The 108,782-nt window shown below is 40.7% G+C and overlaps 1 protein-coding gene and 1 long non-coding RNA gene across 10 annotated transcripts; one reads left to right on the top strand and one right to left on the bottom strand.

Annotated features, from left to right (window-relative positions):
- Positions 1–1,705: 1,705 nt before the first annotated feature.
- On the bottom strand, positions 1,706–105,235 carry Kif27 (kinesin family member 27). 8 transcript variants are annotated; one of them, XM_059262809.1, is made up of 18 exons: positions 105,003–105,235; positions 101,030–101,413; positions 96,526–96,726; positions 94,559–95,517; positions 87,784–87,927; positions 72,266–72,472; positions 69,277–69,446; positions 68,385–68,488; positions 56,141–56,296; positions 50,605–50,810; positions 44,359–44,556; positions 33,721–33,834; positions 31,816–31,992; positions 23,362–23,577; positions 9,512–9,718; positions 7,866–8,064; positions 5,682–5,849; positions 1,706–2,217 (listed from the first exon to the last, which is right to left on the bottom strand). In XM_059262809.1, the coding sequence occupies exons 2-18, from the start codon at positions 101,325–101,327 to the stop codon at positions 1,754–1,756; spliced, it is 4,188 nt and encodes a 1,395-aa protein (XP_059118792.1). In that variant the 5' UTR covers positions 101,328–101,413; positions 105,003–105,235; the 3' UTR covers positions 1,706–1,753. The 8 variants fall into 8 exon arrangements, with proteins under 8 accessions (XP_059118792.1, XP_059118791.1, XP_059118795.1 ...); XM_059262808.1 differs by lacking the exon at positions 105,003–105,235 and adding an exon at positions 104,674–104,890; XM_059262812.1 differs by lacking the exon at positions 105,003–105,235 and adding an exon at positions 104,674–104,890 and having other exon boundaries at positions 87,784–87,891.
- LOC131910893 (uncharacterized) lies at positions 7,319–29,368 on the top strand. Of its 2 annotated transcripts, XR_009379238.1 has the most exons (4): positions 7,319–7,464; positions 21,562–21,661; positions 27,070–27,325; positions 28,693–29,368. It is a non-coding gene; the product is annotated as an uncharacterized LOC131910893 (long non-coding RNA). The 2 variants fall into 2 exon arrangements; XR_009379237.1 differs by lacking the exons at positions 27,070–27,325; positions 28,693–29,368 and adding an exon at positions 23,425–24,264 and having other exon boundaries at positions 7,320–7,464.
- Positions 105,236–108,782: the final 3,547 nt, after the last annotated feature.

Genomic DNA, 108,782 nt, shown 5'->3' with positions numbered 1-108,782 from the left:
ATTGTGTGTGTGTGTGTGTGTGTGTGTGTGTAAACATAGATAGACTTTTAAAAAATGAACTCAGCAAGGAAGGAGGTGGCAAAAGAGTTCAGTGGGAACTGAGTAAGCACCTGTAAGCTACTGGCTCCACACAACTTTAGTTGAAAAAACCCAAACCAAAACAAAAACCAACCTTGACTTACACATGAAAGTTTGGAAAAGGAAAAATATTTCAGGGCATTATAATGAGATGTTGCCTACCATAGACAATTATGGCAGGAAAGAACTAATTGCTCATTTAATTGAACCAGAAAAACTTAAAGGGAAATGTTAACAAGATTTCATGTACATATTTACACCCCAGTGCCATCAGGTCTTCAAAGCTGGAAAGCTGAGATTGTCAGGTCTCAGCGTTTAGCCTATCAGATGCATGCATTACCCACCACTCCACAAGGCCATGCTGCTCCTTAGAATGCTGGAATGTTTTATGTTATTCTGTGTGGTTCCCTGTCCTGTTTCAGGAGCTGCAGACATTTCTCACAATTCTGTCATCATATGAGAGGGATGTGAAATGCACAGGGCAAGATAAAGGTGAAAACTTGCATTCTATTGTATTATCAAACAAAGAATATATAACTATAAAAATGAAAGATACCATGTTAGAGTTAAGGCTGATGTGCCACCTCTGTGGATCCTAACAACTGTGATGCACCCTTGGCCCCCAGGCTTAATTCTGGCAAACATTTTCATCTCACCAAACAAACACAGTAGGTAGGTACAACTCTGGCACAACTGGGATTTATCTGGAGCTAAAAAAATAGCAACATATGTATACTTTAACAATACTTAAGGGTTATAATGTACTTTTATAATATGCCTTTATATTATATAGAATAATATATATTTGAAAAGTGTTTTAGTCTTAGTTTTGTTCTTCAAATGTACTTAAAAAAAATAAAGCAAATATCCCTGGAAAAGAACTTAAACACACTTATATAAGTAGAAATAGTTCAATGTACCAAGCATTCAAAAATGCATTTATGAAATAGTAAAACCCTAAAATACACTATAGTACACAAGAGTACCATCTGGCCATCCTTTCCCTCACATCTAGAATCCACTTATGAGTCAGTACATACCATGTTTGTCCTTCTGAGTCTGGGTTACCTCACTCGAGATGATGTTTTCTAGTTCCATCCATTTGCCTGCAAATTTCATGATATCATTGTTTTTTCCTGCTGAGTAGTACTCCATTGTGTATATGTACACATTTTCTTTATCCATTCTTCAGGTGAGGGGCATCTAGGTTGTTTCCAGGTTTTGGCTAGGGGGCACCCAGGCAGGGGGATCGGGATCTGTCCCTGGTCTATGGACAGGCTTCTGGGAATCCAGTGCCTGTGGTGTGATGCCTTGCACAGCCTTGGTGCAGTGGGAAGGGGCTTGGACCTGCCTAGGCTCAGTGTGCTGGGCTCTGCTGACTCCCCATGGGAGACCTCGATTTGGGGGATGTGGGGATGTGGGGTGGCTTGGGAGAGAGGGCTGGGGGGTGGGAGGAGGGAGGATGGGGGAATCTGTGGATGGTATGTGGAGTGAGTAGAAAATTTCTTAATAAGAAAAATGAAAAAAAAAAAAAGAGTACCACCAACCCCCCTTTCCTATATCCTGGGAAAAAGCTGGTGACCCTGAGTTTTCATTTTGTAAGTTAGAAAAAGGGATCACTCACATATTTACTAAATTAAAAATTTTATTGTCCAATGCCTATGCTTTGAAGTCACTAGGTTTCCCCGGGTACTTCAAGGGAATCAGCAATTACAGACCGGGCCCCAGCTCCAAGACTGGAGCGTCGCAATGACAGCTCCAAAGCAGAAATCTGACGTAATTCTCTGCGACACAGTTTGACAGGCTTGACACCCTGAAGCTGCCCCGTATTTCCCACAGGCTGAAATTGGGAGGGTGGTGGACTCTGAGGTTGTATGAAGGGATGGTCCTCTGGTTTATCGGCATTGGTCAACAGTTGGCCACTGGAGGGTGCTAAGGAGCCGTGGACTGGAAGTGAGTCTGGGCTACCTTCCAGAGTCTGCACGGGCAATGGTTCGGTTTTAAAGCTACTTGAAGAATTGTCTACTTCTCTTTCTCTTCCATTCAATTTTGTATTTTCAGTTCTAGATGCCCATTTTAGTTCTTCAGAAAGCACAGCTGCCTCTTCTGGATTCAGGACTCCATCTCCAGCATCATGGTCTAAGGAGAATCCACACAAAACAAAAGCAAACATCTCAAAACCAGGTACTAACTACAGTATTATGATTGAACATACACAATGTTTTCAGACTTTTGCTTAATGACTTCTTCAAATAGATGTGTGACTAAGAATCAATCTTGATTCACTTATAAAATTCTTGAAATGTGAATAACAGATTTTTCTTTAACTCACTTAAGTTGAAAAATCATGTAGTGATTTTGGTACTCTCTAGAAACCTGAGTATTTGGTGTGTCTCTGAAATCTTTTAAACAACAGTTATTAATTTTTAAAGTTTAATTTAATGCAATTCACTGTTTTATTTTGTGTGTATGGTGTTTGCCTGCGTGTGTGTCTGTACACCTAGTGCTTATGTATGATGCCTGCGGAGAGCAAAAGAGGGTATCAGATGCTTTGGGACCAGAGCCGGAAACGACTGTGAGCTGCCATGTGGGTACTGGGAACCAAACCTGCATTCTCTGAAAGAGCAGCCAGTGCTTTTAACCGCTAAGCCACCTCTCTAGCCTGAAGAGTTATCTATTTTTATGTATATGAGTGCTTTGCTTGCATGTATGTATGGGTATTACGTGTGTGCAGTGCCTGAGGAGACAAGAAGAAGTTGTCAGGTCCCCTGAAGTTGGACTTAACAGGCGTTATGAACCACCTGACATGGGTGCCAGGAACTGAACATTGGGTCCTCCAGTGAGCCATCTCTCCATTTTGACATCTCTCTTCGCTTGGCTTGTTACTGGTTAATTCCAAGTCCGGGCCAAGTTAAGCTTGCTCTGCCCTTACCTCCAGGCACTCATCCTCACATACATGTATGAAAACCTGGTCTTGGCTGGCCCCTACCATGACAGCAATATTCTGTTATCCATCTGTAGTCTGTGATAAGTACCACAACTTCTGCTATCAAAATGGAGGTCAGGGCATACACCTTTGGTGAGTACAGCCCCCTTCAGTGAATGATTAAGAGTGACTGGAGAGTTAAAACCTCAGAAGTCTTCAATTATAACCTATCTAATATAAAATCCTGCCTATGGTTTATCACATAGTTAGTAGTGATAAAACAGTTACCAACTTTAACACATGATGTCAAATGTTTAGTACACTTTCTAGTCCTGTGAAGTCAAAATGTAAACACAGGTTGTACCCTGGCAGCACTCAAGCCCACACAGGTTTCATTTACCTTCTCCCTCTACCTGGAGCTTGCCTTTAAACTGACCCACATTATCAAGGGAGCAAACTGTCTGCTGTAAGTTGTGTCTCTGACCCCTCACCCCCGCCCACACGCTCACACACATAAATGTACACACAATAAAGAAAGAAAGAAACCCAGTGGGCGTGTCTGGGTCTTGGCTTCACAGGTCTTTGTCTCATGTGTGACTGCTCAGAGAGCTGGCTCCGTCGGCAGACACTGACAGGCAGGAGTGGTAAAGCTCACTGGTGACTAGAAAGCTCGCACAGCCAACTTCAGGAGCCACTGCTTAGTGTCAGCTTTGTGTCTGTCCTACCTCTGTGTGAAGACTGTGCCAGCACCTAGTCCATTCTTTCTGGTTTGGAGGGATTGAAAAAGCTTCACAATAAGTTCTGCTTGGTTTCCCCAGTACCAGAGATCAAGCTCAAAGTTTACAAAGTCAGTTGTTTGAAACCCTGAATTATAAACTAGAATATGGTTGGCTAATATCTTCTTTAGTCATAGAAATTATTTTTAAAAATCAGCTAAAGTGTTTCTTCTATAAACTTCCTAACTTTTAAATCTGGGGTCAAGTTATTTCAGAAATATTGATTGCCCTCCTATTTTGAGGTCTTATAAAAAGGAATAATATATTACTTTCCAGGAGCTTCTGACTTTTGCAGAGTACTTTGTCATGGTAACTATTCTATTATGAAGGGACTAATTTTACATATGTACATTTAATGATTATACAAGGAAATATCTTTGAATTTGGTCATGTTTTAAAATTTCTGGAGGGCACACCTTAGGACTGACCTTACTTTCACTTGTACCATTCTACTTTGAACAATTTTTTTAAAGTCTTGTTTTAAAAGATTCATTTATTTATTATGTGTTTGCATGTATGTTTATGTGAGGCCAGAGGATTTCAGACCCTCTGGAGATGGAGTTACAGGTGGCTGTGAGCCGCCATGAAGGTCCTAGGTCTATGGCAAGAATGGCCAGTTCTCCTAACCACTGCATCTCCTTTGTACAGTGTTTATGGTACTCAGAAGGCTTACTTTCTTATAACATAGGAAAGTAAGAGTTAAATGATAGGGCCGCCCTAAGGGCTAAAGGTCAAGGATAGCAAAAGCTACTCTCACACAGCAGGCAATCAGTAAAAATAATCATTTCTACAGTTTATGTATTACTTAGCATAGCTTATATATTTAAGTTTTACACATTTTTAATGTTTTAAATCAAGTACATCCCTTAATGATTAATAAGAGAATGTTAACAAGTCTGTAGCTACTGTTCATATTGATAAACTCCAGGGCAGGTTTACGAGTCTGCGCTAAGGCTAACCTTAAGAGTGTATACTTGCTGAGCATGGGTGAGGTACAACACTCCCAGTTCAAGAGGGAAGAGGTTCAATTCATTAATTCACCACACAATGAAGAACTAAGTGCAGCCTTTATACTACCACAAGATATGATTTGAGACAACCTTTATTTCGAGTTAATATATTCTTCTGAAACAATACTTTGGGCATATTATACTTTCATTTTCAAATTTGATTTAATATTTTCCATAATGAATAAAGCCTTGCTCATAAGAAAAAAGTGGTCACCAGGGGGTGATGGTGATGGTGGTGGTAGTGGTGGTGGTAGTGGTGGTGCACTTCTTTAATCCCAACACTGAGGAGGCAGAGGTAGGAGGATCTCTGTGAGTTCCAGGCCAGCCTGGTCAACAGAGTGAGTTCCAGGACAGCTAGGGTTATACAGAGAGACCCTGTCTCAAAAAACAAAACAAAACAAAACAAAACAAAACAAAACAAAACAAAACACAAAAAGAGGGCTGGAGAGATGGCTCAGAGGTTAAGAGCACTGGTTGCTCTTCCAGAGGTCCTGAGTTCAATTCCCAGCAACCACATGGTGGCTCACAACCACCTATAAATGAGACCTGGTGCCCTCTTCTGCTGTGCAGGCATACATACAGGCAGAACATTGTATACATAATAAATAAATAAATCTTAAAAAAAAAAGAAAACACAAAAAGAAAGAAAAAGAAAAGAAAAACATGACCATTATCTACACACATACACGTGTTCATGTTCCCAGTACTCCCCATGGGGTCTGTCTTATATACAAACTGAGGAAACACTGTTTGTCTACAGAGACAAATTCAGCACCTCCCCTAAACAACCTTGTCACTTGGGAAGGGCTCACTATGCGTCAGGCAGGGCCTCAGCAGATGTTTGGGAAGGGGAGGCAGGGTTAACATGGCAGGTGGCACTCAAAGCCTTACGCTCTGCTAATGAGAGCTGCCACGGTGATGCTCCTCCTCGGGCAGTCTCTTTCAGTTTCTTCTTAAGATCTCTGCTGGTTTTCTTATAGAAGTAAAGATCTTTTTCCAGTTGCTGGATTTTATCTTCATATTTTTTTAAGGTTTCTATAACGCCTTCTCCATCTTGCTCTACAAAGCAAAAATTTACATTTAATCTTGGCTTTAAACAAATGATTCAAAATTATAGTTTAGCATAGCTCCAGACTGACTTTAAAGGGTCAGAAGTATGTTATACATATCTGTTACCTGAAGGGATTTGTTCAGCCACAATATGGATTCTTTTGGCTATAAAACTTTTTTCAAAGAATCAATCCCTTCATTTCCTTCTCTACCTACTCTCTACCTGCTACTTCCTGCTTACAACTCAGCATTTTTTGCCATTACTACTAACAAACCTTATCAAATGGGCATTCCTCTTAAAAACAACTCAAATGTGTAGAACTCTAACAATCATCTGTGTTAATATATTATTTCAAGCTTGCATTTGGGACTGTGGATATATGGCAAGTTATATGCCTGGGTTTATAGGCCCAAGAAATATAAAGTTAAAAAAAAACACAAAAAAGTAATAAAGCTGTTAATAATGAGCCTAGAAAGATTAAATAACAAGGAAAAAACACTGCAGAATGGGGGGTGGGGAGCTTTGGTTGTTGTTCCAGGTAACTTAAGACTGCTAGTTAGTATTGTGAACGTGTACCATGGTTCTATAATGATAAAATCCAGTTTTCTGACCGTCAGAGAATACACTTTCAGAGCTATGCCCTCCTTCGTACAGCACATATAAAAATGTAACTCTGTTGGTATTCAATCTTCTTTTGCCATCCTTCTATCTTATTTAACCCATCATCTAGCTTTAAAAATTACTTCAGGGCAGTGGTGGCGCACACCTTTAATCCCAGCTCTCGGGAGGCAGAGCCAGGCGGATCTCTGTGAGTTCGAGGCCAGCCTGGGCTACCAAGTGAGTTCCAGGAAAAGGCGCAAAGCTACACAGAGAAACCCTGTCTCGGAAAACCAAAAAAAAAAAAAAAAAAAAAAAAAAATTACTTCAAACCAGTAGCATTCCAATGGTAGAATGCATGACTAATGTGCAAGGCCTCAGGGTCTGGTCTTCAGCACCAAAACCAAAAAGGCCAAGCAACCAAGAGCCACATAGCCTATCAGCTTTATTTCCCATACAAATACAGTTGAAATTAGAAAATTCTCAAATTGTTAGTAATTTTAATTATAGCTATTGTGTATAATCTGCATGCATAACCATAGGAACAATTGAGTTTTTATTGATTTTTTTTGAGACACAGTATCATGAGAATAAGAGGTGCTGGGAACGGAACCCAAGGCTTCCCCATGATCTGTAGGCGCTCCACCAACTGAGCTGGGACTTACGCTGTGCAATCCTAGCCATCTCAAAAACAAGGAATTCGATTCAATTATCACTTTAGAGTCGTTAGACAAAACTACAGAAGGAACAGGACATATTTGAATGCAGTGGTATGAGGAATCCTGCCAAGGGAAATCCTGTTCGTTAGGCAAAGTTACATTAACATTGTAAAATTAGCTCACTGTCGTTTCCTCAAGACCCAAATTTATGTTTTCCAATTTTCTGCTTCTTTCAAATCCCTTCCACCCACTGCAGCTCTGTATTTAGGAACCTCAGGGCTACGCAGCCTGAACGAGAGCTGAAGGAGACTCAGCGGGCAAGACTGTGTTGCCACAGCACCTGTTTGGATACCAGCCATGTACTCAGGTAACGTGAGGCCAGACTGTGTGATAGCTTTCTCTTTCTTGTTGAACTGCTGCTGGTCATTAATAATATTACAGTATTATGTGTCCATCAATTTTGACCTATGATATACTCGGCTAAAATTATAACAAGAAAAATAACTAGGAATGACAACAGAACATCTCACTCATCTGTACATGAAAAAGCCAGAAGTTGTCTTACATTTCCACACAAGAGGCAGACTAACAAACCAACAGGATGAGAGGAGGTTCTGAGTGCCTGGGAGCAGGTACAAAGCGTGGTAGCCCCACACATGAAGGTCCAGACTGTCTGTAAGGAGTAGCTATGTACACACACTGGAGACCCATTCTGGCCTGGCTTCCTCCCTCGGCACTCCCCACCTCAGCCGACACCCAAGGGGTTACCTCTGAAATGATGTAACAACAGCTGCATCTTTTGTTCGTGTTCCTTTTGCTGGAGGGTCAGTCTTCGGTCACACTGCAGTCTCAGATGCTCCAGTGCAGACTCCAACTCATGGACCATGTTATCCAGTTCCAGAACCTTCACTTTCATCTCTTTATTCTGCAACTGTTGTTTGCGTTCAGCTTCTCGCAAATTAATCACCTATCAAAGACATTTTTTGGCCTTTTAAGTGTATCTTACATAGCCTAACACAAAAATCAGTCCAGTTTTTCTTGGATTACTCAACCTCAGTAACATCTTCAGTGCCTTTGAAAAGGTGTTGGATGCCTCAGCAAATGCTTTAAAACATAACTATAAAATAGCCTAACAACCTTTTGAATTTGTAGGAATTTTGAATTGGTAATATTTTCATTTTCAATACAATAGTGCACTAATAGTTACCACTCTAAAACTTCTTAGATAAGATCACTGAGTTCAGATTTTATGATTCTCTTTCTTGCTTGCTTTTTCTTTCAGAGACAAGGTTTTTACTATATACCCCTGGCTGGCCTTGAACTTGCCTCCTAAGTGCTAGGAATGTACAGACATGTGCCACCATGCCTGGCTATAACTGTTTCTCTAGTCCACAAGGATACTGGGGTATGCTTTTATTCTTGCAACATTTACTCTAAGTAGAAGAGCATTCTGACATCGACACAGAGGTTCCTCTTGAGGCCATGCGTGTGTCTGTTGAGGTCTGCTGTGCTGTAGGAAGCAGAGCAGTGTGGACAGTGTCTGTGCAGTAGAACCCACAGGAATCTCCAATGACCTCACTAAAACAGCACCCACTTCTACACAGTGGCCTTGGGCTAGGAGCCCTCAGGATGCAATCAGAGACTCTATCTCCAAGCCTAGGCCACATGCCAACAAAATACAGTCTCATCAGTAACAGATACTGACTACTGACTGATACACAAGCCTCAGATTTTCATTTTTTTTTTTTGAGACAAGATCTCACTATGTAGCTCTGGCTCTCCTGCATGCAACTCATTGTGTAGACCAGGCTGGCCTCAAACTAACAGAGATCCACCTGCCTCTGCCTCTCTAGTGCTGGGATTAAAGGTGGTGTATTACTATGCTGAGCTTTTCATTCACTTTATTTCACACAAATAGACCTTGAAAAAGTCTTTGTCTAACTTTGTATCAACTGTTGGATACTCTCATTAATTCAATATATTTTTAGGGAAAAGCCATTCTTCATGATATATCTTTAAGTGAAAAAATATTAGAGAAAATGTGAACATAGTTCTCAATGACACAGACTATGTCCATCAGTGGTTTTTGTAAGATGATCAGATGAAGCACATTCAGACTAATAAAGCCTGCCACTGCCTCTGCCACCACACACCACTTCATCTCCACCAGCTCCACATCATGATGAGAAATGCACAGTGTAGTCTACTCACAGCAACGGGGGAAGGAAAACTCGCAGGGCCCTAGACTTTTCATGAACAGCACTTAAATTTAGAATCAAGGAATAATAAGGAAGGCTATAAATTAAAGTTATATCACCAAATCTTTCAATCTTTTACTTTCTTTAAAAGTTTGATATAAATAAGGGTACCGTGACCATTTCTTGTAAGGAAAGTGTTGTTCCTTGGAAACATACCTTATTGAAATATTTGAAAAGAATAGCTCTAATCTCAGTGAGATTTAGGCAAACTAGTTTCCCCACGACATTAGCTTCACTCTGAGAGAGATTCTGGTATGATGCTCTAAGTGAGTTCTGGCGACTCTGGATGCTTTCGTTCTCAAATTCAATTGCAGCTTCCAAGGCTTCTATTCCTTCTTCAAGTTGGAAAAGAAGATGTTCTTCCTAGAGACCACAGAGAGCATTCATCTTAAGAAAAGGTATAACCTGAATTCTGTCATATGCTTAGCTCAGATCTTACCATGTGATGAAACCTCCGTCTAAAGGACTATCCCCTTAGGCTCTCACTGATGTTAAGGAGTCATTCAGTGTTTGCGATTTGGCTAAGCTGTATGATGTATCACCTGTCATTGTACAATGCAGAACCATCAAGTCTTCATCATAAACATTACATAACAAAATGGAAGATGTAAAAGCTAAGTGAGTTCCACAATGTTCCAAGGCTATGCAGCAATCACTGATTACCTAATCTGAAGGATACACCTGAACATGGCCTCAGCTCACAGAAGTTGCAATACTGTCATCTCCTCCCAATATTCCTAAGGTGCGTTTAAGTGTAGACTCTCCACTAAGGAGACATGGTGGATCTGTTGCACCTCCAAAGAGTGCGAGGGCAAAGGGAAGGGACACTTGGAACCAGCTACTGAGAACAGTGATCTGAAGAGTCTCTGGAGGAAATGCAGCATAGGTGACAGAAGCAGTCAGACCCCACCAACTGGAACATTTCATTCCTATGAAATGGACCAGCCACAGAAGCCTGTGCCTAAAATTCCAGTACTTGGAAGGCTAAGGCAAGAGAATCATGAGTTCAAGGGCTGCATAACAAGACCCCATCTATTTTAACCCCCTTCAGAAAAAAAAAAAAAAGATTCCTATGAAGCGTGGTGATATACTGTGTACTCTAATAAAATTTACCTGAAAACCAGAGGACAGAACATGCCACTAGATTAAACATAGAGGCCAGGCAGTGGTGGCACACACCTTTAATCCCAGTACTGGGAAGCACACACCCCTTTAATCCCAGGAAGTGATATGGCAGGGTGGAGAAAGGTATATAAGGCGTGAGGAGCAGGAACTAAAGGCTTTTCAGCTGAGGAAGCCCTTTCAGCTAGAAGCCTTTTCAGGCTGAGGAGTTGGTGAGGTAAGAGGTGGTGGCTGTGGCTTGTTCCTTTGTCTCTCTGATCTTTCAGCATTTACCCCAATATCTGGTACTGGGTTTTTTAACTGAAAGACCATTTAGCAGTTCATGTTACAATGAAGTGTTATTTTAAATGGTGGCACTATAACATCAGTTAATATACTGTTTGTGTCAGAAGACAAAATAGTCCTTTGAGTTGTCCAAATTCATGCTATCTGGGAGAAAGCAGGGGAAACCCAGACCCCTGGCAATGGAGACTTGGATGTATCTCAGTACTCCTATGTCTGCACTGAGGTCACCTAAAGCAAGCTTCTCCAGGAAGACTACCTGACCCATACTCACATCCTTGCTGCTAAGCACAGTATTTATCACATAATTTAAACTTACTATTTGTTGAATGTGTTAATGAAAATTTAAAAAAATATTTCCATTTCCTCACCACTCCTAAGAGTTACTAGTGACTCCCAGACCTCCTTTTTTTTTTTTTTTTCCAGCTCAAGAATCAGATAATGACTTCACCTAGCAGGAAGTCAAATATTTACTTTAAAAAGCCATCTTATAAAATCTTCTGGAAGAGCAATTTGGGGAAAACATTCAATTGCCATTTCTCTGTGCAGTAACTAACTAACCATCCTTTGCTTATATGATAACTGTTCCAAAATAAACAAAATAATCATATTTTGAAAGATTAATTTTTATGATTTTTAAATTATGTATATTGTGTATTGTCTGGCATGTGAGTGCAGGTGCCCTGCAGAATCTAGAAGAGGATATTGTCTGTCTTGGAGCTGGAGTTACAGGTGGCTGTGAGCTGCTCAGTGTGGGTGCTGGGAACTGAAGCCAGGTCCTAGTCACCGAAGCCATGTTTTCAGCCCCCAAAATCACATTTTTAAGAGGAAAAAAACACCTTAAATACTTTTGAAAGGTACATAAGTGAATGAATAAAAGGAACCTAGAAAAAGAAGTGAGTTATCTAAAGAGAATACATCTGACTTTTCAATTGATACTCAGATTATATTTTATCAAAAATAAAAGTTTGCTGAGATCTATTTAGTATCATTTTAGTTTCCATAGTTTTGGATGTAAGTCAAGGAACTGCTAAGAAATATGAGATCTTATAACTATAGACCCCTGAGGACTGTCCACTCCAAATAACTGCTGCACATGGGCCAGTGCCATGGCTTAGTGGGCAAAGGCTTTGCTGCCAAGCCTGACTACCTGAGTTTGTACTCTGGAATCCACATGTCAGAAATAAAGAACCAACTCCCTAGCTGTCCACTGACCTCCACACATGTGCTACAGCATACAAGCATGTGCATGCATACACATGTAAGTGTACATGTACACACACACACACACACACACATATGATGAAGCACGCCACGTGGCTGTGGGTCCCTCTAACTCAAGGTAAGTGGCCATGGGGAACTGTCACTGCACATTACCATTACTTTGAACTAAAGATATTGATAAAGATCTGAGACAACCAGTCCAGGTGAGTCGTAGAGATCTACTTTTCTAATAGCTTCCTAGAGAACAAGGCCTACAGCACTGGTCTCTAAATGTTTTAGACCACACATTCCTTTCAATAAGGAAGTGAAACAAAAGACTAACAAAAGCTCCCTCACAAGTATTGTGTTATATGTACATTTTGGATAAGTGAATGTTTAATCCTAAGAGAAGGAACTAAAGTCGGAAAGGCAGACTAGACATAAAGGTGATTCTGTTTCCTTCCTGTACACCACTTATTAGAGAGCAGCTCTGCAGCGTTGAGTCTGCAGCAACATGGACAGAAGTGGAAAGCATTATGTCATAAAATGAGCCTCGTCAGGAAAAGGAAGACAAAGCGTTTCCAACCCCTGAGCAGGATAAAAACTGACAACCAAAACACTAAAAAACACTAGAAGCGGGGAGTAGGAGAGCGGTCAGCAGAGACTGCTAAGTGAGGAGGACAGTGAGGGGTTAACAGGCACCCCAACACAGTCAGAGAGACAGATCTAGTTCTCGTTCCACAGTAGAGGAGGTGTCCCAGTTAGACACAGCTAGTCACTTGAGAAGGGCATCTCAACCGCAGGGTTTCCCAGGTCAGACTGACCTGTGGATAAATCTGTGTGGAACTGTCTTGACTGCTGATTGATACAGGAAGACCCAGCTGACTGCTGTTCTGGGATATATACAAAAGGGAGCTCAGCATGAGCCAGAAACATGCCAACAAGCAATGTTCCTCCCTGGTTTCTGTTTCAAGTTCTTGCTCACGTTCCTGCCCTGACTTCCCTCAGTGAAGAACTGTGACCTGAGAGCTGAAATAAACCTTTTCCTTCCGAGTTGCCTTCAGTCAGAGTATATTATCACAGCAACAGAAAGGGAACTAGAACAAAAATTGGTAGTAGAGAAGTGGGCTGTTGCTATGATCAACCTGACCACACTGTTTTGAGAAGAATGTAGAAGACCTTAAACTGTGGGCTAAAAAAGCTGTTGGCTACTCAGAGCTTAATAAAAACATACAGTGGGCAGGGAAGACAGGGATGCTGAGAGAGATGCAGACGGTGGGGCCTGGATGTGGGTCAGAGGGAAGCAAAGACTCTAATAAGCCCTGGGATGGGGCCATTGTAAGACACGGAGTAAGAATGTCTGATCAGCTGGGGCTGAGAACCTGCTATGACTAACAAGAGGTCACATCACTGAAGGAAGTATGTTCCCCCGAAGCGGCAGGAAGTATCTGCTCAGGGTCAGCACACAGAGGCTGGGCTCTAAGGCAGCCAGTGCTATGTCTCAAATTGGCAGCCAAACTTGGCAATTTACAAAAGTTCCCACAAAGTACTGGTTTGTAAATCATGAGAGATGCAAGATTGCAGGAATCGTAGAGAGTGGGTGACGTCTGGTGCCATGTGGCAGGGACAAAAAGTCCCTGAAGAAAGGCCAAGAGAGCCCATCAGTGAAGGTGTACCCTCAGTTGTAGTGGATGTCTGCCAAGGACAATGGCAGGGGCACAGCTGAGCAGGCACAAGCCTGCAGGGCGCACTGTGTGTGCTATGGATGGCAGAGATGATGCAATGAGATTACTGTTCAAGCCTTTGGGAGCTGGAAATGGCAGTGAGTGAGCCCCAGGGGCAGATGTGAGCTACAGGATCTAGATTTACATTGCTAATTGTTTATATGCCCTAGTTCTCTCCTTCTGGGTAAGACAGTGTGTAACTTTGTTCCCCAGAAGTCCATAGTTAAAAGACTTTGGACTTTGTATTTTAGTTTTAATTTATACGTATGTACATGTCTATGTGTGTATGCAACATGTGTGCAGGTGCTCAGAGTCCAGAAGATGACACAAGTTCCCCTGGAACTGGAGTTACAAGTCGTTATGAGCTACTTGAAATGGTTGCTGGGAACTGAACCCCAGTCCTCTGGAAGAGCAGCAAGTGCTCTTACCACTGAGCCATCTCTCCAGTCCTAAGAGACTTTTAACTTCTGGGGTCTTTTGGGGGTGGGGTGTGGGAGCCCGTTCTCGGGTTCCTCGTGGCTTTACCCAGCAGGTCCTCATAGAGGATGATTAGACCACGGGCCTAAGTGCAGGTGTCTGAGATGGTCTGCACTTGGCTGTGCTGGGGGAGGAGGTCTTTTGCTCCACCCCTTGGCGTCTCTATAAAAACCCTGGGGCAGAGACAGTCGGGGCCCGTTGGAATAGGTTCCAGGCCCTCTCGAGGCTATCCTTTATTTTCTATCTGTTTATCTCCGCAATAAATCCTTCTATCTAATATTTCCTGCTGCTCGCACTCAAGAAAACTCTGGGGAACTGTGGGGGTGGTTGGGTAAACGCCCCACAGAATGGCGCCATGAACAGGGACTAAAGAAAAAAAAAAGGGACTAAAGAAAAAAAAGGGGGGACTAAAAAAAAAGGGGGGACTAAAGACAAATGAACAGGGACTAAAGACAAAGTAATAGGAACTAAAGATAAAGGAAAATAAAAGTCTTATTACAGAGTTTTTGGCGAAAGTGCTGAGTTCAGCCCTGCCAGTGGATGAGGCATGCCGGTGTTATGGAAAATATATATTTTTTATATATATTGAGAGGCAGGGGTTTTATCCTCGAGAGAAAAGGAAAGCGGACTGGAAGGATGTCCGATGCTGCAGCGAAATTCTCTTCTGTCAAAATTTTCTATCTTCTATCCCTTTCTCAATTTCTATCTGTGAAAAATAAGGCATAGGGTAGTAGAATAGTGTAGGAAAAACTTAGAAGTGTAAGATTGTGTAGGAAAAAATAAGTAAAACAACTAGACAGAAAAACTCTACAATTTTCTAACTTTGGGGGCTAAGAACGCAAACTGGGGGAAAAAAATCTTTCTTTGGGCTTTATGGGTAGTAAAAAAGCTCTTCTTTGAGCTTACGGGGAAGAAAAAGTTTTCCTATGGAAGCTTTTGTCCTGGGGACAACTGAAATGCTAAGTCTGAGCGGCAGGAGAAAGTGATTTCTCCCTGAGGCAAAAAATGGGGGTGTAAAAAGCCAAAAAGTTTAAAGTTGGGAAGTTTTGGGAAAAGTTGGTCTTTCTCTCGGAAAAAATCTTTCTCTTAAACTAAAAGCTTTTCTTGGAAAACTTGGAAAAATCTCTCTAAAAACCTCCATCTTTCTCAAAAGCTCTTAAACTTAAAAACTAAAGCCTTTAACTTTCTCTCAAAAGGGCAAAAATTAGAATCACCTGAAGATATTAATATGGGGACCACCTGTGATTAGCTCTAAGGGAAAACAACAAACCTCTTAAGACAGCAAAACCTAAGTTCTTTTAAGCTTTAAAAATCCTCCCTGCAATGCAGAAGGCAGGGACAAGTTTCTAAAAACCTCTTCTAAGCTTTGTCTCTTCAAGCCAGTAAAAGACAGTGGGTCAGAGTACCCTGAGGCAAACGCTTGGGAGAGTGTGGGTAAAGAGCTACAGAGAGCCCAAAAGGGCGGGAAACTTTACTGGGAAAAGCAAAAAAAGCCACGCTTTTCAGTTACAACCGAGCTGAGGCATCAAGGGTTTTGTTTCTGAGTGAGCGTTTCAGAACGAAAAGATGCTCCTAATCTTCCTAACACAAAGATCCCCTGAAGCATTGTATCCTCGATTCTGACCAAAAACCCAGAGGTGACTGGCCAGCGTCTCTGAGTTGGAGTGCATTTCGGGGATACTAGGGTTCCTGCAGTGGTAAACTTCCTGGAGCACAGAGCTGAGGCAGGAAGGTGCAGGACCCAGGGGGAAGATTGCTAATGAACAACCAAAACTAAAGCCAGTGGGAACAGCACAGTTGTCTGCTTTCCTACAAGTCCCGGGTTGATAGGTCCACAGCTGCAAAAAGAAATCTGAGAAAAGCTTTCCTATCAGAGTAAGGACCTTTCTGGGAAAAGAGTAAAGCTGAACTGTGTCTGAAGCAATTGTGCTGCTGAGTCAGAACGCTGTCTGGGGAAAGAGCCCAGCCAGGGCAGAACAGAACTATCCAGGAGTAAAGCTTTCTTTTCTATCAGAGAAAGCATCTCCTTGAGAAAAGCTTTGTTTCAACTGACTCCCGTGAGATGAGGGGGAGTGTAACCCTAAAGGGGTGATTGCCTCTGGCCTAAGCTCTGTCCTTGAACACCCAGACAAACACAACCCACTGGGGGACTGACTGGGCCAGGTGAAGGCCTGATGAAACAAAACGCCTGTCTTAATGGGAGTTTAGAAACGGCAAAAACCTCCCTTGTTAGATTTTCAGTCTGTATGCAAACCACACAGACCCTTAAAACAAATGGACAAAAAGCCCCTACCTTCAGGAGCAGGGAAAGCCGCCACTGTAGTGTCGGAAACTGTTTCTGGGGTAGAGGGGATAAACTGAGACCAAACTGGGAACTGTCTGGGAGAAAGACTCTGAAGAAACAGAAGGGACAGAATCCTCCCCAGAAAATGCATGACCTGTGAAAAGCTGCTAGAATTTGAGGCAGATTTTGGGGGGGAAAAGCCCCTACTTCCAAAGGCAGCTAGCAGAGGTACAGAGCCGCAGACAAATACCTGAAGCTCTGCATCTGGGAGGGGAAGGAACAAGCAAAATGAGATAAATCAGTGGGAGAAAATCTCTCCGAAAGAGCTATGGAAAAGCTGTAGTGCATGATCTTGTTTTTCACTGACTGGCTAAGACAAACACAAGCCCCGAGGAAAGTTGCTATCAGAAATGCCCACCTCAATGCGCGCTAACGAGGCAGGTGCAGTTCTGATTTGGGGGCCAGTGTCAAATAAAGGAGAGACACCTGCTAAAGCCAGTTGAAGAGAGAATAGGAATCTCCCAATGTCCCATAATTGAAAATGTAAAATGCTTGTTCAAATCTCCCGTTGCAAAAGCAAAAAACTTTGTTCAAACCTCCCGGGCAAGAATTTGTAAGCAAGTCTGGTAAAAAAGAACTTAAAAGTTGACTCTCAGACCCAAAAAGAACTATGGGAAATGACTGATATAAGGGAAATGATATAAAGGACTGATTTAAGGGACTGATACTATCATGGACTGATATAAGGGAAATGCATTCTGGGAAAGGTAGTTTTTCGCTAAAGATGGCGACATTGCCCTGAAACACTTTTGTCAGCTCGAAAATACGTTCATGGTAAACTTAAAATACAGCTTTTAAAAGAATAAGGAGGAAAATTGTCTAAGTGTCAGTTCCAATGAAAAATTGAAAGGATACGGAACTAGGTGCTTCGCAGTTTGGGGCTCGGTTGGTAAAATGCCTTATTTACCCTAATAGCTGTGCAAAGTTTTTACGGTAGCTGGATGACAGAAAGCTACCTATAAGAGCAAACAAGCCACTTTAAAATCCTTAAAGCAAGAGAGAGCAGTTTATACACTGAATGTTGTCTTAGATATGAAGGAAACTTATGCTATCTACAAAAGAAAGCTGCCATGCTTTGTGGGCCATATTAGAGTTCACTCCAATCTTCCTGGTCCTTTAGCTGAGGGTAATGCGAAATGGAAAGATCCCTGCTCGGGATTGTGGAAGGGTCCCGATCCTGTGTTAATATGGGGTCGAGGACATGTTTGTGTTTTTTCACAAGAGGAGAATGAAGCTCGGTGATTACCGGAGCGTTTCGTAAGGAGCTTGGAACTAAGAAAGGTCAGCTCCAATGATGTTCCTACAATGGAACCAGAATGAAAGTGGCTCAATTAGTGTTTCTGAGGTTTTGTCACTGGTTAATGCAAACAGTGAGGAAATAGAGTTCGGAGCTGTGCCGCTTTTGGCTTTACTAGCTCCTTTGGAAAAATACTTTATATCACCTAATAACTGTGCGATATTTGGCAAAGAGCTTACAGCAGCTAAATACGGTAATTTCACCGTCAGCGTGAAGGGAAGTTTTTCGGTAGAACAAACCAAGAGTACTGCTGTAATAGAAACATTTGTCTGAATTGAAGCACTTAGGGGAACTATTATGAATTTGGGTGAAGGGACAGCCTCTAGTTAAACACCGTCTACCGCTGACAGTGCATCTCTGCTGGGTCCGGAACGGCTGAGAGAACTGGCAACTTTGGAGTGTGGCATCATCCTGGGAAGTTTACAGTCCCCTAGCAACAACTATCACAATTCTATAACAACACTCACTAAATCCCAGTGTTTTATAACAAAGCTGACTATAAACTCTAAACGTTAGCAATGATGTATGTACTTCCTGTCTGGTTAAGAATCTTTCTAATAGAGATAGTGATAATAATTAAGAGTAAGAAATAGAAAAAGATGAAAATAAGATATGTAAGTTTATAAAAATTCTCTTGTTAGATCTGTGTTAAAAAATCTTTAGGTGTTTGCTAAGTTAAATATATGCTAATGGTAGCCCTATATAAGTTTGTAAAATAGATCTATAGATCCTTTAAGAATATAAGCTTGCAAGAAGTATCTAAGGTAGTCTTAAGACATGTAGTGATAAGCTTGTAAGAAGTAAAGATGTTAGCTGTAAATGTAAGTTTAAATAAGAATAAGATGGAATGAATATAAGAAATATATAAGTAATAAGAAATATATTTGCTAAAGTAGTTCTATAGTTTCCTTAAGGAGTATAAATAAGTAGATGTTAATACGTTATATGTGAGTTTGTAAAATGTAGATGTTGAATGTGAGTCTAAATGCTTTGCAAGGCAAAAGGTTATATGTGAGTTTGTAAAGTGTAAATGTTAAGTGTGAGTCTATTCTTAATGTATATGGTGAAAGAACCTGAGACATACAGAAGTTAGTGTCCTAGCAGACTGCAAAACAGGCAGTCTGAGCGGTTTTCAAAAGCTCCAAAAGCCGCTAAGAAGCTAAGAATGGCGGACGCCAGAACCAGCACAAGGCATCCGCAGCTGAGATCCGTGGAAAATCGACGCAACACAGAAAAACCTGAGCTAACATCAAAAAATGGTGCAGTTTAGACTACTACTGTACCTGAAAAGGTCGGTCTGTGAGAACAAAAGTTGCAGAGACACTTGTTTGAACAAAAATTGTTAACTGCAAAAAGTTTTGGTTGAAAACCATCTCTTCATATTTGGAAGTGAAAGCCTGATACTAGAATTTATTTCTTGTTTGGACTTTTTGAACTTAAAATGAGATAAAACTACAAAGATTTTGGTTATGGATTTCTTCATATTTGGAAGGCTCGTACCAGAATTTATCATGTGAATTTTGGGACTTAAGAAATGAAATGAACAGTAGAGATTTCATTGCAATGGGACAATTTTGAGTTTACTTATAGTAATGACCTAGGAACTGTTTTCTGGAATTGGGTTAAAAATGGAACTGTTTAAATGAAGATATTTATTATTTCTACCTAGAATCAAGATGCAGTTTTGTGTATGCATATATGCTTTATTAACTGGTGATTCATGAATTGTTTTGTGAAACTGTTTATGTAAAAATGGAATTACTTACAGAACTGGTTATGTGTTACAAATGGAACTGTTTAAATTGAAAAGTTTGGGTTTTCTAACTAGGCTTGAGATTTTGCTTAAATTATAAAGAAAAGGGGGACAGGTAATATTCCTTAGTCTAATTTCAAAAGTTGTTTGAGGGATTAATGTCATGTTTTTGTTAGTAAGAAATGTATATTAAGAGACTACTTTTAAAGTGTAAAGAGTTTTATTAAGAAACTGCTTTTGGATGTTTTGCTAAGTTTTCAAAGTGTTAATGGTTAGATTGAGAAAATTGCTTTTCAATATGGGTTTGTAGGAATTGTATGAGTTTGGGTTCTTCTAACTAGGTTTTAGATTTTGTTTAAAAAATTATAAAGAAAAGGAGGAGTTATGAGGTTGAATTATGTTTGCAGAAATTATATTTACCCTATTGATATTAATGCACCCTGGTTTTGTGGAGTTAAGGAAATATTTAAGTTTGATGTGAATACATCGAAGTTTTTCCTATGTTCTATTAGCAAGAAAATTCAAATGATTGAGTTAAAGTTGTAAGACGGAGAAAATTGTTAACTATATATAGCACCATATATGCTAATTCAAATGGTTCTGTTAAGAGTTTGCTTTGAGTTGTAAGACAGAGAATTGTGGCTATGTATAGCAATGTTTATGTTAACCTGTTAATGGTAATGATGAAGCTAAGGGATTCTTTAAGTTTGTAGTAACCTTAAGAGTTTTTGACTTAGAAAGGGCTTGAGGCAGCTAAGACTGCTATAGTCACCTTGGACCTAATTCAAAAGAGAAATGCCATCTATATCCTCTACTCCCATACTGGGAGGTGTAACAGCTATGGAGATTGCTGTAAGCCATTATTAGTTATTTTTTTATATATTAAGAAAGGGGGACCTGTGGGAGCCCGTTCTCGGGTTCCTCGTGGCTTTACCCAGCAGGTCCTCATAGAGGATGATTAGACCACGGGCCTAAGTGCAGGTGTCTGAGATGGTCTGCACTTGGCTGTGCTGGGGGAGGAGGTCTTTTGCTCCACCCCTTGGCGTCTCTATAAAAACCCTGGGGCAGAGACAGTCGGGGCCGTTGGAATAGGTTCCAGGCCCTCTCGAGGCTATCCTTTATTTTCTATCTGTTTATCTCCGCGATGTTCTCCGCAATAAATCCTTCTATCTAATATTTCCTGCTGCTCGCACTCAAGAAAACTCTGGGGAACTATGGGGGTGGTTGGGTAAACGCCCCACAGTGGGGGCAGGGTTCAAGACAGGGTTTCTTTGTGTAGGCATGGCTGGCCTGGAACTCACAGAGATGTGCCTACCTCTGCCCCCCAAGTGCTAGATTAAAGGCATGCACCACCACTGCACAGCCTCAAATATATCATTTTTAATTTTTGGATTTCATCAAAAAATGGAAGTGTTCTATTTTCAGTGAATTGTTGGGCAATTTGCTACTAAAATGATCTAAAGTCTATCACTTCTTGTAAATAATATAATTAGAAAAATAATTACTGTAAAAAGAGAAAATAATTTTAAGCAAGTTTAAAGACATCAAGATAGCAAGCTATTCCACACCTATTTGTGTCTTGGGTCACTTTAGAATCTCCTTCCATTAATTTGCTACTGGCAGACTTATTGAGAATATTAATCTTGGCTTTAAAACACAGTAGTGAAAGCAGAGTATACTTCAAAACTACACTAAAGAAAGCCAAAGGGAAGCTTACAAGGCCAAATGGAACACACAACTGTGTTCCACCGGGATGGTATTGTTCAGAGAGTGTTGTCAATGTTATCTGCCACAGAACTCCACACTAAACAGAAGCCATTCTCTGTGAGACCCACCTCACCATGTAGTTGGCCTAGACCTTGCCTTGAATTAGCAGCCATGTGTCTACCTCAGTCTCCCCAGTGCTAGGGTACAGGTGTATAGTACCATGGCTTCACTGTTTATTAATAATGGGCTTCTGCCCTCTGCTAATGGTTTCCTCACTCTTCTGTCTGCTCTACCTAGTAATGTCCTATCAAAATCCAGCTTATGATTGCAATCCACCATGGCAGCATTGACACGGCTTCCCCGATGACCTCTCTGCATTATTTGTGTAAATAATGTAGTAAGTATAGCTTTTCTGCGTTACTCGTCATTGTCTTTTTCATGTTCTTTTGGGATTCTGTTTTCTTATATTTCTGTCTTCCCAGTTGGAATACGAACTCTCAAGAGAAACATAACTTAGCCGTTGTTTGTGTCTTTGTTTTCCTCTCCACGGCCTCGTAACCATCCTGGGCAGACAGAATTCCTTACTGCATATGCTTGCTGTGTTTTAGGGGCTTATCCCTTCCAAGTCAAGTCATAAAATAGGGCAACAGATGTGTGGAATGTCCCTTCGGCAGACAGTTAGACAGACGCCTACTGTAGTCTTAATTCCTTTCATCAGTTCATTCGACTAGGTTCACAGTGGACTTACATGACCCCCTTTCTGCTGTTTCTTCTTGGGCCCTTCTAGCACGCCCTCTCTTGCCCAATCTAAGACACAAGATTTAGCAAGGCACAAGGCTCCTGCAGTTCACCTTCTTTCAGCACTTTCCCTTGTTTTAGTAATAACAGGCCATAACAATAACTATTTGGAGAGAAATTTCAGGTTCAACAACTCCTATGAACGGGCATTGGGATCATTTTCCACTGAAATAAAACAGCTTTTAAAAGATGAAGTCTGGGACAACTTGAAAGCCATGAATGAGTCATTTCTTGCATGTTAAAAAAAAAAAAAATGAGCCGGGCGGTGGTGGCGCACACCTTTAATCCCAGCACTTGGGAAGCAGAGCCAGGCGGATCTCTGTGAGTTCAAGGCCGGCCTGGGCTACCAAGTGAGTTCCAGGAAAGGCGCAAAGCTTCACAGAGAAACCCTGTCTCGAAAAACCAAAAAAAAAAAAAAAAAAAATGAAAGCAGGCTGGGCAGTGGTGGCACATGCCTTTAATCCTAGCAACTGGGAGGCAGAGGCAGGTGGATCTCTGTGAGTTCAAGGCCAGCCTGGTCTACAGAGATAGTTCCAGGACAGCCAGGGCTACACAGAGAAACCCTGACTCAAAAAACCAAAACCAAAACCAAAACCAAGCCAAACCAAAAACAAAAATAGCTGAGTTATATGCCCTCTCCAATGAAAACTGTACTTAAAAGGTATTTTATTGGAATTTGTATTTTCATTTGAATGGTGGAGAATTCTCGGTCAAGTTTCCATGGAAAGAATTAACTCCTAATGTCACAGGCATGCTTTCTGTAGTGAACCACCTAGCAAAACTACCACAGATACACAGAATACAGATGAGCTGAGGGCCACACCTGACCCTTGAGTACCACATCGTAAAAAGAGGAGAGCTGACTCCTCCACATTGTCCTCCAACCTCACAAACACACCACAGTATGTGCACATGTACACAAGTGCATGCCCTCCAAAATGTGAAAAAGAAAAAAAAACAGAAGTTATATGCTCTCCTTGAAAGACAAATGGAAAGAGGCTTTCACATGGTTTTCTGTGATCTGTGATTTCAAGTGAGAAACAGCTGAGCAGGCCATGCTCAAGGGATGTATTGGTTCTCTAGTGCCTGGCGATGCCAGGAAGAATCCATGCAGGTGCCATTCTGTGAATATATCTGTGAAGATAAGCATGGCTTATAGTACCAAACAGATGCCAGGTGAACTCATTAGCTGACACAGTCTTGAAATGGTTTATCAGGTTTATGAACATTGGGATAAGAGTCCAAGGAATCACATCACCCATCATACAACAACTCCAGTTCCAAAGAATACTGACTTACTTTGGGGGACAGCACTCTACCATTCTGAAGCTTTTCGTCCATAATGCTTCTCTGTCTCTGCAGCTGATCCTTCTCTCTTTGGAGAGCCTGAACCTGTTCTGCAATCTTTACTTTCTCCTCAGCTGTGCTGCTCTCAAGTTGCGAGCTTTTTTCCGACAACTCTTGGTCCAACAAGTTCAGGCGAGTTGATATTTTCAGACTATCTGTGCTTAAGTCCTAAAGGACACAACCATCAGATAGAGAGTTAACAAGAAATTCAGACAGCTTAGAAAACAGGAAAAACATCATTACGATACTAAATAATTTTATTTTTATCTTTTATTTTCTTCCATAAACTTTCTAAAATCTTAAATTTAATGGTTCTTAAAAAATATATAGGTTTGCCGGGTGTTGGTGGCAGGTGCATCTCTGTGAGTTCAAGGCCAGGCTGGTCTACGGAATGAGTTCCAGGACAGCCAGAACTGTTACGCAGAGAAACCTTGTCTCGAAAAACCTATCTACCTATATATTTTTCAAAATATGAAGTTATGGGGGCTAGAGAGGTGTCTTGGTGGTTAAGAGACCTGGCTGCTCTTGCAGAGGATCAGGGTTCAGTTCCCAGCATTCACATGACAGCTAACAACATCTGTAATCCAGTTCCAGGGGATCTGGTGCCCTCTTCTGGCCTCCTTGGGAACTGCACACACATAATGCACTATACAGGCAAAACACTCAGACTCATTTTTTTAAAAAAATCAAAGGTTTTGAGAGGCAGTATTTTTCTTTTTCTTTTATTATTTTACTCCTTAGTTCATTACATGGTAAAACCGTTACAATTTCTTAAGAGGTTAATATTTGATGTGTTCAGCATACTTTTTATTCTTATTTCATTATGGTCAGAAAATATAAGAATCTGGTCAAGTTTATGGAGCTGTCCATTATAACTTAAAACAATGTGTAAAGATATTGTATTATATACTTCCATATGGTTTCTAACATACATATAGACTATCATAAAGTTTATCATATCATAATAGAAAGCAGAACCTTTCCTAAAATAAGTCTCCTTAACTCCTTCTAGTTGGTTCTAATAGTTTGCCCACCTGTCTGAACAACCCACTGGAGACACTGTCTGTCTACTACAGGAGCGAGAACTTAGCACTCACACCCTTCTCTGCGTACATCCCTCCTCTATTTTCCCACTGTAAGTTAGATTAGAGCTTTTGGTTAAATCGATACTCACTTACCTCATTAGGAACTTGTGACTATTATCCAGAGCTGATATATCTGTAAAACATGGTCATACTTCCACTAGATACATCTTTTTTATACCTTATAACTAACTCTTCTACAAGACTGTGAAATCTCATACTTTCATTTAATCAACGTTGTCAAGAAATGTATTCACTAATCTCTTTATTTTACATGTGTTTGTTTTTCCTTCTCCCGTGTGAGCCCTGGGGTCACACTGCATTTGGTGACCGCACCCTTACCCACTGAGCCATCTCAGCAATTCTTTTCTTGCATGACCATGCTGAGTGATGTCTTCAGAAATGTTCCTTTTTCATATGGGAAGTGCAGTTGTTTGACAGGAAACACTCTACCTTTATACTAATTAGGAATTTGGACCAGGAAGAGGATTTTTAGTTGAACATTTTTCCTCATGAATCTGAAGACTGCTTCAAATCTTTTAAGTGGAGAAAGTGGCTCCTGAAATTGACAAGTGACTGGTTTTTTCAAGTTGGAGTATCAAAGATTTGTTTTCCTCTGGTCACCTAAACCCTTCACAAGGCTTTTGTGTTGGGTCCTTGATGGGCTTTTTCAGTCTAGAATCTTATGTTGGGAAACTTTTCTTTTAAAGATTGATTTGTTTTTATTTTATATGAATGTTTTGCCTGCATGTATGTATATGCGCTGTCTTAGGGTTTCTGTTGCTGTGAAGAGACACCATGACCATGGCACCTCTTATAAAGGAAAACATTTCTTTGAGGTGGCGCTTTACAGTTTCAGAGGTTTTGACAATTATCATCATGGAGGGGAGCATGCCAGCTGGGAGTATGGCAGCACGCAGCCAGCCATGGTGCTGGACAATTCTACATCTTGATCCAAAGGCAACTGGAAGTGAACTGGGAAAATTAGTAGATTGAGCAAAGGAGACCTCAAAGCCCACCCCTACAGTGACACACTTCCTCCAAAAAGGCCACACCTCCTAATAGCTCCACTCTCTTTGGGGGCCATTTTCTTTCACACTACCACATGTAGTGTGAAGGGAGAAAGTGAAGGCTAATACGATGTTGAGAGCTACAGATGTCAGCTACAGATAAGGGCATAGGATCCTCTGGAACTGGAGTCACAGATGGTTTGTGAGCCACCATGTGGGTGCTGGGAATGGAACCTGAGTCTTCTGCAAGAGCAGCAGGGGCTCTTACCCACTGAGATGTCTCTCCATCCCAGGAGCTTTGATGTTGTGTGTTTTCTCTGACTCATCTTTTTGGATTTCCTGTTACTTCAGTGCTGGGTTTCCTAGATTTATCTGAGTTTTTCCCCTTTATTTTCTAGTGATTTTTCTTTTAACACACTCTCAAATATTTCAACTTTTTCTGTTTGCCCTTTCAATTCCTAATAGTTCCTTCATATCATTAATGTCCTGTACTTCCTGTCTTATGGCTACAGTATCTTTTTTTTAAACCACATTGAAGATATGAGTCTTTCCTGAAGCTTTTCCAGCTTCTTGTTCTATTCCTAGTGTCCTCCAGTTCCTTTTCCTCCAGTTCCTTTTCCTTCAGTTCTTTTTTTTTTTTTTTTTGGTTTTTCGAGACAGGGTTTCTCTGTGTAGCTTTGCGCCTTTCCTGGATCTCGCTCTGTAGACCAGGCTGGCCTTGAACACACAAAGATCCACCTGCCTCTGCCTCCCGAGTGCTGGGATTAAAGGCATGCGCCACCACCGCCCGGCTTTCCTTCAGTTCTATTGCTTGTTTTTAACATTGGTGGTATTTTTTTTTCTATTTATTTATTTTTAGAAAGGGTCTTATTATGTAGGCTTGGCTTGCCTGGAAGTCACTATGTAGTCCAGGCTGGCCTCAAACTCACAGAGCTCCGCCTGCCTCTGCTTCTCCAATGCTGGGACTAAAGGCGTGCACCACCATGCCAGGCAATGTGGTAGCATTTACGAGTCATGTACTAGGCTGGAGAGATGGTTCAGTGCATAAAGCACTTGCTGTGCAGGCCTGATGATCTGAATGATTTTCAGAACTGTTATAATGGCTGGGTGCACTAGCTTGTCTCTAATCTCAGTGCACCCCATAGGGAGATGGGAGATGGAGATAGGAAAATTGCCAGAAGCTTGTGGGCCAGCTAGCCTCATCTATCCACCAGTGACTAAGACAGACCTTGACTCAAATAAGCTAGAAGGCAAGATCTGATACCCAACAGGGTCCTCTGACTTCCAGATGCATGCTATGGTACCACCATCCCCACCCCCCCTAAAAACTCCACTTGCATGAGTTAGGAATTTACTAGCTCCTAAGACTGCTGGGAATGGTGGCAGTAATCCCAGCACTTCTGGGACATGGGAAGGTGAGGCAAGAGAACCTCAAGTTCCATGCCAGCCGGGGTTCCATAGTAAGACCATGTCTCAGACAAACAAATGAACAAAAGCAAACAAGAGCTGGTAAGATGTGATGAGAGGATCATGTGGGATCCTAAATATAAGAGTTTCTACTTTTGCAGGGACTACTTAAAAACATGTGCTGGCCTGCTGGAAGTATAATTCCGCTGACAGCATGTTGGTGTCTAAGCCAAGGTTACAAGAGGGATACCTCAGAATTTGCATGTGGACCTCCATGCATTCCCTATGTGGGGCATTCTGACTAATGCCTGCCACCTCATGAAGAAAAAGCATCCCGTGAGAAAAGAAGAGTTTGCCAACTATGTTCTGCTCCATCCTATGCCTTACTCCTGCTTTCCACCTTGACTTTTTGATGCTGTAAGTGAACTGCATTTCACTAAAGCTGTTCCTTTGTTTAAAAGGTGTGTGCAGGGGAGGGGCTGAAGTTCTCCCTCAAGCCTTCGTCTTTTGTCCTAAACTCTGGGTGTCACCTACTTGTCTCCATCTCACAGTTTTTGAGTAATCATGTAGCTTTTGTTAAGTCCTTTCCTGGCTTTACAGCTATTCTGTTTTTGGTTTTTCTTTTTTCAAGACAGGTTTTCTCTGTGTAGTTTTGGTGCCTGTCCTGGATGTCGCTCTGTAGACCAGGCTGGCCTCAAACTCACAGCGATCCACCTGGCTTTGCCTCCCAAGTGCTGGGATTAAAGGCGTGTGCCACCACCACGTGGCTGTTTTTGTTTTTTGGTTGTTGGGTTTTTTGTTGTTTGTTTGTGTGTGTGTGTGTGTGTGTGTGTGTGTGTGTGTGTGTGTTTGAGACAGGGTTTCTCTGTGTAGCCCTGGCTATCCTGGAACTAGCTCTGTAGAGCAGCTTGCCTCTTCCTCCTGAGTGCTGGGAGTAAAGGCATGCACTACCACCACCCAGCCTATAGGTAGGTATTCTGAATAAGATAAAATTCATGTATAATATAACTCATCTATTTAAAGTATGGTAAAGGGTTTTAGTATATTCAGAATTATGCAATCACTGCCACAATCCATTTTAGAATCATTTCATCACCCTTCAATAAAGACTGAGTAAGTCACTCCATTTTTTCCCCAATCTCACCTCACTTCACTAGCTTAGGCGACCACCCACTATTCTACTTCCTTTGGAATCGCCTATTCAGGAAGAGTGTTATACAATACATATTGTGACTAGCTTATTTCACTTAACATCTGTCTTCAAGGTTCACCATATGCAGCAGATATCAATGCCTCATTGCTTTCTAATACCAATACTCAATATATCACAGCCTATTGATTCATCAGCTGATAAACACTTGTAGTGTTTCTATTTTTTAGCTATGATTCCATCAACCTTGAAGTTTTGACATGGGCATGTGCCTTTATTTCTCTTGAATATATACCTAAGGAATTGCTGGGTTAACAACATATCTGAATATTTAACCTTTAGAAGAACTCCAAGATGGTTAGCCAAGGTAACTGTACCATACTAATCCCACCAGTAGTAGACAAATGTTCCATTTTTTCCCCACTCCCTCAGCAATACTTCTAATCTGGTTTTCTAATTATAGCCACCCCAGTGAGTGGGATCTCATTGAAGGTTTTGCTTTGTATTAATTACTTTGATGGCTAACTTATGACTGTCTTCTTATGTGGTTATTGTCACTTTCCTTCTTTGGAAAAAAGTCGTTTCAGATCCTTTCTTCTTTAATTAGGTCATATTTATTTTGTTTTTGTTTTAGACAAGATTATGCTATATAATCTTCCTACTTCAACAACCTCCCAAGTGCTAGCAGAGAACGCAGGTTACTCTTTTATTATCACATTTTAAATCTTTCTCAATCTCTTAGCAGATAATAAAAAATTTGCAAATACTTTCCTATATTCCGTAAGCTATCTTTTTACTTTCCTGATGTCTTTTAAATCTCCAATATTTTTAATATGAAGTCCAATTTATTTGTTTTTTCTTTTCCTGCTGTGTTTTAGGTACAATATCCAAGAAATCACTACTCAAAAGTCACAAAGCAGGCCAGAGAGATGAGTCAGAAGTTAAGAGCACTTACTGCTCTCACAGAGGACCCAGGTTTGGTTCCCAGCACCCATATTAGGTGGCTCACAACCACCTGTGACTTCAACGCCAGGGATCCAACACTCTCTTCTGGCCTCTGTGGGCACATACATAGATGTAGATACATGCATATAAATAAAAATAAATCTTAAAAAAATACATTATAAAATGGTTGCAGTCCAGACTGTGTGTTCTTCTAATAGTTTTATAATTTTAGCTCTTATTTGCAGGTCAGTGACATATTTTAATTTTTTTGTTTCTTTTGTGGCAGGGTATTCTTGTGTAGCCCAGGTTAGCCTTAAACATGATATGTAGCCTAAATAGGCCCAGAGCTTCAAATCATCTTACCTTACCTCAGGAATGCTAGATTTACAGGTACTAACATCATGCTTGGCTTGAGTTAACTGTATGTAATGCATTTTTCTTCTCTGTCATTTTAGATAAGTATTCAGCCTACCATGGTCATTGTCTGAAATGTATATCATCAAAGTCTTGTAAATATTCCCCAAACACTAGAAAAAATGAAATCTTTTAATGCCTTTTTTCTGAAAAGAATCAAATGGGATAATAGTCTCAAGTCTGTTAAAATTTTCAAAGTATTAAGGTGGTTTTTCACTCATTTATACTTCCTATTTATCTCAGTGTGTTCTTGCTTCTTAAAATTCCATCTCTCAAGGCTGGAGAGATGCACAGTGGTTAACACCATGTGCCGTTCTTGTAGAAGCCCCATGTTTGGTTCTGAACACCCTTAAGAGGTAGCCCACAACCACCTGTAACTCTAGCGACACCCTTTTCTTCAGGACACCTGCACATACTCCTCAGACAGATAGACATATGCACCTAATTTTAAGAAACAAAATCTTTGTAAAAAATTACAGCTCTTTAAAATCAGAAAACAGCTGTTTTATGCTTTTTCTTTTCCCATCTCATAAAGTAAACTTTAAGAAAATATTTTACTCCACAGTCCTTTACTTTCTCCTTCTCTCTTTTGTAAATAGAACATATCTTAAAGATCCAGGTAATTTCTTCTATCATTCCTTTGTAATTTTGATTTGTTAAGCTTTTGCTGTTATTTTACATATTTTGAGGGATAGTTTCTATAACTTGACCCTGACAGTTTAAGCAGTTAAGATGTGCCATCAAGAATCATGTTTGTCAGAGCGGTCACCCAAACCCTGTATTCAATGACAACTAGACTAGAAATGGGTGACAGCAGTCACACACAGGTCCCGGTGGAGCAATGTTAAGAACACACCATGATCAGTTTGGACTCTCCGGTCTAGATGCTTACTGACATGTGGGCCACTGATCCTTTGTTCTATGACACAGGTGTGGACTCTCTCTGGACCCAATGCCAGCTCCAAGTAAAATTATCTTTTCAAATCTGACAAGTCAGCTTCATTTTTAGATGCTATTAGTGAAAATACATGCAGGTAAGTCAAGAAATAGTTCCTGCTGCTTTCACTTCCACAATCATTCCTTTCTGAAAATCTGGGACTGAGGCAAACCTGTTCATAAAACTACTTCATGACTTGGCTCCTAAGGTCTAAGTCCTGCAGGAAAAGTATTTATGACATTACTCAAGTCTTTATAATTAAACAAAACAAAACAAAACATCTAACCATCATTCTACAATCCTTTTTCTTTTTTATATGAATCGTGTAACCCTCTAATGTTGGGTGGTAGTGACATGTGGATAACATTTCCAAATGCCCACTGTAGAATACCATGTACAATCTATTTAAAATACCCTCTGACATCACTAATGGAGGGTGACAGGAAGGAGGGAAAGAGAGTTACTGTGGAAGGTCACAGAGCTTCTATTTGGGGGAATAAAAAAGTTTTGGAAATATATAGTTGCGACAGTTCAACACATTGTAGGTATTAATGCCACTGAATTGTAAACTCAAAAAAAATGTCTTCTAAAGTAAATTTTAAGTTGACCACGACCATAGGTACATTCCTATAAACCTAGCACCAGACACTGAGGCAGAAGCTCATGGCCAGACCAGGTTACATAGGAGACACTGGTAAAGAACAAAACTAAAAGGTAAATCTTATGTTCTATATATTTTACCACCATATAAAAGTTAATAAGTCATACTTGAAGACTACTGAACATGTTACCTGAAAGCGGCAATGCTTTGATGTCAATCATTTAATAAAGTAGCAGAAGACACTGAGAATAATAATTTTTAACTACAGTTTATCTTTATGTGTCTGTGTGTCTGTGTGTCTATGTATGTGAACATGTGTTTCAAGGCCAGAGGTCAGCATCAGGTGTCTTCCTCAATGGGTTTTGCACATTATGTTTGGAGACAGGGTCTCTCAGTGGACCTGGAGCTCAGTGATTTGGCCATGTTAGCCAGCCAGCCCCAGGAACTCCATCTCCACCTCCCCAACACAGAAATTACAAGTGACTGCTTCCATCCCCCACTTTTTATGTGGGTTCTTGAGATCCTAACTCAGGACCTCACCCTTGGATGGAAAGCAAATTACTGACTAAGGTTGTGATTTACCTTTTAATTTTCTAATTTTTATATGTTTATGGGTGTTTTGTCTGAATGTACGTCTGTGTTCCATGTGCATGCCTGATGCCCAAGGAGGACAGAAGAGGATCCGCTGGGACAGGAGTTGTATATACGTGGTTGTGAGCTTCCATGTGTGTGCTGGGATCAAACCTAGGACCCTGGAGGGGCAGCCAGTGCTCTTAATCACTTAGCCATTTATCCAGCTCCGGATTTACCTTTTAGAGAGAAAATATCCTAGAAGCAGAATAAAGTGACAAACAGGATACCTGACTAGAGTGCAGCTTCTTATTTTCCAGGTGGCTCTTCTCCTGTAGCAGGGCTTCCTTTTTAGAGACGATGGCTTCCCGTTTCTTCAGGTCTTCTTCCAGCATCTCTAGTTCTTGGCGTTGGTTCAAAACTTTCTCTACTTCTTCATCTAACCATTTCTTTTGCTCATCCAATTTCTACATTAAAAGAAATACTGTGGTTTGTTTCTCCTCTACCATAAAGACTCTTATCATTTTAAATGGCTGGAACTTTAAAAAAATGAACATTAAAATTATTCATCTTCCCATTTGGCTCTGATGATTCTGGTTAACATGCTGCTGTGTTGTTTTGTAGAGAGTAAAGTTTATTATCCTACAGTGTTACTCAAGCTATTTTTGCCTGGCAAAAGCATCACAATTTTCTCTACATCTATTAAAGCCAGGCTGGGTATCTTCACACGTTGTAGAGGCCATGCTTCCACCATGGCTCTCTTTAAGCTACCGTCCTCCAACCTGAGCTACTTGAAAGACTCCATGAGCAGTACTTTTCAGCTCTCTATGATTCATATCTGACGTGCTGCCTGGCCTGCAGATGGTATCTGATACAAGGTCAAATGAGTAAGTAAATAAATGCCTTATTCAATCATCCAATGGAATAAATACTCCATGAAAAAACAAATCTACTTTATAGATTGTTAACTTCAAAAACTGCAAAATACAACAAAAGGGTGGAAGGATATACAAAGTATGTTAGTATCCTGTTAACACAACCAGAAGCAAGTCAAATATAAATAAAACATGACTAAAATACATCCTATCACAAGCACACTGAAATGTCATTAAAGGCACTAAAACAACAAATAAATAGAAAAGTCAACACAGCACAGAAAGAACTGGAAATCTGTATTAAGAGAGTGAGAAAGCAGACACCGTGTCCCAAGCCTGTAATCCTGCATTCCTGAAATTTTCAGAGTAATCTCAGCTTACCTGAGACCCTGCCACAAAACAACAACAAATAGAAACGAGGCAATAAAAATGCACGAGAAGAGAGAGCAGAGTAGCCAAGGCAACAAAGGTGCAAAGCCAGTTAATCTTCCAACAGACCTGTGAAGTATGATCTGTGAGCACTGTCAATCCACCCAACACTGATGCCCACAGGAGCAGTAGCCCTGCAGTTATCAGGAGTGGGAAGTGTTCAAATACCTCAGTTTAGCCTAGACCCAGGAAAAGGCCTTAGGAAGTCCACAATTAAGTTAATATTTACAGCATTTCTCAACTGTGAGTGGGGTTTCCAGTAGACAAAAAGACAATTACATTTGTTGAAAATATTTCTGAGTGCAAATGGTATCTGTGAGAATACATCCATACTCTAAATGTTACTATTAAAATATGTAAAATGTAAATATTTTTCAAAATTTAAATAGATGTATTTGTATTCTGAATATGATTACAATTTTAAGTACACTGTTTTTCTTAAATAAATATTTTCAATTTTTTTGACCTTTGAAATTAGTTTATGGGTTGTGGTTTTATTTTTTTTAAATATGACACTAAAATACTCCTTAATATGTTATAGTACATACATAATTTGATTCTGTTTGAATGTAGAGTTCTAGATTTTAGAAATATACCTGTCTCTCTGAGAATAAATCTGTCTGTAATGGGAATAAATATAATATAGTATTATAACATGTATTTCATACAATATTCAAATAAATCATTTCTGCCTACATAAGAAGATAACACATTTCTGGATGAGAAATAATTTAATAAAATTTTTTGAAAGAAATACAGGACATTTTACAAACAAGCAACAAAAAAATCTAATGTCTGAAGATTTTATTCAGAATCTGCTATTTTTTAACCTATACTTAGACTCTCATCAAAATTGAAGAGCATTAGAAACACTGAACAGAGCTGACCAACCTGGAGTTGGTCCACACTTCTAAAAGGACCTTTTCTTTTGTTTGAGTTAAATCCATCGAGATCTTCAGCCTTTGGGTTCAGATCTTCTCCTTGTCCTGTTTTTAACTGTAGCTCCTGCATACAGAGAAATTAAAAATGCCTTATTCACTTTCACTACCCACTACCGTCGCTCATTAAGTATGCAGATGACCATTCTTTCTCTGCTCTCCTCTTCCCTTCTCCCATTGCCCCTTTCCTTTTCAATGCTAGGTTAGACCCCAGAGCCACACGCCTGTCAAGTGTGCTCTGTTGAGTTTACACCCACAGCCTTTGAATGATTTTCTTAGCATTCACATTCCTTGTTACAAGAGCAAAAATAAGATAGAGTGAGGTCATTTTAACTTTAAGGCAATAAAGTCGGTTTACTAACAAAACAATCTTTTTCATTCTTTGTATTACGAATTTCCCTGTGTTCTTCTTTTCTACCTTTCTGAGATTGTGAACCTCACAGTCACCCATGATACTTACCTGCCATAGATGTATCTGAACTTATTATAGTAGAAATGCAAGTTTCCAGTGCAGAGTAATTCTCGGGCTGGAACAATAGCTTGATAAGTAAGAGTGGGTGCTCATCTTGCAGAAGACCTAAGTTGAGTTCCCAGAACCCATGTCAGGTGGCTCACAACCACTATAACTCAAGCTCTGGGGGATCAGATGTCTCTGACCTCTGTGGGACCTGTGCTCATATGCACATACACACACATATACAAAATTAAAAATAGTATTTTTAAAATGGGAGCCTGTAGCTTAAGATCAGACAGAACAAAGCATTGAAAAGAGCAGTCTCTAACTTCATTAGCTTCTTTTACGTCTTAAGGACTGAATCAAGAAGCCCAATGCTCATGGTGTTCCCCCACTACTGACACCTGGAGTCAGGAAGGAGGGTGTGGATAAAATAGTTCCCATGTACTGGATGGTAACTAAGGAGAAGAGATACAGGGAGGAAGAGACTAAGGGGCCTGGCCTTGACTTCAAGAGACCTAAGGATTATTTACATTTTCAGAGTAAGATTTGAACAGATATTTGGTTAAATATGGGTTTGTTACTGATCGACAATGGGTAAGTATAGAGATTGAAAGCGTTCAGTCACTTTCATAGCAATTCCACCTCATAATTATTCTTTTACCTACTGACTTCAAACAGTTAAGTCTTGTGCTGATCTGAGCATAATTTATGCCTATAATCTTGCTACTTGGGAGGTTGAAATAAGAGGATCACATGTTTGAGGCCAACCTAGACAACAATAGTGTGTGTGTGTGTGTGTGTGTGTGTGTGTGTGTGTGTGTATTTTTTAAGTGAACCTTTAATCCCAGCTCTGGGGAGGCAGAGGCAGGCAGATCTCTGTGGTGAATTCAACCTGGTTTTATACATAGTGAGTTTCAGGACATAGATACTGTATAAAAAAAGAGTATGGGGCATAGTAGCAGGACACATCTGTCCCCTGACCCTCAGCCATGAATTTGAGACCAGACTGAGCTACGTACTGAGATCATGTCACAAAGACAAACAAGTAGAGAAAGCAATCAAAAGTGTGTGTGGGGGGGGGGCTAAAATTTAGTATAATTTTACTTCATTTTTCTGCTAGTTTATGTTTTACAAAAGCATTGGGCTGTGACAAATGTATAAGGAAGTAAAAAACTGCTTCTCAAAGATCATTTCAGAAGTGTTATCACAAAAGAAGCAAACAGAAAGATCTGAGTTCTGGGCGTGAAATGATCAAGCAGAAATAACAAAGATCTGTGCTGCAACTGGCCTCTCCTGACTTCTGGCACAGACAGGGTCTAACCCTGGGGGACAGGGGTGCTCAGCCTCTGTGAAGGAGCAGACAGGCACAGTTAGGAGACACTGACAGACTTCTGGGTACCATTTGGTGTGTATTCTAAGTGGAAAAGCATGCAGGCCAGTTATTAAGGACAAACAAGGACACAAAGCTGAAGGCAAGGAAAGACCAGGCTAACAAATTAGATAAAAAGACTCAGTGGCCTCAACACAGTTTATAATGTCATTGGAGAAAAGATGAAATAAAAGCATTGTCATGCTCTAAAGCAGAGCAACCTGTAAGTTACTCCAGCCAGGGGCCCATCATCAAGAGCCAGGGCTAACAGGTTAAGGCAGGCCAGATTCTAGTCAGCAGTATCTTCAACTCTGTGCAAACTCTTGTGCAGGAGATCCACACACTCTGGTACCAGATACGGAGATGCCATCAAGGGCAAGACCTTCTTATTCCAGAGAACTAAGACTTATATAAAGGAAATGCTTGTGTTTCAGCACAAGCTCTGAGTGGACAGGTGTTTTTAAGTTCTTACCTTGTTTGCAGCATTAGTGTAGCATGGATGGTGGTGCAAAGCAGAACTCTCAGAGAACCTCCCCTTTGGCTCTAGTTCACAGTCATTATTTACCCTGTCACACCCCAGGAATTTCAGGATACTGAAAGAAACTTCCTTTGAGCAAAGGCACCTTAACCTGGGAGGTGAACCTATACAGTACCTATTCATCTCTCCCATGTGCTACTTTAGAAACTACTGCCTTTTCTTTATAATTAATTCCTGTCACAATACAAAATAATAGTGAAACTGGCGCCTGTGCCGGACTTGAAAAAACCAACCACTTAATTATAGTATTTAACTGTTGCAGAATATTTGTACACTGTGTGAAGATGTGTTGCTGTGATTGGTGCAATAAAAAGCTGAACGGCCATTAGCTAGACACGAGGTATAGGTGGGACTTCTGGGTACAGAGAAACTGGGAAGAAGAATCTAGGCATGCAGGAGACACCAGAAGATGCAGAACAAGTCGACGTATAGGAAAGGGGAAGAGGTTAAAAAAAGCCACATGGTAGAATGCAGATTAATTTAAATTATAAGAGCTAGCTGGGGGCAAGCCTAAGATAAAGGCCAAGCTTTCATAATTAAATGGAAGTCTCCATGTTGTTATTTGTAGGCTGGTGATCCAAAATAGTCCAACAAGAAAGCTTGCCACATTTAACCCTTGCAATGACACCGTGAGAACAGAACTACTGTAAACTCCATGTCAGAGGAAATAGGTGCTGATAAGTAAAAAGCCCAGTATCACAACGCGACCCATGATTTCAGAGATTCTCCCTTATTTCTCTGCATATGCTCAGTATGGTGCTTATGACTGTAACCAAAGCACTCTGAAGGCTGGGGCAGAAGGAACGCATGTTCTAGGCCAGCCTCAGTGACAGAGACACACTCTGTCTCAAAGCCAAACAAAACCCGAATCTTAGCCATAGAGATGTGGTTCAGGCACCCAGTGCATGACTCATACACAAAAGATCCTGGGTTCTGACTCTAGTGTGCCCAAGACAAAACAGAGAACAAGAGCCCATGAACAAGCCATTCTATGCTCTGGATGGTTTAGACAAGTATAAATTAGATAAACAGATTAAAGTTATCTCCAAACAAATGCCAAGGTATTCTTTTCGACTGAGCATGGTTCTCTGTTTTATAGGAAGAAATACAATGTTACTACATTTGGAGTAATCTGTTTCTTTGTCTGGAATACCTATACTGAACAATTGCTGCAAAGAGTGTGAAAGTTTAAGTTATAGGTAGAGTTGCATTTCAATGGTTTATAGCATGGATTTAGACAGCACTATGTCTGAGGTAAGCCATGGCCTGTGTTACACGAAACCCCAAACCATAGTCTGACAGGCAGGCCTGATCCTTATACCAATGGAAGAATGTAGACCAAGACTCAGAGTTGCTTACAACAGAGACTGTAGTGATATATTGTGTACCCTAATAAAGCTTGCCTGAAGATCAGAGGACAGAACAAGCCACTGGATTAAACATAGAAGCCAGGCAGTGGTGGTACACACCTTTAATCCTAGCATTCAGGAGGCAGAGATCCGTCTGGATCTCTGTGAGTTCAAAGCCACCCTGGACTACATGAGATTGACTCAGTCTAGAAGAGAAACAGAGCCAGGCTGTGGTGGCACACACCTTTAATCCCAGCACTTGAAATCTCATGCCTTTGCTTTGGAAGCACACATGCCTTTAATCCCAGGAAGTGAGGGCTGGGCAGAGAAAGGTATATAAGGCTCGAGCAGACAGGAACTAGAGGCTTTTTCAGGCCAAGGAGTTCTAGAGGTAAGAGGTATCTGTGGCTTGTTCCTTTGTCTCTCTGATCTTTCAGAATTTACCCCAATATCTGGTACTGGTATTTTTATTTTATTTTATTTTTTTATTAAAAGAACATTTAGAATTCGAGCAACACAGACAGAATTAGAAACACTACAAACTGGCAATTGACATTCCCAAGGATGTCAGATAACATCCACTCATAGGCTGTGTCCAGGGACAGTTAGAGAGTAGCTGCCCTATGAGGTGGTAGGTAATGGCAAACACTAATTTCAGTAGCAAAGGAAGAAAGAAAGGGAATTTTGGAAAACAGAACAGTGGAGAAAGTGTAGAGTGTATCCTAGGGGGCTTGTCCCTAACTGGGGTGCCTTCTTCCTGGTTAAGGACAAACACAGGCTACAGAATGACATAGCAGGACAAAAGGAAAGCCCCAGAAACTGCACACAGATAATTCTAAAGGAGAGCGAGAAAGAGTGGAGAGGGAGGAAGAGAAAAGGGGAGGAAGGGAGGGGGAGGGGAGGGAGGGAGGCACTTGCAGCAGCTACACTGGCAGAGGGAAGGATGCCAGGAAAATCCTCTCCTCTCAGCACTCAAACAGCATTGCTAAGCAGCAAGTTGGCAGCTAGACAGGTTAAGAGGTAACGATCCCTCCTGGGATGCCTCACTATAAAACCCCAAAGCAAATGTCACAGTACTATATTCTGAGATTTGAGCTGGAGAATTTCTCTAACTAAAGAGGGAAAATTTGAACCACAGTATTCCATGAGGTGGGGATCCAACCTAGGCTAGGGATCCCAATGGCCCACAGAGACAGGCGCAGCACCCATGCTAGGCTATACTAGGGACCATACAGAAGAAGGCCCAGCACCCACGCTCACATGAAGAATTAAACTGTCAGGGCCAGCACTAGAGCACAGCAAGGGACAAACACAGACGACACACACAATCTTTCCTTCATGTCCACACCTCCCTCATTGAATATCGACCTGCAAAGTCAGCAGACCAGTTGTGTTTACCCTGTTTACTCTCCTCCCTCTTTTTCTGACAGGCTGTCACCTCCCAGGTGCTGGGCTGTTCTGGTGTCTGACCTCTGCCTTCCCACCTTTAGCTGCCTTATTATCTCTCATCCCTTCTTTTTACTTCTCCCTCTTTACATTCTCCTCTGTTCTAATGCTAACCCTGAATCCTGTCTTCTGTGCCCCCCAGCCCTGGTAACCAGGATTGAATATGTTGTGCTACCTTGTGCCTGAACCCTTCCAAATCTCTAGAGTCCAAGAGCTAAGCTTTTTGAATCAGGATATAAATCTGCAGCCTATTTTAACCTTGAAATTGCAATCCTCCTGCCTCAGTCCCTTGAATGTGGGATTCCAAGCCTGAGCTATCAGATCCAGCTTACTCTAAATACAACATTCTTTAACTGTCGTCAATAATCTACCCATTGGATGTCTAGACTTACTCATCCAGCTTTGTGCCCTTTAACCAACATTCCTCCATTTCCCAATCCAACTCAGTTTTGACAACATCCTCTTCAGTTCCATCAGGAAGAAAGAATAGTGTCCTCAACAGATGGTGCTGGTACAGCTGCAATTCTACATGCAAAAGAATGAAGCCAGGCCCATGAATCACACCATATAGGAAAACTGACACCAAGCAGATTAACAATCTGACTGTATCAGCTACAACCATACAACTTCTGTGAGTAAATACAGGCTAAGTTCTTCATGACCTTGGACTTGATAGCAAAAGCAATAGATAAAGTGGGCTTCAAAATTTGAAGCTTTTGTGCATCAAAAACATTACAGGGATGTAATGAGGATGTAGCTCAATTGGTGGAGGTCCTATCTAGGATGCAGGAAGTCCTGAGTTCAGTCCCCGGCACCAAATAAACTGGACATGGTTGTGCATGCCTGTAATCCCAGCACTCAGGGAGTGGAGCCTATAAGATTGGAAGTTCATCAAGACCATCTTTCATTACATAGTGAGTTGGAAGCCAGGCTGAACTATATGAGACCTTGTCTCAAAAAAAAAAAAAAAGAATAGCATTATACCCCATATTATTGGACCTTTCAACACCCTGCCATGGAAAGGGGAAGGACTCATGGACTCCTACACCCAATAAGGATTTATAAGCAGCTAACAGTTGACAGGGGAGAAAGAAACCTTTCTTCAGTGGTATAGCCACTGGTAATGAGTACATGCTCCTGTAGACAACCCAAATGAGTCACTAGGTAACAACAAAAAAAGACACGAAAACAAAAGCGGAGTGAAGTGAGATTGGAAGGGAAAGAGAAGTAATAGGAGTGAGATGGGGTAAAAGAGGGTAGCAGGGGGAGCGGAGAAATCCAAATACAGTAGGTGCATGTATGAAAATGTCATAGTCACCAACCCCACATCTGACAGAGGGCCAATATCCACTATACATAAAAAACTCAAGAAACTAGACATCAACAAACCAAATAATCCAATTTAAAATGGAGTACAGATTTAAACAAAGAATTCTCAACAGAGGAATCTCAAATGGCTGAGAAACACTTAAAGAAATGTTCAATCACCGGGCGGTGGTGGCGCACGCCTTTAATCCCAGCACTCGGGAGGCAGAGCCAGGCGGATCTCTGTGAGTTCGAGGCCAGCCTGGGCTACCAAGTGAGTTCCAGGAAAGACGCAAAGCTACACAGAGAAACCCTGTCTCAAAACGCCCCCCCCCCCAAAAAAAGAAATGTTCAATCTCCTTAGCCACCAGGGCAATGCAAATCAAAACAACTCTGAGATTCCATTGTACACCTGTCAGAATGGCTAAGATCAAAAACACAAGTGAGAGCTCATGTTGGAGAGGATGTGGAGCAAAGGGAGCACTCCTCCATTGCTGGTGGGAGTGCAAACTTGTACAGCCACTATGGAAATCAGTATGGCCATTCCTGAGAGTCCTGGGAATCTATCTATTCCAAGACCCAGTTATACCACTCTTGGGCATATACCCAAAGGATACTCCAGCCTACAGCAAGGAGACTTACTCAAGTATGTTCATAGCAGTTTTATTCATAATACTCAGAAACTGGAAACAACCTAGATGTCCCTCAACTGAAGAACAGATAAAATCTGGTGCATTTACACAATGGAGTATTGCTCAGCTGCTAAAAAAAATGACCACATGAAATTTGCAGACAAATGGGTGGAACTAAAAAAAAAATCATCCTGAGTGAGATAACCCAGACCCAGAGAGACAAACATGGTATGTACTAACTTACAAATGGAGATTAGCTGTTAAGTAAAGGATAATCATGCTATATAATCCACAGATCCAGAGTCTAAGTAACAAGGAGGACTCAAGGGGGGATGCATGGTTCTCCCTGGGAAGGGGAAATAGAAGAGATATCGAGGGTAGACTGGGTTGGATGGAGATGGGAACTGGAGGGACTGGGTGGGGGATGGAGGAAGAGAGTACTGGGAGAGAAGACTGGAACTAAGGAGGCACTTGGGGGGCCAATTTGGAAACCTGGAAGTGGAAACTCCCTGGAATCTACAAGGATGACCCTATTGAAGACTCCTACTAAGGGGGAATATGGAGCCTAAACTGGCCATCTTCTGTAACCAGGAAAAGGTTTCCAGTGGCGAGACTGGGACATCAACCTACCCACAAAACCTTCAACCTACAACTTGCCCTGCCTGCAAGATATGCTGGGGTAATGGTGGTACAAAACTTGTGGGAGTGGCCAACCAATGACTGGTCCAACTTGAGGCCCACACCACAAGAGGGAGCCCATGTCTGACACTTCCTGGAGGGCCAGGAACCAGAGGATGGATATCCCAGAGACCTAGGATAGAACTAAACACTGACAAAAAAAAAAAAAAAAAAGTCAATGAACTGATTCCTAGTGCTATTCTGTTAAACTCATAGACTGGAGCCTAGCCTGATCATCATCAGAGAGGCTTCCTCCACCAACTGATGGGAGCAGATGCAGGGATCCACAGCCAAACATTAGGCAGAGCCAGGGGAACCCTGTGAAAGAGGAAGAGGAAGGATTGTAGGAGCCAGAGGAGTCAAGGACACAAGAACATGGTCCACAGAATCAACTAAGCAAGGCTCATAGGGGCTCACAGAGACTGGAGAGACAATCACGGAGCCTGCATTGGTCTGAGCTAGGTTCTCTGCATATATGTTATGATTGTGCAGCTTGGTCTTCTTGTGGGACTCCCAACAGCGGAAGTGGGGGCTGTCTCTGACTCTTTTGCCCACTTTTGGAACCCTCATTTTCCTCATACAGCCTAAATATGAGGGGGTGTGCCTAATCTTAACATAACTTGTTATGCTGTTTCGTTTGCTATCCCTGGGAGGCCTGCTCTTTCTGAAGGGAAATGGAGAATGGATCCGGGGTAGGTGGGGGTTGAAAGGAGTAGAGAAACTACACTTGGGATGTAATGTATAAGATAAGAATAAATAAAAAAAAGAAAACATCATGATAAGTCTATTCTGTATTACTGGTAGGAATGCAAAATGATGCTACAGAAAACCAACTACTGGCAGCTCCTCAAAAAGCTAAAAGAACTTAAACACTTGTAAATTAAAAAGGCAGCAAATACCATGCCAATGTTCTTAGTAGCATTATGTACAATAGTAAAATGTACACCCTAAGCATCTACTGATGGATAAAAATTTTAAAATGATTAAAGAGGCCAGGCATGGTGGCACACATCTTTAATCCCAGCCCTCAGGAGGCAGAGGCAAGTGGATCTCTGTGAGTTCCAAGCCTGGTCTACAGAGTGAGTTCCAGGACAGCCAGAGCTACATAGAAAAATCCTGTTGGGGGGAGGTGGAGATGGAGTCTTGCTATGTTGCCCAGGCTGGCTTCAAACTGTCAAGAAACCACCCTGTCTCCGCTTCAGGAGCTGGCACTACACACAGATGCTACTGCACTCAATGTCCCAGTGAGGAGAGTGAGGATCTGACAAATCCTAAAAACACCAATGAACTCTGAAAACATGCTATGTAAATAAGCCAGATGCCAACGGATGAATTATCCCACTTACAAGACATATAGAGAAAATGAAATTCACAGAGAAGAAATAAATATTAGAGCTTATCAGAAGCTGAAAGAAAGTGGGGACAGAGAATTATTATTAATAGTTATGGAGTTTCTCTTTGAAGTCTTGTAAACATTTTAGAAACTATGATGGCTTCATCTCACTGTGAATATAATTAATGCCACAGAATTAAACATTTATAAGGGTTAGATGGTAAGTTTTATATTATATATATTTTGTCATACTTTATGAAAATTGATAGGGCTAACAAGCTGGCTCGGTAGGTGCTTGTCACCAAGCCTAATGTCAAGAGTTTGATTCACAGAACACACAGGAGAAGTGGAAGGAAAGAACAGACTCCTGCACCTTGTTCCATGACCTCCACACATGCACTCTGTGGCACATGCACACCCACACATACACACACATACAGAAAAATAAGTGCAAAAATAAAAATTCAAAAATTATAATAAAAATAAAATTTAATGATCTATCAAAACCCATTGTAAAGAAAGTATATCCCAATAAAAATTTTTACAATAACAAAAAAATTTAAGAATGGGCAAATACTTAAGTTCCATAATTAGGTTCTGTGTTGGATTTTAAATAGTCTGAAAGCAGATTACAACCAATGTTAAAATATATCTAATCTGGGGGTGCTGACAATGGAGGAAGCTACGTGTTACAGCAATAGATAGTATCTTTTGTTTCCTGAGACTCTAAAACCACTCCAGAAAGAAGTCTTAATTTAAAATAATCCTAGGGAGTTTCTAATTGTGCTGCAACCTTGGATTCTGTTTGCTGTTTCAACAGAACAAAGCCTGGCACACACAGCTAGGAAGTACTTTTAGGACTGTCCACTTCTTTCCCAAAAAGTCCTGGGAGCTAAGTGTGATGAGGGCAACTTTAGAGAAGACTAAACAAATCCAGAGGGCTAATGCTTTTCTCCACACATCTCATGCAGGAATAGAGAAAGCTGGGGTTGAACACATGCCAGCCTGGCTCCAGGTCCCAGGTTGACCCATGTTCCTTTCCAGCTCTCCACTCCATATCCCCACTGGGTGCACAGACTGGCCATTCGCACTTGGAAGGGGATGCCACCACTCCACCTGGACCTTCTCCCACACAGCAGCAGGAACAATGTGTGTCAAAGCATTCTGAAAATGAGCAATCCTTTACAAATGATACTGTGTAGAAAGTGAGCTTTATAATCTTAAAAATGTGACATCCTTAATTAAAGATCTGAGCTTTTATCATTGTGACTTATTGTGATGTCAGAACCTTCAAGAAAGTACTCAGAGTTGAGTAAACAGGTTTTACTATGTGGCTGAGCAAAGCTCTGCAGGAATAAGGACAGTGCTGAGATACAGGCAAGGCGAGAGACACCGCACAGAGCAGCTGAGTGAGGCACAGGCTGCTCTAGCCTGAGTGTTCACCATTTCATACAATGCTAAGCAGGAAGTATGGACAGTATTACTTTGATTTTTTGTTGGTCTCTCTTAATCTCTGCATCCAGGTGCTTCTTTTTCTCGCTCTCTTCAAGAAGCCTTCTCTGCAGTTGCATTTTCTGGTATTTCAGGTGATCCACATTCTGCTCCAGCTCGCTGGCACGCTTCTCGTTCTGGATGGACAGTGATGCCAACTTCTTACTATCCTGCTGCTTCTTTTGTAAGACCTGGAATCACATGGAATATTCCAGAATGAGAAAGAAGTATTTCTCTCATTCATTTCCTGTGGTGATATATTGTGTACTCTAATAAAATTTGCCTGAAGATTAGAGGACAGAACAAGCCACTAGATTAAACATAGATGCCAGGCAGTGGTGGCACACACCTTTAACCCTAGCACTCAGGAGAGGAGGCAGAGATCTGCCTGGATCTCTGTGAGTTCAAAGCCACCCTGGACTATATGAGATTGACTCAGTCGGTCTAGAGGAGAAACAGAGCCAGGCAGTGGTGGCACACACCTTTAATCCCAATACTTGGGAAGCACACACACTTTGAATGGCTGGGGCAGAGAAAGGTTTATAAGGCATGAAGATACAGAACTAGAGGCTGTTCAGGCTGAAGAGTCCTAGAGGTAAGATGTGGCAGTGGCTTGTTCCTTTGTCTCTCTGATCTTCAGGCTAAGTTTATTAGGGTATACAATATATCACCACAATTTCCAAATAACACAATATTCAATGGTAAGGGCAGCCATTTTTTTATTTACATTTATTTTTGACAGGCTCAGCAACACATTTACTTTTCTACCCTTCTTTTTAAAAATTTTTGAGATAGGATCTCTCACTTCTAATTTTGTAATTGAAGAAAACATCGTACTTTCATCAGATATACAAAGAATGATGAAACTTGCATTGACAATCAGAGGAAACAACCTCTTTTGCATTTTTATGAAGAATTCTAATTTAAAATATATATGGCATGAAGTATTCAAGTTACTGCCTAGTCTGCAAGCCCCTTGCACACAAACACACACACACACACACACACACACACACACACACACACACACACACAGAGGCACAGAGGCTCACACCTATAATCTCAACACTGAAAAGGCTGAGGCAGGATGATCACAAATTCCAGGCTAGCCTGGGCTACAGAGTGAGGCACTATCTCAAACACACACAATGTGTGTGTGGTGTGTATGTATGTGTGCACGTGTGTGTATAATTAGAACAACACAAACTGAGTTTATATATAAATTACGTTATCCTAGACTCCATAGCTACCTGTCCTGTTCCATGACATAAATTATTCATGACAAGCTCATCAGATGTAAAGAGACATATGCATGTAAATGGATCCCCTCCCTTTTCTATGGATCCTGGAGTTCTAAAACTTCTTGCTTTGTACATGACTATACAATATTCAACTCTTATTTTTCTGATTCAACTATATGAACCTTTGAATAAAGCTGAATAAAACTGGTCATCTCCCCTGAAAGCCTATTACATCTATAATTATCTGTTAGCAGCATTAAAACATGCTCACATTTTCCAAGTGTTTATAGTAGTATTAAACACCAGCATGTCACAAGTTAATCCCAGTCAAACAAATGACACATATAAGTGTCACTTGTATCACGGCACTGTGAGAAGTTCAGGGGATGGGGAGTGGTGGTGGCTATCCTAGTTTCAGAAGGCAAAAACAGAAGGATGACCACAAGTTCAAGTCCAGCCTGTTCTCCGTAGGAAATTCCAGGCTACCCAAGGTTACAAAGCAAGACTATCTCATAAACAAACAAACAAAAATTAAGGACGTTATTAATGAATTATGTAGGTCGTAAGTGATTACTATCTTTATTATAGCAATAGATTGTTAACATAACCATATTTTGTTCTAATTTAAATATTCATGGAAATAGTGCCACTTACAGCAGTGCTATTCAAAGTCAATCTATGGACCAGCATTAGTCAGACTGTTGCCTACACTGCAAAACATACTATTAGACTGAGGTAATATTATTTCCATGCAAGACATCTTATTTACTTCAGACAGGGAATAGTGCAGGATGGGCTTGAACTCATAATTCAGCTCTCTGAATGTTGGGAGTATAGGAGTGTGCCATCTTACCAGCTCCTTAAAGAATTTTTCTTATATATATGTAATTACATTGTTTCCTCCCTTCCCTTCCCTCCCTCACCTTCTCTGCACTCCCCCAATCTCTCTCAAATTAATGGTCTCTATTTCTTTAATTGCTGTTACATATGTGTGTATACATATATATATATATATATATTTCTAAATATTTAAATACAACTGCTCAGTCTGTATAATGTTACTTGTATGTATATGATGTCAGAGTTGACCACCTGGTATTGGACGGCCAATTGAGGGATCTTCCCTAGAAAAGACCATTTCTGCCTTCTTGGTCATGCAAGACTTTTTGATGAAAGAAACTACTGACTCGCTGTATTTCATTGCAAATCATGAACTAACACTGTGCACATAGGTCCCACCAGCTTGGAGCCCAAAGCCCTTTGCAGTTTTTCATATTGCAATTGTAAGACGGCTTTGCCACTTACCATGATAATAGAAAAATTAACAATGCTAGCATTTTGAGTGTTTTTCATATAGTATTAAATATCAGTGTGCAGCCTAATGAACTTATTTAAAAATCAATTAAGGGTGTCACTGTATTTTACATTTATTCCACAGAGGCTCAGAAGTACACCTTTATGAGTATTATAGTATTAATGCAGAATATAGCTCTCTATGAAGATAAAAAGTTTTCATAACTTTAAAAATTAAGTTTTAAAATGGAAACTGTCTCATTGGAATAAAAACACTAATATTTCAATATTCTAAGACGCACATTAGAGTACTGAAAACTAGTATCACCATTCTGCAACTTGAGATGAGTCACTTAACTTTCTTTCTTTCTTTGTAAAGTAATGTAAAAACATCTACCGCCAAGGGTGGTGATTAACTGATACGTATTTATATCGGGTTTGTACAGGGCATGTTGAAGACACTGAGCAGATGGTTACTACACCCTTGTCTTAACCCAACACCAACCATCACCTCACTCCCGCCCAATGTGCCTGCAGACGTCAAAAGCACAAGATCTTCTAAAGGAGCGCATTTTGTTTTAGCCCTCCTCAGTCAGATGTTTTTTTCTGAGGTTCAGTCTGTGTCTTTTTACTTTCCTTTTCAGTACTATGAGCAAAAATGAACATACAGCAGAAAACAGGAAAAACAAAATATGTTCACCTATTCAGAGCTTTAGTATTTTTTTTAGTAGAACTATGCCATTTTTGTACTTATTTCAACAAGATAAAGGTCTGCTGCCACCTCTCTGGTATGTCAGGACTTATCACTGTTGGAGACGCAGAGGCGGCCAGACCAAAAGAGTCTTTCCTTCTGAAGTTTCTAGTACTACCTTAAACATCCTAAAAACTAAAACTAAACAGTAATAAAGTGACACAGAAATAATAAAAAGGTAGATTATTGAATCTACTTTAATCCAAAAAACGACTGTTAATCTCAAATACTTTACATTTTGGTTTACTGATACAAATTTAAGGTCAATTTTGTTAGACTATATGTATATTTCTACTTTTGTTTAGGGTATTATGTTTATGCAGATCATTTAAAAATGTAGTATATAGTTAAGAAATATGGATTAATAGTCATCTGTAATAGCATGTTAGGTATTTTTCAAGGTCACACAGAGATACACTTCAGATGGCTAGATAATCTTCAAAGACCTACTGAATATGGCATTTAAAATGTTTTAAGAACTTAGACTTTTCTCGACAATGAGACACGTCTGCTCCTGGCATCACCAATTACTTCCAAAGAATGATGGGCATCAAAGAAGCTCTTTATGGAGTTTGCTTTCAATGTGGCAAGGCTAGCCATTTGGGCAAGAAACTACTCTTGCCTAGACTGCTTGACAATATGCTGTATAAACTGAACATGCAAGACCCACAGGAAAATGACTGCTGAACTTGCCAAAACAAACTTCAGGTTTCCTGCTTCATGAAAGAGTCAGCCAGATATACTGCAGGACACAGAAGAAAGTGACTGATGAATTTTGCCAAAATAGGTGAGACAGTCTTTCAAATTTCCTGCTTCACTGAGAAATCTGCCAGATACTTTGAGGCCTGTAGGCTGAAGTTGGATACCTCAATGTTACAGAAGAACTTTGGGGTACATCCAGGCAGCCAGATGTCTCTGTCATTTCTAGAATTTTGGAAGTTGCTTACAATGCACTTCCTGTTTACTCAGGTAATATTATATCTTTCTAGGGTCTTTGATGGAGTTGAAGACTAGACAGTTATAATTATAGTTTTCCTTAATTATGATAAAAGATATGAAACTTTAGGCTCACAAAGATAGGATAGATAATAGAATATTTTCTTTAATTTTTCCAAATACAAATAGACTAAATATTTTAACTATAATTCTTACTTGATAAGTGTTTTGTTATATGTAATTTTACTATGTTAAAGTTAAAATCTTCCTTTTTGATTAGACAGAAAAGGAGAAATGATGTGAGATGTCTTTCTGTATGCTGTGAATGTATTGCTCCCTTTGGTTAATTAAAAAAAAAAAAAAAGCTGCTTTGGCCTATGGCAAGGCAGGATAAGAGCCAGGTGGGATATTCAAGCAGAGATACAGGGAAGGAGAAGGGCAGAGTCAGGAGTTGCCACCTAGATGCACAGGAAGCAAGATGAGAATTTCATATTGAGAAAAGGTACCAAGCCATATGGCTAAACATAGATAAGAATTATCGGTTAATTTAAGTGTAAGAGCTAGTTAGTAATAAGCCTGAGCAACAGGCCAAATGATTTGTAATTAATATTAAGCCCCTGAATGATTATTTACAAGCAGCCATGGGACAGGGTGGGACAGAAAAAAACCTCCATTTATAATAAAGCTCTGAATAGGTCAAATATAACTTAACTCTACCTACAAATGTGGACAATATAAATATGTTTCTACAATATGGAAACAGTAGATACAATGAAAAAAAAGCTAGATATGGTAGCATGCCCCTTTAATACAAGCAATCAAGAGGCTGAGGTAGGACAACAGTGAGGAAAGTAATCTTGGCTACATAAGATCCTGCCTCAAAAATACAAAACAAATGAAATACACAAAAAGAAGAATTGGAAGAGGCATTCTAGAATCTTCAAAGCACTTGGAATTGGCTCCCTTGCACAAAAACCTTTCTGTATAAAATATTCTTACTGAATAGGATGTGTGTGTGTGTGTGTGTGTGTGTGTGTGTGTGTGTGTGTCCCCACCAGAAATTGAACAGAGCCTCATACATACTCACTAAGCAACACACCTAACCCCAGAACAGAAGTTTTAACTCTTTCTAAAGGTATAGCTAAATCCAAAGCATTTGGAAATGAAGTCTGAATTGTAGTACTCAAAGTTACTAACTTTCTTTTTTTTTTTTGAGACAGGGTTTCTTTGTGCAGTTTTGCGCCTGTCCTGGATCTCGCTCTGTAGACCAGGCTGGCCTTGAACTCACAGAGATCCACATGGCTCTGCCTCCTGAGTGCTGGGATTAAAGGCATGCACCACCACCGCCTGGCAAAAGTTAATAACCTTTTAAAACCAATCAATTATGGTCTTAAAAACTGAAATAGTTCACATTTGCAGACTGTCTACAAAGTATCACACTGGTACCTGATGTTTATATGCATTGCTTAACTGTTAATCTTTTGTCCTTCAGAAAAGGATACAACTTCTGTTACCTTTATGTCTTATTATATATGATTTTATGCCAATATTTAATGTTTACAGAATGAAGAAATATACTACCCAGATTGTAAATACATAAAATAATGGGCACACTAGGCAAAAGGAAATGTCATACAGTTTTGATGACTAAAAACTGAATCCCATTTCTCTCAATACAAGACTCTTCAAAGATGAGACTCGTTTTCTTTTTGTGGTGCTGGGGATCAAAACCAGAGTCTCACACCGACTGGGTAAGGATTCGACCCGAGCTTCATCCTCAGCCCAGGAAGATTCAGGAAAGGATGGATGGCTTAGCCAGGCATGGTGGTGCACGCCTTTCATCCCAGCACTCAGGAGGCAGAGGCAGGTGGACCTCTATGAGTTCGAGGCCAGCCTGGTCCACATAGAGAGTTCCAGGACAGCCACGGCTACACTAATGAGACTGTTTCAAAAACAGAAAACAAAACAAAAGGAAGGTGGACTTTACAAAGTTTACTTGATTGCATTTAGTAAGTTACCTGAACTCTCAGCTTTGCAGCATCCATCTTTTTACGGAACTCTTTCTGTAACTTTATCTTCAAAGCAACATCAGAAAGTTCTTTGCTTTCCAGCTCCTGCAGCTGCTTTCGGGTTTCAGTGAGCTCCACTCTCGCTCGCTCAGCTTCATGTTCCAGTTTTGTTACCTTCAAAGAATACTGTCTGCTCACAGACTTGGCATTGTCACCTTCACCAAAACACAGCAGTAAGGGTAATTACAAGTCCAGCCCTCTACTCTAAAATGGCAGGCAGTTACAACTAAGGTATAACATTAAACACCCAGCTTGACCTTCGTGCACTCCAGCTTGTGACTGTTCCCCTCTGGTTCTAGCTGATCTCTTCACTGGTTTATCCTTTGTGTTTTAATGTTATAGTCGAGATCTGTTTTCTATGTGTGAATGTGTGTATTTGTGTATGTAGATGCCCATGTGTTTGGTACCCACTGGGGCCAGAAGAGGCTGTCCAATCTTCTGCAGTTGGAGTTACAAATGGTTGTGAGCCCCAGTGTGAGTGCTGGGAAGCAAACCCAGGCCTCTTTCACCCCAGTGAGCTGTTTTTATCTTCCAAATTTGCAACTGAGGTTTGCTAGTGTCACGCTTCAGTTAAGATATGAGAAGGCCAGAGAGGTGGCTCAGCATTAGGGGAACTGGCTGCTTTTCCAGAAGACCTGAGTTCATTTCCCAGCACCCACATAGGGGCTCACAAACATCCACAACTCCAGTTCCAGGAGATTCAATGCCCTCTTCTGGCCTCCGTGAGTACTAGGCACACATGTGGTACACATACATGCATGCTGGTGAAACATCCACAGATATTAAAAAAATAAAAACTACTAGAAGGGACTTATCCTCTTATTTAGGATACTTGAGATTTTTGCTATCCATGATGTCTTCTTAATTTAAAAACAATTACTATGAAATATTTTTCTTAAGAAACTTTATTATGCCAGGCAGGATCGCAAATGCCTTCAATCCTAGCACTCAGGAGGCAGAGGCAGGCAGATCTCTGAGTTTGAGGCCAGCCTGGGCTACAGAGCAAGCTCCAGGACAACTAAGGCTGTTACATAAACAAACCCTGCCTTGAAGAAAAAAAAATCCCAGCTGTTGCTTAAATTAGCAGAAACAATGTAACAAACTTTAAAACTTGTAATTTTTTTTAATAAAATGAAGTTTTTAACTTAAATGCACAGTGAAATATCTTCTCACTCTAAAATTCTACAAATATATAACAATAATACATACAGCTAGAGGGCTGGCAGAAACTACAAACACCTAATACATATTTTAGCAAACCTTAGATTGGTCATCAATTAATCAATTATTAAAAGACCAGTATTTTATGAACTACTAATCAAAAAAGTCATAGGGCCAATTTTGTCATGAAAACATGCTGAGCTGATATGGATTTATGACACACCAGCCGAGCATGAGGGCGCACACCTTTACTCACTCCCTGCACCGCTGTGGTGGTGTGAGGGCGCACACCTTTACTCCCTGCACCGCTGTGGTGGTGTGAGGGCGCACACCTTTACTCCCTGCACCGCTGTGGTGGTGTGAGGACGCACAGCTTACTCCTTGTAGTGGGGAGGTTTGAATGAATGGCCCCCACAGGCTCAAGTATTTGAATGTTTGGTTTGCAGTTGGTGAAAATGGAAAAGATTCAGAGGCGTGTCACTGAGGATGGGTTTTGAGCTTTCTTAAGCCTCACTATTCCCCATCTGCAAGAGAGCTCTCTGTGCCTCATGCTTGTGAATTGAGGTGTGAGCTCTCAGCTACTACTTCAGCACCATGCAAGACTAACAGCTGCTATGCTCCCTGCCATGATAGTCATGGACTCACCATCTGAAACTATATAAGCCCACATTAAACACTTCCTTCTGAGTTGCCTTAGTCATGATGTCTCTTCACAGCAATAGAAAAGTAACTAAAACAACTGGGGAGGCAGAGATAGGTAGATCTCTATGAGTCTCCGTAATGAGACCTTGCTCAAAAATAAAGAGACACACACTGATTTCATAAGACACTAAGGCATAAAAAGTATATTGGAATAGATGAGATACAGTATCCATGTCCCTGTCATTACTAATGACTGGCATGGGTGTTGTTTGGGAGAAGTCTTCACTGAGAGTACTAAAAATAAGCATGCACTATTCATTTTCCTAATCACTATCTCTAAAGATCTTTAGGGAAGCCCCACAACCACCTTTGGCTCTAATGAGTGAAAAGACTGCCTATATATAAGCTTGGATGTCTTCTACTTTAAATCACTCATAGATATACACAGCTATAAAAGCATATGTGCTCTGGGAGCTCCAGGGTGAGTGAGGCCCCTCTCTGAAAGATCGTTTATTCTAGGAGGTAATAACTGTCACAACTCGCAGAGGCACTATCCTGAAACTGTGATGGAAAAGCCATTCACCTCAATCAGCTCTCTACATTCCTAAGGGGGTATCTGACTGCACATCATGAGGGAACAGTCAAACTTGACACATCTATGATCACTGAGTGAGGGTGACACAGAGCATGAGAATCATTAAGAATGAGGCAAGAAATAGACTTTGCGAAGCAGAAGGAAGGACCGATAGCTAGACAACAGCTTGCAAGGAAGAACATGGAAACGGGGAAGCCATGTTCTTGCTGGAGTAGATTTGAGACTCAGCATAATTTATGTAGTTGATAAAAGTGCTGGCTATATAATAAAAGCTGGTGTAGTGGCACACACTTGTGCTAGCCTACTCTACTTAGCATGTTCCAGCCAGTGAGAAACTCTTAAAAATAGGCAGACAGTGCCTGAAGAACACCCATGGTTGTTCTCTGGCTACCACAGGCACACACAGCTCTTTACCCAACTCCCACCCAAAGGAACGTTTTTCTCCAGTTCCCTTAAATGAGACCAGAATTGTTTTACATCAGAATTGGGAATAAATGCTGGTGTCTTTTACATCTTCAATTCTTTATTGAAGTTCAAAGTAGTCAGGGCCAATCATTTAGACTACTGGGAAGAAAAAGACCAAAGAGCTTGAGTTTCCCTTCTTTAATGCAAAACTAATCTGCCTGATGATGAACATGGTATCCACCTCAACCTGACAAAAGTCAGATGTAAGACAAGAGTTAAAAGCTTGGCTCGCCGGCGGTGGTGGCGCATGCCTTTAATCCCAGCACTTGGGAGGCAGAGGCAGGCGGATTTCTGTGAGTGAGTCCCAGGAAAGGCGCAAACCCTGTCTCGAAAAACAAACAAACAAACAAACAAACAAAAAGCTTGGCTCACCAAAGAAAATAACTCTTAAGAACAAATATTTACATTTTCAGAGAAATAAAAATTACCTATATCCAAAGTACAATATTTAATGTTAACAATAAACTACCAGGCTGGGGATATAGCTCACTGGTAGAGTACTTGTGTAGTATGCTTAAAGCCCTAGGTTCAACCCCCAGTACAGAAAAAAAGTGAACTATCTAAGTCAATGGTGACTAATAATTTAAAATAATCATTGTTAGGGGATACTTATTTGACAGTTACTCAGTGCATGCAAATACCTAAGCTACTTTGCTTTGGTTTTGTTATTACTGTTGTTTTTATTTCAGAGGGAATGTCACTCTGTAGCCCAGGCTGGTCTGGAACTCACTACCTAGCCCAGACTGGCCTTGAACTCACAGAAATCCTCTTCCTCAAACTCTAAAATGCTAGGACTACAGAACAGAGGTGAGGCTCAGCTAAGATCCTGGGTTCAATCCTCTGCTCTACAGAAAGAAAAGAAAAGTAAGATAACTATGTTCCTTTTAGGTCCACACATTTAAGTGCCATAAAGTTTCATCCAGCACAGAGCTGACAGTAGCGAGAACAATTGAAAGGTGAGTCCCAGCTGCCAGTAGTGTGTCAGAGGAGCAGCAGGTGGCAACTGAAGTTCAAGGTGTCAGCCCACCAGGAGGAAATTCCATGATGGGTGAATCCTGGATAGGCAAGGCCCTCAGACCACAGACCCCAGCATGTCTTTTGCTTCTGATGTGCCTTTACATGTTTGCTGCTGTTATCTTTCTCTGATATCTGGCATGGTGTGAATGGGTGTGGGAGACCCCCACTGCCTGTAATGTAGTGTGTTTATCTCATGGAAATATACCTTTCTACTGGGCATTTTTTTACCTGTGCATTATTATGAAGATGATTTCTTCCTAAGCTGTACTGTCTAAATGATAATAATAATAATAATGTTAGTTTGAATAGAGTTTTGATTATTTAAAATATAAACAAGGAAGTGTTACACAGCTACAACACATAGGTTTCTATTGAGGAGCTGTATAGACTGTGGCTTAGGTTAATGATTAAGAAAACAATTGAGTCCCAGTTAGTCTAACTAGCTTAAATTCTTTTCACCTTAATGTTGGGAGATGTGTTCACAGGTTTTGAAGTGCATCATAGCTGAAACAAAGCTTTGGAAATAACTTAAAACTAGACTGAGATGTTTTTGTTAAATAGCATTGAGGTGAAAAACCCAAGAAGACAATCTAAAGTTTTAGAAAGGCACGTAGTTGAATGCAGAACATTTTAAGGTCAAGAACAAAGCAGCTCAATTATTACTAGCTGACACACTATTCTTGCTAGGATTGGTTGATGACCAAAGGTGATGATTAATTCCTTGTACTCATTTCTGCCCTCAATCTCCTGATATAAGCAACTAACTACTGATGAGTGGGTATGCACCCCAAAGATTTAAAGTAGAGCTGACTGATTCTTTTTCATATAAAAGTTTAGGTTTGTGATTCCTTTAAGATTCCTTATAAGATTATCTTCCAAGATAAGGAATCAAGTAATTGGCCCCTTCTTTGTAACTGCAATATGCACCCTGCCAACAAAATAGTTGGCTATGAAAAAATACTTCCTACTTGCTCAAGTTCTGTTAATCTATAACAAGTTGCTTGGGTCTTAATGTACATGGGTTCTTGGGAATTTTATTTTTCACCTGTAATATGTAAATGTTTAATCATGTAAGGGATGTGGAAAACATGCTGTTTTGTATTCACTGTAATCATTCACTTGAAAAACAGAATGTAACCACACTGTAATTTTTAAATTTCCTGAAAGATTTTGCTGGGGTATATAAGCTGTAAGGGAAAGAATAGAGATGGAGCTAGAGAGAGTTAAAATGGGCTAGAAGAAAAATATCAAGAATGAGAGTTAGAAGGAAAACATCAAGAATGAGAGAGAAAAAAATCACCAGGAAAATAAAGAATAGAGAACACACAAGAAGAATAAAGAAAAGGTCTGAAGGAAACCATCAAGAATGTGTGAGTGTCTTTTCCTAACCCCCTCAGATAAAAAAAGTCTAGTACATGCTGACACTGTGGATTTCCTTTCAAGCCCTTCTCTGCCTGGAGACTGGTCCCCCAACCTCATAAACTTCTGCATACGCTGGTTCTGAGACAAACCCAAGTTGCAGAGGACAGCTGGGAGCTGCATGTCACCACATCACATGCAGTCTCAGGGGCTTTTCTTTCTCACACAAGTACAAGACACTATTACCTGTTTTTATTAACTCTTTGATCAGATCTTCTTTCATCCTGATGTTAATTGTAAGTTCTCTCATTTTTTGTTTAGCTTTATTAAGTATGAATTCTGAAGTCCTTAATTTTTGCAAATTTAACTCTTGACTCTCCTGGAGACATTCCATCTTCAAATCTTTAAAATCAAAGACACAAAAAATCCCTGTGATTAAAATATTCAACTGAAGTGGAATTTCAAAACAAAATCAGAACAAAAGCAATTTAGAGTATTTTAGTTACTTTTCTATTATTGTGAAAAAACATCATGACCAAGGCAAACTTATAAAAGATAGCATTTAATTTGGCTTACAGTTTTAGAGAGTTAGAGTCCATGAGGGCAGAGCAAAGGCATGGTGGCAGGAACAGCTCAGAGCTCACATCCTCACCCACAATGATGAGGCAGAGAGAGCACACTGGGAATGGTGTGAATCTTTTGAAACCTTAAGACCTGCCCCCAGTTAACATACCTCTTCCTCCTAATCCTTCCCAAAGAGTTCTACCAATGGAGACCAAGTACTCAAATAAGCCTCTGGGGGCTGTTCTGTTTGTATCATCACATAGAGGTAGCAGGAGGGCAAACAAGAAGAGAATGAAAACAAGAATAATGTACAGCAACTGAGATCTAAGCTTCTGGTTTACAGGAAGTTTGTAGCTTAAAAGTTTTTTAATGTAAAATACATACCTTTATACACATATACATATAGCTGTGAATATATTTTTATCATATCCCATAAGTTTGGAAAAATAGTTTTTATTCCCTTTAACTAAAGTTATTTGAGTTAGAAATGAGATCTCCAGGTGAGCAGAACAGTGAGTGCTGTTAACTATTAACCTCGATTTTGCTATAAGCAGAGAATGTAGTCTTTAGCTTACTCTGTTGTAGAACAATCTTTTTGTACACTGTGAAGATTTGTCAGTTTTTATTGGTTTAATAAAAAGCTGAATGGCCAACAGCTAGGCAGGATTTTGGGGGCAGAGAGGATGCTGGGAAGAAGAAGGGCTGAGATGCAGAGAGCCACCAGCTAGAGATGGAGAAAGCAGGAAAGCTGCATGGGTGGTACAGAGTAGAGGAAATAAAGCCACAAGGCAGAAAGTAAATTAACAGAAATGGGTTAATTTAAGTTATAAGAGCTAGTTAGAAACAAGCCTAAGCTACTAGCTGAGCTTTCATAATTAATATGAAGTCTCTGTGTCATTTTGTGTGTGTGTGAGTTGGTACCACAAAGAAAAGTCCATCTACAAATGTCACCCAACATCCAGCCTGTATATCCACATAAGACCAGAGAAAGCTTAGAAATAGGTTCTAAACACACACACAAAAAAGCCAAACCAAGCTTGGTTTCCTAGTCTTGTGATTCTCATGCTGACCATGATACAGAGACATGTCTCCTGGTAGGTGCCTGTGTAATTGAGCTGACAGTGTGCCAAGAGCTAAACCATATGGCGGGTTTAAGGTTTTGCTCAAATGGGTACAGATAGTCAAAGAAAAATTAGTTTAAAAATAATAAAGATTTCAAAAAGAGAGTAAAAAAAAATTAAGCCACATAAGGATGGAAAATACAGAGGGAGTCTGGATCTATATGGTATCTTGTTAACTTTGAAATTTTTTTAAGGCTAATGTACAAAAAGTAATAGCTGCTGAGAAAAACTGGATTATGGAAACTGTTGAATTAAACCAACCTACATTATTTTAAAAATGTCTTAACTTCAAAATGGAAGTCAGACAATGTGGTATGTTGGAGGAGAGGTTATGCTTTTGTTTCTACGGGAAACAATAGGTTGTGGATTCCTTCTAGATTAATAAAGATCAGATATGACCAGGGAAGACCTCCTGAGTATCTTGGGGGATACTCATGGGGGAGGAAGCCAAAAAAGACTACAGGACAGGTGATGTGTAAGCTGATCCCTTGACATAGGAACAGCTCTGAGATGAGATAAGACATGATAAATCTTGTTGGCTACAGAGTCCCCATGACTTATTATTGCCTGCTATTCTTTCATAAGTCATGGATAGAGATTTATATTGAAATTTAATTATACAGTTCAAACAGACTTATAAAGTTAACAGATGCCTTTTACCTGCTCAAACATAAAACAAAAAAAAATCATCTTTAACTGACTGGTGCACACTGCACATTCCATACATGTGTTAATGCAGATATGTATGTTACCTTTAAAAGTTTATGTGTTTTCAGAGCAAGGGGACCAGACACCAATGAAAACAGGTGGCCCAGGTGATCCAGCCTCTCAGAGTGCCTCTGTTGCAGTTTCCTCAGAGTTCTGCATCCAGAAGAGCTTCAAGGCTGCTGGTTGAGATGGTCTAGCCTCACAGACTATTCTAGCCAGGACTACAGATAAGCTTTACACTTTTCCATCACACAGAAACTGGACAACAAATGATACAGTGACCTCTCCCGGGACTTGACCATTATCTCAATTTTCTCAGGATCTCCTAAAGATGCCAGTGCCCCTAGACAACATGAAGCAGTCTACAGAACATGGCACCCACATTCCCAAGAGGTAGGGTGGATGGCTTTTGGTCATTTGATGGGTTACAGATGTTTGTCATCATTCTAGGGGGGGATTGTTACAAGTTATCAGTCATGGTCAGGAAAAAAAACTAAACAAAGGAGTTAGATTCAAGGATCTCTCTGTGAAGGAACAGAGGGTGATACAGTATAAAAATGATGAGATAAAAGTGTGGATTGTTGAGTCTACTTTTAAACAATCACTGGTCTCAAATATTTTACATTGGCATGAATTTTTGTATATTGATACAAATTTAAGGTTATTTTTGTTATACTATATATAAGTTTCTACTCTTGTTTAAGGTATTGTACCTATGCAGCTCATTTAAAAAGGTAATGTAAAGTTTTAGTCTTTAAAAGTTATTTAGGATAATAAATACAAGTTAATAGTCATCTACAACTACTAAACATATAGTCAAGTATGTTTTCAAGGTTATACAGAGACGTATTTCAGATAGGTAGGTGATCTTCAAATACTTCAAAGACCTACAGAATATGGCATTTAAAATGTTTTAATAGCATAAGGCTTTTCATGCCAGTGAGACATGTCTGCTCCTGGCAGCACTAATCTACTTCAAAAAAGGATGACAGGCATTGAAGAATCTTCATATGGAGTTTTCTTTCTTTGTGGCAAAAGCTAGCTATTTGGGCAATAAACTGCCCTTGCTTCAACTGCTGGCAGTATTCTGACCAAACTGGACCAGCAGGACACAAAGAAAAGTGACTGCTGAACTTTGCCAAGACAGGGTAGGACAGTCCTTCAGAAATTCCTGCTTCACAGAAAAGTGTGTCAGATATTCTAGCCCTGTAGGCTGAAGATGGATGCCCCAAAGTTACGGAGGAACCTTGAGTGACTGTCCAGGCAGCCAGAGGTCTCCGTCATTTGTTTTAGTTTTGAAGATGTTTGATCTGTACTTCCTGTTTACTCAAGCAATATTTTATCCTTCTTGGGTTTTTTAAGGAGTTGAAGACTAGGTACTTATAGTTGCAGTTTTCCTTAGTTATGATAGAAGGTAAATTAGGCACAGAGCTTTGGATTCATCAAGATAGAATAAATAATGGAGTATTTTCTCCAAATATGCCAAATACAAATGGACTGGACATTGTAATCTAATTAATTGTTCTTATTGTTTATAGTTTTATTATGTTAGAGTTAAAATCTTTCCTTTTTATTTAGACAAAAGGGAGAAATGTTGTGGAATAATCTTCTTGTACACTGTGAAGATTTGTCAGTTTTTATTGGTTTAATAAAAAGCTGAATGGCCAATAGCTAAGCAGGATTTTCAGGGCAGAGAGGATGCTGGGAAGAAGAAGGGCTGAGATGCAGAGTTGCCAGCCAGAGACAGGAAAAAGGAAAGCAGCATGGTCCGTACAGAGTAAAGGAAATAAAGCCATGAGACAGAAAGTAAATTAACAGAAATGAGTTCACTTAAGTTATAAGAGCTAGTTAGAAACAAGCCTAAGCTATCAGCTGAGCTTTCTTAATTAATAAGAACTCTCCATGTCATAATTTGGGAGCTGGCAGGAGAAACAGAAAAATCTGCCTACATTGCTCTTCAAGAGTGTGTTCCAGTAGAGTATGTCAGTGTCCTGAGCAGAATGCAAAGCACACTGCTTTTGTTTGGTTACTTCATATTCATCACCAGATTTTCAAGGAAGAAACTAGTACATGCACTCATGTACATTTTGGTCTGAGTTTCCTTTGTGACTATAGACCAGTAACAAATAACTCAAGGATGGGTACTTGACTAGCACTTGTCTTTACTATTTTGACATTTTAAAATTATCATTAGTTTTATTCATAGTCTGACTTTGGTATGTATTTATTAGCATAGGTGCTTTAAAAGATGTTATTTTCACAATTTGATACTTTTTATGTTAAATTCTCTATAATCTTACTTTTTGTTTACTAACCCACTTATAATTCAAAAAGAGAAGCTAAAATAGCTTATTAGGGTAGCTGAAGAAATGGCTCAGAAGCTAAAAGCACTTTCAGAGGACCTGAGTTTGGTTTCCAGCATTCACATTGGTGGTTCATGTGGGAGCCCGTTTTCAGGTTCCTCATGGCTTTACTCAGCAGGTCCTCATAGAGAGGAGGATTGGACCATGGACCTGAGTGCAGGTGTCTGAGTTGGTCTGCACTTGGCTGTGCTGGGGCGGGGGGGCGGGGGGGTGGTCTTTTCCTCCACCCCTTTGGCATCTCTATAAATACCCTGGGGCAGAGACAGTAGGGCTCCTTGGAATAGGTTTCAGGTCCTCTCGAGGCTATCCTTTATTTTCTCTGTTTATCTCAACAATCTAGATCCTTCTATCTAATATTTCCTGCTGCTCACACTCTCAAGAAAACTCTGGGGAACTGTGGGGTTGGTGGGTAAACACCCTGCAGAATGGCACCATGAACAGGGGAGTAAAGAAAAAAGAAAAAAAAATAAGGACTAAAGACAAATGAAGAGGGACTAAAGATAAACGAACAGGGACTAAAGACAAAGGAAAATAATAGTTTTACTACAGAGTTTTTGGCTAAAGTGAGAGTTAGGCCCTGCCAGTGGGGAAAAAAAGGTGTGTCCGGTGTTATCGAATATGTATGTATGTATGTATATATGTATGTATGTATATATGTATGTATGTATGTATGTATGTATGTATTAATAAGGGGCAGGGGGTTTTATCCTTAAGAGAAAAGGAAAAACGGACTGGACTGGAAGAATGTCCGATGCTACAGCGCAAAAATCTCTTCTATCAAAAATTTCTATCTTCTATCCCTTTCTCAATTTCTATCTGTGAAAAATAAGGAATTAGAGTGTAGCAATATCGTATAGGAAAAACTTAGAAGTATAAGATCATGTAGAAAAAAATTTAAGATAAGTAAGGCAACTAGACAGAAAAACTCTTCAATTTTCTAACTTTGGGGGCTATGAATGCAAACTGGGAGGAAAAAATCTTTCTTTGAGCTTTACGGGTATTAAAAAAGCTCTTCTTTGAGTTTATGGGGCAGAAAAAAAAAAGAAAAAAGTTTCCTATGGAAGCTTTTGACCTGGGAACAGCTAAAATGCTAAATCCAACCGGCAGGAGAAAGTGATTTCTCCCTGAGGCAAAAATGCGGGTGTAAGAAGCCAAAAAAGTTTAAAGTTCAGAAGTTTTGGGAAAAGTTGGTCTTTCTCTTGGGGGAAAAAAAAATCTTTCTCTTAAATTAAAAAGCTTTTCTTGGAAAATTTGGGGGAAAAATAACCTCTCTAAAAAGCCTTAATCTTTCTCAAACTAAAAGCTCTTAAACTTAAAAATTAAAGAACTCTTTCTCAGAAGGAAAAATTAGAATCACCTGAGGATACTAGTATGGGAATCATAGGTGACTGTTTCTAAGGGAAAACAACAAACCTCTTAAGACAGCAAAACCTCTCTTTTTCTGTCTTTCAAGCCAGAAAAATCCTCCCTGCAAAGCAGGAGGCAGGGACAAGTTCCTAAAAAGCTCTAAGCTTTGCCTCTTCAAGCTAGTAAAAGACAGTGGGTCAAAGTCCCCTGAGGGAAACGCTTGGGAGAGTGTGGGTGAAGAGCTACAGAGAGGCAAACAGGAAAGAAACTACCTGAGAAAAGCAAAAAAGCCAAGCTTTTCAGTTACAGCTGAGCTGAGGCATCAAGGGTTTTGTTTCTGAGTGAGTGTTTCAGAATGAAAAGGTGCTCCTAAATGTCCTAACGCAAAGATCCCCTGAAGCAATGCAAACTCTGTTAAGCATTGTATCCTCGCTTCTAACCAACACCTGAGAAGCAACTAGCCAGCACCTCCAAGTTTGAGCGCATTTCAGGGATACTAGATTTCCTGCAGTTGTAACAACTTCCTGGAGTGCAGAGCTGAGGCAGGAAGGTGCGGGGACGGAGTGGGGGGGGGGGGACAACTAATGAACTAACAAAGCTAAAGCCAGCAGGAACAGCATAGTTGCCCACTTTCCTACAAGTCCCGGGTTGATAGGTCCACAGCTGCAAAATAAACCTAAGAAAAGCTTTCCTATCAGAAAAGACTATTCTGGGAAAGCAATAAACCTGAACTGTGTCTGAAGCAGTTGTGCTGCCTAGTCGGGAAGCTGTCTAGGGAAAGAGCCCAGCCAGAGCAAAACGGAGAACTATCCAGGAGTAAAGCTTTCTTTTCTATCAGAGAAAACATCTTTATGAGGAAACGTTTGTTTCAACTGACTCCCAGGGAGATTGAGGGAGTGTAGCCCTAAGGGGTGATTGCCTTAGGCATAAGCTCTGTTCTTGAGTGCACAAATAAATGCAACCCATTGGGGGACTGGGTCAGGTGAAGGCCTGATGAGGCAAAACACCTGTCGTAAATTCGTGCTTAGGGGGAACAAAACCCTCCCTTGTTAGAAAAGCAGAAACTTGATTTTCAATCTGTACGCAAACCACACAGACCCTGAAAACAGAGATGGACTAAAGTCCCTACCTTCAGAAGCAGAAAAGCTGCCACTGTGACATTGGGAAACTGTTTCTGGGGCAGAGGGAGTAAACTGAAACCAGACTGGGTACTGTTAGGGAGACTGAAGAAGCGGAGAAGGGACAAATTTCTCCCCAGGAAATGAAAGCTGCTAGAATTTGAGGCAGATTGGGGGGGGGGGAGCAAAAATGACATAAAGACCTATCAGTGGGAGAAAATCTCTCTGAAGGAGCTATGGAAAAGCTCTGCTGTAAATGTTTTTGTTTTTTACTGACTGGCTAAGGCAAACACAAGCCCCGAGGGAAGTTGGTAAAAGGAATGCCCTCCAAAGTGTGAAGTTCTGATTTGGGGCCAGTGTCTGATGAAGGAGAAACACCTGTTAAAGCCAGCTGAGGAGAGACCAGAAATCTCTCAACGTCCCATAGCTGAAAATGTAAAACGTTGTTCAAATCTCCCGTTGCAAAAGCAAAAACTTCTAAAGTAAGCCCAGTAAAAGAGAACCAGTTGACTCTCAGACCTGAAAAGAACTATGAGAAATGGAGTCCACAAGCTAGCTCATAACAGCAAACTAATATAAGAGAAATGAATTCTGGGAAAGGTAGTTTTTCCACCAAAGATGGCAACAGTGCCTGGAAGAACTTTTCAGCTCAAAAAGACATTCATAGTAAACTTAAAATACAGCTTTTAAAAGAAGGCAGAAAATCATCTAAGAGTTTGTTAAATGTCAGTTCCAATGAAAAATTGAAAGGATATGGAACTAGGAGCTTCGCAGTTTGGGGACTCCGTTGGTTGGTAAAATGCCTTATTTACCCTAATAGCTGTACAACGTTTTTACAGTAGTTGGATGACAAAAAGCTACCTTTAAGAGCAAACAATCCTTCAGAAAGCAAGAGAAAGCAGTCCACAAACTGAACATTGTTTTAGATATGAAGAAACTTATGGAAAAATAAAAGTTCTTTGCCTTTTGAACAAACAACCTGCAATGAATGATTCCTTTGCAAATCTAATAAGGAGACAAGGAAACAGACATTCAAAAAGAAATGACTGCTTCATAGATGGGCACAAACTTCAAACTTCAGAAAATCTAGCTGTCTTATGAAATAAGAGTTGCTTCACCTGAAAGTTCCTTATATAAAAAAAACAATGCTAAATATCACAGCTGCTAACAACAATAACATCAAGGGTTTAAACGTAATGAAGTGAAAATACTAAATCCTGAAAATTCTTTTCCTCAGTAAGCTAACGAAGGATATGGTTCATGAAAGAAATCTATGTTCTTGACTCCTTTGAATAGTAGTAGTTTTGGTGAAAATATTAGGCTAATAAAAACCTATCAGAAACTCATGGAAAAATACAGCTTTAAAATTAAGGGGGGAAATTGTATCAAAGTTTGAGTATAAAAAGCAACTAAATCAATTTTTTTTGCTGTTAAGGTTCCATCTTGCAGTCTGGGGATGGTAGGAAGATAAAGAGGCTTCCAGACTGCTGAGGAGTTTGAGACAATTGTAACTAAGTTTCTGCAATGTTTTCAGACCTATTGAAAGCGGCAGGTCTGGAACCTGACTCCAATTTAGACAGCTAAGCAATTCAGAAACACAATATTCCTTACTGGGTTTTTCTTCTCTTTTTTCTTTCTTTTGGGTTTGCTGTAAACTAACATAGCTCTTAATAGAGTTGTTATAAAGGATCTGAAACGCATAAAGCACTGTTTAGCAACACTCACTAAATTCTAGAGTTAAAGCCATTAATCCTTTCAAAAGAACTCTCAGAACTATTAAAGCTGTCTATAAGCTCTGAACTTTAGAAATGATTTGTGTATTTTGTCTAGTTAAGAGAATCTTTCTAATAGAGATAGTGATAATAATTAAGAGTAAGAAGTAGAAAATTATTCTGTCTTGCTGGAAAATGTTAAATCTCTAAGTGTTAAGAAATCTTTAGGTGTTTCCTAAGTTAGATATATGCTAAAGAATATAAGCTTGTAAGAAATATATGCTAATGGTAGTCCTAGAGTTTGCTCAATAGTATAAGTGTGTAAAATAGATTAACAGAATTTATTTAAGACATGTAGTAATAAGCTTGTAAGAAGTAAAGATGATAGTTGTAAAAGACGAATACAAGAAGTAAATAAAAAATATATTTGCTAAAGTAGTTCTATAGTTTCCTTAAGGAGTATAAATAAGTAGAATTTGTTACATGTGAGTTTGTGAAAAAGTGTAAATGTTGAGTGTGAGTCTAAATGCTTTGCAAGATATGTTATGTGAGTTTGTAAAAAAAGTGTAAATGTTAAGTGTGAGTCTATGCTTAATGTACATGGAGAAAGAACCTGAGATACAGTAGTGTTCTAGTAGACTGAAAAGCAGGAAGTCTGAGTGGTTTCAAAAGCTCCAAAAGCTGCTAAGAAGCTAAGAATGGTGGATGCCCGAACCAGTGCAACAAGGCATCCATAGCTGAGATCTATGAAAAATCAATGCAACACAGAAAAACCTGAGTTAACAGCAAAAAACGGTGCAGTTTAAAATATCACTGTAACTAAGAAGGTCTCTGACTTGAGAATGAAAGTTGCAGAGATGCTTGTTGGAACTAAAATTGTTAACTGCAAAAAGTTTTGGTTGTAAAATGTCTCTTCATATTTGGAAGTGAAAGCTAATACCAGAATTTACTTTTTTTGAACTTTTTGAACTTAAAAAAATGATATAAAACTACAAAAAGATCTTTGTTATGGAATTCTTCATATTTGGAAGGCTACTACCAGAATTTATGAATGACTTAAGAAATGAAATGAACAACAGTGATTTCATTGCAATGGAATAATTTTGAATTTACTTATAGTGGTGACCTAGGAACTGTTTTCTGGAATTTGTGTTGAAAATTGCACTGTTTAAATGAAGAAATTTATTGTTTCTACCTAGACTCAAGATGCAGTTTTGTATATGTATATATGCTTTATTAACTGGTGATTCATGAATTGTTTTGTGTTAAAAATGGAACTGTTTTATGGAACTGTTTATGTAAAAATGGAATTACTTATGGAACTGGTTTTGTGTTACAAATGGAACTGTTTAAATAGAAAAGTTTGGGTTTTCTAACTAGGCTTGAGATTTTGCTTAAAATTATAAAGAAAAGGGAGAGTTAATATTCCTTACTCTATTTAATTTAAAAAATTGTTATTTGAGTGGATTAATGTTTTTAGTAAGAAATGCAAATGGATATACTAAGAGATTAAAGTGTAAAGAGTTTTATTAAGAAACTGCTTTTGGATGTTTTACTAAAACTTTTCAAAGTGTTAATGGTTAGATTGAGAATATTGCATTTCAATATGGGTTTGTAGGAATTGTGTAAGTTTGGGTTTTTCTAACTAGGTTCAAGGTTTTGTTCAAAAAAGTTTATAAAGAAAAGGAGGAATTATGAGTGAATTAAGGTTGAATGTATGTTTGCAGAAATTATGTTAACCTATTGATATTAATGCACCCTGGTTTGAAGTTAAGGAAATATTTAAGCTTGTGTAAACATCAGAAGTTTTTCCTATGTTCTCTTAGCAAGAAAATTCAAATGATTCTATTAAGAGTTAAAGTTGTAAGACTGAGAAAATTGTTAACTATATATAGCACCATTTATGTTAATTCAAATGGTTCTGTTAAGAGTTTGCTTTGAGTTGTAAGATTGGGAGAATTGTGACTATGTATAGCAATATTTATTTTAACCTGTTAATGGTAATGATGAAGCTTCTTTAAGTTTGCAATTGCATTAAGTTTTTGGTTTAGAAAGGGCTTGAGGCAGCTAAGACTGCTGTAGTCACCTTGAACCTAATCCAAAAAAGAAATGCCATCTTTATCATCCTCTACTCCCATACTGGGAAGTGTAACAGCTATGGAGATTGCTGAATAATGAGTTATTTTTTATATATTAAGAAAGGGGGACCTGTGGGAGACGGTTTTTTCAGGTTCCTCATGGCTTTACTCAGCAGGTCCTCATAGAGAGGAGGATTGGACCATGGGCCTGAGTGCAGGTGTCTGAGTTGGTCTGCACTTGGCTGTGCTGGGAAGTGGGGAGGGGTGTCTTTTGCGTCTCTATAGATACCCTGGGGCAGAGACAGTTGGGCTCCTTGGAATAGGTTTCAGGCCCTCTCGAGGCTATCCTTTATTTTCTATCTGTTTATCTCAACAATCTAGATGCTTCTATCTAATATTTCCTGCTGCTCACACTCAAGAAAACTCTAGGGAACTGTGGAATTGGTGGGTAAACGCCCTGCAGGGTCATGACTGTAAGTAACTTCAGCTCCACAGGATTCGACACTTCTGACCTCCACAGGTATTTGTGCTTATGTTTACATACCCAAATACAGACACTAGGGTTTAAAAAAAATCCTATTAGTATTTTTGCTACATAAATTTTCATTTTTTAAAACTTTAATTAAAATATAATTACATATTCCTCCCCTTCCCCTTCCTCACTTCAACCTCTTCCATGCCCCTGCCACTGCCTCTCAAATTCATGGTTTCTTTTTCTTTATTACTGTTTTTATACACACACGTACACACACGCACACACACACACACACATTATATAACTGTTTTTAATATTGCTGTTTGATGCATAAAAAATTCTACCAATTCCTTCTAAAACATTACTAGGACACTAATTAGGCTTCAAGGCATGATGGATCACTATAGAATGCCAAGTGGACAGACTCCTGGCAGACTGCTTATAGTACACTTCAGGGTAATCAGTAGTACAGCACAGATCAGAGCAAGTCTGGATTTAAACTTCTGTTCTGAAGAGTTTATGTCTCCAGCCAGAACTGGTTGGTAGAAACCTTTTCTGTTTTTGTTTTTAGATAGGGGCTCATTAAGCAATCCAGGGTTACTTTAAACTCTTAACCCTCCTCAAGGAGCCTGAGTGCTGAGACTTCAGATGTACTAGTACACCCATGTTTTCAAAAATTAAGGAAAGCCATGTGTGGTGGCACACGCCTTTAATCCCAGTACTCCGGAGGCAGAAAGCAGGTGGACCTCTGAGTTCGAGGCCAGCCTGGTCTATAGAGTGAGTTCCAGGCAGCCAGGGATACACAGAGAAACCCTGTCTCAAAAAACCAAAAATAAAAAAATTACAGAGTAACTATCTTGAAAAGACAGAGGCTGAAGGAAAACATGTAAGTAGCCCCACCAGCACGGAGAGCTCTGGACCTACTGGCCCCGAGTGCCTGGTGCTTCTAACTGACCACGGAGAAGACCACCACCATGTCTGCACAGTCTGAGAAAGACACCTACCTCCATTTCCCAGATGGGACTTCTGGGCTTCATCCTGAGGATCACTTAATTCAACAAGAGAGCAAGCAGAGCCTGGCTTTTTGACCCATGAGTGACTTCTAGATCTAAAAGAGAACATTGTAAAAGATTAGGATTAAAGGCAACTTCCTTGTTAGCATATCCTAGGCTCTCAAATTATATCCTCCAAAAGGTAACAGAACGTTTTAAAAAGGTAATTGTACGGAACAGGCACATTTTACTAGTATTCTTTAAAATACAGAGATTACCCCATTTTGGATCCACCGTTTGCAGCCATTGTATCAGAATACAGAAATAAAAAAAAAAATCTCTGAATGCTTAAGTCTAGTGGCTCAGAGGTTAAGAGCCCTTGTTGCTCTTGCAGAGGATCCAGGCTCAATAAGTAGCACCCACACAGCTGCTAACAACCATTAGTAACTCCAGTCCAGGGAATCTGAAGCCCTCTTCTGGCCTCCTTGGGTACCAGGCAGGTGGTATAAAGACAGACATACAGGCAAAATACTCATACACATAAAACAATAAAGTAAATAAATTTAAAAAAATTAAAAGGCACATGCCTTTAATCCTAGCACTCGGGAGGCAGAGCCAGGCGGATCTCCGTGAGTTTGAGGCCAGCCTGGGCTACAGAGTGAGTTCCAAGAAGGGCACAAAGCTACACAGACAAACCCTGTCTAGAAAAACTGAAAAAACTAAAAAAACTAAAAAAAAAAAAAAAAAAAAATTAAAAAATTACTTCTATTCAAACACTATTTTCTTACTAAATAAGATTTAGCAGAAACTACCCACTGCTTTACTAAATGAAAAAGATACTACAATGAATGAAACCATCAACAATTATAACAATGGTCACTAAAGGGGTCTCTAGACAACATACCTAGTTCTAGGTTTATCTTGGCACTCTGACTCTTCATCATCACTGTTGTCAGAAAACTGGCAGTGGACAACCTCGTCTTGTTCTTCTAAGTGACCCATGAGCATCTGGCTTCGAGTCCGGAACCCAGCGAATACTTGATCCAGAGAGTATATAGGAGGACTGGAGTAGACCTTGCAAGTGACCCCACCCAACAACAAAAGAGGTGATTCTTTAAGCCAACTTTTATTCTAGGACTCAAAATGTTTTTGAGGGAATATAGGTAAGTACTCTTAGGTAGCCAGTCACTGAAAATATGCTCTCTGCAAACATCAAAGTTAATTCTACAATACTATTATGCTTCACAGACACAAATTTCTTTCAGATACTATAAAGTTCTATTTTCAGTGATGGTTTTATGGAGAATAGTATTCAAAAATAAAGCAAATGATAAAATCCCTGCTGTCTGGCATAGCTCATGCTCCCCAGCAAAAGTGTTCATAACCCAAGTGTCCCAGTTCAAAGCTCTTGGGGAAGTGTGGGGCTGCCACAGGATGCACAGCTCCTGCACCCCAATTCCAACACAGGGCAAATCTCACATCAATGCACTCTCCCTGCTATGATAACATTTCAAACCTGAAAACCAGAACAGTCATAAATCCTTGATACATGCAGAGGATAGAAATCACTGAATTAATGCTCCAAATCATACATTTAATGTACATCACACAATAAACAAATTTTATGGGCCAACTAGGAATCTTCACTATTATGTTTCTACTGTAAACATACTCTAAGTGCTCAAAAACTGATCCTGGAAACAATGGTGGAGCAGAAACTGCTTTTATACTTTTGCTCTAGATTCTATTTCCAAATGTTTCCTCGTGCATCACTTCTCAATAACTAAACAACAGGGTGACTTCAAATAATAAATTAATTTAAAAATTCAATTAGCTGACAGTAGAGCCCTCATGCATCTCATTCCAAAAGTGTGTACTTGGCACTGGTTCTCTTACATCTGATTTTTGCGTTCCTGTGGTTGGTCACCTGGTAAGACTGTCAACAAGGAGGTGGACAGGGAGTAAAGTGTTCTAAGTGGCCACCTCCCAGTTCCAAGGATTGAGGCACGTGAGAGGGTACCTTGGCCCTTCCCTATGGTTCCCTTCTCTCTGTTTTGCAGCCACTGAGGCAATAAAGCTTTCCTATCACATGCTCCTTAGTCCATGATATCCTGCCTCACAATGGGCCTGGAAACAGGAAGCCAAGCAATCAAGGACTAAAGCCCTGGAACCTGTAAGCCCAAATAAAGCTTCCCCATATGAAGTTGCTTTTCTTAGATATTTGGTCACAGTGATTCAGAAGCCTAATATTCTTCTATAATAGTCCATGGAAATTAGCCATATTTGACCATAGAGAAGTCAGCAGCTTCCCAAAGCAAAACTGAAATTAATAATTACAATGGTTTAAAATACGAAGCCCTAGCACTTAAACCTGAAAAGCTACAGATAAGATAACATTTGTCGCCGGGTGGTGGTGGCACATGCCTTTAATCCCAGCACTCGGGAGGCAGAGCCAGGCGGATCTCTGTGAGTTCGAGGCCAGCCTGGGCTACCAAGTGAGTTCCAGGAAAGGCACAAAGCTACACAGAGAAAGCCTGTCTCGAAAAACCAAAACCAAAAAAAAAAGATAACATTTGTCTTACCGATCCTGAAGCACCCAAGCCTAGGACATAACAGAGTTACTGTGGATACAGCGTGAGGATACAGTGGGGCAGTGCTATGCTGGGCATGGTCACCCGAGCCTGGGACATAACAGATACCATGGGTGTGTGGTGAGGATGCAATGCAGCAGCAGCGTCAGAGTCACACTCTTACAAAATCTGTACACTCCCCTGGGGTCCCCACGTTTCCCTAAGGAACCTGAGATCACTTAGGTTTAGTCACATCTAACACAAAGTCCATCCCCTATGCACACCTTGCTACTTCACTTATTTCTTCTCCTACTGATTAACTTACTATACAGATCTCAAATAAGTCATTTCCATTCCTGAAATTAGTAAGTAGAAACAAAAACTCAATCAGATAATTAGATCTCCACAGTAAATTTTTTTGTGTTTTATTCAAGATAAATCTACACTGGGGCTGGGGCTGGAGAGATGCTCAGTGGTTAAGAGCACTGGCTGTTCTTGCATAGGACCCAGATTTGGCTCTCAGCACCTGCATGGCAGCTCACAACCAGCTCCACAACTCCAGTTCAAGGGGATCTGACGTCCTCTTCCAGCCCATGAGCACCAGGCAAGCATATGATGCACATACCCATACACATAAGATAAAATTTAAAAAGATAATTAATCTACATGGACATATATTTGCTACCTACATCTTTACAAATAAAAATTAAAACTAAGTTTCATGTGATGTTTACGCCATCTTGACTGTCAACTTGATAATGCCAAATGATACAAAAGTTTAACTTTGAAAACAAAGATGGATAAATTAGATCAAACAAACAAGCAAAAACCACTGCCTAGCCTCGTTCCACTGTGAGAAGTTACAGGGACAATATCATGACACCATCAACCTTAACCGTGTCTGAAAATACAGCAGCAGATGCAGCTGTCACTTTCACTCAGCATTCCCCCTAAACCTCTTACATAGGCATCCTCTTATTTACTAACTTTTGTCTTTAAAAATGTTTAAAAGAAAATACACATACAGAGTGTCCATGAAACCAAAAGAAAAAAAACTCCCAAGACTTTACAAACACTCTGATATTATAAATAACTTTAAGATCTCAGCAGGAGCCGGGCAGCAGCAGTGGTGCACACCTTTAATCCCAGCACTTAGGAAGCAGAGCCAGGCAGATATCTGTGAGTTCGAGGCCAGCCTGGTCTACAGAGCGAGATCCAGGACAGGCACCAAAACTACACAGAGAAACCCTGTCTCAAAAATACAAAAAAAAAAAAAAAAAAAAAAAAAAAAAAAAGCAGGGTTGATGCTAACACCTGACTCACCTGCTTGGAATCCTGCCTTGCTGGGATGTAAACATGATGTCCCCCATGACTATCACATGGTACCGTGTGAGGTCTCTTTTCAGAGATCCTGGCATCAGGCCCATCTCCACAATTTTCCTTAACTGAAGACGTCACTGACAGGTTAAATTTTGCTAGTTCTTCACTCAGCTGATCCACAAGAAGTTGCTGTTCTATTATCTTTTCATTCTTTTCAGAAGAGAGATAATTGAGAAACAGAGAACCTTAGTATACATGGAATCATGAATAAGAAATAAGTTACACTGGCCAAAATTACAACTGCCTAAATGGCACCTCACCACTTCCCTCTGGTATCCATCAGTAACTGTACTACTCTAAGAGTTGAGAATGTTTTCTTCTTCAGTGCTGACATCAAACCCAAGGCCTTGTGCACACTAGGCAAGAGCCCTACCATTGAGCTGCATCCCTAACCCATAGAAACCTACTGAATAGTAAGCAAAAATAGGCAAAAAAGAAAATACTCCAGAATAATAATGTTCCATTAACTGTAATTGGATAATCTGACACTGTGATTCTAACTGTCTACTTAATTAGCTATTTTTATAAAAGTTTGAACTTTCTGGCTGAAATATAAGATGTTCTAGACAAAGCTGAGAAGCAGAAAATGTATTACACATAGGAGATTACAGCTAAGGAGACAGAAAATGGTAAATTTAGCAAGTGAAACTCTATGTGACAAAGGAAGCCCAACGCACACACAGACAGGAGACAGTGAACCAACAGTCCTGGGACAGAGCGGATTTGGAACTTAAAGGCAGAATAGATATGACATGAGTGTGTGTGTCTCTGGTCTGTGGACAGTTTGGGTTTGAAGCATGGCCAATGCAGAAAGCTCTAACTTCAGTATTTGTCTCACAAGCACAGAAAGTGCACCAGAGGTGCCACCTATCTTTAGTCCCTGTATTCTGCAGGCAGAGAGGTAGCTGGATCTCTGTGAGTGTGAGGCCAGCCTAGTCTACACAGCAAATTTCAGGTCAGCCATAGCTACATGAGACCCTGTCTTAAAAATAACAACAAAAACAGAGAAAGTATGTAAACAAAAACTTATCAGACAAGGCTGGGGATGTGGCTTAGTGATAGAACTTCCCCCAGCACATACAAAGCCCTGGATTTAATCCCAGTGCCACATAAAGTGGGCACAGTAGCTCATGCCTATAATCCCAACACCTGGGAGGGGGAAACACAAGTCATCCTTGACTATGTAATGAGTGTGAGGCCAGTCCAGGCTACATGAGACCCAGTCTCAAACAACCAAAGCAAGTGATTGCTAGGTGTGGTGGGACCTGCAATCTGAGAAAGAGAAAGGACCAGGATCACAAGTTCGAAGCCAGCCTCACACTATGTGATCTGATCTCAAAAGCCAAAGAAATAGATAAACAAAAAAAAAAAATGTCATTCATCTTAACTTCACATATATTATGAAGTTTAATTAGGGAGAAAACACCTAAGATTTTGAGTTGATACAGAATAATAAAATACAATCTTATTTTTAAATTACCTTGTAGGATCATTGAACTATACAATATTAGGGCTGGGAGTGGTGGCTCATGCCTTTAATCCCAACACTTGAAAGGCAGAGGCAGGTAGATTTCTGTGAGTTGGAGACCAGCCTGGTCTACACAGCAAGTTTCAGGTTAGCCAGGGCTACAGAATGAGATTCTGTCTCAAAAACAAACAATGAAAGGACTGGAGATAGCTGGATCTGGTGGTGTAGGAAACAGACAGGAAGACTGATTCTAATTGCAATGCCTTTCTGGGCTATAAATGAGTTCAAGATCAACCTTGATGATATAATAAAGTCACGGCTCAAAATAAAAGGTAAGGGGATAGAGAGATGGCTCAGCAGTTAAGAGCAGTGACTATTCTTCAGAGGACCCAAGTTCCATCCCCAGTGCCCAGATGGCAGCTTACAACAGTCTATAACTGTATTCTCCTGGGGTCTGATGCCCTCTTCTGGTATGCAGACATACATGGAACAAAACACCTATACACATAAAATACATAATTTAATAAAATAAAAAGAATATTGAGGAATATAGCTCAGTAGTAAAGTGTTTATTTAGCATGCATGAGGCTTTAGGTTCAGTTTCCAGTAACACGCATGCAATACACACATTCTCTCTCTCCTCTCTCTCTCTCTCTCTCTCTCTCTCTCTCTCTCTCTCTCTCTCTCTCTCTCTCTCTCTCTCACACACACACACACACACACACACACACACACAGAGAGAGAGAGAGAGAGAGAGAGAGAGAGAGAGAGAGAGAGAGAGAGAGAGAGAGAGGAAAGGGAAGGGAAGGAGAGATGAACAGAGGAAGCTGGGGATTCATGCACAAATGTACAGAGTGCTTGCCTAGCATTCATAAGGCCCTGTGTCAGGTTGCTAACATCACTTGTCATCATCAAGAAAGTGAAAACTAAAACTACTTTGAGATAGCAGCTTACCCTAAGTCACCATGGCTACCAAAAAACCAAAAGTGATGGTAAGACAGTTAAAAGTTAAGGATGTTTGTTGCCAATCCTAATGACTCAAGTTTGATCCCCAGGACACACATGGTGGAAGGAAAAAAACAACTCCAGTAAGTTATCCTCTGACCTCCAGAAGTACACACATATACACTGGGGGGAGGGGGTAAATAAATGTAAAAGAAAATAAAAGGACAGCAAATGGTGGCAAGAATGTGGGGAGAAGGGCAACTCTTACTGTTGGGAGCATCAGGGTGGAGGTATCTAAGGTTACAGTAGAACTCCCATATGGCCCAGCTCTACCTCTCCTGGGTGTTTATCAAGAAAAATCTATACTATAGGACAGAGATACTTACATATCCAGGTTCACTGTGGCTCTGTTCACAATACCTAGGAAAAAGAATCATCCTACACTCCCATTAACTAATGAATGGATAATAAAATGTGATGCATATACACAACTGGCTGAAAGGAAAAGTGAGCTTTTTCAGGAAAATGGATGCAATTGGAAAAGACTATGAATCAGGTAACCCAGGCCCAGTAACACAAATTCCAGACATTCTTATATGTGGATCCTAACTTCAAAACCTTCAGAGTCAATATGTTCCAGCTGGAACGAATACTTGCACAGGCCAGGTAGCAAGAAAGATCCATTAGAGGTGAACAAGAAGGTAAGTTCTTCATGGGAATGGGAAGAGCAAAAACATCTGCTATAAAGTAGAGGGCGGAATATTAGGGGCTGAAAGATTGAAACAGGGATGAGGGTACAGAGATGGGGAAAAGGGAAGGTTGGAGAAAGGGTCAACCAAAGTAAGGATGTATGGAAACCTACTGTATAAACTAACTAAAAATGGAATCTAAGAAGCTTGAATGGAGGAAGTGCCATGCAGAGGTGAAGCTGTTGCCCCCAGAGGCCATGGATCTTTAAGTAAATATCCTTGTGCAATACTGGACTCCTTGCTGTGAGCCCTCTGAGGGCTCTCCATGATACAGCTCATTGCTGCTGTTCTTGGTTACTCACCAAAACTAAATGAAGAACCTAAAGCTGAAGGCACCACACTTTGGTTGCAAAACAGAGAAATCAAGCTGAACTGAACCGGAAGCTTCACCCCTGTGGCCTAGTTCTCACAGTGCAACAAGGCACTGTGCATACTGCTAGGAGAGAAAAGCAACACTATCTTTCCCGGCTGTGAACCATTTGTGCTACAGGCTGACTTTCCAGGCAGGCATGTTTTGGTGTTAACCAGTTGCTTCACTATTGGATTTGAGACCCATTATACAGGAAGAGATCCGTACTTAGTATTGTAAACTTGGTCAACAGCCTATGGCTGGGGAGGTTAATGGGCTTGGGAGAGAATATACTATTGATGCTCTGCTAAATGGACAATACTATCTTCTAAATATTAGCTTCTTTTTTCAGAAGATGACAGTCAATGCAGAGGCTCACAACTGGCAAAGTGAATTAGTGATTGCTGAGCTCTCAGCCCTAAACATCACATCTTTATCATTCCCTCCAAGGCTCAGGAAACATCACAGATGAGGGATTAGAAAGATTACAAGAGCCAGAGAATGGAGAGGAGGAACACTATGAAATATATTCTGAACCCTATGTCATGTTAAAGCCACAAACACAACAGAGAGAGAGAGAGAGAGAGAGAGAGAGAGAGAGAGGAGGCTAGTTGTGAGGAAGAGTGGGAAAGGAGTAAGAGAGTGATGAACATTGAATATTATCACAATACATTCTATACCTATACAAAATTGTAAAAAAAATTTAAATAAAAAAATTTTTAAAGGAGAAAAGAAGATCAAATTAGTCCTGTTTGTAGATAATGTGATCTTTTTAAGATTTATATGCCTATATGTGTACCCGCATGAGTTTAGGTACTGTGCATGCAGGTGCCTGTGGAGGCTAGAAGGTGTCAGATCTCCTGGAACTGGAATTACAGGCAGTTGTGAGCTCCCTGACGTGGGTGCTGGGAACCAACCCAGATCTTCTGCAAGAGTAGTAAGCACTCTTAACTAATGTGCCATCTTTCCTCCTCCAATATGATCTTATTTTTATATTTTTGGTTGTGAGCCTAGCCTCTAATGGCTGAGCCATTTCTACAGCCCTTTGATCTTATTTAAAACAAACAAACAAACAAACAAACAATACGCGACAAAAAAAACTTGTTAAAATGATAATGAACTCATCAGGGTTAGCAGAATGCAAATCAACTTATAAAAACTAGTAGAGCTTTTAAATACTAATAATAAAATTCCTGAAAAAGGAAATCAATTCATAGTTAAATATTAAGTATTACCAAAAAGTGAATAACCTCTACAATGAAAATTAAAGACCCTAATGAAAGAACATAAAGGGGAAACCCATGATAGAATGACCTTCCATGTTCGTGGACTGGAAGAAATAACAGTTAAATTAATACTCCACAGTACCCAAAGCAGTCTATAGCGTCAATGTAGTTCCTATCCCAACAGCAGTGATATTCTTCATAGAGGTATAAGAAATACTACTAAAATCTGTACAGGACTACAAAGACTGTATAACCAAAGTAATTCTGAGCACAGGGACAAAGTTGGGGACATTAAAAAACATTAACTTCAATCCAAACAGCATGATACATGCAAAAAAACACAGAACATATGTTTATTTAAACCATGGGGTGTGTTAAGATACACAGAACAATGAAACAGAGTCCTTACAGACAGAGTGTTTACAGCCAATTGATTTTTGATAAAGACAGTGTGCTGGCTAGCCTTATGTCAACTTGACACAAGCTAAAGTTATCTTTTAGGAGGGAAACTCAATTGAGAAAACACCCTATAAGACCCAGCTATAGGTAATTTTCTTAATTAGTGACTAATGCCAGTCAGGTGGTGGTGGCACACACCTTTAATCCCAGCACTTAGGAGGCAGAGGCAGTTTGAGGCCAGCCTGGTCTACAGAGTGAGTTGCAGGACAGTCAGGCTACACAGAGAAACCTTGCCTTGAAAAACAAAAAGAAAAGCAAAAAATAAACAAACAAAAAAATCAGTGATTGATGGAGGAGGGCCCAGCCCATTGCGGGTGGTGCCATCTCTGGGCTGGTGGTCCTGGGTTCTATAAGAAAGCAGTCTGAGAAAGCCATGAGGAGCAAGACTGTAAGAAGCCCTCTTCCATGGCCTGTTGCAGGATATCTGATCACACTGTAAACCCAAAGACTGCTGTCAAAACCTGCTTCTAGTTTTGGTGTGGCTCAACCTTAGCATACACCTTACCTTTAATCCAAGAGCTTTCTGCTTGAATATTGTAAACAGAATTAAATAAAGTCAACCATAGGTCAAGAGGTGGAGCAAGCAACCAGTTGACAGGAAGTGAACACAGGATGATTAAGAAAAAAAACCATAGAGAGTAAAGGGGAGTCAGGAGGACAGAGAGAGAGAGATACAGGAAATAGAAGGGAGGGACATTGAGTTTAAGGAGACTTGGTTGAGAAAGTAGGAGAGAGTGTGGTGGTATTGTGTACCCCAAAATATTGTACACCCTAATAAACTTATCTGGGGTCAGAGACAGAACAGCCACTAGATACAAAGGCTAGAAAATGGTGGCACTCACACCTTTAATCCTAGCACTCCAGAGGTAGAAATCCCTCTGGATCTCTGTGAGTTCAAGGCCACATTGGAAACGGCCAGGCATGGTGACACACGCCTTTAATCCCAGAAAAACCGAGCCTTTAATCCCAGGGAGTGGTGGTAGAAAGCAGAAAGATATATAAGGCGTGAGGACCAGAAACTAGAAGCATTTGGCTTGGTTAAGCTTTCAGGCTTTCGAGCAGCAGTTCAGCTGAGATTCATTCGGGATGAGGACTCAGAGGCATCCAGTCTGAGGAAACAGAATCAGCTGAGGATCCGGCGAGGTGAAGTAGCTGTGGCTTGTTCTGCATCTGATCTACCAGCATTCACCCCAATAACTGGCCTCAGGTTTGATTTTATTAATAAGAACTGTTAAGATTCCTGCTACAAGAGAGGAGATGTTTCTGGGGCATAAGCTGAGGAGGAAGGTCAGCTGGGTGCTTTCTCTGCCTCTCTGAGCATCTGGTTCCCAAGTCTTTATTGGTAAACTCAAACAACTGAGAATTTGTTTAAAAAGAACAATGGCCTCTGCATCAGCTCCTGCCTCCAGGTTCCTGCCGTTTGAGTTCCTGTCCCAACTGCCTTTGGTGATGAACAATCTAGAAGTGTTAAGACAAATAAACCCTTTCCTCTCCAATTTTCTTTTTGGTCATAATGTTTTGTCACAGAAATAGAAACTTTAAGACAGAAGTTGGTACCTGGAGTGGGGTATTGCTGTGACAGACCTGACCATGTTTTTTGGGGGATTGTGGAAGGACTTTGGAACTTTGAGCTAGAAAAGCCATTGAGTGTTAAGAGCAATGCAGACAATGAAGGCCTGGATTATGAATACTCAGAGGGAAATTTAAATACTCTAGCAAGGCCTTCTATTTGAATTAAGATTCTGTCACTCTGGTCAAGTGGGGCTGAAGAGTCAGCTGTGATTAACAAGAGACCAGCACAAGTGAAATGGAACCTTTACTGGGACAACTGGTGCTAGTTAGCTGGAGCTAATCAGTTGTGATTAAGAAGAGACCAGTGTTTTTGATCTTAGCCATTCTGACAGGTGTAAGATGATATCTCAGAGTCATTTTGATTTGCATTTCCTTGATGACTAAAGATGCTGAACAATTCTTTAAGTGTATTTTGGCCATTTGAGATTCTTCTGTTGAGAATTCTCTGTTCAGATCTGTATCCCATTTTTAATTGGATTATTTGATATTTTGATGTCTAGTTTTTTAAGTTCTTTATGTATTTTGGATATCAGCCCTCTGTTAGATGTGGGGTTGTTAAATATCTTTTCCCATTCTGTAGGCTGCTGTTTTGTATTTTTTTTAAATTTATTATGTATACAGCATATGTGACTGCTGTGGGATGGTCTGTATGTCAAATGCTCTGATTGGTCAATAAACAAAACACTGATTGGCCAGTGGCCAGGCAGGAAGTATAGGCGGGACTAACAGAGAGGAGAACTGAGAGAACAGGAAGGTGGGAGGAGACACTGCCAGCCGCCGCCATGACAAGTAACATGTGAAGACGCTGGTAAGCCACAAGCCACGTGGCAAGGTATAGATTTATAGAAATGGATTAATTTAAGATGTAAGAACTGAGCCATTAGGCCAAACAGTTTAAATAATGTAAGTGTCTGTGTGTTTATTTTATAAGTGGGCTGTCGGACTGCCAGGGTTTGGTGGGATCTGAAGAGAAAACTCTCCAGCTACATGTGACTGCAGGCCAGAAGAGGGGACCACATTTCATACAGATGGTTGTGAGCCACCATGTGGTTGCTGGGAATTGAACTCAGGACCTCTAGAAGAGCAGTCAGTGCTCTTAACCTCTGAGCCATCTCTCCAGCATGTGTTTTGTCTTATTGACAGTGTCCTTAGCCTTACAGAAGCTTTTCAGTTTCAGAAGGTCCCATTTATTAATTGTCTATCTCAGTGTCTGTGCTATTGGTGTTATATTTAGGAAGTAGTCTCCTGTGCCAATACATTCAAAGATAGTTCCCACTTTCTCTTCTATAATGTTCAGTGTAACTGGATTTATGTTAAGGTCTTTGATCCACTTGGACTTAAGTTTTGTGCAGGGCAACAGATATGGATCAATTTGCATTCTTCTACATGTTGACACCCAGTTATGCCATCACCATTTGTTGAAGATGTGTTCCTTTTTCCATTGTACAATTTTGGCTTCTTTGTCAAAAATCAGGTGTTCATAGGTGTGTGGATTTATATTAGGGTCTTCAATTCGATTCCATTGATCCATGTGTCTATTTTTATGCCAATACCAAGCTGTTTTTATTACTATAGCTCTATAGTAGAGCTTGAAAACAATTGTCAGAATGGCTAAGATCAAAAACACTGATGACAGCTTATGCTGGAGAGGATGTAGAGTAAGGGGAACATTCTTCCACTGCTGGTGGGAGTGCAAACTGGTACAGCCACTTTGGAAATCAATATAGCGGTTTCTCAGAAAATGGGAATCAATCTACCTCAAGACCTAGCTATAACAATCTTGGGTATATACCTGAAGGATGCTCAATCATACCACTAGGACACTTGCTCAACTACACAGCAGCATTATTTGTAATAGCCAGAACCTGAAACAACCTAGATGCCCCTCCACCGAAAAATAGATAAAGAAAATGTGGTACATTTATACAATGAAGTGTTACTCAGCTGTAAAAAACAATGACCTCATGAAATTTGCAGGCAAATGGATGGAACTAGAAAAAACAATTCTGAGTGAGGTAACCCAGACAAGAAGACAAACATGGTATATACTCACTCATAAGTGAGTATTAGGAGTAAAGTACAGGATAACCAACCTACAATCCACAGCCCCAAAGAGGCTAGAAAACAAAGAAGGCCCAAAGAGGGACGCATGGATTTCCCTGGGAAGGGGAATAAAAGAGATCTCCTGGGTAAACTGGGGGCAGGGGTGGGGAGGAATGGAGGGATGGGAACTTGAGGGAGTGGGTTGGGCAGGCTTGGTGCAGGAGGCGGTTTGGGGGCCAGATGTTAGGGAGAAACCTGATGCTAGGGAGACTCCCAGGAATCCACAAGGATGACCCCAACTAAGACCCCTAGCAATAGTGGAGAGGGTGCCTGAACTGGCCATCTCCTGTAACCATATTGGTGACTACCCTAATTGTCATCAGACAGCCTTTATCCAGTAATTGATGGAAGCAAATGCCGAGATCCACAGCCAAGTACTGGGCAGAGCTCTGCAAGTCATCCTGAAGAAAGGGAAAAGGGATTGTATGAGCCAGGGGGCAGTCAAGGTCCTGACAGAGGAACCCACAGAGACAGCTGACCTGAGCTCATGGGAACACATGGACTCTGAACAAACAGGGAGTCTACATGGGACCAACCTAGGCCCTCTGCATATATGTGACAGTTGTGTAGCTTGGTCTATTTGTAAGGCTTCTAGCAGTGAGATCAACACCTGTCCCTGATGCTTAACTGGCTTTTTGGAACCTGTTCCCCATTCTGGATTACCTTGTCCAGGCTTTATACAGGCAGAAGAGCTTGGTCCTGCCTCAACTTGATATGCCATGCTATGTTCAAGTCCATGGGAGGCCTGCCCCTTTCTGAATGGAGACAGAGGAAGAATGGGTGGATGGGGAGGGGGGTAGATGGGAGTTAGAGGAGGGGAATGGGAGGTGAGGAGGGAGGGGAAACTGTGGTTGGTATGTAAAATAAAGGAAAAAATGTTAAAAAGAAAAAGTAGAAGAAGAGGATGAGGAGGAAGAGACTAGCATCAATCATCGAGGGGAAATCTTCTGAGAAGTGTTTCCTCAGTCAGCACACAGAAGCTGTGTTCCAAAGGTGGCCAAGGTTGTACCTCATGCTGGAAGCCAAACTTGGGTAATGTTAAGAATCACCCTGGTTTTTAGAATGTTATTATTTGTTATATAATATTTCTGAACATTTATTTTTATTGTGATGATCTGTTGAAGATATGTGTGATTGAATAGATGTTTTAATCCTTGAAAAAAAGAAAGAATCACCCTAGTAGTACTGGTTTTGAAGGAATTAAGGTGTCATGGAAAGCAGCTGAGGCTTAGCACTGTGAGAGGCCAGGAGAGGTCATTGGTGAAGATGCAGCCTCAGCGGCAATTGAAGGCCCAGGATTGAAGGGGTCATGCAGAGAAGTTGAGGCTTGGTACCAGGAAGAAAGCTTATGAGAGGACATTGGTGAAAGTACTTCCCAGTTGCAGCAGAGGACCCCAGAATTTTGGAGATGGCCAGTATCATGGGATGACCACCAAGAACAGCAGCAGTATTGGAGTGGAGCCAACTGAAGCCTAGAAGGTAAGCCATGTGTGCTGCAGAGGACAGACCTGGAGAAGTGACCCAAGTCCCTTGGAGGAACCCAGAAGATTGTGAGTGAATCTAGATATTGGATGCTGAGTTATTTATACTTTTGGAGTTTGGTTTTGCTTTGATTTGATTGTAATTGTGCCCTGGTTCTTTGTTGTAAAAATGTTTGTTTACACTGTAAAGATGTGTCTCTGTCTGAGGTGCCTTTTGATTGGCTTAATAAAGAGCTAAATGGCCAATAGCTAGGCAGGAGAGAATATGCAGGACTTCCAGGGGGGAGAGAAAACTCTGGGAAGAAGAGAGGCAGAGAGATGACATTGAGAATCAGAGCAAGCTGGATGTGCCATACTGAGGAAAGATAAAAGCCACATGGTAGAACATAGATTAATAAAAGCAGGTTAATTAAGTTATAAGAGCTAGCTGGGGGAAAAGCATAAGCTACAGGCCAAGCTTTTGTAATAAGTCTCTGTGTCATTATTTTCGGGCTGGCAGTCCAAAGAAAGTCTGACAAGAAAGCTTGCTACAGTGTTTCCTTCTTGAAATAAGGAAGTAATTTATTTTTTATTTTACTGGAGCCCACAGTTGAGAGGCTTTGAAATTTAAAAGACTTTGGATTTTAAAAGAGATTGGCTATTTTAAAGTGACTGAAATTTCAATGTGTTTGAATTTGTAAAGACTGTGGGATTTTTAAAGTTATGATTTTAATGTGAGATCTTGGGGACAGAATAAGAAGGGAAGGGTTGTGGCTTAATAGTGATGTGTTTGTGTGTCAAGCTGACAAAGTCAGTTGTGCTGGCTAGTCTTATGTCAACTTGACACAAGCTAGAGTTATCTTAAGGAAGGAACCTCAATTGAGAAAATGCCCCGTAAAATTCAGCTGTAGGGCATTTTCTTAATTAGTGATTGATGGGGAATGGCCCAGCCCACTGTGGGTGGTGTCACCTCTAGGCTGGTGGTCCTGGGTTCTATAAGAAAACAGTCTAAGCAAGCCATGATGAACAAGCCAGCAAGCAGCACCACTCTCCATGACCTCTGCATCAGCTCTTGCCTCCAGGTTCCTGCCCTGTTTGAGTTTCTGTCCCAACTTCTTTGATGATGAATGGCAATATGGAAATTTTAAGCCAAATAAACCCTTTTCTCCCCCAATTTTCTATTTGGTCATGCTGTTTTGTCACAGCAACAGAGACCCTGACTTAGATGGTAAAGATACACAGTGGAGAAAAGACAATATTTTCAACAAATTGTGCTTAGGAAATTGGATATTCACACAGAGAATAAAGAGACTGGACGTCAGTCACTTCTATACAAAAAAATCAACTTAAAATGGGTCAAAATGCAAGGCCTGAAACTAATGGGGAAAAAAACCCAGGAAATATTTCAGAACACTATTCTGAGCAAAATATTGTGTTTTGTTTTTGAGTTTGTAGCTAGAGTTTTCCTGCCTGGCCCACAGTCAGGACAAATCTCTATCACCTGCCAGTCCCACAGCCTCAGACCCGACCAAGTAAACACAGAGACTTATACTGGTTATAAACTGTATGGCCATGGAAGGCTTCTTGCTAACTGTTCTTACAGCTTAAATTAATCTATTTCCATTAATCTATACCTTGCCACATGGCCCGTGGCTTACCGGCATCTTCACATGCTGTTTGTCATCATGGCGGCTGACAGTGTCTCTCTGACTCAGCCTTCCACTTCCCAGCTTTATTCTCCTCCTTGTCCCGCCTATACTTCCTGCCTAGCCAATGGCCAATCAGTGTTTTATTTATTGACTAATCAGCAACACATTTGCCATACAGAACATCCCACAGCACTTCCCTTTTTTTTTTTTCAAAAAGGAAGGTTTTAACCTTAACAAAGTAAAATTACATATAATTTGGGAATTTGGGCGTAGCTTCTCTTACTACTTCCTGCTGGAGGGGGGCGCTGTATCTTATGGGGACACAAAGAAAATTTTAGGATTATGGAGTAGTCTGTGAGGGTGTATCGTCTGAGCCAGTCGCCTTGAAACGGTTCTGGATGTTAGATCATCTGGGCCATGGTGTCATCAGAGACCTTTCAGGGGGTCTTGGCTGGTCAAACTTGATGTATCTTAATCTTGAACAAATCCATAGCCTCTGGCTTTCTGTGGGAACAAAAGCAGAGCCTCCTTTCCAAACCAACATATCCTTATATCCAAATTTTGAAGTCAAGGGACCTTTAAAATATACATTTTGGCATAACTCAACAGCTTTTACAATCAAATGTTTTTCTGCAGTTAATAATCCCAAAGACAACACAATCCAGATTCTCTGTGTAATATTCATCTTTACGTGGCTTACTTTTTATATTAATTTTATTGTCTCTTTAAAGACTTTATTTTTTAAAACTATGTATTTGTTTCTATAACTGTATATATCACCTTTTTTGTCTCTTTCAAGCCTATGTATCTTTTACACACATTGTAAACTATTACATCTGAATCTGTCTTATTGTGAATCTATTGCCTTAAATTGCAGCAGCTGTGGCTGCTGGCTCCGCCCACCTCAGCTTCCCAACATGGCCGTGGTACTTTACCACCAGCTCTGGGAGCTATCATGGGTCTATGCTTTTATCCAAGCAGCGTGTAGCCCAGAAACCTCTTTTTTTGTTTTGTACTAGCAAAGGCTAAATCCACCATGCAGCTTAATGTGCCACTTGCAGAGGCTTCATTCCCGCCATACGGCAGTTTGAGCAGCTAGGAACCCGCCAGTAGCTCAAACCTGCAGCTGCCGCTCATTTGAGAGAGACAATTAGGAACTGTTTTTAGCTCCATTTTAGAATCTTTTCTCTCAGTTTTTAGGTGGAAACTCTTGCCACCACGTTGGATGCCATTTGTAGCTAGAGTTTTCCTGCCTGGCAAGAGTTTCCACCTAAAAACTGAGAGAAAAGATTCTAAAACGGAGCTAAAAACAGTTCCTAATTGTCTCTCTCAAATGAGCGGCAGCTGCAGGTTTGAGCTACTGGCAGGTTCCTGGCGTGAATGCTCGACCTGCTGCCGTATGGCGGGAATGAGACCTCTGCAAGTGGCACATTAAGCTGCATGGTGGATTTAGCCTTTACTAGTACAAAACAAAAAAAAAAAAAAAAGAGGATTCTGGGCTATACGCTGTTTGGCTAAAAGCATAGACCCATGATAGCTCCCAGAGCTGGTGGTAAACCACCACCATGTTGGGAAGCTGAGGTGGGCGGAGCCAGCAGCCACAGCTGCTGCAGTTTAAAGCAACAGATTCACAATAAGACAGATTCAGATGTAATAGTTTAAAATGTGTGTAAAAGATACATAGGCTTGAAAGAGACAAAAAAAGGTGATATATACAGTTACAGAAACAAATACATAGTTTTAAAAAATAAAGTCTTTAAAGAGACAGTAAAATTAATATAAAAAATAAGCCACATAAAGATGAATATTACACAAAGAATCTGGATTGTGTTGTCTTTGGGATTTTTAACTGCAGAAAAACATTTGATTGTAAAAGCTGTTGAGTTATGCCAAAATGTATATTTTAAAGATACCTTGACTTCAAAATTTGGATATAAGGATATGTTGCTTTGGAAAAGAGTCTCTTTTGTTTCCACAGAAAGCCAGAGGCTATGGATTTGTTCCAGATTAAGATACATCAGGTTTGACCAGCCAAGACCCCCTGAAAGATCTCCGATGACACCATGGCCCAGATGATCCAACATCCAGAATGGTTTGAAGGCAACTGGCTTAGACAATACACCCTCATGGACTATTCCATAATTCTAAAATTTTCTTTGTTTCCCCATAAGATACAGCGCCCCCCTCCAGCAGGAAGTAGTAAGAGAAGCTATGCCCAAATTCCCAAATTATATGTAATTTTACTTTGTTAAGATTAAAACTTTCCTTTTTGGAAAAAAAAAATAGGGGAAGTGCTGTGGGATGTTCTGTATGGCAAATGTGTTGCTGATTGGTCAATAAAACACTGATTGGCCGCTGGCTAGGCAGGAAGTATAGGCGGGACAAGGAGGAGAATAAAGCTGGGAAGTGGAAGGCTGAGTCAGAGAGACACTGCCAGCCGCCATGATGACAAACAGCATGTGAAGATGCCGGTAAGCCACGAGCCATGTGGCAAGGTATAGATTAATGGAAATGGATTAATTTAAGCTGTAAGAACAGTTAGCAAGAAGCCTTCCACGGCCATACAGTTTATAACCAGTATAAGTCTCTGTGTTTACTTGGTCGGGTCTGAGCGGCTGTGGGACTGGCAGGTGAGAGAGATTTATCCTGACTGTGGGCCAGGCAGGAAAACTTTAGCTACAGACAGGGTCTCACTGTGTAGCCCTGGATGGCCTAGAACTCCCTATGTAGACCAGACTGGCCTCTAACTCACAGAGATCACTTGCATCTGCCTCTTGAGTGCTGAGGTTAAAGGTATGAGCCACCACACTTGGCCATTGGCAAGAAAATTTTAAATATACAGGCATATGTGTGTTATGCATAAGAATTCCAAGATAGAGAATTTGAAGACTTAACTAAAATCAAAGAGCAAATCACTCAGATAGTGTAAGAGGATCCTCATAAATTATAAAAGTTTTAATTTTATGATTACCTTCCAATTGCTTTGGGATTTGAGGAGAGAAGAGAGAGAGGAAAGAGAAAGAGTATATGTTATGAGACTTGACCCATGGTCTTGTATATATGGTGTAAGTTATATATATGTATGTATGTATGCATATAATTATATATATATATATATATATATATATATATGTAAGTTGTTTACCACTGCACCACACCACCAGTCCTGCTTTGCAGTTCTTACTTAATACCACATTGCCTAGTAATTTGACAAAAGCAAATAGAAAAGTCTGGAGAAAGAATAACTAATGCATGATTTGTAAATCAAGTCCATAGGTATTTTCTTTGTCTGTGAAACAGATACCAGGCTAACAACAAAATGGTTTCTCCTTAAGATTTAGGGTTTTAAAAAAGTAACTCTTTCAGCTGCCAGTGTCCAGAGCTATCCACCCGAAATACACCTCTGTAAAGCAGTTTATGCATTAACATGCTCTTTGTTCACCCAGATGCTGCATTACAAAGCTTCATCACTGAGACCTACCTGTAATCTATTCACTTTCTGTGCTTCTTTCAAAGTTACAGTGTGTCCTTTGTTCTCCTGCACCATCAGCTGCACTTGACTCCTGAGCTCCTCCATCTCCAGCTCCTTCTGAGTGAACAGCACTTGATCAGCAGCCAGGGCACACTGGGGGGGGGGGGGGGGGGGCAGAAGGCAGAGCTCAGAACTGCTCAGAGAACTACACAGTGATATAAAATCCAGAACGGCTGCTTGACGGTGTCATTTAGTGTTGGTTTTTCTTTTTTAATTGGTTTCTCAAGACAGGGTTTCTCTGTGTAGCTTTTGGAGCCTGTCCTGGAACTCACTCTGTAGACCAGGCTGGCCTCGAACTCACAGAGATCTACCTGCCTCTGCCTCCCGTGTGCTGGGATTAAAGGCATATGCCACCACCACCCGGCTCATTTAGTGTTTTCTTATCCTCTTCCTTTCACTTCTCCTAGATTCTTTTTGAGAAAGGCAGAAATAGAGGGACTTATCACTGTGACTCTCTGAGAATTACCACGAAAACAAGATTTTCTTGATGATTTTTTCCCTTATCTAGGTTCTAGAGTGTGATCAATAAGATTTTTGTAACTTTGCTAGAGTTGTCATGAGATTTTAATATGGGGTTTTTTTAAAAAGATTTATTTATTTATTATGTATACAGTGAGTGTTCTGTCTGCAGGCCAGAAGAGGGAGCCAGATCTCATTGTAGATGGTTGTGAGCCACCATGTAGTTGCTGGGAATTGAACTCAGGACCTCTGGAAGAACAGCTCTTAACCAGTGCTCTTAACCTCTGAGCCATCTCTCCAGCCCTTAATATGGGTTTTTAATAATCAAAGCTCTCATATTTTCCTATAAGACCTATAAGATATAAAAACTCATTTGGGCATTTAAATAAAGTTTCCTTGTGGATTTTTAATACTTTTACTAGCAAGAGACAGATTCTAAAGCCTGGAAGTAAAATTTAATGTCTTTATTTCTTGTTTGTGACTACTTTTGTTAGGTTTAACATACATTTAAGATATATAGTAAACAATTTTTAAACTAAATAAGCACAAAGAAATCTGTCAGCCAGGCTGGTTTTAAAAGGTGGATGTGTCTTTAAGGTTTTTGAATAAAGGCTTAACTGAGGGAAAAGCCACAGTAAATGTTAATGGTACCCTTCTACAGGAACAAAAATGAGGAAGCATGTAGAACACCAGCACTCATCTGTTCTCCTGACAGCAGGAGCAACATGACCAGTAGCCCTCTGCTCCTGCCATCATGGTAGCCCTGCATGGCGGACTGGACCCTCCAAACTGTGAGCCAAAGTGAATCCTCCTCTCTTCAGGCTGCTTCTCTCAGGTATTCTGTCACAGCAACAAGAAAATTAACTGACAGAAAAACATGGCTACTAACAAGGGGGGCTATTGCTGTGATGAACCTCATAACATGACCTGGTGTGCCAGAAGACTAAGAAAGAGTTTGGAAAACTAAAGTAGAAAACCCTAGAATGCTATACTTGGAGTTTAATGGGCCATTCTGGCAGCAGTTTGGTAGACCAGAACACCAAAAGAAATGTGGACAGTGGCGACTCAGTTCATGAGGCTTCAGAGGGAAACAAGGACTCTAATGGGAACTGTTACAGTTGACAAAGACTTTAGGCTGCAGTCTGTCTGAATTCAAAGCATTCTGGACTAATTTGTTTGGTGAAGAAAACTTCAAAACAGGATAGCATTCAGGCTACGGCATAGTTACTACTCACTCCTCTTACCCAGATCTATAGTGCGAGAGAAAGCAGTAAGCAAAGCATACACTTGTCGGAAAAATGTACCGTCTGGTAGGAAAAGAAATGGGTTGAAAGCTATTGATGAGTTGGCTGGGCAATAGGAAATGTGCCTTGATGGCAAGAGTCTACCTAAGAAAGGCTCCATCTTGTAAGAATGAAAATTTATTTGAAAGAAGAAAGCCTGAATTGGCCTTGCTGTTGAAGGGGTTCTCTTCTAAAAACAACTGCCTAGTAAAGTGTCTCATTGAAAGGTGGACACGACTGCAGTACAAAGGAGCCAGGCCCCAACACCATCTAATAGCAGAACTTGGCAGCATTATCCAGGAGATAGTGATTATGTAGGCGTGACAGATGCAAGAGTGTGGAGGTCACGGAGGCTAGTCAATGTATTGCAATGTAGAATTCCCTGCAAGGAATCCCTGAGAGGCCAATGGGTAAAGCTGTGAGGGCAATGCCTAAGTTATAATGGAACCCCAGGGTATTGGAGATGCCAGGACCATGGCACACTGATTAAGGAAAGTTATAGAGAAGCAGTAGGACAAGCCTAAGAGAGAGAATATCTGTACTGAAGCAGCAGAGCTGGAGATATGTGGCTATTCAAGCCCTTTGTAGCCCAGATGATACATCACAAGCCCCAGATGCTGGACATGAAGATGCAAGATTTGGTGTTTTCCTTGCTAGGTTTCAGTCCTGCTTTGGTCCCACTTCCTTGCTAGTCCGTTTCTCCCTTCTACATCGCACGTGTTTATTTGGTGCCGTTGCACACTGACATTCTAGGGCCCAAAGTTAAGGAATCTGAGTCTCAGAAGATCCTTTAGACTTTAGAGCAATCTTAGGACTGTTAGACTATGGGGATATTTAGAGATTAACTAAATGCGTTTTGTATTATGAGATGAAAATGAGACCTAGAGACAGGGATGGGATGTTATGACCTAAAACAATGGATGTCAAGTTGATAAGGGATGGAATTGTGATGGGCAATCTTCATTGTCAACGACTAAATTTATAATCACTTGGAAACATACAACTGCAGGTGTGTCTATGAGGATATTATAAAATGTTTTAGCTGAAGAAGGAAGACCCATCCCAGAATGAATAAAAAACCCAAAGTGAGTATGGCACCAGCATTCACTTCTCTACCTGACCAGCAGCCCCCCTGTTCCTGCTGTCATGCCTGTCCTGCCATGATGGACTAGACTTTCAAACTGTGACCCAAAAGAAAACTTCACCTTTAAAAGTTGCTTTTGGCACATATTCTGTCACAGTAACAAAAAGTAACTATTATATTGTGGTGATACTTTGTGCTTTAACAAATAAAGCTTGCCTTGAGATCAGAGTGTGGAGCTAAGCCAATAGAGGCCAGGCAGTGGTGGCACACATCTTTAATCCCAGCACTTAGGAGAAGGAAACAGGAAGTGATACGGCTAGGAGGAAAGAGGAAGTGACAGGTGGGGTGGAGCTCAGCCCTTTCAGGCTGAGGATTCCAAGAAGTATTTCTAATGGTTGGCTGCTCTGCTTCTCTGATCTTTCAGCTTTCATCCTGATATCTGACTCTGGGTTTTTATTATTAAGACCAATTAGAATCTGTGCTATAATATATTTTTGTTACAAAAATATAAACTTCAAGTTTCATTAAAAAAAAATTAAGATTTTTAGAAACCACTTCCGCAACTGGGAGTGTAACAGCTCCATATAACTGCTAAAGACTCTGCTAGTGAGATCACCGGTGACATTAAGAAATTTAAAATAAAAATGTTTAAACACTTGGAATATCTGTAACACTAAATTCTTTTCCAAATGACCACTGTATAATCATTAAAATCATAAGCAGAAAAAAGATTCACTCAAAGGTCAAGATAGAGACCAGTAGGTTTTGGTTTATAAATCATAATATAACAAAATAATTTCAAATCACTCTTTGCAAGTCAATAGATAATTTTCACTTATTAAGTTTTGGTGTAATATCAAAAAATGTCCACAATTATCTCAAAAGTTATTGAAATACTTATCCCTGCCAATTATAAATCTACATAAAGATATATTTTCTGGGGTTGGGGATTTAGTTCAGTGGTAGAGCGCTTGCGGCCCTGGGTTCGGTCCTCAGCTCTGAAAAAAAGATATATTTTCCTTATAACTTTGACAAGATCTTGCTAAATCATAAGAAAATACAAGTATCTTCTACTAAGTCACATACCAAAGACATTTACCAAAATGTAAATGGTTCTACTAAGTTGTTCCCAAGTGCTGGAGATCAAACCAAGGGCTTTCCAAGTTACAGGCAAGTGCTCTACCACTAAGCCACAGAGTCCATGTTTTCAAAGGTTTATGGGGAAGTTACAAACTTTAAAAGTGAAAACAAACTCTGAATTTAAAAAGTTCAAGAAGAGCTTTTTTGTTTATTTTCAGACAAGGCTCAATTGGTAGCCCCAGAAGACTTTTCCACCTCTAGATCCTCCTGCTTCAACCTCCTGGGTACTGGGACTACAGGCATGTGCCACATGTACAGCTTGAAATGGCTTCTTCCTAGTACATGTAAAGAGGTATTTTGCTGAAATCTATAACTAAAAAGACTGTTTTTAATTGTTTTCCAGCTTAAACAAACAAACCAACAAAAAACAGTGGGCATGGTGGCACATGCCTGTAATCCTAGGACTTGGGAGATGGAGGCAGGAGGATCCATCCTTAGCTACATATAGAGTCCAAGGCTATCTCACACTACTGGAGATACTTCCTTGGAAAAAAGAAAAATAGGGTTAGAGAGAGACGGCTCAATGGTTTAAGAACACTGGCTGCTCTTCTACAGGACATGGGTTCAATACCCAGAACCCAGGCAGCCCAGAACTGTTTGTAACTCCAGTTCTAGGAGATCTGATGCTCTCTTCTGGCCTCTTTGGGCATCAGGCAAGCAAACAGCAATACCATGGAAGTTGGTCTTGGTGTTACTTAAGGAACAACTGAAGGCCCCCTTCACTGGAATTTGCTTGCAAACTCCACAAAAGCAGAACTGAATTTTACCTTGTTCTCTACTAGCTCCTGCACATAATCTTTAGTGAAAAAAAAGTGGGAGTGAGATGATTCAGTGGGTAAAGGTGCCTGTCACTAAGCCTGATGACATGAGTTCAAACCCTGGGACCTACATGGTGGAAGGAGAAAACTGATTCCTGCAAATTTTCCTCTAACCTCTATATATGCAATGTGTTACACACACATACACACACACACACACACACACACACACACACAAACACACAAACACACACACACACACAAATAAATTTAATTTTTTAAATGTGAGGAGGTAATTTTGAGCTAAATATATATGCACACAATATGTATACATGCACACACCCACTGTTTAAAAATCAAGTATGTAGACAGATATGGTAGCACATACCTTGCCTTTAATCACAGCACTCATGAGGCAGAGGCAGGCACATCTTTGTGAGTTCAAGGCCAGCCTGGTCTACAGAGTGAGTTCTAGGGAGCCAGGACTACAGAGAGAAACACTGTCTCAAAAAAAATGTATAATCCAGACTCAAGGATAAAGTATTTTCTTCTTTCAAGAACCATAGTGGGCACTCTAGGGATATAATTAAATTGGTAGAGTGATTGCCTAGCATGCATAAAACTCTGAGTTTGATTTCCAGCAATGAAACTAAGTGTGGTTGACATACTCCTATAATCTCAGCACTTTGAGGTAGAGGAAGAAAGATTGGAAGTTCAAGGCCATCCTTGGCTAACAAGTTGAAAGCCAACCTGGGAAATCCTGTCTAAAAACCAAAAAGAACCACAGACCCAATAAGCCAGACATGGTGACTCACACCTGAAATTCCAACACCTGGGAGACTGTGGCAGAAGATTACTCCAAGTTTCAGAAAAGACTAGAATATCAGGGGAGTTTCTGGCAAGTCTAGGCTATCGTACGAGACTGTCTCAAAGAAAAAGAATCAAGAAAGGACTGAGGGTGTAGCTTAGCGATACAGTGAGTGCCTAACATGTTCAAGGCCCTAGGTTTAAGCTCGCAAATACACACACCCAAAGAAGGGAAACTCAGTGCAACATAACTTAATTTTGTTTCTAAAAATGTTTCTTTGATCCTCTAAATTGCTATAGAAGTTCAAAGGTTCTATTTAACAACACAGTACCTTAAAATGTTCTCTGCTCACATCGCAGGAGAGCGAAAAGAAACTAATAAAGAATAAATTCAAGGAAGAACAGGAAATGAGATGGAGAGATGTCAAGGAAGAAAGGCGAGTGAGACTTTTATATAATTCTTTCCTTTTTTTTTTTTTTTTAAAGACAGGATCTCACTATGCGCCCTGGCCAGCCTAGACTTGCCGTATAGACCAGGATGGTATAGATCTCACAGAGGTCCAGCTGCTTCTGCCTCCCCAGTGGTGGGATTAAAGAAGTCTACCAATACGCCCAGCTAATTTTTAAGTAATACTTAAAAAAGAAAAACACCCCCAAAAATTGTCCTCTGACTTCCACAAATATACGCTTGCATTCCTTACATACCATCTACACAGTAACAAAATAAAATAAAATAAATTTAGAACTTCTGAAATTCCAAAATGACTTTTAGGACTTACTTGTCCAAATAAATGGAGTACTTAAGCAAGTGCTGTCTATGATCCAGGTGTGAGAGTTCACACCTATAACCCCAGCACTTAGGAAGCAGTTCCTGAGTTCAAGGCCAGCCTGGATAATTGAATAAGACTTTATTTAAAAGAAGATAAAATAGATCTGGCATTGTATCTCAGAAAGGAGAGTACTTTGCTAGCATATACAAGGCTGTGTGTTCAATCCCCATTACCACCAGAGTAGGGAGGGGCACTCTATTAGTCAGGTGGGGTCACACACTCCTATTGTCCCGGAACACAAGAAACAAGGGAAGAAAGAGACCCAGCCAGCCTGGCTGGTCTACATACTGAGTTCCAGCCAGGGCTACAGAGCAAGACACCATCTCAAAACACACATTAATGAATAAAGTAATGTCTAAGTACCTGGTATTTCTTAAGTTCTCTCTTCAGCTGGAGAACTGTCACATGCTGGGGTCCTTCCTCCAGGTTCCCAATGCCCTGGTGTCCTGGGAATGGGGCGAGGACAGCCTTCCTGACTTCCTGAGTCCTGCTAAACCACTCCTGTAGCTTGTGCTGTTGTTTCTGGTTTAGCCTGACAGCATCTTTTAAGTCCACCAGGAAGGTGAATGCTTGCTCTATGCAGTCCTGGTAGCCCAGACATTCCTCCTGGAGCTGAGATACCTGTTCCTCTAGAGAATGGATCCGATTCTGGTCAGGAATACCTTCTGAAGGGGTCTGGCTAGTTTGGCTGATACTGGCCTGATGGCTCTGCAGAGCTTCTCGAAGCAACTTAATCTCAAATTCCATCTCATCCATTCGGTCTGACTCAGGGCTGAAATTTAAAGTGGGTTTGTTTCTAATGTTCCGTGCTCTGTTGGCATATTTGAGAGAATTTAAGGACTCGTCAAAATCTGAGGAGGATGGGCTGACGCACGTGATCATGACAGTCTTAGCACTGCCTCCCAGGGAATCCTTCAGAAGCCGGGTAATTTTAGCATCCCTATATGGAATATGAGAGCTCTTCCTGCGTGGGTCCCCAAGGGCACTTATTACGTTTCCTAAAGCAAGCAGCCCACTGTTGATTTGAATGGACTCTTTGAATCGTTCACCAGTGTTCCCCGTTTTGGTCACTCTTTCTGATCCAGCCAAATCCACAAAATGGAATTTGGAGACAATATGCCGATGTGAATACCACTCTCCATCTTCAGCTGCCTCTGTATTTTTCTCAACTTGGCAAATGCTTATTGTAAAAATTGCATGGGATCTACTGGAGTGCTCATTCATCTGGGTGGTGCTGGTGTGCCTGGCCGCATTCCCTACCTCCAGAAGACTCATCACTTCATCCACGCTCTCTACTTGGCATTCCTTGGCCCCAACAATCACTTAAAACAAAAAGTTTTAAAAACCATGTTTTCATCAAAATCCAGTACAATTAAATTAATCACACAACCGCTGCCCTTTGCTAAGCAACCCCAAAAGATAGTCCCTTAAAAGAAGCAGTAATGTTTCAGACTAGCATGATTCAAATGTTTCAAATACTAGCATCATTAAATAATTTCAGCAAAGCTCCAGGAGGAACAGTTTTAAGAAATAGTATTGTTTAAACTCTAAAAGATGTATTTTATTCATTAAGATCCAATTGTTGCTTCTGGTCAAACATCATACTTAATTCTATAAAATGACTGACAATCAAAACCTCTGGAGCTGGGGTTATATAGCTCAGTAGGAGAGTATGTACAAAGAGCATTTGAGGCCCTGGGTTCAAGTTCTCAAATCAAAAAAAAAAGAGACAAACAGAGAGAATACTTTGTTTCAATACTTTGATTGTAATTATTACAAGAACATAGGAGCCATGCCTGGTGGCACAAATCTGTGACCCCCATCTACTCATGAGGCTGAGGCAGAAGAATTAAAGTTCAAAACCAGTCTGGGAAATCGTGAGTTCAAGGCCAGCATAGGTGAATTATAATGAGACTCTGTCCCAAAATCTTTTAAATTTAAATATGAAAAGAGAAGGCTGGTGGCACAGCACTTTCCTAGCTGGATGACTTCCAGCATGGCAAAGCAAGTATATGAATAAAAAGTAAAAGCAAATTCATTGTGCATACATTTTTTTTTTTTTTTTGGTTTTTTGAGACAAGGTTTCTCTGTGTAGCTTTGCGCCTTTCCTAGAACTCACTTGGTAGCCCAGGCTGGCCTCGAACTCACAGAGATCCGCCTGCCTCTGCCTCCCGAGTGCTGGGATTAAAGGCGTGTGCCACCACTGCCCGGCTTTTATTTTTTATTTATTTATTTTTTTTGGATGCATACATTTTTAATTCTTGGAATACTGACACATTTTTTCTGGATGACACCTGAAGGCACTCAATAATTTCACTGAGCTATTTCACCTGTATTTCCCTTGTCATCTTCTCGGATGTGAAGGTCCTTCATGGAAGTCTCCAACTCTAGAAGATCTCTTAGGTCTTCCTTATACACTTCTATATATGACACTTTGATTTTAAAGTCAATGCTAGGGTTTTCAGAGATGCTTTGAAATATCTCCTGGATAGCCCGAGGAATGATACCCTTTTGACCCTCCACAACTGATGCTGAAAATTTAGAAATAGAAAGCATATCTGAAACTTGAAATATAAGATAAACTACAATCCAAAATTTATGCTTAATATATTTTTCTTACATTTCTATTATGAAAAACTGGGTGAGCATGGTGACTCACACCTTTAATCCCAGCACTCTAGAAGCAGAGACAGCCTGGCTGGCCTACAGAGTTACAACCAGAGTTACATAGCAAGTCACAGTCTCAAAATGTATAGTAATTAATTGAATTAATGCAAGGCCAGCCTGGTCTATATAGCAAATTCAAGGCCTTCTAGGGTTAAACCATACAACCATAAAATTCAGGGGGGGAAGGGGGAGCCGGGCGGTGGTAGTGCACGCCTTTAATCCCAGCACTCCGGAGGCAGAGCCAGGCGGATCTCTGTGAGTTTGAGGCCAGCCTGGACTACCAAGTGAGTTCCAGGAAAGGTGCAAAGCTATACAGAGAAACCCTGTCTCAAAAGACAAAAAAAAAAAAAAAAAAAAAAAAAAAAGAGAGAGAGAGAGAAAGAAAATCAAGGGGGGAAAGGCTGGGGCATGATTCATCAGGTAAGAGCACTTGCTGCACAGGCACAAGTCCCTGAGGTGAGAGCTCCAGTACCCATGTAATAAGTCAGGCACAGCACAAGTACGTCTGTAACTCCAGAGGGCAGAGACAGGAGGATCACTGGGGTTTGACGGTCACCAGCCTAGCTCCAGATTCAGTGAAAGACCCTGTCTCAAGGGAATAGAGTTGAGAGTGATACACAGGCATGAAAAGATACACATGTGTGTATACATACCATGCACATATACCTATACAAAAAAAGTCAGGGCAAACATTTTGACATGTATCCCTCATGCAGAATTTATTCATTTAACAAATATGCATTTAGTATCTATTACATACAATGCAATAGTCTAGGGCTCTGGGAACAATCAATCAACAAAACAAAGAAAAAATTCTCTAATGCTGTGAGATCCTCCTGAGAAGAAAGAAGCAGTAGCAATAAAGAAAAAACTTTAGACTATATGGTCTATTAAAATCCTGGCCACACGCAGTGGTATACACCTAACATTCCACTGAGGTGCTGAGATAGGAGTATTGAGAGTTCACAGCAAACCTAGGCTATAGAGAAGGCTATCTCAAAAGTAAATTAATAAATAAGTCCAAATAAACAAAAACTGGAAGAGTGTTTGGAGGGCAAGGCAAGGAGACTGGAGTGTGACTCTGTGATTGCAATTTTAAATATGAAGGTCATGAGCAAAAACTTGATTGTGGAAGGACGCATGTTGAAGGCATTGCCTGATGTGACTGCCAGAACACAGGGAGCAAGAACAAAGCAACAGGAGATGAGGTCAGAGGGGAGGCGTACACTAGATCATGGAAGTCCTTGTAGATTACTGTACATTTGGAGTCATTCTGACTGAGGTCAGAGCCATAGGGTAGAAGAGGAACATTACTGTCTGGAATTTTACATACTATTCTCACTGCTGTCTTTTGCAGGAGATGAGTGGAGAGACCACTTCAGAGTAGGACTCTGGTAATTGAGGGATTTGGAAGATAAATATAACAGGTCCTGACATGATATCAGGATAGAATGACAGCATGTAATGTAATGAAGCTGGCTGTGACCACTAAGGACAAGAATTTTTAAAGAGAAAGGGATGGGGGGAGCAAAAACTGAGCTTGAGCATTGTAATTGTTAGTTCACATGCCAGAGCACCTACAAAGGGACTAGCAGAGTAGGAGAAAAACCAAGAATGTGGTCAGTCACCTGGAAACCAAGTGGAGGAAGTGCTAATGGGTCAGTAAGGTAAGAAATGAACTGACTACTACATTTAGCAGAGTGAATGTCATTTAGAATTATCTCAACAGGTGCAATCTCAATGACTGTAGAAGTCTGAATAGACTGAGTTTAAGAATGGGGGTGGGGAATGGAGAGATGGCTTAGCAGTTAAGAGCACTGGCTGTTCTTCTAGAGGTCCTGAGTTCAATTCCCAGCAACCACAATGTGGCTCACAACCATTTATAATAGGACCTGATGCCTTCTTTTGTTGTACAGGTATACAGTCAGTGCACTTATACATAAAATATAAATAATTTTTTAAAAAAGGAAAGAATGGGGGAGGAAAATGAACATAGTCACAGATGATAGTTTCAGGCCTTGATGCAAATTAATTTAAAAATCAATTTCAAGGAGCTGGGGACTGTAGCTCACTTGGGAGAGTGCTTGCCTAGTGTGCAGGAAGTGTGTTCTGGGTTTGAGCTCCAGCACCATATAAATCAGACACAGTGGTGTACATCTGCAACCTCAGCACCCAGGAGGTGAAGGCCAAAGGACTGGGAGTTCAAAGGATGACTACACGTTGAGTTCAAGCCAGCTGGGGTTAGAAACTGTAGCTAAAAACAAAAACTGAACAAATAACAAAAGAAAACCCTGATTCCTGAAAGTTGTCCTCTGACCTCCATTCATATGCCATGGCATGCTCCCCCAACAATAAATAAAAAAAATTAAAAGATAGTTTTTCTGTAAAGAACTATAATGGCACAGAAAATTATCCCCCAAACTGACAAACTACATAAAATTTAAATTTGTATCATACAGCAAAGGGAACAATCATTTGAGTGAACAGAGTGCAGGATTAGAAAATATCTTCCTCAACTATACAACACACCAGTATTAATATCCAGAATACACAACTTCAAAAATTAAATTCCAAAAATCATCCCATCAATAAATGAACTAATTAACGGAACAGACAGTTCTTAAAAGAAGACTGTTGGGACGGCAGTCATCATGGAAACAACAAACGCTGGCAAAGATGCAGATAACACAGAACCCTCACACGCTGATGGTGGGGTGCAAACTAGTCTAACCACTGTGGAAATCAGAAAAATGGAATGTCCTCAGAAAACAAAGCAGACCTACCATACAACTCAGCTATGCCACCTCTGTGTATTTAACCAAAAGATCCCGAGCTCACACATTCCAGAGACACTTGCGTGTGGGTGTTCACTGAAGTGTTATTTACAACAGCCAAGTAGAAGCAATCCAGGTATCCATCAATAGCACAACGGATAACGAATGTGGTTTATATACATTGTGGCGTTTTTTTCAGCAATAGAGAATAGTGAAGTTATGTCATTTTAATAGATGCAATTGGAGACATTCATACTATCATCATCTTGAAGAAGACAAGTATCATGCAGTTTCTCTTATTTGTGGGTCTAGATTTTACATAGACACATAGTATCACATATGTATAGAAGACACATAGTGGTCTGGAGGGATGGCTCAGCAAAGCACTGGCTACCCTAACAGAAGTCCTGAGTTCAACTCCCAGCAACCACACGGAGGATCTCATGCCCTCTTCTGGTATAAAGCTGTACATGCAGATAGAGCACTCATACTTAGAATAAATAAATCTTTTTTTTTAAAAAAAGACACATCACATATGCATAGAAGACAGATAGTATGACCACCCTAGATGTCTATCGACAGATAAATGTGGTACATATACAAAATGGAATTTATACAGCCATAAAAAATGAAACCATGATGCTTGCAGGAATCATATATATGCATATAAATGCACATATGTGTGGTCACAGAACTAGAAAGGGGCTCTTGAGAAGGAAGAGATCTAATAGGAGTTGGGAAATAATGTAAAGGAACATGCAACAAGGAGCAGAAATGAGAACTAGCTGAAGGAAGAAAGGGATCCGCTGGAGAGAATCGGGCATGAGAGAGGGTAGCAAGGGGGGCCAACGATGGAGAAGAAAATATAGTGACAGATGCATACAAAGACGCCTGAGGAAACCTAGGACTTTGTATGTTAACCTCAAAAATTATTTTAAAGGCTATGGCAGGGTAGGGCCTAGTGCCACATACTTGCAAACCCAACTTTGGTGAGGGCTGAAGCAGGGGAATCATACTTTCAAGGACTACTTGAGCTACAGAGTGAGTTTAAGGCCAGCATGGGCAACTGAATGACCCTTTCCCTTGAAACAAAAAAGCAAAAAGGCGGCAATGGATGTAGCTCAGTAGCACGGTGCTTAGCTAGCAAGCACAGCAACCTAGCTCTATTTCAGCACCATAGAAACCAAACAGAATTAAAATGTCAAAGTCTATGAAGGACTTAAACAGATGGCTGTACAGCAGTGTTTGCAGCATCTAGAACAGGAGACAAGCCACGGCTTATCAGCACGGCAAAGCCAAATAGAACACACCCAATAAAACAGTGCTCAGTCACAAAAAGAAACCAAGTCTTCATAATGCTATAAAATGCTAAGTGAGAGTCTGAGAATCTTACCAACATGGCCTCCTCCAATGGTGTATGTCTTCCCAGATCCAGTTTGTCCATATGCAAAAACCGTTGCGTTATAGCCCTCAATGAGTGATAACACTAGGGGCTTTATGCATATATTATAAACTTCATCTTGAGTGGAATTTTTGCCAAAAACAAAATCAAAAGTAAAAACTCTATCTCTCCCAATGATAATCTGCTGGGTGTTTGGAATATCCCTCACACAAACTTGATGATTATGAAGAACTTCTTTGCAAAGCAGAGGTCTAATTCTTACAGCGACTTTTACTGGTATTTCTTCCATTGCAGCTTGGATTTTACTGAATAGATTATCTACTTAATGTTCAGTAACAGTGTGAGAAACATCCATTTTATGTAAGATCAGAACTCCTGTATATTAAAATAAAAGATACAATTTAATTACTGGCTCCATTTATGCAAATAAAACCACACATTTTAAAGCAAAATCCTTTAGAATGGATTCTTTACCAGTACAAATTAAATTACAAAGAGTTGATCTGTCTTGTAAAGTGCTTAATTTAATAATTAAACAATTCAGCATTTAGGTTTGCTTCAAAATAGTTGAGGGGACTTGGGACACTGAATTGGTTAATTATAAAGTTAAGGAGTAAATATAAAGGATTCTATTGTATATTTATACAGTGGTAATGTTTTCTAGTTCACTAATATAAACAGTGAATAATGTCTAACAGAATTAGAAAATTCAGGCAAAAAAAAAACCTGAGGAGTTCTAAAAATGTTAAAAGCAAATATCTGGGAAGTCAGTAAAATGGTTCAGTGGTTAAGAGAACTTACTGCTCTTCTAGAAGACCTGATTCAGTTCCCAGCACATACATCAGGCAACTCACAACTGCCTACAACTCCAGTTCCTGCACACACATGGTACACATAAACTCATGCAGGCACACATATATACATATAAATAAATAGATAGATAGATTTAGATAGATAGGTAGATAGATAGATAGATAGATAGATAAATTTTAGCCCGGTGGCGGTGACACACCACCAGTACTTGAAAGGCAGAGGCAAGCAGATCTCCAAGTTCAAGCCCAACCTGGTCTACAGAGTGAGTTCCAAGACAGTCAGGGCCACACAGAGAAACCCTGTCTCGAAAAACCAAAGTAAGTAAATAAATTTTATAAATTATTTGTATTATATTTGAAGGTATTGAGAAATGGCATTTCATCTCATGAACATCAGAATTAAACCATGAAAGCAGTTTTAAGGGTTTCTGTATCAGTATAATTAAAATAATTAGTTCAAAAGCAATCAAAACTATAGGCTATAGTGATAGCTCAGCAGGTAAGCACTTGCCACACAAGCCTTGAGACACATGGAAAGGTGGAAAGAGAAAACAACTCCACTAAGTTGTCCTCTGACTTCCACTCATGTTCCATGACTCACTCCCCAACCCCAACACACACAATGAATTTAACTTTGAAAAATCCTAACAAATAGGAAAACGGGTCTTCCTATCTCTAAACACTGTCTTAGTTTCTTTTCCTGTGCTGTGATTTAAACATCCCATTGACAGCAACTTAAAGGTGCAGTCTATCATGGCAGGGAAGCCTAGACAGCAGCTTGAAGAAACTGATCACGTTATAGCCATAGCCAGAAAAGAGCAATTAATGCATGCTAGTGCTCAGCTTGCCTTCTACATTTTATATAGGCCAGGGTTCCCTTCCCAGGAAATAGTCCTTCCCAAAATTAAGATGGGTCTCCCAGGACAGCAAAATGTTTCAGTTTGTAAAGGTACTTGCCACCAAGCCTGACAACCTGAGTTTGATCCCTGAACCCACATGGGAAAGAACAGGCTTCCACAGATGTCCTCTGATCATCATGAACACGTGTACACACACACACACACACACACACACACACACACACACACACACAGAGTCTTCCTACATCAACTAACATATGATAATCTCCTACAGGCATGCCCAGATGCTGGGACTGCACCATGGTCACACATATTTAGCCCTAGAATAAACTATTTCTTATTCCTTTTTGAAGTGACAACTTTTTTATAACAGTTTCTGATGCCTTAATATGGGGGCCCAAGAATGATCTGCTTTCACAGGAGGAGCCACCGGGACTGGCCCTCGGTACCTCTTATGCCCAATGTTCAGGCAGTGCCTCCTCACACGTGTGTCAGTGAGTTTTTTCCGGGGCTCAGCCCTCCCTTGGTTTGGACAGTGGTGCGCTGGTTTATTCTGAATTGGCTGTTTGGATCCTGTTTTGTTTGGACATCTCTTTTGGTTTCCAGAGCGCTCGTTTTAGGAGTATGAGGGAAAGTAGCCAGTCTGGATTGGGGCATATTCTTTGTAAAAGTGGGTCTTAAGATTATCACCAACCTAGAAGACCACTGGACAACAATGGCATCTTGTGAACGACTTGGTATGGAAATACTATTTTGGTTTTATACAGGTTCTCACTCTGCAGCCAAGGCTGGTTTGGAACTCAGGGCAATCCTGCTGCCCCCACCTCCCCAGCACTAGCATTAGAGGTGTGAGCTACCACAGCTAACAGCTATGGAAATGTTAACCATGAAAATTAACGTTCACTAGTCCTTAAAAAAAAAAGCTAGCAACAGTAACAATGAATGCCCAAGAGGATCACAACAGAAACCTTGTATGTGACACTACTAAAAACTCAGGTCCCTTGGGCTTCAACACCCCAGAGTCAACAAACTATCTTTAGTGGGGTGGGGTGGGGTGCGGTGGATAACACATAGCTTGGCAGTTTTAATAATTCTCATCAAATCAACAACAACAAAAAAGCAACACTCATATGTATGGTAAACCCTTATATTCTAAAGCACTCTAAGAAATTCAGGGATGCAGTCTTTGATGATTCTTCCAACAGCCATCATACAGATTAGATCACTTTTTTAAAAAATAGGTCATCTCAGTAAGGCAAAAGCCAAGGTCTGGGCCGGTGCAATGGCTCAGCGGGCAAAGGCAGTTGCGGCCACATGCCTGACAACCTGAATTCGATCTCTGGAACCCACATAGCAGAAGTAAAGAACTTACAATTTTAAGTTGTCTTCTGACCTCCATATGCTCACATTCACACACACACACACACACACACACACACACACACACACACACACAAGGTTATGGTCTATGTTAAGCTTAACCCAACTTCTTTCGATGAAACTGCTAATTAAAAAAAATACCAGTTGTATTTTTCAACTGTGCAGTGGTGGCGCATGCCTTTAATCCCTGCACTCGGGAGGCAGTGGCAGAAGGATCTCCAAGTTAGAGGCCAGCCTGGTCTAGAGAGTGAATTCCAGGACAGCCAGAAAAGCAATCCTGTCTCGAAAAAAACAAAAAACAAATAAACGAAATACAAACTGTAATTGCAGTATTTTCACCTCACTGGTTTTTGTGACGGCAATGTTGACATAAGCAGTGTGGCCATATGCTGTTGCAGTCACCTACTGCAATCATAAGAAAAGTGATACATAAATATATGGCTCATAAAAAAAAATCAGTCAAGTTTTTTAAAGCTTGCATGCAACAGTTATTTTTCAGCTTCAGTTTGGTCCTCGGAAACCTATTAAAAGACAAACAAACAGCAGGAAACCTAATTGGCTGGTAATATTTAGGGACACCCACTGGATTTTTGAACTGTGCAAGGTAAGTACTGGGCCTCGTGCCTTGTCATTTGCCAGGAATAGGGTCTTCAAATACCGGCTTCTCCGGACGTGGCGGGAGTGTAGAAGTTGTGGACTGCGGGTTCCAGCAGGTGACGAAGCTCGCAGCATCTCACGACGGCATAAAGGAGCCTGAGCGTGAGCGGGGAACAGCCCCGGGCCGGTGGCGGACACCGGCGGCGCCGCACCGAGGCTTCCCTCGCGAGGGCAGGGCACACCGCGGCGCCCACCTCACGCCGCAGCCGCGCGCGCCCCGCCGCCCTCCGGCCCGCGCCCTGGCCCCGCGGCTACCTCAGGACCCCGCTCCGTCCGCCGCTCGCCCGCCGTGTTCGCGATTTTCAGCGGGACAGCCGCAGGCCGGCGCCGCCAGCTTCGCGCCCGTCGGCCCGCCGCACACCGTCCGGCTCGGGACAGCCCAGGTCTTCGCAGGCCCCGGCCTCACAGAGCGGCCTTTCTCCGCCCCGCCGCGCCCACGTCTTTTGTTGTCAACAGTTCTCCCGGCAACGGCGCAGCACGCCTCCCGCCGGCCCTCCGCACCGCGACCCCGCCCCCCGCTGGCTCCGCCCCAAGATGTCCCCGCCCTAGGTAGGCCAGGTTCACGCAAAACCCGCCCACAAGGCCCCGCCCACAAAAGGCCCCGCCCACAAAGGTCTCCCTCTGAGGAGTCCCCGGCTTGGCTCTGCCCAGGAGCCTTCTCCGAGCATCCCAGTAAACACACAGATGTGAGCCAGGTTTGAAAATGAATAAACTGGATTCCACGTTGAGTTTCAGTATCCACCTACTATCTCAGGTAGCTTGTTTTTGAGACAGGGTCTTATGTAGCCCAGGCTAATCTTGCCTTCGCTTCTGGAAACCCAGGACCCCAGGCACCTGGCACCACACTGCTTATAGGTGCAGAACCTGACCTGGTGAGGGGTGAACACCAGTAATTCTCAGCACTTTGGAGACCTGGGCAAGAAGACTGAGTCCAATGTCAGCCTGATCTATATATTGATACCCTCTTAGGAATAAAAAAGTTGGGGTGGGGGGAGTGGAACAATGGCTTTCAACTTTTACCTGTTCCATTAACCGAGATAAATTTGAGAACCCAATGTATGAGGCAGTATGAAAAAAATTTGCCATACGACTCAATACATATGTGTAAGTACATAAATGAAAACGAGTTTCATGAAACAATAGTTAGCTCTGATCTTATTCTAACTTTTCTTTTTTTAATTTATTTTAATTTTATATGCATTGTTGGTATTTTGCCTGCATGTATGTCTGTGTGAGAATGTCAGTCTCCTGGAGGTGGAGTTACAGGCAATTGGAAGTTGCCATGTGGGTGTGAACCCAGGTCCTCCGGAAGAGTAGTCAATGCTCTTAACCACTGAACCATTTCTCCAGCCCCCTTTAACTTTTCCTAATGTTGACTACAACCCCCTAAATTGATTTCATTGGCACAAAGGGTACAGTATAGTGATTGAGCATATGTTTATAATGTACAAGGCCCAGAGTTCATTCCCCGTGACTTTTTCTACAAACAACTGATTTCACAACTCAGTGATAGGACACAACCTGCAGTTTAATGTATTTTGGTCTTCAGTGAAAATCTAGCTGAAGATGATCAGGTAAGACATTTTCTATACAACAGCTATTGCTGTACTCTGGTGTCTCAAGGTTGATATTGCTGTAATGAAAAAACTTGGAGAGGAAAGGAAACGGTTTATTTGGCTCAGGTTTATCCTGAGTCACAGTCCAGTGAGGGAAGAAGCCACGGCAGGAACTCAAACTGAGCAGGAACCTGGAGCAGGAGTTGATGCAGAGGCCATGGAGAGGTGCTGCTCACTAGCTTGCTCAGCCTGCTTTCTCACAGAACCCAGGACCACCAGGCCAGGTGGAACCACCCTCAATGTTCTGGGCCTCTCATTTCAATCACTAATTAAGAAAATGCCCTGCAGGCCTGCCTACAACCCCACCTTGTGGAGACATTTTCTCAGTTGAGGTTCCTTCCTCTCACACTACTGTAGCTTATGTCCAGCTGAATTAAAACTTGGGTTTAAACGTGCTGTTGGGAAGTGATGGATGTCTCATCAACCATCTAGCGTCTGTCCTTGAAGAAATAGCGAGAAGCCTCCTTTCCTCTTTCCCCTCTTTTACCTCGAGGTCCTGAGGTAAGCAGTTTGCTTCTGTGTGCACTAACTGCTATAGTGTAAGCCTGACCATGGGTCAGAGCAGTGGTGGCACTGACTGGCCACGGACTAAACCTGTAGATATAACCATCTTACTAAATAAGAAACAGAGCCAAATGCAGAGTTAAAAGCCCAAGAGGTCAGAGCAGTAGCTAAGAGCTGAGACTTAAAACAGACTTCTTATCATCCGCTGACGCTGCTGTCCTTCCCTGAGAAAGAGACCTACTTCCTATGTGTCTGTCTTTTTATTGACTTTCTGTTCTGCCTACTCATTGGTTGTAAACCCAACCACATGACCTCCTTGTCACTGCCTGTCTATACAGACCTCCAGGTTTCTATGGTTGGTATTGAGATTAAAGGCATGTGTCTCTAAACTGGCTATGTCCTTGAACACACAGACTCTGCCTGCCATGTGATTGGATTAAAGGTGTGCTCCACCACCAGCCCAGCTTCTGCTATGGCTTGCTATTAGCTCTGACCCCCAGGCAACTTTATTTAACATACAAATAAAATCACATTTCAGCACAAATAAAATATCACCATATAAACCCTCTGAAACTGTGAGCCAGATAACTTCCTGTTACAAGAATTTGTGAGTTATATCTTAGGTATTGTCTGTCACTGTTCTACTGCTGTGAGGAGACACCAAGACCAAGGCAATATATAGAAGAAAGCATTTAATCGGGGGCTCACTTACAGTTTCAGAGGGTTAGTCCATTATCATCATGGCGGGGAGCACGGTGACAGGCAGGCAGTGGAGCAGCAGCTGATAGCACACATATGATCTTCAAGTTGTAGGCGGAAAGGATAAGACAGGGGCCTTGGAGAGGGCAAGAAGTGCACACTGACAAGTCCTGGAGAAGCCAGGGAAGTTAAACTCACAAGCATCCTTCAATGGAAGGAGATGTTTAACCTGCCCCTCCTGGAATGCTGGGAATGGTGTACTTTATAGCCTGATGATCCTTTGCTGTCTGATGAGCCAGGTTCTGCCCATATTTTTCAGAATTGATGGTTTATTTATCCCAGACCCTTTCCCCCTAAAACCTTGAGCATTACTTCTAGGCCATAAAACCCATCCTTATGAGTAATGTCACTTGTAATTTACAACAGCCTAAGAGACTTCTATGTTATCTTAGGGCCAGGCCAATCCTGACTCCCACAGGCATTATGTTTACCTCAGTGAATCTCACTAGACCCTAATTCTTGGGTACTATCTCTGAGTCAACAGTAACCATTCTTGTGAAAGAAGCCAGATGTACTTTGTAAAGAATCTTAATGTAGGTCAGGTGGTGGTGGCTGCACATCCCTTTAATCCCAACACTGGAGAGGCAGAGGCAGGTGGATCTCTGAGTTCGAGGCCAGCCTGATCTACAGAGCGAGTTCCAGGACAGCCAGGACTGTCACAGAGAAACCCTGTCTCCAAAAAAAAAAAAAAAAAAAAAAAAGTCTCAATGTAAAGATGTCTTAAATTTGTTGTGCACTTGGAAATAAGTTATCAGAAAAAAAAAATTTTTTTTCAAAATTGGGCTGTGCTTAACTATGGCTAACGTAAATGATCTGCCATCAGACTCTAGAAACTATGGCCCAGCACTGGTATCTAAAAATCAGTCTAGACTGAGTTTCATTCTTGTCTCTTTGCAGATCATTTTCCCTACTTGCTGTAAACCTTGCAGAGACCCCTCCAGGCCTGGCTTGGGCCCTTGAAACCTCAAAGTCTACCCCCAGTGACACCTCTTTCAACAAGACCACAGCTCCCAATCCTTCCCAAACAGTTCCACTAACTGGGTACCAAGTATTCAAATACATGAGTCTATGGGGGCCAATCTCATTCAAACCAGCCCAGATATTTTGCTCTAGTAACAGAAAGATGACTGATACATTATTCACCTATTGCATTTAA

The sequence above is a fragment of the Peromyscus eremicus genome, chromosome 5, assembly GCF_949786415.1.
Source record: "Peromyscus eremicus chromosome 5, PerEre_H2_v1, whole genome shotgun sequence".
NCBI classification, from domain to species: domain Eukaryota; kingdom Metazoa; phylum Chordata; class Mammalia; order Rodentia; family Cricetidae; genus Peromyscus; species Peromyscus eremicus.
This window is presented reverse-complemented; position numbering and strand designations above follow the sequence as displayed.

Bases quoted from the DNA above. Each gene is read 5' to 3' on its own strand.
- Kif27 (XM_059262809.1), bottom strand. From the start codon at position 101,327: ATGGAAGAAATACCAGTAAAAGTCGCTGTAAGAATTAGACCTCTGCTT. The intron at 87,928-94,558 runs GTACTTAGACAT...CCCCCCCCCCAG, and splicing joins GAGAACTTAAGAAATACCAG to TGTGCCCTGGCTGCTGATCA. The intron at 69,447-72,265 runs GTGAGTCAGGTG...GTCACTTGCAAG, and splicing joins CAAGGCAGGATTCCAAGCAG to GTCTACTCCAGTCCTCCTAT.